The following is a 128,286-nucleotide window of genomic DNA, read 5'->3' on the forward strand; positions in this document are numbered from 1 at the left end:
AATGGATTACCGACGCAGATGTGAACAAGGCCTTAGAAATACTCTGTATTTCATCACATCTTGTATCATAGTCAAGAGCTGAAGCTTTTTGATTGACATGACCCCATGGCTGAGCACATAATGTCCACTAGTCTTTGATACATTACATTTTTCTATATCACACTGTCTATGGTGAAGATACATTATCCATAATGAAAACCACAAAGTTATTTAACCTTTTAGGCTCATGATTTATATAGTACTATACAAAAGTTTTAGGCACGTATGCTGCACAGTATGGCCTGGTTCACATCTGCATTCAGTATTCCATTTGGGGAATCCCCTTGCGGACCCCTTTCCCCGAATGGAAACCTGTACGCCTTAAAAAGCGGTTAGCTAAGAAACCACATGGACACTATAGACAATCTGTGTGGTTTCCACATGAAACATGGGGAGAGAAAAGTGCTGCTTGCAGTACTTTTCTCTCTGCACGATTCGTGCGGACACAGAGCGGAAACCTCAGACTTTTGTCGGTATGTAAAGGAGTTCTCTCGCAGCACTGGGGGCGGTCCACAGCGCTCAAACAGCACTGGGGGCGTCCCCAGTGCTGTGAGAGAAATCTCCAGCGCTGCCTCCATCCTCTTCTGGAACGAGGTCTTCACCGTGTCTTCTTCTGGTGGTGGCTTCTAACTTCTAGGCCTCGGGCCTAGTGCAAGCTGACGGCGCATGCCCACCGGCCACGAAAAAACGGCTGCTTACAATACTGTGTGGGTCCCTTATAAAACGTCATGCCCAAAATCTTACTTAGCTTCACACCTAAAACAGACAGGATCTTACCAGCTCACATAACCTGCATATAAATATATATATTTAATATAGAAAAATAACCGTCATAGAAAACAGAAAGAAGCACGATGTGAATGTATTAGGTACTCGGTTGATGATCCACATTTTAATGACATGTTATTGTTTCGTTACGCTCTGAACAATAGTGTGCAAATTCATCCATGCTATCTTATCAGTAAACTTTATCTCCATTTTAATTCCGTATTGTAAATCAGCAGCTTGTATTGTACCACACTACTAGGACAGGAGTGGTCTTTTGGCCGGCGTTGTTACCCCAAAAAATAGAAGAATAATAATATAGTTCATGTTCTATAAAAACGCCTTGAGTTACACTGTCAGAAGAAGGAGGAGGCAAAATTTCACAGCATCGTAACATCCTGAATGTAGCAAATAAAACATGATCGGAAGAATGGCGAGTTTTTTGACGACATCTGAGGCAATAGAAGTGCATATCATGTGCTACCAGTCACTTCGGAGCAAGATTCGATGGGGCGACGATTCATGTCAATGGTAAGTTGACGGGAAAACTCTTTCCAAATTGACACGTGAATGGCTTCATGGAGAAATACTAGTTTTCGCGTTGTCACCAGATTTCGAGAGGTGAAGCGATCCTAAGAATTGAAAAAAAAACCCAACAGAATAATGTTACATAAAAGTAACGTAACTTTACAACACACACAGCCATTGGCATTGTATGAGAGTGGAAACTGGAATGAAATTATTTCCCAGGACATTATGAATCATTCGTATGAGAGATCTTTTTCCATAAAAGAGCTTTTAAGTTGTTCAATATTAATGAATGTTGCATCTCCATGTTCTTGGTAGCAGCTTTCAGGGCAATACAGGAGTAGATTTGCTTCTCTAGTTCCTCTCGGATTTCGGAAGGGCTCCCTTGAAATAGGTAGTCCTTTACTAACAGACATATTTTTGCTAGATTTGGTTGGCTTACGTCTGCGGTACATTTCCTTTTGCTTTGGTCACACACAGTGCTGCAGTCAGTACCGTACACACAGTCGGCGTCCACGTCGCATGGTCGGTCTTTGATGGTATCCTTTAAGTGCATCTCGGGTACAATGTTCCTCATGTCCACCACTTTCAAGTCATACTTGTCATTATAACCAAAGTTTTTGGCACTTGTGTCACACATAAGAAAATTTCCATAGGGTCCGTGAAAAATGTCTTCTACAAACTCGAGAAGACCTATCACTATCTTAGCCTTCCTCGGCCAGGATGGGGTGAACCACTGGTCCATCCGTTTTCGCAGTCCTTGAGGAACGAATATTTCGAAGATCCACGGCAGACTTATTCCATAAAGTGAGGTGTAGGGTACACGCTCCGTTATGTATAGATCCCCACAGAATCCCAATAATTTGGGGGTGTGCTCCTTGTCTTGAAGGATTACCATCAGTAAAAACTCATTGAGTTGTAGAAGTGCCCACGCAGATTTGGCCTCGGGGAGGGACACGTGGCCATCTTTATTACCATCTGCAGCTGCTAAGATGAGGTTGACTAGTTCGCGGAGATTACCTTGGTCGCCTAATTTTGTCTGAAACATACAGAAAAAAAAAAAGGTTAATGTAAATGATAGAAAACATGAAAAACATGAAAAACACTTCAAACTGGAAATACCAGTAAGTATACTCAAGGGTACAAGCCCGCGCCAGCAGCATCTGATGCCAAATATATATCTTTATATAGTAAGAAAATAGGAATTCTCATAGGATATATTAAAGCATGAAAACATAGTCTTTGTGGAGGTGGATAACTGCGGTTCTAATCGAGTCCTTCAGAGCACAGGGGAAATTATCATGTTTTCAGATGCGGTACATTCTGTAAACCCCAGCGCGCTCTTATCACTAGTTCAATAGGAACATGAAAAAAGCCCAAGCTCACAGGATTTGCCTTATTCCGTGTAAACAACGGGAGCCGGTCGCCGAGACCGCCTGGGAGCACTTTAAAGCTTTACCTGTGATATCTACCAGAAAGCCAATAAAATAACTAAAAATTCTATCATTTTTATATAAATATACCGACTGTGAAAGTCATTGTAACCTGCATCTAAATAAATCTGCCCCCGTAATACTTCGGTTTTGCCTTAGGAGCCATCACTGATTTTCTATCCAAATCTCGGACAACTTCTTACCATGTTTGTTTCGGATGTGATCCTTCTTACGATCTCTCCTTCTAGTTCCTCTATTCTACAATACTAACGCGTTTTGTGTTACATTCTACCGTCCTAGAGTAACTTCACTTCGGCTTCTATCTCGTTGTCGGTCTAAAATTTCCTCTGGGAAACGTAAATTGTTTGACATTCAACAAGAAAAGAACGAAATTATATTATTTGCTCCGAAAAGGACAAAATGTAAGACCGAAATTATACTTATACTGACTAGCTGGAAAAATAATACAAGACTCTGGTAGGCTGGAATATTGTGGGTTTAGCGGATAAAGGTTGTACCGTAGACTTGTGATATTTTAGACACAAAAAGATTTATTAATATTTATTATATTATTTAAAGGGGCTCTATCAGCAAAATCATGCTGATAGAGCCCCACATATGCGTGCATAGCCTTTAAAAAGGCTATTCAGGCACCGTAAATGTTAAATTAAACTACCCCCCCGTTTTAAAATAATAACTTAAAAAAGAATGTTCTCTACTTACAGAACGTGCACCCTGGGCGGGCATTCAGGGTGCGTCGTCTTCTTCTTCCCCGCCTCTTCTTCCTTTGACGACTTCGGGTCCCGTCCTCCTCCGGCCCGCGGCTTCTACTACGGCTACTGCGCATGCGCCCGGGCTATATTTTTTTATCAGTGTCCGCGAGCAAGCGCCGGAGGAGGACGGGACCCGAAGACGTCAGAGGAAGAAGAGGCGGGGAAGAAGATGAAGACACACCCTGAATGCCCGCCCAGCGTGCACGTTCCGTAAGTAGAGAACATTCTTTTTTAAGTTATTATTTTAAAACGGGGGGGGTAGTTTAATTTAACATTTACGGTGCCTGAATATCCTTTTTAAAGGCTATGCACGCATATGTGGGGCTCTATCAGCATGATTTTGCTGATAGAGCCCCTTTAATGAATTTATTAAGATACATGTGTAGAGCTGAGATCAATGGGCGCAACTGAGATCAATGGGCGCAACTGAGAACAATGGGCGCAACTGAGAACAATGGGCGCAACTGAGAACAATGTCTACTGCAAAGCTAGCCTTACACATTCGATTTTAGATAGCCCCGTTGTCCAATTGTTAATGCGATTGTTTGTATGAATGCCTGCCTTCATCAATGGGGAGGGGGGGCAGCTTGTTTTGTTTTGGAGCAGATTTATGAAGACTGGTGTTGGAGGCGCACCCCTCTGCCCGGCCAAGAGTCTGGAGGGAAATGGACGCCATTTTATAGTCGGCTTGTATTTCCTGTATCACTTACACCATATTTCTGGCGTAAATGATTATAAAATCTATGAGGCCAATGTGCCCGCACCTGGGAAACCTGATAGGGTAATTGGGACTTTAAACCCCCACAGGTCCTTATGGACAGGGGGTTTAATGTCGTAAATACCCCTGTCATAAAGCCACCCATGCTGGCACTTAAAATATAAAAAGATGTATAGGCATCCTGATCTGATCTGTACTCCTGGCACACTGGAGACTTATGAATACACCTTGGCTTCACTGCGCATGCGCCAGACTTTGGGTACATGCGCAGTGAAGCTAGGATGTCCACCCCCAGCTTAACTGAAGAACTGCACAGACACCAGATGAGTCCCATGATACTCATTATTAGGGAAGTATAAAGTTGTTTTTTTTTTAATGTGGGCATGGATGGCCAAAAAATAGAGCAATTTGGGACACTAAACCCCTGGTTTATAAGGATCTATGGGTGATTTATTGAAATGTGACTATTGAAAGGTATTATGTCCCTCTCTTTCCATTGCCTTCCCCATTGCCCAGGTGTGATATAGGGGGGTGGTCTGCATTGGATTTCATGCTGCGATGTGGCAAATGGTTCCCCCATTCGGCTGCTGCTATGGGAGATTTGAGGACTCCAGGGCTACAATTGCTCAACTGTTGTTTCCAGCAAATCATGAGTTATTGAAAGGAATTGAGAATTGATCTACAGGATCCCGCGCCTGATGAACACAGACAAGTACAATCTGGAGATGAAAATAAGCAAGATATTTCCTACATGGGTAAGGAAGGGATGGTTATCTCTTTGTTAGGCTGTAGGCTGCTTATAATGTAAAATTTCTTCCATGAACAATGGTAGGGGCACACCGAACAGCAGGGGGGCAGTAGGATGAGAACGGCAAGAGGAGTATATTGAAAAATACATTATTTTACCATTATGTGCCTGAAATGAAATTCTGTGTGGAAAACTCATTTTACTTCAAACTTTGCAAACTCTCAAATGTCCACATTGAAATAGGAAGGATTGACTCCTACTGAGCAGACAGTACAGGGGAGATCAGAGAACACGATGATGTCTCATCACCTATAGTAGTCCATGAGCGGCTCCAGCATGTGTGGCCGGCTTTATCATCGGGTCATGCTCCTCAAGTATTCTAGCTCATTTATTATCATCAGGACTTTTCCCAATATAAGATGAACCTATCCTTTCAGCAGACTTCACATAAATCAATAGTACAAAGTGTAAACATAAGGAGGAGTAGAGTGGTCATTATTAGAGATGAGCGAGTAGTACTCGATCGAGTAGGTATTCAATCGAATACTACGGTATTCGAAATACTCGTACTCGATCGAGTACCACTCGCTATTCGAATGTAAAATGCAGAACCAGCATTGATTGGCCGAATGCTATACAGTCAGCCAATCAATGCTGGTTCTTCTCCTACCTTTAGAAGTCTTCTCCGTGCAGCTTCCCCGCGGCGTCTTCCGGCTCTTCATTCACTCTGCCAGGCATCGGGCCTGGACAGAGCCGACTGCGCATGTCTGCTCGTAGTGCGGACATGCACAGTCGGCTCTGCCCAGGCCCAATGCCTGGCAGAGTGAATTCAGAGCCGGAAGATGCCGCAGGGACGCTGCAAGGAGAAGACTTCTCGGAGGATCCAGCCCGGCCCTCACTCGTGGACTTGGTAAGTATAATTTGATTGAACATTGCCTACCCCTGAAATGAGCATTTTCCCCCCATAGACTATAATAGGGTTCGATATTCGATTTGAGTAGTCGAATATTGAGGGGCTACTCGAAACGAATATCGAACCTCGAACATTTTACTGTTCATTCATCTCTACTTCTGATCTTACCCCCACCTAATTCCTGATTGCTCCCCTTTTTCTTGTGTTTAGTTTCCTAGTAAAACATTTCCCTCCTGACCTCTATACCCTTAACATACTTAAAGGTTTCCATCATGCCCCCCTTTTCCATTAAGTACTCAAGACTATATAGATTCAGTTCTCCTGATATGATCTATGCTTCAGACCCTCCACCGGTTTTGTATTGTACATCTAATACTGACCTGTACTGATGTGAATAAAGCACTTGGAGTGGGATAGAAACAATCACATTTAGCTGCTTGCAAACTCCTGGGGCAGCGCGGTACCTGGAGCTCTGCACTATATTGGTGAAATACACACTGTAATGGGCTGTATCAGGGCAGTACTGGTGGTAGGGGGCCAGTCACAGCTTAACGGAAAGGGGTCCCTGCACCAGCTTTATTAATACTCACTGTACTGTGACATCAGCATAGTGGTACCTGAGATGCCAGGATTCCCTACTCTATTTAAAGCGTAACTCGCTTTTATTTACTTTTTGCTTATGTGTTGGGGAGTGTTTGGTGACATATAGATAGACATAGATGGATACATAGATAGACTTTATTATCTATATATCTATCTTGCAGACTCTATCACTGAGTACTTTGCTTTTACTTCTGATCTTTGTCAGTCTAAGAAAATGCCTAATTCTACTTTTATAGTCTTTGTTCTGTCGGACATAATGTAGTCTTTTATAAAGCAGACATATATCCATCACATAATTGGTTCCAGAGGACTCCGTTAAATCTTTGCTTCTCTCTATTTCGCCTCTATCCACATTATCTCTCTGTACAGGATTGGGGACACGGGAGAATAGCTGCAAATATCACTAAATGCTAAAAGCACGACCTTGCTGAAAATCAGATTATTGATGGTATTGATCTGTGTCAGGATGATTACTAAACAGTTCTAACAGGAGCCATCAATACCGGGCGCTGCTTATGCCGCTAAACAAAATAGCTTTGTTATCAGGACGGACAACAGATACGCTACAGAAGACTGTGACCAAAAACATCATGAAATATGGAAAAAATTGTTCCTAGAAATTCTGGTAGGAGTTTTTTTTTTTATTGTCCTAGCTTTTAGAAATGTATATTGTGCATCTCTCATGAGATAAAAGTGCTATAAATATGACAGGTGAAACACATCCAATAGGTTTAAGTAGTGGGGGACTAGTTGTGATCACCCCCCAAAACCACGGCTAACATGCTCCAAACCAATCCTGCTTAGTGAGTGGATTGGTCAGCTGAGCACTGCAATGTAAGGGAATTGTTGCCAATGCCCTTTCTACTAGGAAATTAGCATCCTCGGGCTCTCGCTCTGTGTTGCTGGCAGAGGAATGTGATAAGCAGGTATAATATTCTGCTGCGCGAAGCAGCTATGGAGCAGCACGAAGTAAGGAGGAGGTGGAGAAGCTTAGTGTCTCCATAGCTGCTATTTATGCGTCTAGAGTTTAGGATCAAAATACTTTACGAGGACCTTTTCCCACCGCCATTGATTCCCAGTCTTTGCATCCTTTAGTAGGCGCTGCTCCACTTATTCCAATGTGGTTGGAATTTTTTCTCTGGCCTCCACCATTCCAGAGTAATAATTTCTGCTAGTTTCGGTTCTCCGTATGCCAATTGGACTCTCTACTGATAAGTGGGTGGTCCTAGACTGGAGTATACCCTGTTGGCTTTCAAGGTATGTGACCAAATGCTGGATGCCAATATCTCCCCACTGTCAGAAGAGCGGGCGTTACAGCTCAGTATCATCACTGGGTTGTGAGGAACACCCCCTTCCTTACTGTACTCTTCCATAACCTTGTACTGTCGGGGGGGATGTTCCTTACAGTCCAGCCATGGTGCTGAGCGGTAAGGCCCACCCTTCTGACAGTGGGGGAGATATCAGTGCTGAAATTAACGGCACCGATATCTCCAGTACTGGGGCATATACTGGAAAGGTCTACAGTGTGCTGTATTCAGCACAATGTTGGCTCTTTAGCGGTATATAATACCGCATATTTATAATACAGGTATGCACAAAAGGTCAGTGACCTGGTGCACGTGTTGGTAAATTGTAATGGCTCAATGTGGGAGGCCCAATGGGTCAGCTGCAGAGAATCTGTGACCAGGACCCATCATATCAACCCAACCCTGCAGATAGATTGATTCCAGTGATCCTATCCCAATAGAGTTTTCCCTTTGTGAATTGGTGTCTCTTTTGCCGAGATATTGCTGTTTTTGTGAATATGCAAGTGAGCTCCTTGGAGCAGTGAGATTATTGCCATTGCTCCAGAGGTAAGAGACAATGCTCTCATTGCCCAAAGCTCATTTACATATGGACAAAAACAACAATTTCTCACCAAAGAGGCAGCAATTTACAAGGGGGATACATCATTTGATTCATCTGACTGGTTCATACCAGCGCTTGCACTACGTCAGGATTCTGTTCCCCTCTCCACATAATGTTCGGGGGGTCCCCAAGTGGACCCCCAAATGGAAAACTGAATACAGGTGAGAACTTAGCGCATCTATCTGCAGGGTCGGGCGGATATGCTGGGTTCTAGCTGGGCTTTTATCATACATGTATGCACTATTTATGTACACAAAACATATTCTAATATATTGTACCGTTATTTAGAACTGCTTAGACACTTGTTAGCACGTATCCCTGGTTGTAACAGAGATTGATCCCCTTTACAGGCAAGGAACCTCTTTGTACAGTGCTTTAAAGCAAGTTTGATAGTGGCACTGAAGGAGTTAACAGGCTATAGTGGCTATAGTCCTCCAATCCTGGCAGCTGCTGGTAGTCTGTGGACCATGACACTGCTAACACATCACTCTGATATAACAGGTACTTGAAGCATTTTTAGCAATTGTTCAAGTATCACTTCAAGGAGCAGAAGGAGTTACTTGCCTTCTGCATTTTAGAATATTACAATTCTGAGAAACCTAAAGGCTGAAATGTACCAAATGTGCAGCTTCCGAATTAAGGAAATTTACTGTCAACTTGAAGGTCTTCCTTGAAATTTGTAAAAAAACAAACAATACAAATCAAAATTGATCCTTTATAATATAAAATATTGGTAAAGTGGCTGGATCATCGGTTTAAGATGTATTATGGAGGTGTTAAAAAAACCATGAGATCTACCCAAATCAGACATGGGACTAGTGGTGACTTGTAGGGTGCGATCTGATACAACACAAGCACACGATCGGGCACTTACTTTAAAAAGATTGTGTACCATTTCTTTGAACTTTTGGACAGTGGTACCTCTTGTTGGCTTGTCAAAAAGGACAATTTCCTTCCTTGGCTCTAACTCTGTTCCAAAATCAAGATGCAGTGTATCTTCCATTTGACACTTTATTACTCCTTCCAGGTTCCCCCAGATTCCCAGGTACATCTGAAAAGCACATCACAGTATTTAGACGCCTTCTCTCTTTTACATATTACTGCAACATTATATCAGGAATCATAAGAAAACATAGAAATGTTGACAGACCACTCTATGGATGCAAGTAAACCATCGCCCAATCCTGATAGTGCCAACCCCGTTCATGTATCATATAAAAACTGGATACATAGTGAAAGATACTCTTTATAGCATAGCATTGTATGGTATGTTATAGTATAGAAGTCTTACACATGACATATTTCAGTGTGATATAATGGCGGTATATGGACAGTACACTTCAATAATCTATATATACACAGCAGGACAAGCCGTACTCTCCAGAGAAGGCTAGCAAATCATTGGGAGGAACAACCGTCTTATGACTAAACCCGAGGGATGGAAAATCCAGATGTTCCAGATTTTAAGCACCTTGGGAGACTCTACAGCAGATGGTTTTTTGACAAATGTTCATTATGGCAATCTAAAATCTACATACGATCTCCGATTACCACAAAGCAGAAGATTACCTGGTTGTTTGGCTTCATCGACAGACATTTTCCAAAATAAATGGTTTCCTTAGAGCAGAGCCCTTCACAGGCTGATCCGTCAATAATCCCCTTGCGGTATTTGTCACACTGGAAGGAAAGTTCCGGATGAGAGTAATTAGTACAGTATTATCTCCGCACGTCACTTCCATCACACTGATCCTAATGACTTCCAATGACACCAGGATGGTCAGACTCTCTTATAATACCAGATCAATAGATTTGCCTTTGGGGTTATTGTTATTGAAAACAGTGACATGACCTAAAAGAGGAACTTGTAGTGGTCACAGTCGCCCGTATGGCCACATGGGGGGAATAACAATGACTGGGACATCGCTCTTTATTACCCCTGTACTAAGACATTACTCCAATAAATACCTCTGTACTGTCACCTCCCTGTGTGCATATATTCCTTGCATTATGATGCTGTGTTTTATCAGTGTTGTGACATCACTGTGGTCCCATTAAGCGTGATCTCAGTAAGATGAGCATCCCTGTTCTGTGATATAACTGTGAACGCTGTAACGTGACCATGTGCATAGTTCCTGTACTGTAACGTGACCGTGTGCATTCTCTCTGCACTGTGACATGACTATGTGCATTCTTTCTGCACTGTAACGTGACCGTGTACATTCTCTCTGCACTGTGACATGACTATGTGCATTCTTTCTGCACTGTAACGTGAACGTGTGCATTCTCCCTGCACTGTAATGTGACTATGTGCATTGTCCCTGCACTGTAACATGACTGTGTGCATTCCTTCTGCACTGTAACGTGACTGTGTGCATTCTCTCTACACTGTAACGTGACCGTGTGCATTCTCTCTGCACTGTGACGTGACCGTGTGCATTCTCTCTGCACTGTGACGTGACCGTGTGCATTCTCTCTGCACTGTGACGTGACCGTGTGCATTCTCTCTGCACTGTGACGTGACCGTGTGCATTCTCTCTGCACTGTGACGTGACCGTGTGCATTCTCTCTGCACTGTGACCGTGTGCATTCTCTCTGCACTGTAACGTGACCGTGTGCATTCTCTCTGCACTGTGACGTGAACGTGTGCATTCTCTCTGCACTGTGACGTGAACGTGTGCATTCTCTCTGCACTGTGACGTGACCGTGTGCATTCTCTCTGCACTGTGACGTGACCGTGTGCATTCTCTCTGCACTGTGACGTGACCGTGTGCATTCTCTCTGCACTGTGACGTGACCGTGTGCATTCTCTCTGCACTGTGACGTGACCGTGTGCATTCTCTCTGGACTGTAACGTGACCATGACGGGTGCATTCTTTTGGCATCGTAACATGACTATGTGCATTCTTTCTGCGCTGTAACGTGACCGTATTCACTATTATTCTTGCACTTTTACTTAATTTTGTTCATTACCCTTGTAATATAACATCATTGTACTTATTATCACTTTTCTATGACTTCTATGTGTATAATCCCTATAGTTATTGTGTATTATCAATATTCTGTGACATCATTGTAAGAATTATTCTTGTGCCATTTTTGGGGCTTTAGGAGTTTAGTCCATTAGGTAGAGAGTTTGCAGTTACACCTGAGACCTGGTGCAAGCAGTTATCCACTGATTCCTCTGCCACATAAGGGGGCTCCAGTATTATAAATGACATAGTTTGGGCTTCTATATACAATTTTGCTTCAGGGTCTAGGAACCCATGCTTCTGCCCAGGTCTGCATAGACGGTTCCACATTTATAACAGTTAAGCTGAGTTTCTCCAGTGCTGACGCTTGCATATTAAATGAATATGAAGGATCCTAGAATGCAAATCACCTGAGCACAGTCTGTGCGGATAATAAACCTGCAAGGCATGCTGGGAAATTTTAGCTTTGAAGCCACTAGAATACTAAATGTAGCTTGGGTCTGTATGACATGCTGTGACTCAGGATCAGAACAAAGTATCTCACTTTGTGTAAGTTAATGACGTGTGATACAAATGTTGCAACACTGCTATATATTAGTTACTACAATTCTATTGCAACTGGACAATCTTTACTGAAATAAAACAGAAGTCGGTTTCATCATCACTGCAACTTTAGTATACCCTGGAATCTCATATACGGTGCAGATATGGTCGCAGTTATTATTTTCTATCCCATAGTCAAAGTATGCCAGATTAATACATGTATGCCGATATCCTATAGGTCTTCCCTGCAGCTATTGCAATGGCCCAGAGGAGTTTCGGCAGCAGATTGTTAACATGTTTTCTCATATAGTCGGCGACTGTATTGCCTCACATCTCTATGACTCTTCTAAACATGTTCCTAATTATAAGCCTTAAGAGTAATTGGGCTAATTAAAGGCTGTTAGAGGAAAGCACCGAGCTCGTGTTAAAGCCTTAGGGACAGAATCGGGCAGGAATTTGTCACAGATTACAACCTTGTAGTTTTAGTCTCCGGCATCCAGACAACACATGCTTAGAAAGAACTTATATTGGGCTTCTTATTCATGCTTTTCCATATAACGGCAGCAATCCGCTATGTACTTCTTTTAACCTGTCCATACACATTAGATTTTGGTCTGTCGAAACGGCTAGTTTCAGCTGAGAACTGGTTATGTCAACGCCATGGCCGAAACAAGGTAGACTTTAGTCTGCAAGAGCAGATTGGCCGTGCTGGATATTGTCTAGTTGAGGGCTGAACAAGGTGGTCATTCTTACGATCCCATTATCGACAGCCGTCCAAAAACAATGTGTACGGCAGCCTAAAGGAGTACACCCCTCTAAAAGATATATGACACATCTATGTAATATGCCATAATATGCCTAATCCTGCTCTGCCCAATATCATAGATTGGGTAAAGTCCCATACGCATTAGACAGATGAAATTGGGGCATTCAGACGTCTTCTATAGGACGTTACACCCTACTGGGCGCCACTATCCTCCATGTCCTATTGAGTCGCTGGCTTCTATGGCTGACAGTTTTACAACCAGAATGTTTATTTGCATTTCCTTTCACTTTAAGAGCCTGATCCTAATAACAATAATGCGGTCCGCCACCAAATCGCGGATATAAAGCGTCAGCGGCACCAAACAACGAGCCCCATGTGTTATTTATTATGGACTACAAGAGCAAAGACGGATTGTCTCTCCTCCTTATACTCCGCAGTGAAGTATGACAGGCTTACATAAATCCTAATTTGTTTAGTACTGTCTTACCCACATCTGACACGTGCACGTCTACAAACTATGTATTTCATTTGCAAAACATCCTACTGCCAAATGGAAATGAAACTTCTGCCGTCTCTATAATAATGAGTTCTTCGGCTCAAATAGGAGAAGAGGACTGGCAGTAGGAAAGTATGCAGAGATCACAATGTATGCTAAATCCCAAAGACACACAAACCCCCCCCCCTAAAAATGATATATCGCAGTCTGGCTATGTGGCCTGAACCCCAACTCTCAGCTAGTCAGTTCAGTTTACAATGGTGTATGTCCAGCAATGATTCTGACATATAGAGTCCTGCATAAAAGTTTTAGGCAAATGTGGAAAATTGCTGCAAAGTAATAGTTAATAGGCAATATAAAAAACAAGAAATCTCTAAATCCCATTAATATTTGGTATGACCTCACTTTGGAGGAGGAGTTCTAGAAGTGATGATCCGGCCCCCGAAGAGCCCTGATCTCAACATCATCCAGTCTGTCTGGGATGACATGAAGAGACAGAAGGATTGGAGCAAGCCTACATGCACAGAAGATCTGGGCTTAGTTCTCCAAGATGGCGGGAACAACCTCCCTGCCGAGTTCTGTCAAAAACTGTCTGCAAGTACCGAGAAGAACTAATGGAAGGCAAAGGGCAAAGGTCACACTGATTATTGATGGGATATAGATTGCACTTTTGTGATATTAATTAAATAAATGGTTTTAAGGATAACACTGGACTGGCAATAAGGCAACAATGGTGTTATCTCTTTGGTGTAATGGCAACACCTTGGTTGCATATTTCAATAATGGAGGCACCAATTTGCCCTTTGTCACAATACAGCCAATTTGAAGTCCATTGATATACTGTAGACTGCTTAGATGTCCAGCCTAAGGATAAGAGAGCACATGCAAAACATTCCCACGGCCAATCGGAATTATATTATAAAGTCCCGATACAGAAGCTTTATGGGTCATACTAATGCACTTACAATGGTAGCTTTACACTCATGTCCCCTGCAGAGCTCCGTATATGAGTTGTATCGCACATATATCACCCAGCTGCCGATGAACACCGCCAGCCATGAGAAGAAGAGGTATTTAATCCGCATATATGACAAGCGAGCCTGTTGATACAAAGCACGTCTGGGTTACAATGGTCATCCATCTAACCACGTACAATTGATACTGAAATACTAGAACATTCTCTAAACGTCTAGAAATGAGTTTATAGGTTTCTAAATTGTTCCTGTTTCCAAGCCCAGAGGGAAAGCAATGGAATACTTGGTAGTGAAGAGTGAAAAGAAAATGGCTTTCCGGCTAGGAGACACTTGAGATGTCCAGTGAGATTGTCTTGGTCAAGCTATAGAAACTCATATCTTCTACAGGGTGTCATCAAAGATGGGCTGCAGTTCTCTATATAGATAAAATGATATGGTAGCACAGCATACAATCACATTGCAGTATATTATCTGCTGTCAGATGAATCCTTAACATGACTGTATTACTACTATGTGCTTCCAAGTGTGACTGGATGAGTTATTGTACCCGGAGGGATCCATTATGCCCTGGCCAGGTTACACCCAAAACTTCAATGTAACCAGTATTAATAATAATGACAAGGATACAATAACGTAATGGGAATGGTGAAGTATATAGCTTTATTGTCAGATCTGTAACCAGCTTTTACTCAACAATTTCCATAAACCAATCATACCCAATAAGTGGCCTTCATGGCCCACCGGGCTCCCTGGGGCCCAGGACAAGGCAATATATTGAACAGTCTAAATTAGGGGGGCACTAAAACACCACTTCATCAGCTTTGTAAAAGTTAAATTGTATGGATCCAGATCTGTGCATACTTGGGTGTCTATGTCAAATCTCCTGTAATGTCCAGGACATGCCTGGAAAAAGGAGAGATTTGCGAGGTAATCTACATACATTGCCCTCTTCCTGCCCCTCACCCCCAAACCTGAACGCCACAAACATACTGATGTCTACTAGAATTAAACTGTCTGGGGCAACACGGTGGCTCAGTGGTTAGCACTGTAGCCTTGCAGTGCTGGAGTCCTGGGTTTGAATCCTACCAAGGACAACATCGGCAAGGAGTTTGTATGTTCTCCCTGTGTTTGCGTGGATTTCCTCCCACACTCCAAAGACATACTGATAGGGAAAAATGTAAATTGTGAGCCCTAGATGGGACAGTTTAGGGTGTTATCTGGGGTCTGTAAACAAGAGGGTCTGTATATAGATGGTTCTGGTTGGGCATCTGTAAACAGGAAGGCTCTGGCCTTAGGTCTGTATAAAGGGCTAGGCTGGGGTCTAAATGTTTCACAAAGAGGGTCTGGGGTGTGGTATTTTTTGAGGTCTGCTGAAGGGAATGTAACACGGTTAACCCAATTGGTTAAACTGCTGCAATATAATATCTTATCACATAGGATAACAAAAAATAAAAGTAATAAAAAAGATTTGACAATAACTTTTCATTGTTTTTTTTGTCTTCTGTGATCCGATATCACACTGCAGCCGTTTAACCAATTATAGAAGTTTGGGTCAACTCTGCTACATCTGTATATACAGTACTAGGCAATATTACAATGAAAAATTTTGGAGACATTGAGTGCTCCTTTCTATTCCTATCTTTGGATTCTTCCTCATGTCTATGTCTATAAATATTAGAATACGGCATCAGGTTCTATCAGGGTTGCTTTTTGGATGTAATAGTGTCACGTGCTGCACTACAACAACCTTGTAACCAGTGAGGTCCATTACTTCCCATGGACACGTATACAATGTAACACAATGTATTACATTAATATTGCAGGGAATAATCTCTAAAATCCATGTATAACAGTTAGCGCCGGTCACGAAGAACAGAGTGGATCTGTTATGACTCAGGATCTGGAACGTCTCAATAGACAGAAGCAAAAGCAGTCAAAGATTTGGATCTGTGAAGACATCTCGTCAGTGACCTTCCTTAGCAAGAGCCAACGCCAAGGGAAAGGCCAGTGAAAATTGAGTCGGCTTAGCTACTTGATGAACTGCAGATGACGCAACCGAGAGGAAATAGTGATGAAGATCAGGCTAAAAAACAAAGCTGTAAAAGCCGCGGATAAACTATTCTCCGCTCCTCAAGAGCTCCCGCTGGATCGAAAATGAAGGTTGATATGGAGAGAATTAATGTATATAACAAATATGTAGAACATGTAAAGACCTGGCGGAACAATACAAGTCAAGGCCTTACAGTTACTGGTAACTTTTTACGGAAATGATCTCCAGGCAACCATTACAGCTAGAAATGATGGAATTGCTCTTAGTAATTTTACAGCCAGATGATATCACTCCGTCCACCACACCCGGATTACCTCCAGTTTGCTTTTGGAAGTGAAAGGTTCAGCTTTCTCTGCCATTACAATTCTAAGAATCATTGGGACATGCAGACTAATAGTGTCCAAGTTATAGACGGTGCAAACCTGGACTAGACAGTTCTCAGCCGTGCCAGATTTATCCAAGTCTCTGATTCTGTTAGAAAACCTGCCGTACTCTTATGTTGTCAGGTCCAATCACTTTCTAGCTGACTTAGTGTCCGGCAAAAAAATACACCAACACTTTGGCACATGGATGGCATATTATAAGCCCTGGAACTTTTGATTATCCAAACCCACTTGTAAGGAACAGAAACTATTAGGAAATGTCTAAAATACTTGGAAAATGGGGCAACACGGTGGCTCAGTGATTAGCACTGCAGCTTTGCAGCGCTGGAGTCCTGGGTTCGAATCCCGCCAGGAACAACATCTGCAAGGAGTTTGTATGTTCTCCCCGTGTTTGTGTGGATTTCCTCCCATTCTACAAAGACATACTGATAGGGAAAAAAATGTACATTGTGATCTTTATATGGGGCTCACAATCTACATTATAAAAATTTTTTTAAAAAAATAAAATACTTAGACAATCAGGTGTAAAACGTGTGCTCCAAATCCCATAATGTCTTGCCCGGTCACCTCTTGCACTGGGTGATGTTTAATAATTGGGTACAATGTAATCCGTTTTATGACATTAGGATTCAACAAGAAGAAAAAGCTATGACGACGAACCCAAACGGCAACAACAGCGGTTACGCAGAGACCATTGACTATAATGGGGTCTGCCGTTTAAAAACTGAAGGTAATGGACAAAAAAAATCCTCCTTGTACAACTTTTTTTCTCTGCTGATTTTCGGCGGTCTCGACAACAGAGTCCCAAGCCTTACATCACTTATAGGAAGTATCATGGTTAAGGGGATATCGTCACGCCTTAGGGAGAGACCACCATTTAGGTGTGTGGAGTCTTATTAAGCCATTTTGTGCTCCACTGTGCAAAGGAACATGTGAAGAATATGCAAATCTGTCTTCCATGATGTAATTAGGAAGACAGTGCCTCAGTTATACAGCCCAATAGAGGGCACTCCCTTTAACATCATGCCCGACTTCTCTGCGCCGGGCTGAAGAGATCCAATTAGATCGAAACAGCTGTCCTCAGCTGAGAGACTGTACATGGTAAAATCCCACATCATTGCAGCAAAGGCCTCTGGGAAGGTCGGCATGATGTTAAAGGAAGCGCCCTCTATTGGGCTGTATAACTGAGGCACTGTATTCCTAATTACATCATGGAAGACAGATTTACATATTCTTCCCAGGAAGTATCATGGTGGAAGTTCTGGTAACAGAAGAGAATGCACGACTGCAAAGATTTAGGGGGTCACATACTTGCATTGTTTGGTAATAGCCCAAATATTGTTGACCAGCCTCTCAGAAGAGGAGGGGTATAGAGTGGAAGGAAGGGGTGAAAAGGGAGAAGAGGGAAGAAGTCATGAGATAAGACAATTTACAAGTCATATAACATTGTATCTGGTCCCTTAAGTGATGCAACATCAAAGTCATGGTTGTCGGGATCAAGATTCATTGTATTAATGCCATTGGGTAGTCGGGACCTGGTGACCAATGTTAATCATTGGACTGTTTTGGTAGAATGGAAAAGCTTAGTCCCTTATATTCTGTAGTCGATTATCCATATAATGGGGTTTGGTCCCTGTCCATAGCCAGCACCGATACTTAATGTAGATGAAGCATTACCAGGTACGCTGTTATACAACAATATTTTTGCTGCCATATTTCCAGCTTCATATTTTCCCATTTGGATGCAGCTCAGACACTTGCATTAGGCAAATGAATCAATTAAACTCAAGCACATTGGTAACACTCCTACGCCCGCACTAGTTAGGTGAAAGTGCCGCATTGCATCAAAAAAAAATTTGCAAAATTCTGGCCAACTGATAGATACGTGGTCCATCCGGATTTATCTCCCTGTTGAAATCCCCTTCAATGGTACAACACTGATTGAATTTTGCATAATGTCAGACATCAGCCACGGTAGCCCGAGAGATAATTCGATATATTCGGCCTCTTAATGGTAAAAAAAAAAAGCTGCAAATCATAGAAGCGGGGCTAGCTGTTGCTTTATTGCAAAAAGTGATGTATCTGCTCAGGGCTAACTCCTCTTCAGGTGTCTGGCCATAATAATAAACGGATATTACAAGCAATGAATCTAGGTAATGCTCATTGATCTGTGATAGAGCGTCCTCATTCTGCCTGGATTTGGGGAAATGTTATGAAGTGCTTTGTGAATAAAAGGTAATTCTGTGTGTGAAGGAGCACTTCATCAGCCACTTCCCCACATGGAATCATTTGAGTTTGAGAAGCAAAAAAAGGGAGATGCCTGGTTATGTGAAGTTTCCTGTACAAGGCGCCCGGCGTCACGTATCACTGCAGTATAGCAAAATATGCCTCCCGTCTTAACAGATGTAGAATGCTGATGAATGGGATGGCTGGCTTGATCAAGATATCCAGTAAGATGGATAGACTGACAGTAAATGGCCCCATACCACTTACCATTAAAGATGGTGATCTTCTGGTTCCAGCTTCAGATTAGTGAGGTTGATGCAATGGCGGTCCCACTAAGTCTGCTGGCATGGAGGCATCGGTCCTGTAGACAAAAGAAATAACATGTTAAAATAGAGAGTCCACGTAACTAATATCTACGTAACTCCAATACAAAGAGATGGAGAAAGTGCAGCTGTACTCTATAGATGGTGCCAATATATATATATAAAGTCATTATAGGGGTTAGTTAGGTTTTAATATTTCCAAAGGATAGGCCATCAGTATTAGCTGTACAGTAATCCAGCAGCCGGAGCACCCGCAGATCAGCTTTTTCAAGAACCGCGTGGCTCCCATGCATGTTTACATGTCCAGAGTTGTGCAGCAATGGAATAAATTACCGCAGAACCGTCCCAATGAAGTCTATGAGACAGGACTGCAGTACCTAAAGCTGTTGTACATACAGTATTATGGCAATGAGCCGTTCACATACGCGGTCAGCCAGGGTCCTGGACATTGGACCCTTGCAGATCTAATACTGATGACCTATTAATATTAGAAGGCAGATGACCCCTTTAAGTATATGACGCTTAAACTCCATTACTGCTATGTGTATATAGAAAACAATTTCCTTGGCCCTTTTTACCTTTCCTTTCATGGATGTGACATCCATATTTGATAACAGATTGCAACAACCAATCAACATGGTAAGACATGACTGTTAAGATGGCCAGCAACATGATCGAAATCCGACTGACCCCATTATAGTGACGGTTAAGTGTTGTTGGTGTCGGTCTTGTGACCAATCCACCATATACCACATTTTCATTGTTCTTCTCCCATGATGGAGCAGATGTGAACAAATCCTAAACACATTTCCATATCTTAAAAACCCATAAAATTTAATCTCTGAGTTAATTCAAAAATAAAAACACCAATACATAAAAGATCATAAAAACCATCTGTGGCTCAAACCGGTAAAAATAATATAGTCTAAACCATAAAGTAACACAAAAATACTAATCTTTCTACAAAACCTGAACCACAAAGTACAACTTACAGCACAGTTCACACAAGGTAATGGCCGGGAAGGACAAGTACAACTCTGATAAGGGAATGTGCCCTTCCTCTTGGGAAAGTTAGCAAAAACCTTAGAATTCCCTTTAAGTGACGCTCAAACGCTGATTCACATTGACAATATAGTTATGAAGTGTGAAATACAATATCTTTGTAATATGTTCTCATTATTTGTTTCATACCTTGTTTATTTGTAACTGTTCTTATCATAGTCTAAGCTGTATGAATGGAAACCATCAAAAAGCAGGTAATGAGCTGCTGACAGAGCTTCATGGACAACGTACTAAAGACCGATGATGTATAAATGAGCCGGACTGTAAAGTCTTAAGGAGTTCTTAGTACACCACTGGTAACCTAAGGACCCACAATAACAATAAAAACGGATCAGACAACAGTAGTTTGTTGGCTGTTTCCATGTACAGTGGCTACAGATGTAGCAAGGAGTATTCCCACCTCCGCCATAAATGCCTGATAAGAGTTGGGTCCTACCGCTGGGACTCTGTTCATAGTCACAAGTTAAAGGGGTTTCTTGTGATATTCTTTTTATTTGGACTAGCCATAAATAATTGATCATGGGGTCCAATAGTTGGTCTCTGAATGAATCAGCTCTTCAGGGGTACGTCCAGTCCATGCCCTGAATAGTAGTGGGGTGCTCTTCCTGCAGCTATGATCCCACTGAAGTTGGATGATTTGTATGATGCCGCTGTTTCCCCCATCTTTGAAATATTAGTGGCCTATCCTAAGGATAGACCCTATACAAGACTTCTCTCGAGCTGCACCACTTCTCAGGAATGCTCTACCCCGGACAATCAGATTAACTCCCAATTTCTACAGTTTCAAACGCAAACTAAAGACACATCTTTTCAGATAGGCCTATCCCAATTCCTAAAGTAAACCCTTCCGTACTATAATTAGAATCCCCAAAATGTAACCCTCCTCTGTCCCCGCTCCATTTCCCCACATGATATGATGCTAATTCAGGCTAACTTTATAGGTCCAAGCTCCATCCACATGTTACAGGACACGACTAGTGACGGCTCATAAAGTTTTATGTTTGTGTAATGACAGTCACCTCTATTACAAAAGTGTCTGACCTCTGCATAAGCAATGCCGCCCCTGCTACCTCTTGTGTCACCCCCTCTACCTCATAGATTGTAAGCTCTTGCGAGCAGGGCCCTCAGTCCCATTGTGTGAAATGACTTTCTTTGTAATGCATCTTTCTGTCTATGATTGGAATCGCCTTATAACTTGACGCAATGTTGTCTTACCATGTAACACAAGAAAAGATATTGAAAAGACAATGACGAGTGGGGTTAAACTTCTGGGCCATAGTGTTTCTAATCTGCTATGTGTCAGCAGATATTGACGACCTATAATAATAGATAATAATAATAATAATAATAAATAGTTCAGTCCCTGAAAGACTTTGCTCACGAAGAGACAATGAAGATACGATATTATATGGTGATGGATACTTAATATAGTGGGTTAAAGAAGTGACGTAAAGCTGAAAACACAAGATAACACAAGACGGTTGCGATACATCAGCAGATACATTGTAACTCCAATTTCCTTTCTACCGGCTGAGCTCTCAAGACAGTCTCTTAAGTGGTTAGTAACCAGCTCTCTTTAAAGGACTCCTTGGTTTTTCCTTGGTCCACAAAGAGGTTTGATAGACATAAACTTGAGGTTTTAAATGGGTTTTCCTGCGCTCTTCAAACTAACACGACATTTATAGAGAAGAAAATGACTCCGGCCATTATAAATCGCTTGTATCGAGAATACAATAAAGAAGGAAGCGAATGTTATAATTCAAGGAGGAGGTATAAAAATAGACGTCTCACGATTCCAAATTGTACGGTTCTCATCACCTGAGCCAGTCACTAGCTCATTTGCTGTAATGGTACATGTGCTAACAGCCCAGCTGAGCTTCTTTGTCGGATCACAAACCCGGCCCTCCCCAGAGCTCAATGAAATAATGGCTGTATACTTGCCGTGGGATTACATTCAGGTAATTGATGTCTATTTTATTAGACACCTCTAGTTATTTCATGATTAAGTTCAAGGCCCGAAATTACACGGCAAAGCATCCGACAAGGTGATATTTTTACGAGCTACCAGAACTCCAACGTCAGATCACAGAAGATTATTTTTCACTTACAACAATTCATCTAAAATGTCAAAATTGTCATGTTTTAGAGAATTTACTCTCTTTGGTGAAATATCCAGCACTTCCAAATTGGTACTCGGAGGATTATTTATAGCGTAACTGCAGGGAGGCCAGTCATCTGCGCTAAGTGATTCAGTGGTTTTACTTTTATTGTGCACGGTCCAATCACAAAAGAAGAAACAAAGGAAGATTCACGTTTTATATCCTTGAGAGAAGATCCCAATGGTAGGAAATGTTTCTGATAAAATACTTGGTCGTCACTAGACAGGTGGGGACTGTTGTAAGGTGAATATTTAAAGGGTTTGTCCAGGCACTAGGCGTGGATACGGGCAGCTGTCCCAACCACCAGGACAAACACTCTCCTCTGCTTCTGTAACACAAGTAGAAGTGAATGGGAGCTACGGAAACAGAGTAGCACATTTATGCACGTTGTTTCCAACGAGGAGGTGTGTCTTAGACTACCTGAGACTCCTGCAGGGGGTGTGGATAAGCTGTAGTCATGGATCCCAGATCTGATCTAATGGAGTTAGCTAAACAGTGGTCAAACAGCAAGTGCAAGGAAACATACATGTAACTACTGAGCTCATGCCTGCACAGCCACTAAAAAGCTTTTCCTTATTATATTCCTGACCGCTATGTAGTAAACACTTCATCAGTAGCTACAGTTCACACCTCTGCCTTCAATGGAGTGGCGGTATGGACAGTGTGTGGCGCTCCATTCAATTCAACGCGGCCGCTGGAGTTAGCAGAGTACAGTGTTTTGGCCATCTCCAGTGATCCCATTGAAACTAATAGAGCGGCACGTGCTGTCCATCCTGCCACTCCATTCAAATATGGGGTACAAAACAGCAGAGTATCCCAGCAGCCAGACCCCCACCTATCAGCAAGGTATACCCTACCTTGGCTCTGACTGGAACATCCTTTGAAGCTCCAGTAACTGGGCAATATACAGCGGACAGGACCAGGACCACACAATGGATGGTCTTATTCACTGATGGACAGAATGAGTCCACCGCACTGACTAAGGCCAGCCTGTGGACTCCTAAGCACAGAGGGTACAAGGATTTAAAGGGTTGTTTCATGAGAAACAAACCCTTTTAGAATACAGTTACTAGAAAGATCAGTTCATCTCCCCATGTCCTACTATTGGCACTTTAGCAAACACCAGAGAAAGTTATGACCAACCAGGTATTTCCATTGCCCGGCCCTCTAGTGTTATACGGTCCACTCAATGCTTCTCTAGACCAGATCTTAAACCTAACCCCCAGGGGGTCCTGAGAAGTAATGATCTAATGGGTGCAATAACACCTAAAGTACTGCCAGAATTGTGCATCAAAATCCGCAATAAAGTCATGACCCGGACATTTGATAAACTAGGTATGTTCACGTCTGTGCCAGGAGTCCGTCCTGCACAGATCCGTCATAAATCACCAAAAAAGTTCTGCACGCCAACTTTTTCCCCAAGAAATTTTGTTTTCAATAAAACCAACATTCAATGGACTCCATTATAGAGAATGGGGTCTCTCAGACTCTGTTCATGTCTGTCATAGAATGGATCCACTTTTGTCTATTTTTCCACTCTTCTGACAGATCAGAGGAACGGACAGCAAAACACAGATGTGACACATTTTTGCTAAATTTTTGAGAAGGAATGAACTTCTATGTACTTCTATTAGTATATGTGATGCCATTCATAAAGTTCAGCCTTCACAATTTTGGGGGCTGCTTAGCAGGTGTAGTTGGCTTGTGCCAATAACATGAAGCATGGTGTATATTCACGTATCCATACTGTTCAATCACACAATTATATTCGGGGGTCAGGGAATGAAGATTGTCCACTGTTTTAAAAATAGTGTCCTTATTGTAGTCTTCGTCCGACGAGTCTGCGCTCAAAATCTAAATTCCGCGCATGCGCAGTTGGCTCTGCCATTGGGCTTTGGGCAGAGCAGACTGCGCATGTCTGTTTGGCGATTTTACTGTGGCCGCTTACAGGAACAGTACGCTTGTGTAAGTGGCCACAGTAAAATGGCCGAACAGACATGCGCAGTCAGCTCTGCCTGAAGCCCGATGGCAGAGCCGACTGCGCATGCGCAAAATTTAGATTGTAAACACAGGCTCGCAGGAAGGACGCAGCAGAGAGGGGCGGCTGTAAAAGATGGAGGAGTCACTGGAGAGACTTCAGGCACCAAAGGGGACGTGGGACCCATTTGTATACTGGGAAAAACTGGTATATCAACGGAATGGCGAAATAGGGGATAGGGGATGAATAACCTTTCTTAAAACTATTCCAATGTGATATTACCTGAAAAAGGGATTCTAATGATAGTATCCCTTTAAATGAAATGAAGCTACATGCTATAGCCCATAAAGTCTAGTGACAGACAATACCTCATTAGCAGATATGCCCTATGGCGGTCATCCCTTGTCACTAATGAACAAACTGCGTATTAGCAAATTTAATGCCCACTGAAGACATCTCATTAATTAGGTTACAAAAAACCCCAACGATAAGTCATAAAGACAGAATCATTTAATGTTTCTAACTGCTATATTAATGATGCGTGTAGGAAAAAAAAAATTGAATTTACACAAAATGTTAGTTAATCCTTAGTGATGTTTGTTTTTCCTCCACTAGAGGTGATAAATAGCGCTTCGCCCCTCGTGTAACCCTCCTCTGTTCCCGTAAGACTTTGTGGCATGGTTCACTGGCATGCTAATCAGGCATTCTAGCTCGCTAATCAACCGGCTGGGAACAAGGCCAATATGCTAATCGTAGCCCCAATGCTCAACATTAGCACCCTCTACTAGTGAGGAGCGAGGGGCCGAGGCGACCGAAACAGACCTCCCCTCGATAAACCACCACCATACCAATAAGGAGACATTTCTTTCCCTGGTGAAGGTTTTTTTTTCGTTTACAGGTCACATTATAAGAACTTACATTAGGTCCTTTGCTTTTTGTTGGTGAAAACAGTCTAACTTGTCATGTTGTTCTCTATGGTTAAAAAATTAGAAACCTAACAGACCCATTATAATAGTCAAGGGTTAAAAAACCCCAAAAAACTAAATTATCTTAAAGGGGCAGCAGGGTTGTGAAAAATAACTTACTTGTCCCCAGTGTTCCATTGTTTTCTCCCAGCATGGCCACTTTAACCATAGGGCATAGGATGCATTAGCACCCTGTCCTCAGCAGACCCAGAGCAGGACAGTCCTGGATTTCAGGTACGGTTCCTTTGTTTTGGGCAACAGATAGTACTTTCAACTCAGAGTTCTTAGGGCACAGATAAAGTTCCATACAAGGTTAGAACATGGAGCCATCAGCTCCACCATTCAGGTTTCAACAGGCAAGGGGAAGAGGGTTAGGCAAGTTAGGACACTACTGTGTGGGCCACTGGAGGGAATAATAAATTATGTGGTGGAAATAGTCCTAGCTCCTAGACCCCTTTCTGTCACATGCTAAAAGCAATGAGGCTCACTGACCCATCAATGGCCTAAGTGGTTGGCGGTAAGTTACTGGTGACGTATGTGAGTGGTGTTACCAGTCCCTCTGGAGTGACCACTGATTGGTGTCCCCTATCATGTGACCAGGAATGGACAGAGGAGTGTATATATATATATATATATATATATATATATATATATATATATATATTTATTAATTAATTTTGCACCCACATCGGCCACTCCATGGGTTGCTACAAATGCTGAATCCCCTTTAAGGCTATCTAAAGGTGATAGCACTGAATTGACAGCAACTTACTTGGTCATGAACATGTCCGATACACCAGTATACTAAGAATCAAAAGATGCCTTTAAAGTTATAGCTTAGTCATTCTCAATAAGAACTTTCTCTCAAATAAGCGCCCGTGTGGTAACCCTATTATATTGAGTCAGCAGGTGAGATTTTATTTTTAGTCCTGACTCTTGCACAAGTCTTCCCATATGTTTTACTTTGTAAGTTGCTTAGGAACAGCTTATTTCTTCTACTTACATAGAGTCCATGAATCAATGATAAAATATACAGAATATATAGTATATATATATATATACATATACACACACACACACACACATACATATATATTACTTTCAGAGTGATAACAGACTGCAGATCTGAAACGGAGCCGTCACTGTGCGTAGAAGAGGCAATGCGGTCCCGGGGAGCAGTTTTCATGACGGTCTTGGCCAGGGCCCACACTGTACTAACTCCCCCTCAGCAATGCACAAAACACTAAGCAAAAATCGTTGCATGGCATACCGCAAAAAGAAAATAACATTCCTTTTATATCAACCTTTGTCTATTACCTTTCAAAGAAAAATGTATTTTATGTGTTATATTAGTGAGCACCGCTGTGCAGGACAATGGTCAGCTTATACAAAAAAACATGAGAAAAGGTGGGCAGGAATTTACATCCTTAAAACCATATAAGTGTGTATCCGATGTGGGGCTGAGTTTGTCGCAGAATGCAGGAACTTCCGATCCGTTGTCTATAGGAACTTCCGATCCGTTTTGTTCTAGTGACACAGAGCAGGATAAAGCAAGACATATCCGGTTCCATTTATTTGGAATGGATTGTAAGCCCCCAAAAATGTGAATGCATCAGGGAAAGCACTTGGACAAATTCGACCCCACATCGGATGCACGCCCGGTCATGTGCATTAGGCCTAAAGCGTCCTGCTCCATTTTCCATCCTAATACATTACAGGTCCATTTTGGTCTATGAGGCAGGATAACAGCATTGCATTGCTGTCATTGCCACATGCACCACATTGTAGATAGGAGGGTGCTGAATATTAAAATTTCTTCAGTCTATAGTGCTATAAACCCCAGAACCATTTTTTTTTTTTACAGTCAGTCTACCCAGGGGGGGGGGGGGGTTCAGCGTAGGGAGCAGTCTGTGTGACATGGTACCACAGGGAGAAGTGTGTAGGAGTCGTCGGCCCATTCTAGTCTCATCCTTCCTGCTACAGGAACAATGGTGGACATGGCTCCCAACCGTCCCGCATTTAGCGGGAAAGTCCTGATTTTAAGCTCCAGTCCTTCACAGCTCCCTACATGTCCCGCTCTGTCCCTGAAGTGTTCTACTTGCCCATCTTTCCCCCGATCACCCTCCGCTCATTTTGTCCCTCTCTCTGTTCTTCAAAAGTTGGGGGGGTATGATGGTGGAGACTAGAAGGTTCAGTAACCTACTGAACACCATGTATGTAAAATCAACCCTTCCTTTTCCCTAGATAACTGGTGCTACTGATATTAACCTTTGATCTGCCATAGACCATAAGGGATGCAGACATTAACCTGGACCACCAGAATTTTCCAGAACTGTAATATGAATGGCCTATCCTTAGGATACGCCATCAAAATCAGATCAGTAGGAGGTCTGACTCCTGGCACCTCCACTGAACAGCTGCTTACAAGGGTTGTGTGCCCCAAACTCTTCATTATCAGATCCAACACTGTATTTTCTGTAGTGTTTGTGTCTGGTACCACTCATAGCTTTGCCTCATCCACATGAATGAGCTGGAGCTGCAGTACCACACCCGGCCACTACAAAAGAGATGGCACTGTGCCTGCTAACAAATGAAGAGGCTGTCCAGTGGCAGTGGCAGGAGTTGGGCCCGATCTAATATTGAGGACCTATTCTAAGCAGAGATTACCAATATTACAGACCCCTACAGCCGACTCTGCTAGCCATGATGTGTATGAATCAAGCCATACAGGAGAGAAGCTATTAAAAGATAACTTGGCCATACCGGAGCGTGCAGTCGATTGTGCCATACATAACAATGCAGCCCTGTTATCGATTGTTTTAGTTGTTTCAGCTATTCCATTGTCCATACAAGAAAAGGGCAACCTACGCCGGCTACGGCTGATTTCCCCAGTAAATGAAATATTCATTTACTCGGCTTTACCGCTCATGCTTCCTTAGACCATATCTACTTTTGAGGCCATAGATCACACAAAGTCAGCTTTCTCAATAAGGTTCCGGTATTTCCTCTGTATAGAGAGTAAATTGCAGACAAGATTTGCTTCTACTGATTCCTTACAATGGAGTAAGAACAAAGGTCAGGATATGCTATTAACTGCACCGAGAGCAAGACATGGTAATATATACATGTATACATTAGCTGGGAGGACGTGAACGCTGAAATGACTCTAGTTGTAATACCGATCTGTTTCTGTCTCCTGTCTGTCTGTCTATTATTTTATCTGCTTATCTTTCTATCTATCCTGTATTGTTAATGATATATCTATTTTTCCATTCATCTATCTCAACCTGTTTACCTGTGTATCCATCTCCCTTAAGCACTTCTTTTTACCCCTGCAACAATGTATCGATACGTCCTTGCAGGTTTAAGCCGCTTTACAAAACCAAGGAGCCGGCTGTTAGTACAACCAGAGCTCCTATCAAGATGGCAGAGCTGTACCATGGTGTGGTTCCCTCTGGCCAGGCGGTCATGTGATCCGCCAGGGACCAGAAACTGTAGAAGCTAATGGGTCCTGTTCCAAAATTGTGGCGCATTTCTTTGCTGTAAACTCAGCCAAATAATAGGAGGTGTAAAGATAGTCTTTACGGTCTAAGGGCTAGGTCACATGGAGTTTTTTGGCAGCAGACTTTGACGCGGAGACCGTCTCAAAATCCACAATTTATGTGCTGTGCGTAAACATTGGGTTCCAACCAGTAGGACCCTCAGTCATCATGAGAACAAAGACCCCGAAGTTCCCCTGATTGTTCCATGTGAATGCAGTAGTGTATATACATGGCCGTTGCTCTAATCAATTCTATGGGATTTCCAGTTGATCTCTGGCAACACTTTTAAACTGAAAAAGTGATGGCCACGCAAGCAAACCACCGACCCATTCACATGGAACACTTAAGAGGAGTGGTGGGCCCTGTGATCAAACCGCAGCAGTAACATCCTTACATCTATAAGGGAAGAGCTTATACAGTGGGAAAATCCTTTAGTTATCACTTATAAAATGCTATTTTGTTTTCCATGTTTATGTGACAACTCCGTGCTTGTAACTGAACAAAAGTACTTGATGTCAATTGCCACTTGCTATTGCATAAACCTCTCCAACTCCAGATTTCCTAGACAATCTCAAAATTTGTTACATATAATGGAATATAGTTTGTGTATTGGGTAATGTAATGTAGTGTGCAAGTGGAATGCACTGAGTCACACGGCAAAAATGACAAGTGTGATATCTACTATACACATATACTGTATATATATATATATATATATATATATATATATATATATCTATATATATATTGTAAGCCGATGGCTGGTCAGGTAATGGAGGGGGTGTACATCTCACCCAGACTACTAAGGTGGGCGAGATGAGAAAACTCCAGAAGGAATGTTTGTTCTCAGCAGACAACTTTCGTCTGCTGAGCATTTTGGTAAATGCTCAGCATTGTGCTGGATGTTTAGGAATGGCAGGTAGGTTGGTAGTGGGATCTGTCATTCCACCCCCCACCAGTCCACATTTTGGGGATGTTCCGGCAGCGACTCAGCTGCAGAGAGTCTGCTCATAAAGGAGGCTTAAGAAGCCAGCTCCAGCAGCAACACTTTGGCAGAGCATGGATGGAGAGCTGACAGAGAGGTCATATTTTTGGAGCTGTGTCCTGAGTGATTCTACTGGCTTTTGGATTTCTGTTATTCTAGGTGAGGTAACCTATTCTATGTTTAGTTAGTGCCTAACCGGGCAGGTATTTATTTTTGTATTGTTTCCTTTTGCTGCTGCACTACCTTTTTGAGTGGAAATAATCTCTACCTTTGTTTTGGACTAAAAGAAACCGGACTTTTGTGTCTATGCCACCCCACCTAGCAACCCCAGACCCTGGATATATATATGAAGAGCTCAACGGAAAAATGGCCTAAGTCCACATTTTGTCATATTTCAAATTATTACCTAGAAAGCTTCTTTGTACCTCATTCTATGCATTGGGTTTACAAGGTACCTAGGATTAATGACCTAAGTCCATATATTTCAATGCAGAAGAATTTACATTCAATGGAATAATGGCCTAAGTCCAATACAAACTTACTTACTTCACTCTCGTTGGTCATTTTTTCATTGAAATCGTGACTTCCGGTCTGTTGCTTATATTAGTGTAAAAACTTTGTCTTATTGTTTAAAAGGCTCTAAATCGACTTTTGCACATATTTAGCGCCGAAAAGGGAGGCATGTAATTATTATTCTTCATCGTTTAATAATTTTTACGGTATATTTGACGATATTAGCATAAGATTGCACTTAAGCCGACTGCTGCGGCAACCATAAAGATACGTGTGCTGTAGCGCCTTCGATGTGTAAGCCATATTTAGCTGATTACATTGGATAGATATATTCCACAATAATGCCCGTTTGCTTTAGGCTAAAACTTTAAATTTAGTTTTTCTCACAATATTGATTTTTGGACTTAGGCCATTTTTCCGTTGAGCTCTTCATATATATTTATTATTAATTATTATTTATTATTATTATTATTATTATTATTATTATTATTCTTGGCCTTCATAAATAACTGAACCAAATGGAAGGTATTGTTCAAAACATCTGCAACATCAACTGCATGGAATTGCACAAAACCTTGTCTAACATCAGTCAACTATTGTATTGTGATAGCAGCAAAGGTAACAAAAGTTAATAAACTGCAATAATCTGTGTTTGATGACAGATGCCATCTATCTGCATTAGATGACTTAACAGCATAGCTTATAGTCATGAATGAACAAAGGCTCTTTTTATTATGTCCTGATACAAAGAATCCAGACACATCTGGCCCTTAGAATTAGGTAGACACAACCTCGGACGACTAACACCACACAACAGATTCCAGAATCATTATTTAACAAAAACTGAGACAAACGTCCACCCATGTATCAACATATTGAAGGGCTTTGATCGCAGCAATAACTTAAGATAATGGTTTTCTTTATGACTTTATCAGTCTCTCATATTGTTCTGGAGGAATGTTGACTTCTCTTTACAACATCCCCCAAATCATTGAGGGTTGAGGATATTCATTTCTTACAATCTTTCCACAGCACTTCAGTTGGGTTAAGGTCTGGACTTTGACCAGGCCATTGTAACCTCTCTTTTCTTTTTCAGACTTTCTGTTGTAGAATTGTTGGTGTGCTTGGGGTCATTGTCCCGTTTCATGGCGCAGTTTCGGCCAAGCATTAGCTGATGGATAGATGGCCTCGTGTTTGACTCTAACATACTTTGGTATATGGACAAATTCATGTCCAACTCAAAGGTGCCCAGGCTCCATGGCTGCAAAACAAGCCTAATTCAACACCCCTCCACCACGTTGCTTGTCAGCTGGTATGACGTGTTTGTGCCGATAGGCGGTGTTTGGATTCTAGGAGTACAAAGTAATTCAGAATTTTACTTTGAAACTGGATTTGGAAACTTTTTTCGAGTCCGACTCCACTCAAAACTGGTCCTGACTCCAACTCCAACTCCTGCTTATGGCGGAACCCTATTCTTGTGAATGGTGGGAGTCCACCACACACATATGTAAGAAATAAACACATGTATATATACTGTGCATGGTATTTATATTGCCTTTTACGTCTGGTATTACATGTGATATTGAAAAAGACTGAGAAGAACAAAGACTATTTGTCCTTACAACCTACAAGACAAAACCTTTCTAGAGTTCATTCTCTGAATGGCGGACATTGATCTTTGAAATAGCCTCCGGTTTTCTGGGGAGCGCAGTGCTGGGGAGCTCTCCCTGGTTCTGTAAATAAATGTTCACAAAGTAAGACTGAAGAAAGGGCTTACTGTTTGCTGATCGTTTGTCGGAACGTTTATACTTATTTTCCTAGACGCTTCTAGAATGTCTTTATGTTTTCAAGTTTGTTACATCAGGAACAAATAAAAATCATTGTGCTACGACCCCTCCATTATATTAAAGGGAAAATACCACCAGGTTTCCAAAATATCACAGTTCAAGTATTGCGCTGGAGTCTTATCAATGTGGTACATGGACTCTGAAGTCCTCAATATTAAAGAGCATCTTTCACCACCTCCAACCAGTGGCGTAACTACCGCCATAGCAGTGGAGGCAGCACCCACAGGGCTCGGGACATTAGGGGCCCGGTGACAGCCGCTACCATCATTATACTCGGGGGTCTTTTCGGACCCCCGAGTATAATGATTGGCGGACCGGGAGAGGTAAGAAACATAAAAAACATGTTACTTACCTCTCCACGATCCTGCTAGGCCTCCTTCCTGACGTCTCTGACGTCACATAAACCTGGCCTGCGTCCCAGGTCATGTGACGTCCGACGTCACTGAACAAGGACAGCAGCAGAGAAGACAGCGTAGGAGCCGGGGGACAGGTAAGTAACAGTAGTTTATGTTTTTCTCCCCCTGGGTCTCCGATTATTATACTCTGGGGTCTGAAAAGACCCCAGAGTATAATAATTGTTTATGGGTGTCCACAGTGGGACATAATACTTTGTGCAGGGGCCACTATGGGGGATAATACTGTGTGCAGGGGCCACTATGGGGGATAATACTGTGTGCAGGGGCCACTATGGGGGATAATATTGTGTGCAGGGGCCACTATGGGGGATAATACTGTATTAGGGGGCCACTATGGGGCATAATAGAACGTGCACAAATGCGTAGGAGGGGGTCAGTCGAGGTCTTCGGCGTCGGTCGGGGGGGGGGCATGTCAAAAGTTCACCTTGGGGCCCCGCCATTCCTAGTTACGCCACTGCCTCCAACTCATTGCGTCCTTCAGTAGATGAGGCTCCATTGATTCCAGCTCAGATGGAATTTTCTTTTGTCTAGCTCCTACTGTTCCTGAAGGATCATTACTGTTAGTTGATACAGAACTGAGCTCATTACTGTCAGATGAGTGGTCCTAGGTTGGGACAGAAATACAGGGACCACCCACCTGACAGCAGAGAACACAACTGTGATCAGCAATGGTTACTTGGGAACAGAGAGTGCGACAGATAAAGGATAGATGAAGGATGTAAAGAGATGAAGTTGGTGGAATTGGAAAAAGATCCTCTTTAATGAGTTTCTAGCTCCCCCCACCACTGATTGACGACTTGCTCTCTATACACAATGATAAGGAGAAAGCTGTCAATCAGCTGCACCAAGGTGGGAGTAGTCTGCGATCAGCTTGTGCTACATCTATGGAAACTCCTGCAAAATTTCTGTAAATGCAGGTCTTTCCATAGTAAATCCTTTAACTTGCCAGACTAGCTTTTTCCTAGAGAAGTCTCTCCCTCCATGGAGGCAGACGTGGTTGGGCAGCATTGTAAAATGTAAAGACTCTCCTTACCAAAACTTTAATCCGAACGAGACCTTACTGTCATCGTATGAGACTTTGCTGAATTTTACAAGAGATTAATGCAATCACTGCAAAATGTATTAATGTGGCACAGAAACAAGAAATACAGTCAGCATTCCAGCTGGAATAAAGAAATATTAACACCCTAGAGTAACATAGCTAAAAATGGATAAGGCCAGGTCAGCACAGACTACATTTGTTGCCTTTGGAAAAACGTGTCCACTCTGTCTGACCCTGGAATGGAGGTGAACACTGATATAAATAAGAGAAAGCTCTCACTGGCATCCAAGAGTCGTACAAATGGCTTTGTCACCCCTTCCAGAATGAATATATTTCAGAAAATTTCTCTAACCTTGCCAAGAATTTCTTTAGACTGTGACATAGTCTGCTGCTTGTTGAGACCTTAAAGGAATATTCCCATGAAAATAATCATATTTCAATTTGCAAACAATTAGAAGTTAAAAATGATGGAAAATAATAATAGTAATAATAATAATAATAATAATAATAATAATTCATGGTATTTATATAGTGCCAACATATTCTGTATATGTAAGTACTGTAATTAATTGACCAGTTGTCAATAGATACAGCCATGAATGTAGGAACTTTCTATGGTCTGAGATTTGTGAGAAACCCAGCCAAGATTTCCTTATTGCGATAAATATTTATATTTGCAAGAATATTTCGCTTTTAAATTTATATATGGTTACGTTCATGGCAAATTCCTTTAAGGAGGACCTTTCACCACCTCCAACAGGTCCAGGTCTTTACATCATTTAATAGATGCTGCTTCATTGATTCCAGCACAGTTGGAATTCGTTCTCTAGCCCCCACCATTCCCGAACAATTAATGCAGTTAGTTTTGGTGGCTGATACGCCGTTTTGGCTCTGTACTGGTGGGTGGTGTCTGGAAGGAGCAGACAAAGGGTGTGACTCTGACCTCTGACACTGGCTGCCTCTGATTGGAGCTCTGAGTCACACACCCTGCCTGACACCGCCCTTCTGACATTGCAGAGCTTAAGTAGCACATCAGGCACCAAAACTAACTGCACTTGTTGCTTGGGAATGGGGGCTAAAGAAAAAATTACAACTGTGCTGGAATCAGTGGAGTGTTGACTAGTTACAGATAAGAAAAACTGGAATTGGTGGAGGTAGTGAAAGGTTCTATTTGACTGTGGCTGTGACTGTGGGTTTCTCACATCAACCATCATTGGATGGTCCTCAAAAACAAATCCCCCTGCTCATTTTAACTGGACTGCTGAAAATCGCCCAGATAAAGTCCAGTGCTTGGCCGCCTCCTGTGGTCCAATGGTAATGAGGAGAAAGGGTTCTCCAAATAAAATAAAAAAAATCAGCTGCATCAAAAGCTCCACTGAAAAACTCCAAAAATGGATATAAAAAGTTCTTCCTATTCATAGTATACCATAATAACTGTGGCTTTGTGAGCCAAAAAGCATTAAAAAAACATTATTACTCACCTCTCCTGGGCTCCATCATAACTCCTTGCTGTCTTTGAGTCTTCAGGTTGACCTGATGGTTAAATCACAGGCCTCAGCGTATTGCATGGCGTCGTAAATTATAGACACATGCCTCGTGACTTTGCAAGACACATGTGACCGCTGAGGGTAACGTGGCATTGTCACAACACTGTATAACCATATGACCCTGACGGTAAGACGCCCCAGAGGCAGCAGGCCCTCATGCCAGAGTCCAGGAGAGTAAGATAAGAGAATAATATTCCAGTTGCACCAGAATCAGAGGTGACCATTAAGAAATGCAATGAACTGGAGTTGGTGCCAGGGTGAAAGGTTCTCTATAGATCACGGTGCGAGTATTAACCCACATACACAAGTAGTACGGACCTAGAGAACACATTTCATTTCGGAATCAGTGAAGTGGTGTCTATCTAAGGATACCGAGACCTGGAGGTGGTGGAAGGTCGTCCTCTTTATAACAAAAAAAGTCAGCTTGGTTTATTCAGATTCAGAACCATAAATCTTCAGTTTCTAGGTCATATATTCTACTCTGCAGATGCTTCAGAAGACGAGAACAAACTTATCGAGAATGAAAATGTATCATATTATACACAACAGGTAAACCTGCAGATATCAAAAAACCACGGCAGGACACCACTGTCACATACTACAAGATGAGAAGAGACTGTACTCTAAAAAGAGAGGGAACTTATATAGGAACCGACATAGTCACTAGACGACAAACAAACACCTGGACCAGCGTGAAAATATTGTATAAACAGTGGCACAAAAAAGAACAAAAACTAAACCGCAAGCAAAATTATATGCATGTCATAAGGGATTAGGACAATAAAGAACATCTCTCCGGCTAATCTGCAGTGACAATGCGTCCACCTGTACTCCCCGGTGTCCCACTGGTGACAGTAGTACGCCCACAATATTGCAGGCGTACATAGAAAAGCTCTGGCCAGATAGATCATCAAAGTGTACGTTTTGTGGGGGCCAGCACAATGAAGGAACGCCAGAGAAGATGGGGTAAGTGAAGTATTAATATTCATGGAATCCATAGGGGTTCAGGCACACAGGCACAGAATCTGGACGGCAGTGTTTGGAGGACATAAAGCTTTTGAGTACTACGCTGCGTGATCTCTGCACATACAAGGCTTAGGTTCCCACGCACCTTCAATAGCTCTCGGCTGAACGCTCTTTTAGCAGACAGCTATTCTTTCTGACTGGCCCGTACACACATACACATTCAATTTAGGCAAATGCACCTCTACAGAAGTCTTATTACAAATCCCTACAAGTACAAGAACCACAGGGGTATGTTCACACGGAAGAATTTGGAGATTTTGTAGAAGAAAAAGAAGCACACTGCCCGTTCTTCATGTGGATTCTGCCTGACACTCCCACTGAAATAAATAGGCCAATTTTGGAGGTTTTTTTTTTTTTTTAAGCAAGTTTTGTATTGAATTTCAAAAACACATTCAGATTGCTTTCAGTTGCTGAGCCCTGATAAATGTTTCTAGATAAGCTCTTCTATTATCTGTAGTTTGCAACAAGCATTGACACTGGAGGACTGAGCTGAAAACCAGGAAGGGATGGGAAGAGGAGACAAGAGAGCAGCTGAAATCCTGAGATAAGAAGAGTCTTTGAGATTAAGGCCCCACGGGACGTTCCACAGCAAAAAAGCGCTGCGGGAAAAAACGCGGCGGCAACACATCATGGTTCTTCCCACATTGCTTTCAGAGGTTTTCTCCATGGACTCTCTGTTACAATTATACCTATGGGGAAACCGCTGGCATTTCCATCAGGTATAATTGACATGCTGCAAGTTCTAAAACCTCCCCAGTTTTGGAAATCGTGGCATGTCCGCACTGCAGTTTTTACCGCAACGTGGGCATGGCATTCACTAGAATCCCATATCCACTTTGCCTTTACTGTAAAACGCTGCAATTTTCCTACAGTGTTTCCGTCCCGTGGGGCCCCGGCCTTAAACAATCTTCCAGACTTTGTAAACTGTCAAGCATGGTACGAGTATGTTTAACACTGTGGAATGTGACACTGACGTTGAGGTAGATTCTACCTTAACATCAGTGTCAAGCTCGACCTGGAATCTACCTCCTATTAAATTCAATACAGTGTCCTGAGAAGACATACTGTAAGTGTCCCTGCTTATTCTTGCTGCAGATTTTGTTACAGATTATGCAGCAGAACCCACAGCACGAGCCACTCCACTGGTCAGGCCCTTACATCCGGGTCTATTCAGCTGTGAAAGTTGCAGGGGAAAGCAAAAGGAACAGAAAGTGAAGAGGAATTTGAAGCAGAAGTGTATAGCCGGGTTCACACAGGGTTTTTTGGTCAGGATTTTGATGCGGAATCCACGTCAAAATCAGTCTAAAAAATAACACCTCCCATTGAATTTAATGGGTTCCTTTTTCTTCAAGCGGTTTGTTCCCGCTCGCTGAAAAAAGAAGCGACATGCCCTTTCTTGAGGCGGATTCTGCGGCTGATTCAGCCATGGACGTCCGCCTCGCAACACTCCCTCCCGACTAGGCCCATTCATTTGGGCCTAGTCCGGAGAGGAATGCCGCAACTGGATACCGGTGCACTGTATGCACTGCGCCGGCATCCAGTCACAGCTAGCCATTTTTTGGACCGTGTCAAGATCCAGTCCAAAAAACCCTTGTGTGAACCCGGCTTAAATGTATCCTAAGACTAACACCCACGTTGCATAAAAGCTGCTTTTTTTGTTGCGTTTTTTTGGCAGTTTTTTAAGTTAGATATGGTTTGAGCAGAATGGAGATGTAAAAATGCTTCCTTTATATTTCCCATTCCCTTTGTCTCCACTCCTAGGTTTGGCCCCAAAAAACACAGCAAAATAAACCTAAAAAAAGCAACTTTTCCTCAAGTTGGGGCTTTAGGCTGAGGCCTCATGTTGCGGAAAGGCAGCTTTTTTTTGTTGCAGTTTTTGCAGCAGTTTTTTGAACCAAAGCCAAAAATGGCTACAAAAGGAATGGGAATTATATAGGAAGTTCTTATAATTCTACATTCTGATCAATTCACTCCTGGCTTTGGCTCGAAAAACCGCAGCAAAATCTGCAATATGGGGGTATTTACACATTTAGGTTTTCAGATACCAATTTTTAAGCCAAAACCAGGAGTGGATTGACCCCTTTATCCTTCATACTTGGTTTAGGCTTCAGAAACTGCATGTGAAAAACTGACTGTATGAACACACCCTAATAGGAAGTCTATATTGGTATTAGGTTAATATTAACAGTTTTATGACATGTTTATTTAATATTTGATTCATTAGTTATTGGAGATATTAGTCCATTTTGCTCACACCACACAAAGCTATCAGCAGGTTCTTGTGGGTTTTATTAAGTCCACGTCCTAATTAACCTTTGTGTCTACGCCGGTGATGATGAAGAGTAAGAACTACATAACCGTGTCAATTTAATCCTCTAAAATTGCCGGCGCGTTGATGGCTGATTAACGGCTACCACAAGACGTCAACTTCCCGGAAAACATATCTCTTAATAATAAATCCTATGGTCACTATGCCAAGGACAGGATTTAATGGCGCAATATGGAGCACGATCAGGGAACAGTTCCTAAATTTGCTAGGACAACTGTTCTTTCATTTAATTAGCGTCTCGTCTCTTCTCCGACATCATTTATTGATTCATCTGGGCAGCGCTGCCAATCCGTACCATAGGCCGAGGCTGCCAAAATCAGAGTCTCTCTTTAATAATAAAGAATTTTATTTGCTTTATGATTTGCTGCAATAAAACCGAGAAAAGGCGATAAAAAAATATTGTCATTGGCACATTGTAAGGGATTAATTTTACGCAGGGACAAGATATTAACAAGTCAATCCTGCAAGTCTTAAGAAACAAAGCTTTTTTGGGGAAGATTTACATTTTCTGCTTAATTGACTGCTTTCATGTTTTCGGGTCTCAAACAATTACGGTGATACCTGCGGATAGTATGTAGATGGCATAGCATTCATATATGAACACTCATTTTCTCAAGGAGACAAATAAATAACAGTCAATACCATAGTCAAAAAAAAATAAAAAAAATAATAAGGTTAAGCAAAGTTCATATCAACTTCATTGCAGTTCGTTGCTCTGATCTGTCATAGGATTAGAACAACGGAACTAGAAAAAAAAACAATATACATGACAAATGCAGCTGAAGCTCATTCTGTTTGCATCCGTCACGATACACTGTAATAAACAGAACACAGGCTTTCTTCCACCTTGTTTCTTATTGTTTTAGATGGAAGATAAAATTGTCGCTTTATCTTTCTTTTGCAAAGTAAACAAGACAAAGGGAAGCTTTTGTCTTGTTTTTACATTGCAGTGAATGATAATGGATGCAAAGAGAATATGCTCACGCCTGAACCCATTATTTTATTAGATCCCTAAGACGGATCAGAGCAATGGACTAAAAGTAGGCTAATGTGAACTCATGTTACTCATCCCATCTTGTTCACCCTGAATCAGCTAAACGAACACCATTTTGACAAACGCTGGACCGATATGCATCGCTATACTTGTTTAATGCAAATTTTACAGCTCTTTTGTATGGCACCTTTAACAATTCGGGCCCAGATGTTGGAAAATGAAGAGGAAATGAGACTGACTTCAACCGCAGATTGCCTTTTATTTTTTGGCACCCTGGTTTTCAGCCCAAGGTGAATGAGCTCAGCTGACTGTCTCGCCCTTATATGTGGCTGAAGATTCCAACTCAAAATCAGCACCAAATCTCACTCCACCTATTTTTTTTCAATGGGGGTAGAGATCAGAGCAGGACGCTGTAAAATTAAAGGGGTTGTCCTATCCCAACGATCCTATCTATACTGGTAGCTTATGTAAATTGAAAACATTTCCTAAATATATTGCTTTAGAAATTCTGCTTTGTTTGCCTGCTATGTGAATTTATTCCTCCCATCGTTTACACAGCAGACCTATAGGACAAGTGACGTCGCTCACTCACTGCTCTTTCCAGCAGGACAATCGTTCAGCTAATTGCAGTTTGCTGATAAAGGCCAGTCTGTTATCTCTCTATGTAAATACACAGATAACACTGAGTCCATTCTGTACAAGCATCTTCATATTATCTGATCTGCATAAGTGTTTTGTGTCCCTTTCAGCCAGAGGGAGGAGGGGGGGGGAGAAATACAGAAAGTGAGAAGTAGACACTGCAGGGAGACTGCTGAGACACTGAGATGGGGATATCCCTTTAAGCATCCTGCTTGGTCTGAGGTTGATCAGCCAAACAACCTGCACCGTGAGACCGCTTATCAGCAACTGAAAACCATGGTGGAGGGCTAAAAATGAAGAGGAATCCAAGATGGTCGTGCCAAATCACTGATTGACCGCTCCATTTTTCCACAGCCCAACTCTGAATACTCCAATTCATTAAAATCAGACTCTATCCCCACCCAAAACTGGTCCCAACGCCACAACCCCGATTCACAGAGTCTTATCCCATCTTGTCTTCTATTCTAAGCACAATTCTAATGAGCTGCACATTATTCTCGTCCTCTCGGGGTAAATGTATCTATTTCTGTCAATGTGAAATTTGCATACAATGCCAGATTGACGAACCTTTGATAATCTATTAGGGCAGTGGCAGCTGTCAGGGCATGTTGGGAGTTGTAGTTTCATAACTGATAGAAAGGCATTGTATCAGGGAATTGGTTTGCCTTCAATGGCAAGAGGGAAGCAGGTACAGACTTTCGTAAAAAAAAAAAAAGTCGCCCAAAATAAATATAGGAAAACGTGTCAGAGTTACAATTTCTAGAGGCATAATCTTGAGGAATAATTAGAGAAATTAACCTGCCATATTCTATGTTATTGGCAAATTCACTGTGATCACTATGTGCACCTACACAGTCTCGGAAACCCTCTCATCATACTCCCAGTAGATGATGGCTACCATTCCCTCCATCATTAGCACATGCAAAGCCCCGAACAGCCCTCCAGCTCTTACTCTACCATGTCATTCCTCAGTAGGAGTTGCTGATCCAGCCCCGGATGCTTCTTGAGGTGTTGCTAATTGTTTTTATATTGTCTGTGCAGATCAGTCTCTCCTTGCACTCGTTTCAGGTTTCGAGCTTGGGCAGAACTGGGCAATGCAGCCGCACATATTAATTATTCTGCACACAGATGTTCAGCTCCCAGGGCCTGTTCGACAAGCTGTACAGACACTCTGAACATCACTACAATTGTTACCGTACAGCTCTATAGGGGCAACAGATGATGGCCGAATAGGAGGCGAGACGCGAGGGCAAAAGCCTGATAAATGGATCCAGAGTGGTGGAACAACCTGCCTAAAGGAAGGCAAAGTCACCAAGATCAGAGAAATGATCTGATAAGCATCAGAATATTTTGCTAAAAATTATAATAAAACCATTGTACACATAGTGCTGGCTAAAGTCAGAACAATTCTCTTGTGCAAAGTCATTTCAGCAAACACAAAGGTAAGGTTTACCTTAATGGGGTTATCCATCTAAGAGTAATGGCCTAATCTTGGGATAGGCCATCACTATTAGATAGTCCAACACCCGGGACCCCTGCAGATCAATGGTACAGAGACTTTGCAGGGGTGGCTGCATTAGCGGCCGGTCACACTTGTTCCCGTGTCCGCCCGCCGGGTCTCCGTTCTATTCCCGGGGAAACTGAATAGGGGATGACTTCCCGGTGGTCAGTTTTAAAACCCATTCTTTGGATTGGGTTTTTAAAGCAAACCACTGGTGTCCATAGGCAGACTCTCCGCGGGGAAACCATTTTTTTGGACAGACACAAAGTTCTCCATGTTCGACTTTGTGTCTGTGCATAAAGAAAACAAAAAAACAGTTTCCTCGGAGAGAGGCTACAAACGGACACCGGCGGTTTGAATGAATGAATGAGTTTTAAAACTGACTGCCAGGAAGCCGTCCCCAATCCATTTTCCTCGGGGAATAGGACAGAGACCCGACAGGTGGACACAGGCGCCCTTATCTATACTCCCCGCTACAGTTCATACGGCAAGTGAGGAACAAGGGATCTCACCTGCTGCCTCGATAACAGTGATCTGCAGGGGTCACAGGTGTCAAACCCTTGAAGATCTCTATTGCCTATCCTAAGGACAGGTCATCAATCGTATAAACTGAAGGGATAACCCCTATAACTAGTCACGAAGGGCACTAAATGACACCGCATGTCAGTCACTGTCTGACCTCAGCCCAATATCCTAACTAATAGAGATGAGCGAGTAGTATTCAATCGAGTAGGTATTCGATCGAATACTATGGTATTTGAAATACTCGTACTCGATCGAGTACCACTTGCTATTCGAATGGAAAAGTTCGATGCAGAACCAGCATTGATTGGCCGAATGCTATACAGTCAGCCAATCAACGCTGGTTCTTCTCCTACCTTTAGAAGTCTTCTCCGTGCAGCTTCCTCGCGGCGTCTTCCGGCTCTGAATTCACTTTGCCAGGCATCGGGCCTGGGCAGAGCCGACTGCGCATGTCCGCTTGTAGTGCGGGCATGCGCAGTCGGCTCTGCCCAGGCCCGATGCCTGGCAGAGTGAATTCAGAGCCGGAAGACACCGTGGGGACGCTGCACGGAGAAGACTGCTCGGAGGATCCAGCCCGACCCTCACTCGTGGACTTGGTAAGTGTAATTTGATCGAACGTTGCCTACCCCTGAAACGAGCATTTTTCCCCCATAGAGTATAATAGGATACGATATTTGATTTGAGTAGTCGAATATTGAGGGGCTACTCAAAACGAATATCGAATCTCGAACATTTTACTGTTCGCTCTTCTCTACTAACTAACTCCCAGCATCACAGAGTGATTTACCGCAATGACTGCATGACTAGATGAAGCTGCTCCCACCCCGTGACTAGTCAAGGCAAATTCACATACGTCTTTCTAAGATTTTAAGATCTTATAACTTGACTTTTTAGCAACAGAAAACTTAGTCCGGGGCATCATATAGGAAAGGTCATTACTTGGTGCTGGGCCCAGTTTAGAATGGAAAAGCCATGTTACAGATTCCCTTTAAATTCTACCATTAGCATAAATGTAACCGACGGCGCTCCGATCCGTACGTGGCTTTCTCCCTCCTTGTCAGAAAGAGTTTCTATCTGGCCAATATGTGACACATCTGCAGCTGGTACACCCTCGCTATGTGAGGCCTTACATTCTCGTACATTGTACAGACTGGAATGAGGGGGCCACATATGGGACTGAGCACAAGCAGCAGCGCTTACTTCTGTGTCTACGAAGATATCATTCCGGATCCCTACTACTCTTATACTGAGGCCACATTGCAGAAACACAGCATTTCTGGCCTTTGCTGAACTAACACTGTGTTTTATGGTTCCAGCAAAGTGAATGTGATTTCATTTAATCTCGTACCCACTGAGCAGAAGACGCCACCATCTATAAGTACACAGCATATGTTTTACCTGCAAAAACACTGACTGCATTTTCCCTATAAACATGGGTAGGAGGCAAAAAATGAAAAAAAAATGGAGTGGAAAAATGGTGAAAACGCAAGTATTTATTTATGCAGCACTTCCGGTTGCAGCTGATCAGCAGGGGTGCAGGGGTGATATTATTAATCTATCCTAACAGAGGCATACATAAAAATTAGAGGGCCCCATAGTCAAATTGATAATGGGACCCCCTTTCCCAATATTGGCTCAGGCATAAATAGCAATTTTTGAGATAAAGCTTCTGTAGGTATGGAGTCTACTCTTGACCCGTCTTCCTCCTGTCTATTTTGTTCTGTATTTCTGCACACCTGTACTAGCGGGAGACTTACGCCATCATCTCGGTATTTTACATTTCACTGAAACTACTGAAACTGAAGTTTCTAAATATGTCTTGACTGAAACGTCTTAGGGCCAGTGCTCCTTCTTAATCCTGAATAAATCAGCTGCATATGACACAGTAAATTTTTATCCTACCTGAGACTGACACTTCTATGCGTCTTTCCCTCGCTCTGTTGGGGTTACTCGGCGTTCATTGCTTGGTTCCTTTCAGTTGTCTCCTTATGCAGTTTTTGAGATTCAGAACCACTCAAGTGTTCACTTCCTCTAATGATATGTCTTCTTGAATGTTTGCTGTTGGGCAGGGTTTTGTTTTATATAATCTTCGGGGAAATCTATTGCTATAAGACCTTCTATCCAGGTGACCCCATTTTAAGCTTCCTTACCGCAGAGAAGACCATAAACCAAAACTGGGAGGACCAAAACGTTGGCCATAGGTAATGTGTATCTTCGGCCAGACATTCAAGAACATATTTTTCTTCACTGCCATATGAGTTCTATGATTTTGCCTTTATAACAACAGTGATATACAGTCCTATGAAAAAGTTTGGGCACCCCTATTAATCTTGCATTAATCTATGCATTAAACCAAAATTTGACCAGTGCAAAAGTATGGGCACCTCAACAGAAAAGTGACATTAATATTTAGTAGATCCTCCTTTTGCCTCTAGTCGCTTCCTGTAGCTTTTAATCAGTTCCTGGATCCTGGATGAAGGTAATTTGGACCATTCCTCTTTACAAAACAATTCAAGTTCAGTTAAGTTAGATGGTCGCCGAGCATGGACAGCCCACTTCAAATCATCCCACAGATGTTTAATGATATTCAGGTCTGGGGACTGGGATGACCATTCCAGAACGTTGTAATTGTTCCTCTGCATGAATGCCTGAGTCGATTTGGAGCGGTGTTTTGGATCATTGTCTTGCTGAAATATCCATCCCTGGCGTAACTTCAACTTTGTCACTGATTCTTGAACATTATTCTCAAGAATCAGCTGATACTGAGTGGAATCCATGTGACCCTCAACTTTAACAAGATTCCCGATGCCGGCATTGGACACAGAGCCCCAAAGCATGATGGAACCTCCACCAAATTTTACAGTGGGTAGCAAGTGTTTTTCTTGGAATGCTCTTTTTTTTGGACGCCATGCATAACGCCTTTTTGTATGACCAAACAACTCAATCTTTGTTTCATCAGCCCACAGGACCTTCTTCCAAAATGAAGCTGGCTTGTCCAAATGTGCTTTTGCATACCTCAGGAGACTCTGTTTGTGGTGTGCTTGCAGAAATGGCTTCTTTCTCATCACTCTCCCATACAGCTTCTCCTTGTGCAAAGTGCACTGTATTGTTGACCGATGCACAGTGACACAATCTGCAGCAAGATGATGCTGCAGCTCTTTGGAGGTGGTCTGTGGATTGTCCTTGACTGTTCTCACCATTTTTCTTCTCTGCCTTTCTGATATTTTTCTTGGCCTGCCACTTCTGGGCTTAACAATAACTGTCCCTGTGGTCTTCCATTTCCTTACTATGTTCCTCACAGTGGAAACTGACAGGTTAAATCTCTGAGACAACTTTTTGTATCCTTCCCCTGAACAACTATGTTGAACAATCTTTGTTTTCAGATCATTTGAGAGCGGGCTGTCCATGTTTGGCGACCATCAAACTTAACTGAACTTGAATTGTTTTGTAAAGAGGAATGGACCAAAATACCTTCATCCAGGATCCAGGAACTGATTAAAAGCTACAGGAAGCGACTAGAGGCTGTTATCTTTGCAAAAGGAGGATCTACTAAATATTAATGTCACTTTTCTGTTGAGGTGCCCATACTTTTGCACCAGTCAAATTTCGGTTTAATGCATATTGCACATTTTCTGTTAGTACAATAAACCTCATTTCAATCCTGAAATATTACTGTGTCCATCTGTTATTAGATATATCAAACTGAAATGGCTGTTGCAAACACCAAAATATTTAGAACTAAAAATGATTAAGATTAATAGGGGTGCCCAAACTTTTTCATAGGACTGTATATTACCATAGAAAAACCATCGCCATCACTCCAAAGCAGTGTTAGTGGGACACCGGAGTACCAAAGCATCCTCCAGTGGGCCTTGGATCTGACACAGTAATGGTTTAGAAAAACTATCAAAATTTGAAGCTTACTATGGTCTATTTCCTAGGGATCACTGGAGGCCTGGCCCATTGAATCATTTTATCTAGTGGGCTAAAGGAACCTCAGTCTGACAAAGGGCCGACCAGGGGTATCGAGTAATTGCCACATAGGACAATGTTCACAATACCTCTTTGCCATTACGTTTTGGTTTCAAGATTTTGGATGGATTGGATTATAGGGAACGTTTTTAACTAATGCAAATCATCCATCAAGGTGAATGGGTCCCTGGAACAAACAGGTCCCACATGGACCCATAGGAAAGACTCCGGTATGGCTTAGTACACATGAAGTGAGCATATAACTCACCATTAGGCAGTCATCTATTTAGGGATTATCAAGCACCGTGCACCGCTTTACAGGCTGGTACAAAACTCCTACTACATCTCTCCACATTGTGCGCTGATGTATAGATGTATTCTATGGCCGGCAAGCCATTCAGCGATCATTCAATACTGATTTACAGAGTCTTCGAGAAGCCTTGCAGTATAGCCATCTATAGCAATATCCTTAATGTAGAGTGAAATCCTATAAAGATATGGTCTTTGAGATCTCTCCCTAAAACAAGGAACCCTGTGGATGGAGATGGGCACTGGTTACCTCCCTGTGAACTTCCCCTTTCCACTTCAGTACAGGGAGTGTACACCGATTTCATCATCCAGTTTTATTTGCAATTCTGTTTGCTGTCTAGCGTTCGTCGGCGTGGTCAGGATGACTTAACTTGTCTCTACTGCAAACAATGTTTTGCTAAGGCTGGTTATAATATTCCTCAATAAATCTTTAGAGTCAGCAAATCAACCTCAGTGTCCTCTGAGCGTAGAAGAAGAAAAAAAATCAATGCAGATGAAATGGATTTCAATTTGGAAAATGTGATAGCTTACTGGCATGTCAGGATAAAGGACGGCGACGTTGATTTAAAGAAACATGGACTATAGTTTTAGGACTTAGAGACGATCAGCGTGCCATATGTGTGGTCATTGCATCTCGCTGTCGGCAGGTGCATCAGCTCTAGATGTTAGGCAAACACACCTTTAACGCAGCTCTGTATTGTCAGTATGCCAACAACTGGGCACGGGTTTGGCATATTACTGATTTACTACAAACTTCGCACATTAAAAATCAAACCTGAGGCTTGTTTCACAGTCTGCACCATACACCCCGCTGCTCGCTCATGTCTTCATGTACTTGGATTAGATTTTTGCCCATTCACGACTTGACTCTGAACACATCTCAGCATAGTCTCCCTTCATTTTCAATACGAGCTACTGTATATATCAGATTATGATGTCCAATATACGTTCCAAATTCCATATATCTAACGTGAAAACCATGTTCTATTAGTTGTCTGTATGACATCAGAATTGTAAATGTGTAACAAATAAGACTTGTGGTACATTCAGATATACAATAAATCCTGAGGTCAACCTACAATGGGTTTTTTTAGTCCATTTTAAAGAAAATCAGCCCTAAAATCTATTCAATCTGGCCCTGATATTTAAGGCTAGGTTGTTGGGGGAAGAGTGATGGAGGTCCAATACACATTAGTGGGTTCAGCTGATATACATGTAATCTGTGTGGCCAGTTATATTCCCCCAGGGGGGATATAGCTAGGTAAGGGTCGGTTCAAATCTGCATATATATTCCGTCCGGTTAGAGTCCGCATGGAGATCCCCGGACGGAATACAATAGCAGTTGCAAGCATTGTACTGTAAAAGTAATTGAACTGCATAGACTATAGTGGGATCCATGTGCTTGCCGTGCCCTGCCCACACGAATCATTACAATTGCGTTGGTATTCCGTTTGGGCGGGTCAACATGCGGACTCCCCTGGACGGAATCCAAACGCTGATGTGAACCAGGGGTAAGACAGCCATCAGTCAAATGCTAGTTTGGCTGTTAGCTATGTAAGGTGTATGATCCCATGCCTGTACAGGTCCATAAGAAACAGAATGATGGCATATGGATGTCATCCGACTAATATCCATACTTTCCCCGGACCCATACATTCCAATGAATACGCTCGAACTGCAAACGGAAACGTTAGACAAAATATCCGAAATTTTTGCTTCCCGGGCACATGGTCCCCAAAGGTTTACAAAAAACATCACAGTCTTGTGTATGGGGCCATTGCAATAAATGGGTCCATGTGCTAACTAATAAAACAACAAATATCACATGGAAGAAAATATTCAGTCATGTGAATTACACCTATGCAGTGGGGTAACTAAAGTCTTGGGGGCCCCGTGCAATCTTTCGTCTGGCGCCCCCACCTCATCCCTACAGCGAATTCTTGATAGTGATGGTTACGGGTGCTAAGGAGTTTAATCCCCCTTAGTGTGGTTAGGGTAATCTGTGGCTTATGGGCCAGATGGAAGCTGCAATCTCAATACTGATGCCAGTGCTTATGGGCCCCCTAAGGCTCCTGGGCCCCAGTTGGACTGCACCTATGGGTGGAATAAGAAGTGGTGGAGTTTTTCAAGTGACTTTTGCCATGGACTGCACACAAAAAATCCATAAAATAATGGCCATGCGGCAGATTTTTTTTATGTGGTAGGAAAAAGCACAGAATTTTATTGAACAAACATGGCGAGTTTATTGTCCCGATGCTTGGGTGAATTTCTGGCAGGTACAGTTTACCTTCATATATCAAATACACGCTATCCGGGCTCAGCAATACTTGTCCTCGCGTATACGTGACCGTTATAGAGCAATGGAAAACTACACCGAGCGCCACTGGGAACAGCGACTATGTGATGGATATACTCTCATAATGTAAAGTATGATGGCGCTATATAAGAAAAAGAAGAACTAAAGGTTAGTAGAAAGGGAAAGTTTTATGTTCTAATCTCCGATACATTCACGAAAAAAGGTAAAAGAATAGGAACGCTTAAATCACATTCCTTTTTATGCAAAAAGTTTAATTTCCCCCTAAAATGAAAGAAAATGTAATGTGAATGCTTTGTCACAATGGCGTACCGCCTTTTCACATGAACCTTTTGTGCTCGGTAATAAACCTTGACCTGCTTCAAAGGACTTTAAAAAAAGTCAAAGAATACGCTTTGTCCTGCCATTCATAACCATTACAGAATGTCCAATTACAATAAAAGAAATGAATGTTAATATTGCAAATCGCACCTTTAATAGAAGTCTACACGTCACTTGTTTCACGTACGAGTACATTATGGCGGTACCATTCGCCTTGGTCACGGCCGTTAATTGTAACACTAATAATGGAGACGTTTTCAGGCTCTAGATTATAAGAAAAACAACAAAAATATAGGCAATTATATTGTAGACTTCAGGGTACGGTTGGAATACTTACTTTTACATAATTAAAAATTGCCTAAAATACTAGAGACAAGGCCAATAATTTTAGATAGCCGGAGTATGGCTGACAACTACTCTATCTCTCGACTGCCCCCTTTCCACACACATGCTTGCGATGGAAGGCAGAAAACCACTAGTATACACCTATATCAGCAGCTTGTCTTATCCTTTTTTGCCTGACAATGGGAGATTATCTGGAGGACTCATAAATATTGGATGGTTGGCCAGTTCCACAAAAGTGGAAGCTTTTAATATGCATGGCCAACTTATATAGGACCTTTCATCACTTCCAACAATTCAAGGTCTTATCTGTGAATAGGCCTGCTCCATTGGTTCCAGCGCATTTGGAATTTTCTCTCTATCCCCCACCATTCCTGAGCAACAAGCGCAGTTAGTTTTGCTGTCTGATGTGTTATGAAAGCTCAGTAATGTCAGAAGGGCAGTGTCAGGCAGGGGGGCGTGACCCAGAGCTCCAATCAGAGGCAGTCAATGTCAGAATCACACCCCTTGTCTGATCCTGCCTGACACTTGGAGAATGAGGATAGATACATTCTAGTGTGTAAATATAGAGCGGATCATTCACTAGCCGTATTTCTAGGTACCCAACAGTTTAGAATTGTTGCTCAAATTTGGATGTATTCTTCATATGAGTAGAATTGGGGTGATGTTTTTGGATCTATGGTGAGCGTCCACTTTTCTATCTCGATTTATTTAGAAACAGACTTTTTGAAGGTTTGTTTTCTTTCGGTCGGTGATCCTGACACGTCATGCATTTCACATCATGGGACTGCCTGCCGCTCACCTATATAGGAGAGAAGTCTGTGTGTCCCAGAAGACCTGAGCCCATCCAATATTCATTTATTTTACCCACATGTATAGCGCCATCATATTCCTCAGCGCTTTAGAGACATTGTCAGTTCCATATAGTGCTCACAATCTACATCCAGTCAACTTTGGTCTTTTGATTCAAAGTGTAACATGAGTATAACATAAAAAAGCAAAAAGTGACCACCAAGGGTTTAGAAAAACAAAAATCCATATCCATTGTCTGCCCTGCCTAAGGACGGTATGTGCTTACCTTGTAGATGTCGAGATACAGAAACTAATATGAACTTCTCTTATGAAAGTTAGATTGCTTCCGTGGACGGGTTACATATTAACTGTCACTAGATCAGATTCATGTTTGCTATGCCATGCCCAAACTCACTGCACCCTAGGAAAACATTACATCTTTGCATATAGAGCCAAAAGACAGTAAGTAAACATAGTACAGCTGACGTTGGCCGAAATCTACTATTAACCAATGGCAGGTTACACAATATTTTACAGAATAAACAGTGTTTATTCTGTAATGTAAGCTTAGTCCCCATGTAGCGGGCCACCAGAAATAAAGCGCGGCTGGAAAAGCCGTAGCGGAAATGCACTGAAGGTTTACCCGCAGCGCCTTTCACAGAAAGAACCCCCCACTGACTAATATAGGGTCCATTGTTTTTTTTTTATGTGGATCGTGAGCCCCATATAGGGATCACAATGTATATTTTTCCTATCAGTATGTCTTTGTAGAATGGGAGGAAATCCACGCTAACACAGGGAGAACATACAAACTCCTTGCGGATGTTGTTCCTGGTGGGATTCAAACCCAGGACTCCAGCACTGCAAGGCTGCAGTGCTAACCACTGAGCCACCGCGTTGCCCCCAGTCCATTGGGTTTCTATCAGGAAGTCCTACATCCTCGTAGGATCATCTGATGAAGACGTGGCCTAGTCTTAGAGAAACAGTCACAGAGTACTAAAAAAATCTCATTCTGCAAATACCTAGCGCACATACAAATAACACAGGAACAGTGTAAGTAAACACAGATGTGCCAATAATTGGGTAGTTCAGTCCAATGATACCTTATACGTTGAAATGGAACACTGGGAAAAATCTCGTAACCAGTAAAAGGCAGCACAAGGGTCAAATACAAAGAAGGAGTTGTTCTTTTTTTTATTATTTTTTATTACACTGACCCCCTCCCATGTAAGTTTCTAGAATGCTTTATATACTATAGGCCCAGGTCCGTAACAATAGACAACAACTACTGCTGCACGTTACTGGCTTGTACTACAGAAATTGCCAAAATGTTGCCCCCTTCTCTGACAACCCCGCACATCTTATAGCCTTCCTGTTCTGTCTGCCCCCTGTATACACTTTACTATGAAGACTGCAAAGTCGAAATAGCATCTTGTTGTAGAGTGCAGAAGTGTTGGAGCAGAAGCAGCGGGGATCCGTCAGGCCGATGTAATTTCTTAAAATTTTTGAGAGCATTCTTATGCTAGGTTCACACTAGAGCTAGGCCAACCTGAACAACGGAGAGTTGGACTGCTCAGACACAGCAAACTCCATTGACGCTAGGTTCACACTAGCGTTCGGGTCTCCGTTCTGTGGTTTCCGTCTTCTGCATGCAAGACGATGGAACCACAGACCGGGTCTGGCCGTGAGCGGCGGTGAGCGTTTTATGCTCTCTGCCGCGAAACCGGTTTTTTTAAACCGGACACAGAGTACTGCATGTCCGACTCTGTGTCCGGATTTAAAAAAAAATGTTTTGCGGTGGAGAGCATAAAACACTCACCGCCGCTCACGGCCGGACAGCTTTCAAACCCATTCAAATGAATGGGTATGAAAGAGTCCTGCAGGTTTCCGTCTCCTGCTCAGTTTTGTGCAGGAAACGGAAACCTGCAGAACGGAGACTGGGCGCAGATGTGAACGAGCCCTGACTTAGAAAAGGGTATCCTTTACGCTGGTCAGTTAGTGCAGCCTTTGGCTTGTTTCTCATCGCAATCTACTATAAAACACTATAAACAATTAAATGGGGGGTTCGCTTAGTGTGCTGCTTCCACGTTTAATTCTTTTCTATCTTCCGTTTTTTTTTTGTTTGTTTTTTAAATGTAGATTGTGAGCCTCATATAGGGATCACAAAGTACATTATTTTATTTTTTTTTCCTATCAGTATGTCTTTGTAGAATGGGAGGAAACCCACGCAAACACGGGGAGAACATACAAACTCCTTGCAGATGTTGTTCCTGGCAGGATTCGAACCCAGGACTCCAGCGCTGCAAGGCTGCGGTGCTAACCACTGAGCCACCGTGTTGCCGTCTTTTCTATTTTGTATCTATAAAATGATTTTTTTTGACTATCGTGAAAAGTCACGGAGGATTACTTTGAAGAAGTAGACTGGGTATTGTTCTCTGCGCTCTCAGTCTGTTATCGCTGAATACAAATGATTATAAGTGAAATGACAAGCTAATCCTCAGCAGTATAAACTTATCACAAAACAACATCACATCCCAATACCAATAAAACACGTACAGCTATACACACATTAACCCCAATAGAAAACTCCTCCGCTTCTGTCTGCACCACATATTTTTTTATTTTACATCTCCTACAATATATTCCTTAAGACAGAGACCCAATGATTTATCCGAGGCTCTATTCATATTCGTGTTAAGGGGTTTCATTGGGTTTCTGTTATTTCTGACAGCACGAATAGAGTAGACAGCCGCAAAATACCAGAATACCTATGGACCCAGTATTGGTCAAAGGAGTCCATCAGGGCTCGACTGTGTTAGTTTTCAAATGGATATGGCAGATCTGTCTCATGTGGGAATCTCTTCTTCCTCTTTGCTGTTATTGTACAACGTGGAACTTCCACCCATAAATCTGATTAGAAAATTTACAGCATATCCATTGCTGTGCAGAAAATGTGGTAAAATGCAGCAAAGGAAGAATATTTTCAGTAATAGAAGTTTTAATAGTTTAGTTTTGTCAATTAACAAAAGAATGAACAAGACAAATCTAAATTCCATCAATATTTGGTGTGACCTTTACCCTTTGCCTTCCATCACTCTCGGCAGGGAGGTTGTTTCCGCCATCTTGGAGAACTAAGCAAAGATCTTCTGTGGATGTAGGCTTGCTCCAATTCTTCTGTCTCATCATGTCATCCCAGACAGACTGATGCTGAGATCAGGGCTCTGCGGGGGCCGTCTCATCACTTCCAGGACTCCTCCTCCAAAGGACGGTCACACCAAATATTGATGGGATTTAGATTTCTCTTTTTTTTTTAATTCATTTTCTTAATTGATAAAAATAAAATTAAACTATTAGCACTTCTATTTTTTAAAGCGCTTACTTTGCAGTATTTTATCCACAGTACTGTGCAACGTACGCTAACACTGAAGTCAAAAGTGAACAATGTCCAATTTGACACTGAACTCTCATAATATAAATGCAATTTCTATGTACTGCAATGGTCGCAATAGGCCATTACATATCTGAAAACGCAGCTGACAGAGCCCCAACCAGAAATCCACCGTGGACCTGAGCTCAAGCAAGCCAAAATAAATCAGCTGAAGGCTCAATAATTCTCTGCCAAGTTCCTAAATGGCATCAGAAAACAAACAGACTCTGTACTTCCTCCGCCCTGCCCACACACACAACACTGCTCCAGCAGAAGGACAAAAGTAAACTTTACACCCCTAGTCCTAAACATGCTCCATAACTGCTATAGCACGCTCCCTCCGCTCTTCCCAGATTCTCTCTCCACTATCTTCCCTCTGTGCATCGTTCTCAATAACAATTCATCTTTGTATCTCTCTCCCTTAACTAATCCATTGTCTTCTCCATCCCAGCTGGCCTGCACATAAATACATCCGCTCTACACAGTCTTGTGTGGCGAATGATGGCAGCAATACTGATTTACATTTCCCTTATTTAATATCACAGTAAATGTTAGCTGGCTGAGCCGATCCAGAAATGAATGACCCGATAGTACACCTCTCATATGTGGTCATACATGTCTGTTACTGTCCTTTATGGCCAGGCCACACCACTTTTTGCTCCACATGGACCCATTATAGACAGTGGGGCCAGTCACATATCTGTTGTTTTTGCACAAATGTAGAAGTACTGAGAAACAAACCAACAAAAAAACTCAAGTCTATAGGTCAGTGAAAAAGAAAATGGACGTCATCCATTTTTACAGATACAGACACACACAAAAAAAGCAAAAACGGAAAGCGCGCTGATATACACTAGGATTCTTTAGGGTAAGGTCACACGGGAAACGTATAGGCGGATTTTGGCTGGGAGCTGCGTCACTCTCGGGTCAAAACCCGCCTGCCACGACTGTCGTGGCTTCTGACAATCACGGTTCAAATGAATGGGCTGATACCATGTAATCCACCTGAAGAAAGGGCAGCCGACATGCCGCTCACGGAAAAAAGTAGCCTGGCGGTCTCCATAGACCACCATTGTGAGGGGGCGGATTATAACGTGGATTTTGTACCATAATCCACCCCCTCTGTAGCCTTACATGTCCGCAAAATGAATAGTGAATGTGAAATCAGCTTTAGGCCTGGTCCACATCTGCGTCTGGGTCATTCCGTTTCTCTCTCCACATGAAAAACGCAGAGAGAAAAGTCCCGCAAGAGCCGTTACACACAGACATTAGAGGACCCTAGCGACGAGAATGGCGTCTACTGGGTTTTCGCCGTTTTCAAACTGAAAGCGGCAAAGAGAAGAGTTTTCCGTGCAGGACTTTTCTCTGTGCTGATTTTTCATCAGTTTCTGCAACTGAGACTGTGGCGCAGATATGAACTCAGCCTTACAGAGCAGATTCCCTCACTATTTACTGAGTGGGTAGAGAGCACTAACAACTGAATATATAGCATGCAGAGAGGAAAATCTTCTAGAAACTTCTATAGTTGCTAGAAATAGTGCTACTCCTCATTTCCACATACAACATAATCCTAAAAACTCAAAAGAAACAACAGGTATGCTTTAAATGGTCACTATCAAGCTATTATCCTCTACCCACCTCTCCTCCTAAACTCTTCAATTGCTCTGAAATATCTGCCAAATCCGTCTTGGGAGACGAGACAAACTTAGTTTACCAAAGGAATCAGATTCCATGTGTCTCTGCCCCACCCACTAACTCAGAGGCAACTGAGAATTAGATATAGAGCATGTAAAGGGGAAAAATGCTAAAAAGCAGCCAAAAAAATAGTGTTACAACTTATGTACACATGTACCTGTTTATCCTGTAAAGTCATACACGTAGCACTAAACTGAACATGTCACGGAGGAGTCTTGGGTTTCTATGTTGTTTATATAAGAATAGGAGATGATAGCTCGGGGACTATGACATATGGTAAAAGTGTTGGCATTTATTAATCTGTGCACTCTCACAAATGCTCACATAGGTTGCAATTAGCCTTCTATATACACATCCAGATGGTCCTAATACCATATGCACGTCTAATTATATACTGGATGGTCCATATGGTCTATGTTTCATTTCAAAACTATGCAGAGTGGAAAAAAAGCATCTACGAAATACAATGTAAGACTCTGCCTGCTACCTATATACACATATATAAGAATCATATACAAACCAATGCAGAAAAGAACTTCACATTATATAAAGTCTGCACCTACCGAGTCTCCCAACAGGCAGCCGGTCAGATCTGCAAGATGTTATACATCCTGGCGCCCCAGCGATCTTCACTCGCATACAATAGAAGCAGATGTCAGAGACTCACATGCTCCATGCGAAAGCTACACGACCACTTTACATTACACGTATGAGACTGTTATGATTGGAACCAGATGCCGAACAGGGAAGGTATATTTCATCCATTACTCAATGTGAAAATATCACATCTAGAAAGTGAAACATTTACCAGTTTATGAAACCTACTAGAGAAATCCCCATCCGTTTACGCCTATATTTAGTAAATACGTGTTTGCAATCGACCTTGTAATTATAATCACCCGGTTACCGTTCCAAGGAATTAGCTGTCGCGTCCCCATATCCAAGGCGTACACGCTGCAGGAGTCTTTCTATGCAGTTTTCAAAATGGTAAGCAAACGGCATCATTTCTGCAAAAAACTACTGAGCCTCCAGACACGGAGCCTGCGCCACGTTATTAAGAGGTGCTGAGAGTGAAGTAGACAAGTGCAGGAGACGGAGATGACAGACATGTATAGGTGAGGCTCATGGCTAATGGGCTCAGTCCATAAAGGAGTAACAAAACTGTCCACAGTGCTAGGGATGGCTGCACACTACACTGTCCCCATAAGGCTAGGATCATATGGTGGAATTTTTTTGCGATAGAATCTGCTGCAAAATTACCGCCAACCCCTATTTATTTCAACGGGAGTCAGAGGCTTCATTTTCTACTAGCGGGAAAAATAAGAGTCATGCTGGATTCCACTCAAAGCTCTCATTGCCGTGAACGGGATTAGGAGCAGCAGCAAAATTGCTGCGGCGGAGTTTGCAAGGCGGGTCCCTCTGCAAAATTCATAATGTGACTCCATCATAACACTCAGCTTGCAAACGTACTTTTATAGCAGAGCTACCCTGTAAGTCTACGCCTAGCACAAAGCCCTAGATGGCCCAGGAGCGGACACTGACCGCTGAGGGCCCCAGTGCAGGAACAGTTATGGACACCTTGTTTTTCAATATCTCAGCACAGAGCACCCCCTTACATCTCTCTAACAACACACCATTAAAGGTGCTAACCAGTTATTAAAAAATATGGACCAAATAACTGGATGTATCAATGCAACAATACAATCCGCTCTCTTAGTCTTGCATAGAGATGAGCGAGTAGTATTCGATCGAGTAGGTATTCGAAATACTTGTACTCGATCGAGTACCACTCGCTATTTGGATGTAAAAGTTCGATGCAGAACCAGCATTGATTGGCCGAATGCTATACAGTCGGCCAATCAACGCTGGTTCTTCTCCTACCTTTAGAAGTCTTCTCCGTGCAGCTTCCCCGCGGCGTCTTCCGGCTCTTCATTCACTCTGCCAGGCATTGAGCCTAGGCAGAGCCAACTGCGCATGCCCGCTTGTAGTGCGGGCATGCGCAGTCGGCTCTGCCCAGGCCCGATGCCTGGTAGAGTGAATTCAGAGCCGGAAGACGCCGCGGGGACGCTGCACGGAGAAGACTTCTCAGAGGATCCAGCCCGACCCTCACTCGTGGACTTGGTAAGTATAATTTGATGGAATGTTGCCTACCCCTGAAACGAGCATTTCCCCCCCATAGAGTATAATAGGGTTCGATTCGAGTAGTCGAATATTGAGTGGCTACTCGAAATGAATATCGAACCTCGAACATTTTGCACTCACCCTTCACTCAGGTTGCAACCGAAACATAAATCACACGCCAACACAGTCCACACAACCAAACGCATGCTGCCACCACTACTGAATTAGAACTAATCTCAGTAGAAACTTCACTCACATATGCACGCGTCTCTCTAACAGCCAGATACAATCAGACGTTAAAAAGGTAATGGGTTCATAGAGCAAACACAAAGTACCATTAAAAAGAATGATTTAATACCCAAGGGGTTCAGTGCTGATATATAAAGACGACAAGATGACAAACAAGCAAAACGGTTGTAAAAATAAAGAGGAGAAAACAGAAAAACCTTAGGAGTTCTTTTGTTTCCATGGAGCTCGGAGGAGCTCGCAGATGGACTGGGCACACCCAGCTTGTTTGCTGGCTTCCAAGGTGTGACAAAATTCCAAGTTTTTTTTTTTTTTTTTTTTTTTTTTTTAAGGTGAAGCTCCTGGTTTGTGAAGATGCACCTACTGCCATGGTACCCCCTCCTCCCCATTCTGTCATTTTGGGAAAGCTGGAAAATGACTGGTTCCATCCGAACCTTGGAAAGATGGCTGAGGTCAATTTCCCTTCTCTTGCATCTGACTGCTTTCTGATGAGGCCAAGAAGTTTTAAAGCAATAACCTGGCTTGTCCAGGAGGTCTGGTCTTGTGATTGCAAAGTGTCTCACCCCTGACATTCATTGGATACACTCATATCTCAGTAATATACGGATGACTCCTGCATAAACACTACATTCACTAATGATTTATACATGAACAATATAACTAAGTAATGATACATGTACAAGCGGGGCTTCTCTCATCACAACAGTATATCCACCCAGCCTGCAGATAGATAGGTTAGGGTCACCTGAATCAAAGAGTGTTTTCCCCTTGGGATTTGCTGCCTCCGGTTTTGTCAATATGCAAATTAGCTCTTTGGAGTTTTGTGGACTGTCTGATAAATCAGTCAAAACCGATTGATCCAGCTCTTATTTTGAGCCTATGGTCAGAGTTCTTCCTGTTCCCATCAGGGATGTAGTGAAGTATATCACGTGACTTCCCCAGCAAGGCAAGGGCTATATATAAAACAAGATATTTTTCTGTCTTTGATTTGCAAATCTAGCTTGTGAGTAATATCATACCGACTACTTTTACACTGTCAAGGAATCTTATAGATTCGTAAACGAATTAACTGGCCCTGTTACAAACGTAACAGGGCCAGTCCTGACGATATTCTCTTTCTGTGGTGCATATACATTTGCAGATTAACCCCTTTCAAATGGTTTTGGAGATAACAATATCGATGATAATCCTTAAGAAGGTGATCTGTAGAAAGGTCTAATTCAAGTAATATCATCTGCGTGCTGTCCCTTGTTTCCACAGACTCATACATTTCAACATATGAGCCCGGCCCTCAAAATGTGTAGGAATAGATTTGTGTCCAGGCTCACAGACCAGTCATAGTACACAGTTGTGTATATGGGACCATAAAAGAAGAATTGGTCGGTGTGCGGTCCATTAAAACAAACAGTCGTAGGGGCATAACTTGAGGCGTCTGGTCCCCAGTGCAAAATCTGTAAGGGCGGGTTTACACCCACGCTCGTCGTCCAGTTTGTGCAATTCGGCCGGTTTCCATCTTCTGCCCGCGAAACTGGACAGGAGGCAGAAACCCAGCAGTCAGTTTTCAAACCTATTCACTTGAATGGGTCTGCAAAGGTAACCGCCTGTGTGTGTCTTATGCCTGTCTGCGGGGAAACCGCTTTTTTTTTAACCAGATACTAAGTCCTGCATGTCCGACTTTGAGTTCAGCTGAAAAAAAACAGTTTCCCCGTGGACAGGCAGAAGATGCACACTAGCGGTCGCCTTTGCAAAGCCATTCAAGTGAATGGGTTTGAAAATTGACCGCTGGGTTTCCGTCTCCTGTCCGGTTTTGTGGGGCAGAAGATGGAAACCGGCCGGATTACACAGACTGGACGATGAGCGCAGGTGTGAACCCATCCTAACTGGGCACCCACTATAATACTGGTGTCTTCTTATGTTGCTGAGGTGCCGTTAGCCCCCTTGAGCTCCAGGACCTGGTAGCGCCTGCTACCTCTACACCCCCTTTACGTATGGCCCTGCATGGTTGTGCAGGGCATACCTATAGGTATAATGCACATAGGTGTGCGGAGCAATGTAAACAATAAAAAGGCTGCATTTGCCTAACCACTGGGGCCCCAACAACCTGCTGATTTGAGACTATTTTCTACTGCACATCCAATCCAGAAAAAAACAAACAAACAAAAAAAAAGCAGAAATGCCGCTCAAATCCCACTCTTACCCCATATCCAGCACATATCCAGCACATATCCCTGCAGTTTGAGGATAGCTCTGCAGTCACTGGCCTCTTACATGGTGCTGACTGCACAGCTCTCCCAGAAATCCAATGAGACACAATCAGCAAACCGTTATATACTACAAGTCTTAGTGACCGAAATCCTTCTTCATTTGTGTCGACTCCATAAAACACAGTTGTGCTGATTTATAAGAATGACTGCTAAGAAAAACATCGCTGTTCTATCTAGCGATCGATCAAACACTTTCTTCCAATTTTTTTTTTCTTTTACTAGAAAATAACACTAGCAATCTGACCGGAAAGAATTTCATTGATAAAGAAGTAAACCGTACTCGAACAAGAGCGTTTCCATCAATACCCTGTAGCAGAGGCCAGATATAGGATCGCTCCCCTGAGACTATCCACAATGGGGAAACCATGTAACAATATGAATTGCTCTGTATGTGATTGTCTACCGGAGCGGGGATGAACTTCTCACAAATGTCTTTTCAATATAGAGGGAAAAGAGGATATGAAAGGCGTAAAATGTGGGAACTGCTGATGGAAGCAATATAAATAGCCATACACATGAAATGGGTGCTGGCCGAACATATCAATTTTGGTCATCTTGACAGCAGGATTGCACATTTTGTAGTTTTGTATTTGCTACTTTCTTTACAGAGGGCTGAGCACAGCGCTATATAGGTGACGGGAGAGGTGGCTGAGACACACTAACTCCAGTGTAGTAAGACTTGCATATAGTGCGCCAGTCTTAAGATGGTTTACAAGAGTTGATGACCTATCCTTAGGTAACACACAGATAACACGAAGTCCATTCTGTACAAGCTTCTGCATATTATCTGATCTGCATAAGTGTTCATTTGGAGGGAGGAGGGGGAAGACAAATACAGGAGGTGAGAAGCAGACACTGCAGGCAGAGTACTGAGACACTGAGATGGCATCCAAATTGGCAATTTTCCAATTTTAAACATGGCGGGAAAAAGAAAATCTAATTTGTTGCAAAATTCTCAAAAAATGAGAGCTATGAAGGTAGCCAGAAGTCAACACACTTCTCCTCAAGTGGCGCTGAGGAGGATTGAGCAAGCTAGGCGTCAACTGGCTGTTAGAGCAGTCGAAACGCTGGAAGAGGCGGATCATCGATGCCAACAAAACGCTCATTATATGGCGTCCCAGCAAGCTGCTGAGATGCTGGAATAATCACAGGCACAGCACAAGGAACAAGTTCAGCGGCAGGCCAGCTTGAGAGCTGCGGAAACGCCGCAGCAGGCAGATCATAGACACCAACAACATGCAGACGAAGTCGTGGGCAGAAGCTAGTCTTGTAATATAGGGAAAAAAATCATATCACAAAACCACAACGTATAGATCAGCCTATGACTTACCAAATGCTATAAAAATCCACACAAGATGCTCCAAACACCCAAAACACAGTTTTAAAAAGACACCATGTAAAATGGAAAATTGCATTTTCACAATTGCTCGCAGCTAACATCTGGATACTACATTTTTTCATATGAAAAAACACCCAAGGAAAAAAAAAACCCTACGGGAACCTGACGATATTTTCCCTTGTAAAACCATACAAGATATTTGAATAGCATAAAATTTACATGTTGGAAGAGAGTGCTACCTGTTTATCAAGAGCAAGGTCTTAATTTGTTCTAGAATTACAAAATGAAATGGCAAATGACGGCCATAAATCAGGAAGGATGAGCGATCCTGACAGTAATGATTTCCTGTATTACAATATATCCAGCGCTTCTCAAGGGCCAGAACGGGCAATAAACTCCCGACACGATGTATCATGGCGCTTTACTTCTTTCTTGTAGTTTTTTTTTTACGCTCAAGCCTCTGCAATTAACTATAAGACATCTGCATTCTCCTTTATTAATTTGATATTTCTATGCAGCACTCCAGTACGGAATAAAATAACCTATACTTGTCCAAATAATACACCGTATGAAAGGGCCAAAGGACACACAAGAGGATATAAGCCTGTCTGCTATAATTTAATATAATTAAACTTTGCTGCTTATTTAAGTGATTAGAGTGATTTCTGTTCTAAGAACAGATTGTTCCAGAACTGCTCAAGGCCGATAAAAGAGCGTCTTAACAAAAAAAATAATAAAAAGCATGCATACGAAAATAAGTTACCAAAAATTATTTGTATCATTTTATAGGATTTACTGAAGGACAAATAAAAATGCTTCTTTCTCCATTTATTAGGTCTTCTCAAGCTTCTATTCTCTGCTAAGCTGACATTCACTCTGAAATCTCTGCTGATGTTGATCTGAAGGTGACAGAGCTGTCAGATTACAGTCGTAGGTTAAAGTCACACAACAGTACTTTCTACTGAACATTCACATCCAAGGGTAATCAGATGTCACATGAATCCATTGAGGGATCCTTGAAATCGGTGTGACAAATAGCATGTTCTATTTATTCTCAGATAATTGTGTTAATAGATCTATTTAAGTCTATGGGACCGTGTGTTGAGTGAGTCCTTACATAGAAGTCAATGGAATTGTGTGAAAAAGGCAGGGAAGACACTGCAAGCAATTAATAGCAAGCTTCTATCTCACCCCAAATGCTTTATTCACATCAATGCTGCTCAGTACTTCTCTACAATGTCCTATATGATCCTGCTTGGGTTTTGGAGTATGTAAGAGAGAGATATGAATCAGAATTTTCTGTTTTCACATGTAATGTCTATAGTAAACATCATAGCAGCTACTCTCCACCCAACCAGCTCAGGGAGAACTGTAAATTAGCTGTAAATGCTAAAAATGGAGATTGCAAGTCATTATCTGTTGATTTATTAGATAAGAATAGGTTACTTTATTATTTTAAGTTTATCTTAGGTTCCCGGTGAAGGAGCTGAAGATCTGAGAAGTTACTGGAACTAACTAGTAGGAGTCATTGACCTTCAAAATCCAGACGGGGGGAAAAAAGAAGAGGTTCCACTTGTTTCCAGCACTGCAAAATACATGCAAGAGTCGCCATGATCAGAAATCTAGACAAGAAGTGTGTGCATCTATGCACCGAGACTTGCAATGATGGAGGAGGGACAGAGCGGGGCCAAGGGGTGTGAGGTCTCTGTGACCTGGAGGATGATTCGCTTCACACCGTCCCAAAAGGAAATCAGGGCAGAAGATGTGCAACGTGGAACCCTCCTCTATCCCACATCTCACATACTGGATCAATCTCAGGAATTAAGGCATGAAACTTCACTGGTACCCAATACCAATGGGAGAGAAGGTTGACCATTCTGTATTTTTAATTACATTATACTATTATTAATATTGTTATTAACATGCAGAGTTTGTTACATATTTACTTTCAATATTGGGAATTCAATCAACAGATTTATTAGAGGAGCTTTACTGCATCTGAATGACCACGGCTGTCACTATTTACGAAGGAGTTTGATTTGGTGGAATCGGTGGAAAGTTATAGGAGTTGGTGCTTTGGTCTACCCACAGACCTGTCTTTAAGAAACCTGGACTGAAATCTATAAGAAGCCCTGCCAACTGTAAGTCAGTGTATACACAAGAAGCCACTACTGTAAATAGCATAAGAGGTTTTCTCTATGACAGCCATATGAGGTCACTTTGGCCCTCTCTGAGCTTCCCAATAGTGGAGGAGACTCACGTGAACATTCCGCTGCTCAGATGATTTACAAACTAGCGAGAGTGATCAGCCAGACGAGATGCCACCATCCACCTTTGGTCATTAGGGAGAGCCTAGAGGGCCGGGGTAACCTCATTTACATGCAGCAGAAGGATTGCTATGACCCTGCCGTGCACACCGACTCTTCTTTAGCGAGGTGTCTAAGAGAAGATTTCATCACAAGCAAATTGAAACAAAGTAAAGGTTAAACCCACCATAATAATAATATGTATTCCCAAAATGTCATATGAAAAAGTAATTCATGTTGAATATTACTTCCCTTTCCTGTAATTAGAAAAAGCTAATAACTACTGTATTAAATTATATTTATTATTATGGTGGGTTTTATTTACATGTTTATGAAAAAGACAAAAAACACACGTAAATATTGATGACACATCATCATATCCGATCAAATGGAGGACGACACCAGGCACCTCTGCCGATCAAGTGTTCTAACAAGCCGATATGTAGAAAATGGAGGACGCAGATAGCTCTGTTCTCTGTGTAGAGGCCAGGCCATGCAACTGCAGATCAGCTCTCACTTACTTAAACAGGGCCTAAGCTGCAGTGACTCGATTTAGCCACTGCGCAGAGAACGGTGCTGTCTGCTTCCTGCTTCATTCTCTATGTGCCAGCTACTGAGCTGGAGATGTTGGTGTCACAGCCCCGCCAATCTGATAATGATCCCCTATCCTTATTCATATTTTTAGCCCTATTAACAATTTTCCCAAGATATGGTGACCTTGCTGCACATATCTGCCCTGCAATAAATCATCTCACCGAAAACAGCAATAATTGGAGCAGCACTGGAGTCCTAATCCAGGACAACACCTACAAGGAGTTTATATGGGTTTCCTCCTACACACCAAAGACGTACTGATAGGGAATCTAGATTGTGCGCCCTCCTTGGGACAGTATTGGCATTGCTGCAGAAAATGATGTCGCTATATAAGGCCTGGTTCACATCTGAGTTTAGTATTCTGTTCGGTCAGTCCAATTGGGGACCCCCCGAACGGAATACCGAACGCATTGACAAGTGGTGAGCTTATGAAAGCACACACACCCCATAGACTATAATGGGGTCCGTATGGTTTCCGCGCGATGTCCGCACAAATCATGCGGAGAGAAAAGTACTTCATGAACTACTTTCCTCTGCGTGGAAAACACATGGACCCCGTTATAGTCTATAGTCCGTGTGCTTTCACTGCTCACCACTAGTCAATGCGTTCGGTATTCCATTCGGGCGTTCCCCAAGCGGACTCCCCAAACGGAATACCGAACGCAGATGTGAACCGGGACTCAGAAAGCAAAACATATAAATAGAATCTTCATTGTTTACTTTCAGCCTATAAAACCTGTCCGTGACGTCACGTGATGGATGATTCATCTCTTTACTAAACACCGCTATGAAATTACCCTACTGTTACTGTAACAAGACGTGCACCTGTGCAGAAGTCGTATCCATTTGAATAGAATTATAAAGATGCCTATTGAATAAAAACAAGCAGAGACCTAGAACACGGCGAAGCATTCAGACAGAAAGTATATTGGAAAATTTTATAACTCTTCATCATACAAAGAATAATATTTATTTGCTGAAACTGAAATACCTCTGTAATGAATACAATATTCAGAATCAATGGTGATGTCAACAAGATAAAAAATGAACAAAGCCGAAAAATTACAGGATAAAACACAAGTAGAGAGGCTTGTGCAATATAAAGGTAGAAACATAAATACATTTGCATGCAAATAACTTGACATCTGGTTAGAAACAAAACCTAAAAAACAGTAACGTGCTATATTAAGGAGCAATGCAATACTCTATTCATTGTGTTCGGCTATCTCCAGTGCTCCCAATGATGTGATTGGGAGCACTGTCCACCATCAGTCAGCCTGGCTAAACCAGTTGGGGGAAGAATACCCCGTTTTTGGTATCTGTGGGGGTCGCAGTGGTCAGACCCCCGCCAATTAGGGATTTATGGATAGAGGATAAATACTATCCTGACATAACCTATGAACTATTTGACTTTTCTTCCATATAACTTCAATCCATTTTTCAATTTCACCTGTTGCTTACCCATAAATTGCACCATTGTTTAGCAGCGGGGCCCGTTTTTGCAAAGGTGACAATAGGAAGGGCAGCCATATTGCTTGTCGCCTTCGAATTACCTTCCCAGGAAATTGTTTCTTTGTTATAGCTTGAGCATGCTGACAATATGATAGCTAACCATCAGTTTCTGGGAAGCCAATTCGAAGGTGACATCCAATATACAGACCATTGTATTTACTCTACAGTTAGAAATGTTAGTTCAGTAAAATAATGTATGGCTGCAGGTTTACAATTCCTTCAAAAGATATTTATCAGGTCCAAAAGTGACTCCCAAACCCATAACTGTGCCAAGGGAGAAGAGACACAGCTTTGAGACTATATGTCAATGACGCAATATACAGATAACCATCTTTTTAGGAATATGTAAATGAGCCGGTAAGTGTACCGGGCCTTAGGCCTCATGCACACGTGCTATTTCAGTGTGCTATCCTGGATAGCACCCTGACCCATTCATTTCAATGGGCCTACCGTGTTTTCCCCAGATCCATGTGCGGGCTGTGTGTCTAACCCACAGAAGCTTATAGGACACAGAAAACGATGGATGTCATGTGGATATCATCTGTGTGATGTCCGTATTTCCGGAACAGTTACCTAGCTACCCGCAGGTTGACAAACTTATACAGTACTGACTCTAATTTTGGACACATAGCACCGATGCTGTACACAAGCTGATACACCGCACGGAGCAGTATTTTGCGAATTGCAATTTGCACACGGTCCTGTGCATGAGGCCTTATATGTCAGATTTCTCTACAGGCAGCTGTGACGAGGTCAAAGTCTGAAAATGTCCATCATAGCTCAAGCATTGGGTGGCAATTGCAGAGAAAAAAAACAGAGCACTTGTGGCTGTTTATAGGCAAATCGGGCACAATCCTGGTGCACTTGAAGGTCAATGTACTTATCCATAACAAAAACTCTCTCTCTGCTAGATCTACTATGACAACAACGTAAGGCTGGAATCACACATGAAGTTTTTGTAGCCGCTTATAAGCCAACACAAGGAGTGGAATCACACATTAAGTTTTTGTAGCCACTTATAAGCCAACGCAAGGAGTGGATCCAAAGTATAGACAACAACTTATCTCTTTTGTACACACTTCTGTGTTTGGCTACAAAAAATTGCCACCAAGTCTTATCACCAGTTGCAGCTTTATTTCCGCGGCTGAACTGCAGAACTCACAAATAGACAGTCCTTTGTACAATGTATCCCAGGTTCTAGTGCACTTTGGTTGCCATATACCTCATCTATGATGCCCTTCTACCCAGGATCTATCTGGGACTTGTTTTCAAAACCACATGGGGACTGCGACAGCGGATTTGTCTCATGAAGGGTCTTAGAATTTGTTATCTAAAGAATTTTGATAATCTATTTCTCAGATATAGATTGTGATTTTTGGTGCCGGGACAAAATATTGAACTGTTTGTTTTTGACTTTTTTTTTTGTATTTATTAGAAAACTTTAATAAAAAAATAAAAAAAAAACTTAAAAAACACAAAACTGGTCTAAGGCTAAAATTACATGGGACAGATTCGTCCAGAGCAAAAACCAGTTGAATTGCTGCTGCCAGCCACAAATTCGGATCAGGAGTCGGTGGTCTGCCTTACCGACTCCACAGCCCTGTACTAGGCAGTTGGTCTCAAAAAACTGCATCCAAAATTGGCGCAGACAATGCCATAAGGGCTGCATTTGTGGTTCTGGCCTACCAGATGCAATTACTTCCTAATAACAAACATCAAAGTGGAAATCTGACTGTGGTTTTGCAGGATGTGCAGACAATTAGAAAACATTCTACAATACCACATCTTTGTGGTACAGACGTGTTAAAAATGTGTCGGATAATAATTGGCCTTTGATGAGAAATCACTTGTGCGGATTGCACATAATTGTACCTATACGTGATGGCTACATAACAAAAATATAGACATGGCCTTTAGGCTAGGGCAACACAATAACATGAAACCTCAATGACGTTGCCATATTTCCGCAACGTGACTTCAAACAATATCACTGTAACCATCTCATTTAAAGAAACCCTCCGATCTGAAAATTGTTATCCGATTTATTCAGCCCACATTTCCTGCAGGAGCAGATGTCAGGGGGTGTTCTGCTACTCACCAAGTACTTGAGATTGAATGCACATGGGGAAGGGTGGAGATATTGTTTCTAAAGACAGGTCTCAAAATTATCCATTGCAGACTATGCAACTCCGTAGTAACAGACAACAAACTACAGACCAAATAAACCCAGTCCAAGGCCCAGGCTGCAAGTAACATAGAAATATATCACGCTAGGAGTCCATATCTCTACCCAGCTTTACTGCCCTGTACTGTATATAGTATGGCATAGCACAGTAACGGGAGGTAGGGTCTCTTAGCATCATAGATCACTAAGATGCATGGAGTCCCAGTCACCGAGCCATCTTAAATCCAGAAAATGTAGGCCAAAATTTATAGACTGTAGTGGACAAGGGCCAAAAGTATTAATAATTAAGATTTATTGGGACAACACAATAAATTTGTTTGCAAAGGTGTATATCGATATGTCATGTTATATATCGCTGCGAGTTGGCAGGAGATTAAATTCAGTGCATTTTCAGTTTTCCAGGCATGTGCCACGGATGCAAAGATTTTGATGCAATTAGTTTCGGCACTGATATCCCTGCACTGTCAGAGGGGCCGGATCACAGCTCAGCGTCATCACTGGGTGGTGTAGAACACTCCCCTGATGGTAAACGTCTATAGACTTGTATTGTGAGGGTATTCCGCACCGTCCAGCAATGACGCCGAGCTGTGAGGCCACCCCTCTGACAGTGCAGTGATATAGGTAGCCGAAACTATTGGCACCGATATCTCTTGTACTGGGGCACATACCTGCAAAATCGGCAGGGCACTGAATTCAGAACACTGTCAGCTTTGCAGCGGTATATAACATCGTAGAAGACATGAAACGTCCTCTTTAAAAACAGGAGCCAATGACAGCCGAAAAAAATAATAGCTTTATCCTGTTTTTGTCTTATCTTATTGGGCTACCAAAATAAATGCATGAATAACACTGAACAGTGATGTGGTTTCTTGGCCACAAGCAGCAGATGTTGTTATCATCTCTGTAGGCGATGTGACTACCGTTTCCACATTACTGATAACATACTCCATGAACAATGCCGTCATACAGGGATAATTAAAACTACGTACTATGTAATCTGAATGCTGGAAGGATCCTGGTAACACCACTTATAGGCAGAAGGCAGTAGTAGAAGTGCTGTCTGCGCTGTCATCTCATTGACCAGACGGCATGCCATGAATCCGAGTGCATCAATCCACTGTACGAGAATGGGGTTTACTGGTATGGATCAATGGTGGGGGGTTTATATACATTTTGTCTCAATTGCGCCAAGGGCAATCCAGTAGTAATGGGGGGGAAATGACTCTTTTATTTGGGCTCCTATAAAAGTGTTGGGTGACAATATTAAAAACCACCATGTCCAAGAACTGACAGTTGTTATTGGCAATATAACTGTGACCATCAGTGGTCATCATCTGAGAAGCCAAGACATCTCACATATCCGAACAACATATGACTAGAGATGAGCGAGTAGTACTCGATCGAGTAGGTATTTGATCGAATACTACGGTATTCGAAATACTCGTACTCGATCGAGTACCACTCGCTATTCGAATGTAAATGTTCGATGCAGAACCAGTATTGATTGGCCAAATGCTATACAGTCGGCCAATCAACGCTGGTTCTTCTCCTACCTTTAGAAGTCTTCTCTGTGCAGGTTCCCTGCGGAATCTTACGGCTCTTCATTCACTCTGCCAGGCATCGGGCCTGGGCAGAGCCGACTGCGCATGCCCGCACCACAAGCGGACATGCGCAGTCGGCTCTGCCCAGGCCCGATGCCTGGCAGAGTGAATGAAGAGCCGGAAGATGGTGCGGGGTCACTGCACGGAGAAGACTTCTCGGAGGATCCAGCCCGACCCTCACTCGTGGACTTAAGTATAATTTGATCGAATGTTGCCTACCCCTGAAACGAGCATTTTCTCCCCATAGACTATAATAGGATGCGATATTCGATTCGAATAGTCGAATATTGAGGGGCTACTGGAAACGAATATCGAACCTCGAACATTTTACTGTTCGCTCATCTCTACATATGACTAGACGGTTTTGCACATATTACCTTGGGCTTGCTGGCCATGACCTGCTACCACCAGTGATAGGAAGCGCCTTGAGATGCTATTTAGCCTGCTCAAAACCTGCATGGGGACGAGTGAAGGCAAGTAACTCTATTTATATCAGGACTCCTATTCTGAGCCATCTTAAATATATTATTAACTGGATAACCCCAAGTTCACACATGTTGAATTTTTGAGTCCATGCCAAAATCCATATGCAAACTGAAGACAAACCACACCCCATGCATATGAGTAACACGGGTTCATGCTATGCCATGTCACTAGGTCTCAAAAGCCCAATGACACATCTTAAAGGCACGTGTTTATTTTTTATCTATCCAAATCTGTTCAGCATTTCCAAAGATATAGGCCCTTTTAGTATCCATTCGAATGAGAACATACTGGTCAAGTAACAGTAACATCATGGATTCTGTCTCTGTGCTGTATGCCATGAAATGTTACTGCCCACTTGGCTGGTATACCCTAATGTGCATCAAGACTATAAGGGCTTATATCTTTGGAATAGCTGAATTGATTTTGATAAATGATTATGATGTGTGTCAGTGGTCTTTTCCACCTCCACCAGTCCAAAAGAAAAAATTCCAACTGTGCCAGAGACTATTACATGATACAATAGCTGGACTTGTTGGAGGTGCTGATAGGTCTCCTTTAAATGAGGCTAATCCTTGTTTAGATCCTAGTCTGAGCACCAGATTTGTACTTTTGCTGGGATCCTGTAATATAGAATTTCAGCTGTATTTGCAAATCCAACACGAGAACAAACTGTTATATAGGAGAAACGGAACAAGTAAAATAATACGCAACTTCCTAGTGCATTGGTAAACTGAACTAGATTGCTGCAATGGATATGACATAATAGGATCTGCTGTTCTACAGTTTTAAAGCTTGCACAATGCCTTACTTTACAGATTTATTCCCTCCACAGCAAAACCCTGCATGTGAACTCGCCATAAGAAAGAGCACAAACACACAAGCATGAAAAGTAATGAAATCCTACTTCATCTGCTTTCAAGTTCCTAGAACCCTCTTGGCACTTCCATGTGTCATCTACTTAGCTAGCCAGAAGTATCAAACCCAACAAAAAAATTGTTAAAAAATAACTGATGTCTCAATAACCCTATTAATGTGAGAAAAAAAAGTTGATTCCCTGGCTTATCAAGTATTTGAGATATTTTTTTGTCTCTATAATATACTGAATTACGTATTGGACGAAAGAAAACTCCAGAGACAGAGGTTTCGAAAGTCGGAGCAGAGTCTTAAACACAGAAGAGCGTGTTGTTCAAGCTGTGATGATTGTAAAGGTCTCAAAGTGCCTGTTCTACAAGAACAAAAATAAAATACGCTATAGGAATCCTGCAAGAAATGGTACATTGCCTACAGCTATCCCATCCTTAAGACACAGCACAGGTCTGCATCTAAGAGTTCTGGGCAAAGTCACCAAAGGATATGTCCATGACTACCGATGTAGATGTAGCCATATCTACATACTGAAAAACCTTAAAAAATATAAGACATTTCCCACTCTAAAAACAGTTTTGAAAGTCCTGCCACTAGAGGGCTCCTATCCTGTCTACCACCTGTTACTAAGTAAAATACGACCTTAGCAGCAGAAGCTAATGAGATGGGAATATAAGAAATAGGTGGACACGGCTTATATTTATTTTACGTTACGGTGTTATGTGCCACTGGTTGAAAATATGTTATTTTATGTATTTTTGTTTGTTTGCAGCTTCTCTCATGTATTCCACCATAGTATTTATCCTTGGTTGGCTACCCCTCTGTCTTAGAGGGTTTGGTACAGACCAGGTCACTGGGCAGAGCTTGGAGGCCCTAAGTCTCCAAAGAGCTGTTAGAGTTCCTTAGTTGTAGTGTGTGCTGGCATTGGAACAGGAACTCTGCCTGTGTTTTCAGCAGCCCCTGAGGGAGAAGATACAAATGTCATTTCATAAGAGACTGGGTGTCAGCCTAGGAGGAAGATAGGCGTTGTGCTTCTGTGTATTCTAGGACCCATTTGGCAAACAGGTATTCGGGCCTTGGGAATTCATTGTGTTCGGCCTCTAGGTATCTACACACTGGAAGATGTAGAGTATATTACTTATTTGGAATGGAGAAAAGGCACCCCATCACCATCACAGTCTGGACATCCTTCATCCCAAACCTGGATGTAGTAAATCAGTTGTAGACTACTACCCCTATTGGGAAGCAACACTGTATCACCTGATGGTACCTGAACATCAGGTACCACTCAGGCCCCCCTCATCAGTGTCCAGCCTGGGAGGTGGGCTGGAGGAGTATACTCAGCCTACCATGTTTCATCACCACGGTCACTTCTACTACCACCATCTTCGGGTTACCTCCATTGGGTTGCAGTCCTTACTGTCATCTCTTCATTGGACATACACAATCCAGTCACATTAATATGACCACCTGTCAAAATCCAGAATAACCACCTGTGACAGAGCGGACCGCTGCGAGATGTGCAGGAAGAGAGGGGATGTTGTGATGATATCACTGGTATGTTGAGCCGTGCCGACTCTAGTGCCGTGACCAGCTCTGCTAGGTTACGCGGTTGAGCATCCATGGTGCGAACAACCCGATCAAGGTGGTCCCACAGATTCTCGATTGGGTTCAAGTCCGGGGAACTTGCTGGCCAAGGGAGTATGGTAAACTCATCCTGGTGCTCCTCGAACCACGCACGTGGTTGGATTGCGTGAACTGCAGATCAAGGTGCAAGAAAACGGGGCTATGACCCCCCCCCCCAAATAAACAAATGAACACTTTTGAAGGGTCAGACATCAAAAGAACAATGTCCCAAGGAAGATTCTGCATGATATGTACGTTCCTTTAAATTCTATTATACAATTATTCCTATTCTATGGGGCCTTATCCTTAATGACATTTCTACTATATCTACAGTAGACGGAGCTTCCCACTACAGAAGAAGAGACCTGATGGCCTGATAATCGCGTAGGCCATACAAGATGGACAAATTTCATTATCAGAGAGGATTTATTAACATGGGAATAACAAAATGATATTTGCTTCAGCGATGACCAGATCAAGACAGACTTTTTAGTTACGTAAGAATGGATGTGAGTGAACATCTTGCCTTAGGCCTGGCTGGAAACGCACGTTACAATTATCCAGCTGTATATGGGGAAAATAATAAGTGCTTGAGAAGGTCAGAGGCACTTATTGTCGCACTTGGAAGTTTTCCAGCATGTTGTTTAGTAACTCCTCAAGCAATGAAACTGATCTTCCCCTCTTCTCACAGGAAGGAGAAAAACGGCCTTTATCCCCTCTTTGTGTCTAGAAAGGTCCAAGGGCAGGCAGATGTAACACTGGCCGCCCGTGCCAAAAATGTATTTGCCTTTTAATGGTCACTTTTGCAACGAGCCGTCCCCTCAGTTTTGGATAGGTTGGCCCAGTCCAATTTTATGGTGTGCAATTTTATTACCCTTTTGTCGCCTCATCTTTTTACACAAAATTTTCATGACTTCATTTCAGTAATTATATCATCCATCTTGTGACTCAATTTGCTGAATTTTCCATATAAACTTTTTCAGTACCGTGAATAAAATAAAAATGGATGTTTTCAATCTGGTTGCCGCATCCAGGGCCGTGTACAGATGTGAGAACAACTTCTCTAGTCCTTACCTGACCTGACATACACGCAATAACACATTTCTAAATCTTAGTATATAGTAATAATAAAAGAAACTGGTACAATAGAGGAATATGAGGTCAGGAATGACCCACTGCTTACACGGCTAGCTGCAGTCAGAACAACACTAAGAAAGTTCATATTACAACAGGATTTTTTTTTACTTTTTATTTGCTAAAAATTTAGGCCCCACATTGCAGAAACGCAGCTTTTTTTGTTCCAGATTTTGTTGCAGTTTTTTTAGCCAATGCCAAGAATGGCAACAAAAGGAATGGGAAATATATAGGAAATTCTTATATTTCTCCCTTCTGCTCAATCCACTTCTGGCTTTGGCTCAAAAAACAGCAACAAAATCTGCAACAAAAAAAGCTGCGTTTCCGCAACGTGGGGCCCCAGCCTTAGGGTGCATTCACACGGTGTAACGTGCTGCGTGATGTGGCACGAGTACGCCGCGTGACCCTCTGCGTGCCGTACACGCTCCCATTCATTTCAATGGGAGCGGGGATCGTATGCGCCGCGCTAGTTTGCGGCCGTGCATTTATACACGGCCGCAAACTAGCGCGGCGCATACGATCCCCGCTCCCATTGAAATGAATGGGAGTGTGTACGGCACGCAAAGGGTCACGCGGCGTACACGTGCCACATCACGCGGCACGTTACACCGTGTGAATGCACCCTTAAAGGGGTTGTCCAGGATAAACTAAGGATTAACTCCTAAACTAAACCCCCATCTCCAGCCTAACTTTGTAACAGACCATCAAAATATAGGTCGTGCTCTATTTTTGTCTATTTTCACTGATCCCTCCATATAATGTAATGTATTAATAATAATAATACATTTTATTTATATAGCGCCAACATATTCTGCAGCGCTGTACAATTTGTAGGGTTCAAATAAAGACAGAAAGATGCATTACAAAGAAAGTCATTTCACACAATGGGACTGAGGGCCCTGCTCAAAAGAGCTTACATTGTATGAGGTAGAGGGGGTGACACAAGAGGTAGCAGGGGCGGCATTGCTTATGCAGAGGTCAGACAATTTTGTAATAGAGGTGACTGTCATTACCCAAACATAAAACTTTATGAGCCGTCACCAGTCATGTCCTTTAACATGTGGATGGAGCTTGGACCTATAAAGTTAGCCTGAAATGGCATCATATCATGTGGGGAAATGTGGGAGCGGGGACAGAGGAGGGTTACATTTTGGGGATTCTACTTATAGTACAGAAGGGTTTACGTTAGAGATTGTGATAGGCCTGTCTGAAAAGATGCGTTTTTAGGGTGCATGCACACTACGTAACGCCGGGCGTGTATGAGAGCCGTACACGCCGGCATTACGGCAGACTGCCGAACACTTCCCATTCACTTCAATGGGAGCGCTTGTAAACGCCGCTGTTACGAGCGCTCCCATTGAAGTGAATGGGAAGTGTTCGGCAGCCCTGCTGTAACGCCGGCGTGTACGGCTCTCATACACGCCCGGCGTTACGTAGTGTGCATGCACCCTTAGTTTGTGTTTGAAGCTGTAGAAATTGGGAGTTAATCTGATTGTCCCGGGTAGAGCATTCTAGAGAAGTGGTGCAACTCGGGAGAAGTCTTGTATACGAGCGTGGGAGGTTCTGATAATAGTGGATGTAAGTAGGTCATTGAGTGAGCGGAAAACACAGGTTGGGCGGTAGACAGAGATGAGGGAGGAAATGTATGGAGGTGCGGCATTATGGAGAGCCTTGTGGATGAGAGTAATGTATTGGGAATCTGTGAAAAAGAGCGCCCCTCAGGGTTAAAATGGCTGTGAACAACAGTTGTGTGAATCTAGGCTTAGGCTATATGCATAAGAAAGTGGGGAAAAAATAGAGATTAAAAACGTATGATATGGTCAGTTTTTAACGTCCATTTTTCATCAGTGTGTCACATATCTTTCATCAATTCTGTCCGTTTTACATCAGTTTATCATCGACTGTCAATTTAAAAAACAAACAAACAAAAAAAAACATGATGTAAAGTATAACACCTATTCTGTGTTTTATTCCCCCTCCTGGTTTTGGCTTTCTTACGGCTATAGTCACATGACCAAAGCGATTCTTGGCCTTGTTTTTTTCATGAATCCATATGAGGACGCTTCATTATGGATCCACTTTCTTCACTGGGGAGATCTGATCCAAGAATTTGGTCAGGAAAAAGCTGTGCTTGTATTACTTTGATCAGATCATGGTTGAGCAATTCAGTTGTATGAATATAGCCTAAGGGTATGTTCACACGCAGTAGATTTGTTGACAAAACATATGACTGAAATGATGGACGTATGATAGACTCGGACTCATCCATGTGCATGGGGTTGTTTCAGAAGCAGGCACACAGAAATATATGGGGAATTCTTACAAATTTCTGCAACAAATCTGCAGTATGTGAATATGCCAAATGAGTGTTGGATTGTAAGGGAAGTTTTCCTACGCAAGCTCCATAGGGTAACTACCATTTCTAGAGTCACTCATCTCAGGGTGAAGCAAATTGGACTAGAAGCCTGGAAGACTGGATACGGAATACCTAGTGTTCCATATTACATATACAGTGCCTCGGAAACAATGCTTCTAGCGGAGAATACGGCTGTAATAATGTATATGTGATGGAGCATGTGACAAACTGAATTCTCGTGATTTTATGCAGGAAAAAGGAAAAGTCGAAGGGCGTATTCACACAACAGTGAAAAATGGCTGGGTGATGGTCGCTTAAAAAACATGAGAGTCAATTAGTCTATTCATAGGCCTGGTTTTCTTGACGGAACAGTTTACAGGTCCATAACGGATAAAAGTGACATGTTCTATCTTTGTTCTGATGCCAGAAATCTTAAAGGGCCCTTGTGTGAACCCTTGATATTCCCCCAAGTATGGTTCAGAAAGCAAAAACCTGATTTGTGCAAAACCCGATTTATACCACCTTTAAGTTGCATTGGTGGGTGCCCAACTGCTCAGATCCCCATTGATCAGTAGATTTTTGTCCCTCATTCAGAAAGGCACACAGTCAGGGGCATAACTTGACGGGGTGTAGTCGTACTGGGGCCCAAGAGCCCTTAAGGGGCCCATAAGCACTGGCATCAGTATTGAGATTGCATCTTCCATCTGGCCCATAAACCAAGGAGACCCACAGATTACCACACTAAAGTTCCCGTAACCATCACTATCAAGAATTCACTGTAGGGATGAGGTAGGGGGCCCTGGACAAAAGATTGCTCGGGGCCCACAAGACTTTAAGTACCACTCCATTCTCTGCAACTCCCATGAATAGAGTTGTGCACACCCTGTCCACCCATCACAAATATCCCATTCTCCGGGTCAGCGGAGGCATAAGGGCTCCAATGGATAGGATTGGATTATTTCCTTTTCAAGCAGGTCTAAAACAAGATGCCACAAATGTGCCGGATTGTACCAAAAAGCGCTAAACTGTTCAGCTGTGGTCAAATTATGCGGGAAACAGACTGTCACGTCATTATACTGAAGCAGCTCTCGGCAGGCAATGCCCTGGTGTCATGGCTTCTGCTTTTACAGGATCCCTGAGGGACAGGACAGATATGTTATAATACATTATAATCTGTTATCCATCTGCCGGATCTGTCATAATCTGTATTTTTTTTCTCAAAGGAATAAAATATTGCAGCACAATTTCCTTTTATCTCCAAGCTTTAGATAATATAACACTTTACGTATATGACAATATTACAATTTCGCATAAGAACCGTATATTAGGCATCAAAATGGAATCAGAACCTGTCATCGGAAAAGCAAATTAAAGGGAATGTGTCCCCTGAACGCAGCCCCGCAGGTAGATAGGTTAGCGTCATCTGGAAAATTCGCCTGTTGCTGAGAGATTGTAGGGTTTTGGGGGGGCTATATTATTTTACCAAAATTAACTAGATTTGCCAAAGTTCTCCCCCACCTTGTGCAGCCACTATATACCTGTATACCCAAGTCATACAGTGAAATGCATAAACCAGTGCCTTGGATATAGGACGAAGAGGAAGTTACTGAAAAATATAGAATAATCTGCTTTATCATAGAACAAACTGTATTATCAACGCGTGTGACTCGGTTTTTCTTTATTTACATACAAAGTAGTCGATATCATATAAAAGCAAGTGACGCCAGTCCTGGAGAATGAGAAATACGGCTGAGCTTAGTCTAAAGTGTAAGACCTTATTCACACATCAATGCTTGTAAGCCAAAATCCATAGCAGACCAAATACGTTGAACACGCAGAAATCTTTCGGTTGTACCTGCTATATACTACTGTTATACCTACTATACACTTCTGGGGTTGGCTTATAAACACTAAAATAACCTAAGTAGAGATGAGCGAACACTGTTCGGAACAGCCGTTCCGAACAGCACGCTCTCATAGAAATGAATGGAAGTGGCCGGCATGCGGGGGGGTTAAGCGACCAGCCACCGGCAAATCGTACATGCCAGGTGCTTCCATTCATTTCTATGGGAGCGTGCTGTTCGGATCGGCTGATCCGAACAGTGTTCGCTCATCTCTAAACCTAAGGCCTTACTCACATGATCAAGTCCATCTGGGAAAGGTGTTCCACTCTATGTAAATGGAACCTAAGGCTATATTTACACTACTGTTATTAATGTTAGTTTCTGTCATAGGATGATGGCAACAGACATTAACTGTAAGACACAGACAGAGCAAGCTCCTGCCATGTTTTTATTACATCATGGCAAATGCAGACTAAGAGAGGGGGGTTTGTCTGTTTAATGTCCATTGCTCTTATCCTATGATGGATGAGAGCAATAGACGGTAGTATGAACCTAGCCTTAGTGAGTTGCAATGCAGTGAGCTCCAGAATGGTATTGTACTGAACTCACCAGCCGTTCTGGAACTCAGTGCAACATAACCCACTATTAAGTAATAAGTTCCATCCCAGTATAAAATGCTATAGATCATTGGATTCTCCCTATTGCCTGACCAATTTGTTTTTTCCTTTTATAATCCGTTCACACATTCAAAAGATACAACCCCTGTAAGGTTATAGCGCCGATTCTCCAAGTGGGCGTAACCTTATGTTTTGGAATAAGAACATATAAGAGAATTGGAGCTAGCTTACATATAACCTTCCAGGGGCCATATCTTATGAATGGGTGGACAGATTTTAAAAATAAAAACAGCAAATTGTTCAGAGGAACAGCGTGAATCTAGATGTGTGTTATTTAGCATTTTCTACTTGGTGACAGGTCCTCTTTAAGTTCGGGAAATACATCCTGCTCACGGACTGCGTTTCCTGGATGGGATTTGGTTGTGAGAATGCCGCATTTATGTCAAGGCCAGCGCCGTACCTCCCATGAGGCGACCTGAAGCGACCACTTCAGGCGGCGCTATGCCAGGGCCCCGGGGAGGGCGGGATTTTTGCTTACCTAAGCCAGTCCAGGACAAGTTGACCTAGACTGGCTTAGCACCGAGTGGTGGATTGGGGAGGCCAGTGGAGCAGCGATGCTCCAGCAGCCTCCCCTCACGCTCAGGCAGAGCGCAGGTCCTCTCCTGGCCTGCTAAGCCACGCCCCCTTCGCTCCGCCCTGCCCCTTTGCTCCGCTTTCTGTCGTCCGCCTCGGGCGGCGAAAAATGCAGGTTCACCCCTGGTCAAGGCCCCAGATAGCAAGCGACAGGCAAAAGGTGCTGAGGAAAAAACTGCGGTGGAAACGCGCTTCTTTCCACAGCAAGACTGCCAAGTTTTCCTCTGCAGACTTTCAGTCCCTATTTTGCTTATAAGGAAAACGCTGGCATTTCCATAGGTATAATTGACATGCTACGATTTGCAAAAGCTCAACTGTCTTTGAAATCGCAGTGTTTCCACAGATATTTTTCTGCAATGTGTGGAGGGGATTACCTAGAATACCATTCACTTGGCAGGTACTGTAAAACATTGCGGTTTTTGGTGCAGTGTTCCTGTCATGGCTAAAACATAACTTTTTCACAACATGGGTGCCCAACCTAAGCAACACTTCTTTGCACTGCAATTGTCATTTAATAGTTAAAATGCAAGACCATGGCCACTGTGTTTACTACTGCCCTAATGGAAAATTGGTAATAATTTTACTAACAGCATTGTCCAAGTTAGGCCCGATTCACATTTGCGTTCGAGTTTCCGATCGGGGAGTCCACCTGGGAAAACCGAGAAGAAACCACACGGATCCCATTATAGTCTATGGGGATCTGTGTGCTTTCACTGCACACCTCTTGCCAGTGCGTTTGGTATTCCATTCGGCGGACTCTCCCGAACTGGATACAAATGCAGATGTGAACGAGGGTTTAGTTGTGGACATGTCTCAAACTCCTGATCGCAAGGTTTTTTGGAAATTGGCTCAAGAGATGGCAACAATGTAACAAGAAAAAGTAACCATTGCCTACCTGTTACATCTTCTGATGCCTCAGTGGTCTCCACTAATGCTGCAGCAATTACATCACATACTGGTACATCATTCATGGCTACAGCACTGTGACCACTAAGGCCAGGGATTGGTTGCCACATTAATATGAATGCTATATAATGATATTATCACCGGAGGACTGGCAGGACCATTAGAACAGCAGCACTGGCATGGCAGCAGATTGCATGGTTAAGTAGCGGTTTTTCATTGTTATTTTATATAGTGCCAGTGTCTGCTCCTAGCCAATATTCCTTAAGTCCCAGCCAACCCTTTATGCCTACAAAACTGCTGATAGACTCCCTTCAATGTCACAGCAGTAAAAATCTCTGCAGCATGTGAACATACCCTCAAGGAAAGATTTCAGTTCCTTCTCATTCACCTGCTTCCACGCAACTCACCAAAAGTAAAAAATCAGGTTCCTGTCAAGTACCTCATTAGCTAAAGTAGGTAGTACATGGGTACTTAAGGATAATCACATATGTACCTTTCACAATAAAAGTACCTGTCAGACCGCTTTATACAACCCCTATAAATATCCCACAAATAGATCCTAAACTTTAAGTGAAAGTCTTACAAGACATTCCGCACGTAACACAGTTACTTTAATAGAAACCAAATTTGATGTCACTTGAGAAGCATCAGAGGACAGAACTACTGCACAAAATAAAATTGCTCTTCTAGAATTCAGATTGACGTCTCCACATTAAAGGGGTTTCCTATAATCAGATTTCAATTAAAAGCTAAACATTTTTAGAAATAAGATTAAAAACTTTGAAGAGTTCTAAAGATTTTCTCTAGCTATCTTAGTGGCGAGTCTGTTGTCTTCATAGGTTGCCGATGGATACAACCATGAATGAAGGAACTTTCTATGGTCCAGGACTTGTCAGAAACCCGGCCATGATGTCCTTATTGTGGACAGGTTATCAGGCAGGGACACTACACGTATCCGGACACGATAAGGAAATCGCCGCTGGGTTTCTGATAAGTGCCAGACCATATCAAGTTCCTGCATTGACAACCGATCAAGACCACTGGTTAGAAAAAAATCTTTAAAATGCTACAAACTTTTTCAATATTTATATTTAGAAAAATGTTCAAATTCTAATTCAAATATTCTATTTGCAGGAATCCCCCTTTAAAGTCTATAATGTCTGACTGCGCTGTTCCACTCGCTCCCGACACCGTTAAATCCACCCCATACAATCTCTGGATTTTGATTACAGATATGGAAGAAGACTGATGAGTCTGAATGTATACTTATTGCCACATCTGCATTCGGGAATGCAAATCTCCAGCTCATCCCATTATGCATACAGCGACGTCAATTAACAGCTAGTTACATAATGACAGCATTAAGTAAGAAACAATGCCATAAATAAACAAATAAAAAAGTTTATCATTTACTAGTCACAAGCATCCAACCCCCCAGGCTAGAAGCAATTCATTACCCTATAGACGTCCCATGAGCCTCATTCATTACAGGAATCATAAATACAGTGCCAAGGATCAAGGGGGCAGGGTGCCAGTCCGGTACATTGGCAGAAGTTGTCTCCATTTCCTACCATTGCCTGTATTTTAGGGTTGCACAGAATGAGGGCTGCTGGCCAGCAGGGTTTCTGGATAAATGCAAAGCATTGTTAATGGCTGACTGCATCCAAAATCCTATAGAACACTGCTTAGGTGGACCCCAGCAGAAAATGCCATATGCTGCCAATATCAGAGCCCCCCCATGATTGCAGCCATGGAAGAAGCAGGGGCATTGCATGCATGTAAATAGAGAGGTACCCAGTGATGGTGCCCTGGCTGCCCATCTATGTGCACGATGGTCAGGAGACTGACAGCTTAGTGACAGCAGAGGATAGAGTGTGGGGTTACCTGGGCTGGAGCTGGCATGGTCTGTGCTGCTGCTGCTGCTGCCTGTGCTGCTGTCTGCTCACACGTTAGGTACAGGAGCTGTGGGGATCTCTCAGCAGGAGACGGCCGACAAATCTCGCGAGATGTGACGGCTCAGCCGGCTTCTCGCAGTCTTTGCTGCTAGTGTTACATTCCCAGCATAGTTACTATGTGACAGCCTGTGGGCAGCCCGAGTGCCAGCTCTATGGCTGCCTGCTCTATGGCTGCCTCACTTCTAGCATCATTCTCTCCACTAATAGGACAGGGAATAGGACTCTTAGCACTGCAAGGGTTAAATGGTCACTGCCTTGTAAGCATTAGATCCTGGGACTTGTGGTCATGTGATGGCAGATTAACAAAAATCTAGTGGGACGATGGGGAAGATGTGTTTATGGGGCATTTGGGAAGGAACTCGTAGGCTGTGGCTACATGGCGACCTTGCGACACCTAGGGTTACTGCTTAAATCAGTGGCGCAACTAGGAATGGCGGGGTCCCATGGCGAACTTTTGACAGGCCCCCCCCCCAACCGACGCCGAAGACCTCGACTGACCCCCTCCTACGCATTACTACGCGCTCTATTATACCCCATAGTGGCCCCTGCACACAGTATTATCCCCCATAGTGGCCCCTGCACACAGTATTATGTCCCATAGTGGCCCCTGCACACAGTATTGTACTCCATAGTGGATCCTGCACACAGTATTATGTCCCATAGTGGCCCCTGCACACAGTATTATGTCCCATAGTGGCCCCTGCACACAGTATTATGTACCATAGTGCACCCATAAACAATTATTATACTCTGTGGTCTTTTCTGACCCCAGAGTATAACAATTGGAGACCCAGGGGGAGAAAAACATAAAAAAAACTCTGTTACTCACCTATCTCCCGTCTCCTACGCTGTTGGCCTCCAAAGTAGTCCATCTTCAATGACGTCAGACGTCACATGACCCGGGACGCAGGCCGGGGTCATGGGACATCAGACGACTAGGCCGAAGTCTGCACAGATCGTGGAGAGGTAAGTAACAGTGTTTTTTATGTTTCTTACCTCTCCCGGGCTGCCAATCATTATATTCAGGAGTCCGAAAAGACCCCCAAGTATAATGATAACACCGGTAGCGGCTGTCACCGGGCCCCTAATGTCCCGGGCCCTGTGGCAGCTGCCTCTGCTGCTATGGCGGTAGTTACGCCACTGGCTTAAATAGAAGCTGCACTCCATTCACTAACATTAGATTCTATGGTCGCAGCCAAAAGTTGCCGTGTAGCTCAGTGGTGTAACTAGGAATGGCGGGGCCCCATGGCGAACGTTTGAGTCACTGCAGCAGGTAGCGGCCTATTAAAAGAAAAAAAATCTGCAGCAGTACCAGGCCCTGTGGCAGCCACTACCGCAGCTACCCCAATTGTTACGCTCCTGGTGTAGCCCTAGCCTTAGGGGGCATTTACATGGAGTAAAGAGGCGCTGATTCTGCCACAATAACTCATGTAAGAATCAGCGCTGATAAAAAGCCTCCCATTGATTTCAATGTGTTTCACGTGGAAAACGGAACTCATTGAAGTCAATGGGAGTCTTTTTATCAGCGCTGATTCTGCCACTAGTTATCGTGGCAGAATCAGCACCACTTTACTCCGTGTGAATGCCTCCTTAGGGTCCATTCACAAAACAGAGAAAACGGATCGTGCAACCTCCGTTTTTTTTTTTTTTGTTTTTTTTTTGTTTTTTTAATGGACGTCACACAGCAACATTCATTTCACTGCCAGTGATTGGGGGACATCCACATGACTGTTATTTGCCAGTCTGTTCTCACAGACTGCCAAAATATACTGTAGCTCCTAACCTATTTTTGTCCGTTTACACGGATCCCTCCATACAGTGTAATTTATGGTGAATCCATGGAAACAGCTGCTTGTTGGGTGCAAAGTGGCAGTTTGCACCTTTTTCATGTGAATCTAGCCTTAGGATGGGTTCACAATTACATTTTTTTGATCTGTTCAGCCAACAAATCTGAATTCAGTACTAGTCTATGGGGGCGTTCTTCACAGCTTAGCAACATTGCTGGACGATGAAGAACGCTCCCTCTGACAGTACAGGGCTATGGATGAGTATTATCAGGGAGGGCGTTCCTCACCACCCAGCTAGACTGTCAGGAACACCCTACTGACACTGAGGTTGGTGCCTAAACAGTACGGATATCTCCAGCCCCCGGGCACACAATGGGAAAGCCGACAGTGTGCTGAATTCAGTGCACTGTCTGCTTTCAAGTGGTATTTAAAACCGCATGTGCCCGAGGATATGAAAGGTCCTCTTTAAAACAACCATGTGACTCCATGGCCTTACAATGTTCTGCTATGACATTGCCTCTAATGATTTTTAATGAGGTCAAATTGCACATAATTTTACCTTCACAGACAGCAATGCAATGGACAGGAAACTTGCCTGCAACTTCATGGTCATGACAACCTTGGGGTCACAATGCAATAAAATTCACTCACATTACTTGCCATAGTGAAGTTTGACACTTGTTCTTTGCATACTTAGTGGTTGTCACAGCCAATATTGTGAAGCCCAGCCGTACAGACAAATCATAGTTCTAAAATAGCCTTAGACACTTATTTATACCTCACTAGCACACATACTAACATTTAAAAGGTTATTCACATCTCGACAAATCATTGCCAAGATAGAAATAAATACTCCTAAATCCAGACCCCGGGTAGGGATTTATAGGAATACCCAAGCAGTGCTCTCTACATTGTTTCCATAAAACCCATAGAAGTGAATGGGAGCTGTGGAAACAGCATAGAACATTTATATGAACTGTTTCCTTTACTGAACCTACCGGAGTGGTGTAATACAGCTGTACTATGCTGTTTCTATAGTTCCCAGAAGTTATGGAAACAGCGTAGAGCAAAACTGCTTGGCTGATCCCATAAGTCCCACTCTAGGGGTTGGGGTTTGGGAGCAGTTATTCCCTATTATTATCTAAGCAGACAGACAGGGGGGTAATCATTTACATCCCCAAATCTAAACATGTGAACTTTTCCCCCTTTAATGCCACTTTATGGGCAGCATGGCAACTCAGTGGCTAGTCTTGCAGCGCTGGAGTCCTGGGTTCAAATCCAACCACGGACAACTTCTGCAAGAAGTTTGTATGTTCTCCCTGTGTTTGCGTGGGTTTCCTCCCACACTCAGAAGACATACTGATAGGGAATGTAGATTTTGAGCCCTATATAAAATTGCAGCAGTATATGTTGGCGCTATACAAGTTAAGCAAAATATTGCGGTTCTTCTTGCAGCGCTTTGAACAGAAAGTTCACAGAGTTCTCCTCTGCGGACTTTCTGTTACAATTATATCTACACAGAAGCCGCCAGTGTTTCCGTAGATATAATTGACATGCTGCGATTTCCAAAACTGCGCCGGTTTTTGCTGCAAAGTGGGCATGGGATGATGGTATGAATCCCATTCACTTTGCAAATACTGTAAAACGCCACGATTTTTCCTGCGGCTAAATCTCTTCATTTCCGGCCCGTGGGGCCCGGCCTTACAGGGTTGAACTGCACCAGAGAGTTTGTGTGAATAGGGTCTAATGATGCCACACATGTAAATCTGCGCATATAAAAATTTAGCAATGCCTATGTGTTGCTAAATTCCACGTAAAAGAACTAAGACCTTACAGGCTTCTTCCAAGAGAGACATTTAGGATTTAGAGGAAGAAAGGAATATAGATGGGGGGGGGGGGTGTTTCCTGCCGATTCCCAAGCTGCCCTCTAATGTATTGTGATAGGTGAGCGACACTTTGGTGTGGTATTTGAACCAAACTTTATTGTACCTATGTTCGCACACACTTGCTTTTCAACTCTAAGTATATTTTAGGGTTTTGCATCCCTCTAGTGGTTGTCATGTAGTCAGTACAATAATATATATTCTATTATTTCTGCCTTCATATTATAGGTCACCAAGGTTAGATATGAAGAGCAAAGATAACTCTAAGGCTACACTCCCCAACACCCTTGGGGTCCAGAGTACTGTTTAGTTATGTGACAAGAGTGGTGGCCTAGGTTGGCTTGTAACCCTATCTGAAAAACAAATTCCCCTTATTAACCAGAGCAAAGGAGGGCTTATGCTAGGTTCACACTTGCGGCGGGCTCTCCATGGTTTCGGCCCATTGGGACACCTGAACAACGGAGAACTGGTCACTACATCAGTTATACACGGAGACCAGCAGACGCCATTGACTATAATGGGATCTGCCAGGGGTCAAAACTGAACTGAACTGTCAATTTTTGGTCGTCCCTGGTTTTTGATGGAGACTGACACAGATGTGAACCCATGGTTTTCTATACACATCAATGGACACTATATCGCTGCATTGGAAATATTGACACAATGGCAGCTTCTCTTGACAGGGGAGCTGCAAAATAAGAAGGGGTTAGCCAGTCAGGGCATATTTGTGGCCTTTGCTAGTAAGTAGGTTTTGTGCCCTAGTTCTGAACACGTTGAGATGGATGCTGGGTATTCTGGCAAGTGCCTGCACTTTTCCTCTTCTTCATTTGTTCTTGTTACTGTGTATCTGCATCAGATGGAACACACTTTCACTCGGCAGTGCTAATCTCCATGGCGAATCATACATCTTGTGCTTAGGTAGCTTAGCACTAAGCAGGTTATAGGCTCAGCGTCTGATGTTTCTAATACTCTGTAATCAAAGTAAGGTCACACTGATACCCTTATTGTTATAGTGAAAAAGATCAGGCTGCAAAGTGGAGAAACATTTTACTGCATTTTTTTTTTCTTTTTTTTTTAATAAAAACAAACATTTTGCTGTGGGTGTTGGCAGCGGCACCAGCTAAACGGACTTGTCAGTATATAGAAAAATCGAGTATTCAGTCAGAGAACAATTTTATCTTCTATTTGCAGACTTCAGATTCCAACATGTGTTTTTCTGCATCAAACGCAAGACTTAAAGCTGGCCATAGAAATGATGTTTTTCAGTGTCCTCTGCCAACTGAGATGAACTCACAATCTAATGTCTATCTGTCAGAGCTCTAAAGACTCATGAAATGCTTTCTGCCCGATGGGGAGCTCACCATATCCCCAAATGAAGAAAGGAACTACAATACAATCCCAGTTGCTTGAATAGAGCTTTGTGGCGGCTTCCTGTATAGTAATTGTACAGGAAGAGAAGAAGCAGGAAGGACCTCAGTCCCTTTGTCCTTCTGCTTACTTGTGGTGGCATAGGTCACGCTCACAATGATCGTAGAGTTATGGCATATCTTAGCTAGGAGCCGTGATGTTGCAATATTTCAATTAATATCTTTCGATGTGAGTCTCATAAGAATGTGTGTCCAAACTTTTTGTCTGTACTGTATGTCTCACCAGCCTCCCAGCTATGTCCCTGACTGCAATGATGTGTCAACCATAGTGACATAGCTACATTAAACCTGTCAATGTTTGCAGACTATAACTTGTAACCATTGTTCCTATCAGCCTTTACATGATCACACATGATAGTGTTAGACCTATATAACTCTGTCTGCGTGACAATGTCAGGAATCTGAATGGGAGAATTCCTGTGCACCATAGTTGGTACTGTAGGAGTATTATAGGTCCAAGGTCCATGATGCAGTAAGGAATATACAGCTAACAATGTATTTAAAAATGTAGTGCTCTTCTGTTTATGGCTGCTGCCTAGGTAGGCCTCATGCTGGGACTCCTAGAGTATTCCTTTGTGCCTATGAAAACCAGTCTAAAGGTGAAATGTAGGCTAACGCTGACGTACCCCACGTGTCCATAAGAGGGATGCGATCAGTCATCTAGGCCATCATAGCTGGTTATTTATACCATATACTCCATTGTGAGATTATTGATCATTTAAGCACAAGGTGTCAAATATATCTCTAGATAAGCTAGAAGGGACAACCATCATCGCCAACAACAATAAGCAAGTTACTAAAACTTTTATTTATGTATGTATTTAAGTTGTGTCCAACATATCTCATGCCATTGGGATTGCTGGGAAGATGATGGTGTCATTGTATTCAGCATATTCTCTGTGATGTTCTGCTTGTTCTTTCTAGGTAAATTAGATGACAAAGAAGTGAGGACTTTTACTGTTTCTTCTCATAAACTCATGAGTGACACCTGAAGGTACCTAACAATATTGGAGTGGAGGTTGTCACAATCTTTTGTCCGGGGCCCCCTACCTTATGCCTACAATAAATTCTTGATAGTGATGATTACGGGGGTTAAGGAGTTTAATCCCCCTTAGTGTGGTTAGTGTAATCTGTGGGTCTCCTTGGTTTATGGGCCATATGGACACTGCAATCTCTATACTGATGCCAGTGCTTATGGGCCCTGGTGCAACTGCACCCTCTGCACCTCCTCAAGTTACACTTCTAAGTGGTGGTGTTTTCTGCAAAAAAAGTGTAAAGCAAAAAATAGAAAGTGGAAAAAAGAAGCGTCACTCAGAATAACTGAACATTACATCTTCTGCCTCTTTAGCAAGGTAAAGCACATGGAGGCATGCCTAAAAAATAGCACATGGGCGACGGCCGTTTCACATATCCACGCTTCTTCCAACCCCAGTTCTCCATACTAGCATCACCATCTCCTATAAATCTTAGTGCCTACATGTGCTTTGACGAAATTTGTCTACGGGATCATGTGACCTTTTTTTGTTGCTAAGGCAATGCGTTCTCTCGTCATTAGCCTACCCCACATGGAGAATGTATGGACCGGACTGACGTGATCCGTGTTGGCATGGCGATGAAATACACCACAGCAATAAAATAATACATCAAATACAAACAGAATTTATTATTAAGTATTTCTATAGGAACACACTAGGATCAGTACAATCATTCAGGCCCAGAGGTCCAAGTGTATTTGTCTTTATAATTAGAGATGAGCAAGGAGTTAAATACTCGATATTAGTTTCGAGTAGCCCCTCAATATTCGACTACTTGAATTGAATATCGAATCCTATTATACTCTATGGGGGAAAAATGCTCGTTTCAGGGGTAGGCAATGTTCGATCAAATTATACTTACCAAGTCCACGAGTGAGGGTCGGGCTGGATCCTCCGAGCAGTCTTCTCCGTGCAGCTTCCCCACGGCGTCTTACGGCTCTTCATTCACTCTGCCAGGCATCGGGTCTGGGCAGAGCCGACTGTGCATGTCCGCACTACAAGAAAATGGCCGCTTACAGTCAAAGCGGCCATTTTCTTGTAGCGCGACCATGCGCAGGCCCGATGCCTGACAGAGTGAATTCAGAGCCGGAAGACGCCGCAGGGAAGCTGCACGGAGAAGACTTCTAAAGGTAGGAGAAGAACCAGCGTTGATTGGCTGACTGTATAGCATTCAGCCAATCAACGCTGGTTCTGCATCGAATTTTTCCATTCGAATAGCGAGTGGTACTCGATCGAGTACGAGTATTTCGAATACCGTAGTATTTGATCGAATACCTACTCAATTGAATACTACTCGCTCATCTCTATTTATAATCCATTTCGCTTCAACAACTCTTTATGCCTCCCCCCCCATATTTAAAGGATAATAATTTCTTGGCCAAATAAACATATGATATTACAATCACTATTTTGTTTTTCATAGATGTGTTCTATAAGTCTGGGGCAAACTGAGCCTAAGGGCTAGTTCGCATGGGGCACGGAATGGCGGATTTTGGTCCTGATTGTGACGCGGGAAGCTGCGTCAGAATAGGACCAAAATGCACCTGCCGCAACTGTCGCGGCAACTGTCACGGCGTCCGATAGACGCGGCTTCCCGCTCCGGTGTAGGCCCAAATCCGTGGCAAATTCCTCTGTTTGAATAGACCCTTACTGTCCAAGTTTTTTGACTTAGACATCAAAATTTATTCTGCATATTTGTCAAACAATGACAACTCCCACATTTGAAGTTCCCTTTGGGAGTTTTTTTTTTTATTAAGCCAAGTATCTTCTCTTTTCATTCCTTTAAACTGAGTCCTAACCAATGTATCTTTTAAAGATTTTACTTTGCCTAAATGTTGCACATGGTTGTCGTATCGCTTCTTCATGTAGCATAGGGTCTCTTTCAATTATGTGCCAATTATTTCTAATGAGACTTTTTATTTTATCTGCCATCACATTGAACTTAAAAGAAAATATGAGCCGCCTATCCCTTTCTTTTTTCCGTTTACCCATCAAAGAGTTCCTGTCTACCTTATTAACCCTTTCCAAGGCCTTATCTAACAAGTAAGTTTTAGTCTTAACAATTAGCAGTCTTAGTATGACTTGGATTGTTACTTTGGTGATGTAAATAAGTAATAGTTGCTGAAGACTTTCTAAAGGACAAAGTCCCCAGGGCAGGGGTAGGAAACCTTTCTCTGCTAGCATATTCATGCTATCAGAAAAAGGAACCCATTCATGTCAATGGGAGGCTTTTTTTTTCAGCGCTAAAATTCCACACCAAATTCCTCACCATTTTCCTCCATGTGAATGGATCCTTCAGGTGGATTCTGCCTGCAAAAACCAACGCAGTCAATGGGAGGTGGAAAATCCATGTCGCGGATTTGGCAAAAACAGCACGGAAAAACTGCTACATTGTGCTGGAGGAAAAAAACAAAAACTAAAAAAGCCTCAAAAAACGCTTCAAAAAACCATTTCCTAATTCCTGAAGCAGATTTTTTCCTCACCAAAAAACTCAGTGTGAATGAACCCTTAGGCTGAGTTCAAACGGGTTTTTTTTTAGTCCGGAATTTGATGCGGAGGCTGCTTCAGATTCTGGACAAAAAAACGGCTAGCCGCCCATTGCGGCCCTTGCGCACGGTATCATGTCCTTTAGCAGCCCCTGCACAATGGTATTATGTCCCATAGCTGCGCCTGCACACAGTATTATGTCCCATAGTGGCCCCTGCACACAGTATTATGTCCCATAGTGGCCCCTGCACACAGTATTATGTATATGGTGGTGCATGCAAATGGTATTGTCACATAGTGTCACCTGTACGCAGTATTATGCCCCATAAAGACCTTATCATGTCCCATAGTGGACTTTGCACACAGTATCATGTCCTATAGCAGCCCCTGCACACAGTATTATGTCCCTTAGCGGCCTCTGCACACAGTATTATGTCCCATAGTGGCCCCTGTACACAGTTTTATGTCCCATAGCAGCCCCTGTACACAGTATTATGTCCCATAGTGGCCCCTCCATACAGTATAATGTTCTAACTTTAATAAAATTCCAATTTGTGCCACTCATTAGCTATTAATATTACCAGGGCCCCCTGGAGACTACCCCAACACTGGCTACCTCAGGTGTCCCAATATGGCTCACAAAGTCCCACTACCGTGGCCAACTAATTAACCCCCCTCAACATTTTCCAACCTGTCTAAAGTCAAAATCATAAAGTCACCTTTTCATGGAATTCCTGTTTTTATCACCAGCAAACCTATAGTATTTCAAGCATAAAATCCCTCCTTTAATGAATGCGCATTCTAACCTTTGTACTGAATTGTGTAAAATTTGGTCTTTTCTTCTGTTAGTTTAGCTGCCTTACATTCAGGAAGTGGTCACATCAGCTAAAGCCACAGATCTCTGCTTGAAGAAGGACAGGATAGAAAAAATTTAAATAACACAGCATTGACAAACGCTTCCTTATTTATCTTCCTTCAAGGAAGCGCAAGCAAAGGAAAGCTTTCATGTTATTGTCCTATAAATAATATGTAGCATCTGATGCAGCCAAGGGGCTCGTGCCCTTTTACAGTACAATTATATTCATTTTATAGAAATAGTCATTAGATCTGCCATCTGTTTTCAATGTATGTACAGAAATCTAAGAGTACACTAGATTGAGCCTTTTGGCTGCCTAAGGCAAAAATCGAATTGGTGCACAGTACACCTCTCCCAAACACTCATTCCATGCAAGTGAATAGGATTAACATGTATTCTGTTGTCAGATGCTGGAGCCTGTGCAGGATGCCAGTTTATGCATGTCCTCCATTTTGGATTCCTTGCAGGGCTATGCCTGTAGCCATCTCAGATTCCTCTTTGATCTGTCCAGATAGCTCATCCCCCTCTCAGAAGCCATAATGACATGCGATCTTATTGTTCCTTATCCAATAGCCGTGAACTGTTACAACTTTACTCAATCATGTTATGCTAATTATACTAGTCCAACCTGTTTTTTGTCTATACAATGCATTTAAAATACCTTTTTCCCACCATTAAAGCAAAACCCACTATATACACAATAGGTGTGGGTGTTACGCTAAGACGGGTTATATACCAATTGCATTAATTGGACTTCCATATGGTGATACGTAGTGTAAATTGCACTCACAAGACAAATACTCAGATAAATCAGGTAATAAGTGGTGCAGTCTTTATGGATTTTTTTGGTCACTACCACTTATATGGACAATCGGGGACGTGTGCACAATCCATAACACTCATACGGATAATCACTAAGGTTCCATTCACACGGAGTAAACACCTGCTGATTTTGGCAAAATACACATGTAAAAATAAGACTCCTATTGACTTCAATGACATTTTACACATGTTTTTTTACACGTGTAAAAAAATGTCATTGAAGTCAATGGGAGTCTTATTTTTACACGCGTATTTTGCCAAAATGAGCGTGCGTTTATTCCGTGTGAGTGGACCCTAACACTCCTATAGACTATACAGTCACTAACACTCACACCTGTGTTTATTAAGACTCTTAGGACTGGAAAGTATAATGATCAGCAGGGTGTGAACCCGCTGTTACTAAACTGACTTAGGTTAGAGCCATTCCTAAGAGTGGTGTCATAGGGGACTCCCTGTTTCATACCGTTTAACCCACATATGGGGATATGGACTTCACTACACTTACTTCTACTTGGAATGGTTTTGGCGTTGGTAACAGCCACCTAAGCAGGTCAAGGGACTTTGATGTGAAACATCAGAGCATCAGGGGTCGAGCATGAGAGAGTAGTCTGGGTACAAGCCAAAGGTCAGTGAGTTCTAGCAATGTCAGTAACAGAGGGGAGATTAAGTCATTTGTGGTCAGGAGCAATAGACAGGGGCTATCACAGATCAGATCTGAAAAGGAAAGCTGGTGATTTGTGCACTTGAAAAAAGGGTGGTTCACCACCCGAAACGCGTTGTGCTGTACTGTATTTTATCCTATTAAAGCTGGTCCCAATGACACGTTTGTTTCCTGCTCCCCGCTTCATATGCACGACCTCAGAGCGCGGATCCTTGTCTCCGTTTTTTTCTTCTGTTCAACAGTTCTTCTACAGACCCCAATACTCCTATGCAGACACAATGCCATGAATGACTCCTACTCCAACTACAATTTTCAATGCCAGTCAAAACACTACCTATGCCAACCACAATGCGCCCAAAGCAAATTCTATGCTCCCAAATTTTCTTGGAGATTGAATCTGTTCAGAGACTCCTTGTCTGTATAAGATTGCCAGACAAAAAAGATCTAAAAGCCAGACTTTTTGTCAGGGGATTTTAATTAAAAAGAATGGACACCTGATGGCTCCCATTATAGTCAGTGTGGCCCCTTGGGCTATGTTGGTGTCTGCTATTTTAGTAGTCCGTTAGTCCACTCTTCTGGTTCTCTGACGGACCAGTATAATGGATACCCAATACTAGTGTGCACCTAATATAGCACATGGATAGGTCTTACTGGCTTTTCCTATATGAATCACTCTTTGTCTCACAGATAACACATCACGGTCCAATTTAGAGGTGGTGATTGATGTCCTGAAATTTCTCACCCTAATGTGTCCTGTTATAGCCCTAGCACCATGAGAAGACTCCTGTGCTTACAAGGACAGTCCCAAAACTCATCCTGTGGATACCCTAGAGAAGTGATGGCGAACCTATGGCACGCGTGCCAGAGAGGGCACGCAGAGCCCTCCATGCTGGCACGCGTGCGGTCGCCCGGATCGCTCACCAACAGGGAATCCGGTACAGGATTCCCCGTTGATGAGCGATCACTGCCTTCAGTTGTATGTGCAAATGCACATACAGCTGAAAGCTGTCAGGGTAGGCCGCGGATCGCGCGACCGCGGCCTACACTGGCTGCAGAGTTTGACCTCTGCCCCGACGCGGGCGCGATGACGTCATCAGCGCCGCCAGTGACAAGAAGGTGGATGCCGGCGGCTCTTCAGGGGTGAGTATGAGAGTGGCTCACTGTGTATATGATGTTGGGGGGAGCGCTTATAATACTTGGTGGGGTGTATGATACTGGGGGGGAGTGTATAATACTGGGGGGGCTTATAATACTGGGTGGGGTGTATAATACTGGGGGGAGTGTATAATACTGGGGGGAGTGTATAATACTGAGGGGGCTTATAATACTGGGGGGAGTGTATAATACTGGGGGGGCTTATAATACTGGGTGGGGTGTATAATACTGGGGGGAGTGTATAATACTGGGGGGAGTGTATAATACTGAGGGGGCTTATAATACTGGGGGGAATGTATAATACTGGGGTGGCTTATAATACTGGGGGGTGTACTAAAGAGCATATAATACTGGGGGGGGGCCTATTTATAAGAACACAATACTGTGTGTGGATGCCACTGTGGAGCATATAATCCTGTGGGGGGGGGGACACCTACTGCGGAGCATATAACACTGGGGGGCTACTGTGGTACTGTGGAGAATATAATATTGTGTGGTGGGCCCACTGCAGAGCATATAATACTGTCTGGGGTCCCCTCACTATTTATATCACACAGTATCTGTTTTATAGCAGACGTGATATTAGTACAGGATGTAAGAATATTACATGGTAACTATAAAACAGATCCTGTGCGATGTAAATAGTGAAAATTAATTGTTCAAAGTACCAAATGCCGAGACCTTTACATTTCAGTACAACGTTGTTTGTATTATTGAAAGCTCTGTAAAGCCCCACATGACTGTAATTTTTGGTCAGTAACTGTCCGCAATTGTGGATCCGCATAGTATTAAGTCTATATTGTCGTGTTGGCACTCCGCGAAAATTTTGTGGGTTTTGGGTTGCAGTTTGGGCACTCGGTCTCTAAAAGGTTCGCCATCACTGCCCTAGAGTGTGCAGTTTTGGGCAAATTCCAAATACCTCCTTTTATGTAGCATTTTTAGAAGTATTGGTTGTTTTATCAATATAAACACATTTTAAAGGGGTTGTCCATTAATTAAAATAATATTACATTGATGCATAATGTAAAAATAGATCTGTTTTTGATCTTGCACTTTAAAAAGATACAGTAGCTTCTTACTAATTTCCCCATGTGTCTAACTTGGTTAAGAAAGCTGTTGGAACTGTCCTGCCGCAGCCCTGCAGTATGGCCTCTTGCACCCAACCATATGCATTGTATGGTTCAATTAAAGGGGAAAGGATGACAGACAGATTTATATCCATGTGTCATCCATGTTTTCTCTGACCTTGAAAACTACATTTCCCATGATTCATCTGCCTGCTCTCACTCTCCACTGCTCACAGCGGGTGAAGGTGAGCTTGCAAACGAAACATCACAGCATCATGTAACCTTGGATGTGGGAGTGATTTATAACCTGATTTTATTGCAGGGGAGAGTGGAGAAGGGAGGGGTACACAGAGAGTGAGAGCAGCAGATGAATCATGGGAAATGTAATTTATCCACAGGTTCACTAGTAGTGAAACAAGGAGCAGCAAGTAAAATAAACTCAAGCAAAGGCAGAACAGAGAGTATTTAGCACTGTTGTGGATGAATTTGCAGATATTTTTTGGAAGCTGGATAACCCCTTTAACTTTTTTTTTTTTTTTTTTTGGGGGGGGGGGATGGAAAACAAAAATAGCAATTCTACCCTTGTGTTTGTTGTTTACTCTGCATGGTGAATAAATAGCATCTTAACTTTATTCTGCTGGTCACTATGATATATTATGATATATATTTTTTCACATATCTTTTTATGACTTGTTTGTTTATAAGCAAACCATAGAAGCCTACATAGTGCCAATAGCACAGCAATTGTAGGATTGCAATCCCTAAACAAAGGGGCATAAAATGCATTGAGGAGTGAGACTTTGTATCCATTAAGTTAAACATAGCTAAACAATGATAGCAGCTAAATGGGAGCGTTTTATAAGTCACACAAGCATAGAAAGAGCAACAAATAGAGATATTTAAGCATGGCTCATTGAGGAAGACTGTTCCCAAACTGAGACCCTAGGGCTGACTGAACAGTAACAAGGTATGATGGGACTCGAGAGTAATAAGCAATGTTTACAGGGCGAACTCTTACAGGGCACAGGCAGCCTATAGACAGTCACTCACCCTGGTTCTAAGAGTTTCCAACTGACATCTATCATTTCAAGTATCCCAAAGAGCCTCTTAGCTTTTCTGTATGGAAACATTGCGTGCATTTAAATGGTATGACAAGGTCTATGATTTCCTGTCTGGTTAAATGAGTTACAATAAATGATTTCCATTTGCTAAAAACCTTCTCTGCTGGATTTAGTTTGAGCCTAATAGTTTCTAGTCTATCCATTTGTATCATATATTGCAGTCGTGCAGTAATTTCCCCCATGGTAGTGACTGAGAGAGACAGACAGAGGGTTTTGGAAGCTTAACAGTATCTTTCCATCTCAACCCAAGTGTTTTCTGCATCCAGTGCTGGTCAGTGCTACTCTATGATGTCCATTATAACCCTCCTGCTGCTGCTTGTGAGGGAGCTGGTGTGGGAGAACGAGATATGGAGCAGATTCTTATCATGTTCGGTGCCCAATGTATGGGAGACATCATCCCAGTCACTCTCTACTCTCCAGCTCTGAAAGGTTACATTTTAACTTTTTATCCCACTATATACAGAAGGGAGGCAGTTATCATACACCCACTGGATAGTAAGGCTAAGTTCACATCTGCGTCGGAGTCTCCGTTGACGAGTCCATCTCAGTGTCCACCTGAAAATTGACATTTTTCCACCACCGAAATACACCCGATTATAGTCAATGGGGTCTGTTGTACTCCACATGTTACTGGTGTTTTAGCAGTCCATGACAAGGGACCCAAACAACAGAGAGGCAATGCTAGTGTGAACCTAGTGTAAGAAAGAGGAGGAAGGATAGAACTGGGCGCAAGGAGAAGATAAGACAAGAATAAGTTTCATTCAGAGACAAAATAATACAAAGAGAAAGGCGAAGATAAAAGGAGGAAATGCTGGAATATCTTTATTATTTTTGTGCTATTTCTTGCATTTAGAGTTTCTTTTATATCGGTGGTCCTATCAGGATAACTTCTGTCTATATACCATATTAGGGAGCATTCACACTACCGTCGGTGTCCGACAGGTAGTGTCCGCTGCTAATGTCCATTCAAAATCTTGCACAGACATTAGCAGCGGACACTAGCTGTGTCCGTGACATTTTTCATTCATTTAAATGGAGATCGGGTGCGTTCTTTTGCACTCCGTGCCTGTCCTTAACCCCTTCCCGACATGCGCCGTAATAGTACGGCGCATGTCGGGTCTGTAACTATGGCGACCGCCCGGGAGCCGGGCGGCCGCCATAGCCGCCGGGTGTCTACTGCTTTAAGCAGTAGACAACCGGCTCTAATGCCTCCGATCGGTCCCCGGACCGATCGGAGGCATTAACCCCTCCGGCGTCACGGTCAAAGGCGCCGGAGGCGCCATTTTCCCGGCGGCGCATGGGCGCCGCCATTTTGGCAGGGATCGCCGGCTCCTGGAGCATGATCCAGGGCTGACGTCCCGTTGCCATGACAGCCGGGAGCCTTGTACAGGCTCCCAGGCTTGTCTGCAAAGCCTCTCTTTTGCAGGCTGGTCTATGCAGCCTGCAAAAGAAAGGATGCTTTTTTTGCAATGCATTGCAATGCATTAGCATTGTAATGCATTGCATTAGTGATCAGACCCCCTGGGGTTCAACACCCCTAGGGGGTCTAATAAATGCAAAAAAAATTTTTTTAAAAAAAGTTAAAAAAATATAAAAAAATATAAAAAGAATTAAAAGTTCAAATCACCCCCCTTACCCTAGAACACATATAAAAGTAGTTAAAAACTGTGAAACATATACATGTTAGGTATCCCCGTGTCCGAAATCGCCCGCTCTACAAATCTATAAAAATATTTTTCCTGTTCGGTAAATGCCGTAGCGGTAAAAATAGTCGAAAGTGCCAAACCGCCGTTTTTTCACTGTTTTGATTCTGATAAAAATTTGAATAAAAAGTGATCAAAGCAATAACATTTCCCGAAAATGGTAGAACTAAAAAGTACACCCGACCCCGCAAAAAAAGACGCCCTATGCATCCCTGTACACTTACGTATAAAAAAGTTACGGCCGTCGGAATATGGCGACTTTTAGAAAAAAAAATTTTTAACACAGTTTTGGAATTTTTTTTAGGGGTCAAAATGTAAATAAAACCATATAAATTTGGTATCCCTGGAACCGTACCGAAACACAGAATATAGGGGACATGTCATTTTGGCTGCACAGTGAACGCCGTAAAACCAAAGCCCGTAAGAAAGTCGCAGAAATGCATTTTTTTTCCTGCTTCCGAGTACATTATATAGAATAATTAATGGTAGCATCATGAAGAAAAATTTGTCCCGCAAAAATTAAGACCTCATATGGCTCTGGGAGCAGAGAAATAAAAAAGTTATAGGGTTTAGAAGGAGGGGAGTCAAAAACGAAAAACGAAAATCAAAAAATGCCATCGGCGGGAAGGGGTTAAGTGTCCGTTCCTAAAGATGTCCGACTTTTCAAGCGGACAGAAAAAACCTACATGTAGGTTTTTGCTGTCCGCTTGAAAAGTTGGACATCTTTGGGAACAGACACTTAAGGACAGGCACGGAGTGCAAAAGAACGCACCCTATCTCCATTTAAATGAATGGACACAGCTAGTGTCCGCTCCTAATGTCCGCACAAGATTTTGAACGGACATTAGCAGCAGACACTAGCTGTCGGACACCGACGGTAGTGTGAATGCCCCCTTAGAGGACATATGGACATCACAGAGGGGGTGTTAGTCTATGAGCTGGAGGGTAAACAAGAACAATAGACCTTTCTAATGTACCTTTAACACAATGTCACTAACAAGCGGCAGCTTTTGCTCTGGTAGGCAGTGTTGGGAGTCACTTTGAGTATTCTGGATATAAATGATTTTCATTTTAAGGCATTGTGGTGTGTATATACAGATCTCATGCATTTGGAGGACGGTCAAAGATTACAGTGCAGAAAATGTTTCCAATAGGCAATACAGCACTTTGTGAATACAGCTTCAGAAAGCAAAAAAAATAAAAAATGCCCCAACATAATCCAGATAATACCTAGTAAAATAAAATACCTCTGAATAAATAGTATGTTCTTTTACGAGCAGAAATAGTACACCACATCCATACTGAGCTATTTGCTAAATCATCTTAACTGGGACTAGAGTGTAAGACTTTCAAGGGAATTTAGACCGGAAGCTCAGCTGTGGTTCTTATAACATGCCTATCATTCTTTTATTGTAAGAACTGAATCCAAGACGTATGATCCAGATTTTAGTACACAAGAGAGCTCTCCAAATGTCCAGGCTCTGTTCACACTAGTGTTATGGTTTCTGATAGCTATGCCTGACAAATCCTGATGGCCCTCATTAAGAAGGTTCATCAGGTATTTATTAGACTCTGTTTACACAAGTGGGATTGCTGACATCAGCCTAAGAACACCAATGTAAACAGAGCTGTACAATCACCACCCATGTCAGTCAGTCTCTCCCTGCAAACGTATCACTAGTGCATGTATTTAGTATGTGGTTAGCCTGTGCACATATCAGTTTATATCTTGTGTTAGGGAATAGCCATGTACCAAATACAAATGATGAACATGGCTGCAGATTTGCTAATACTGTCTGCAAAATTTCTGTGAAAAGTGCTGCGGGGAAAAAACACAATGCGTTTCTGCTGCATTTTTTCTTGCAACAATTTTTTGCTGCATCCTGCTACATGGGACCTTAGCCTTAAAAGCAAAATGGAGCAAGAAAACCATGTGAAAAAACCGCAGCAAAATCTGCAACAGAAAAAGCTGCATTTCCTCAACGTGGGGCCTAAGGTTAAGGCCCCATGGGCCAGAAACACAGAGCTAAAGTGCTGCGGGAATAACCGTGATGTGAACACATCGTGGTTCTTCCCACAGCGCTTTGAACAGAAAGTTCACAGAATCTTCCACCGCGGACTTTCTGTTACAATTATATCTACGGGAAAGCCACCAGCGTTTCCGTAGATATAATTGACATGCTGCGATTTTCAAAACCGTAACGGTTTTGGAAATCGCAGAGTGTCAGCACTGCAATTTTTTCTACAAAGTGGGGATTGGATTCGCATGAATCCCATCCACTTTGCAAGTACTGTACAATGCCACAATTTTTCCCGCGTTGGAAATCGCGGCGTCTCCAGCCCGTGGGGCCCGGTCTAAAACTCCTCAATGGTTCTTATTAGAGATGAGCGAACACTGTTCGGATCAGCCGATCCGAACAGCACGCACCCATAGAAATGAATGGAAGCACCTGGCACGTACACTTTGCCGGCGGCCGGTCGCCGTGCCAGGTGCTTCCATTCATTTCTATGGGTGCATGCTGTTCGGATCGGCTGATCCAAACAGTGTTCTCTCATCTCTAGTTCTTATGCCATTTACCTGTAGTCATCACACTGCTGAAATCCTCATTGTCACACCACAGAACCTTATGATAAAACTTGTGTTTTTTGTAGCACACAAAAATGTGTCCTGGTAAGATCTGACATTTCATCTCAGCTACAAAAGCAGATTTGAAGAGTTATTTCTTGCATCGATTTTGGGGTACTCATGACAACTGGCTGTTACCCAGGATCTCAACGTCAAGTGGTCACACCTACTTACATCTACAGAAGAACAGGTAAGTATCCATTTTGGAGGGAGGTGTGCATCCTCCTTTTGGAAAGAGGCTTTTTTCATACTATTCCAGAGGATCACTTTAATATTCTAAATATATGTCTGTATCAAAAGTTGTAGCAACAGCGACAGCTGTAGGCTAGAAAGGGAACAGCACAATAATTGTAATAATTCTATCAAATTTCTGCTCTGGAAAATGAAATATAGTCAGTCATCAACTCCGACCTTCTTAAACCAATCCCACTGTTAGACTACTCAGGTCCTCCTGAATCCATAGCTTTTCCCCTTCCTTTTCAGAGGCTCTGTTCCTGAGATATTAATTTTTTTTTCAAATATACAGATGAGCACTTTGGAGCACCGAAGGCATCAATACTGCACTCATTGCTCCAAAAAGTCACTCCTCTTGTACACAGGATTGCCCCCCATCCCCCGTCTCACCTCTGACTGATTGGGACAAAGAGCTTTGCTTAGATCTGGCCTGACCCTGTGTTCTCATGTTCAGTAGGATCCAGGCCACCAACAGCACAGGGCAGCACTCCAGACCTCACCACACAGGGACTGTCCTGCAATATCAAAGGTATGGGGGTGGCAGGACCAACCCGAAAAGGGGAAAGTTTTCACTTTGGGGGGTTTGCTGACATGTAGCAATGCCTGCGAACAGATTGGAGTTTGATCTTGGGCATTAGGTCCAGGTCTCTGCTGTACATGTTCTGCAGTGTGTGGATAGGATAGTCAGGATACCATCTACTTTGCAGCGTTTTCGCTACGTGAGGTTCCAGCCTTAGGCTAAAGCCCCACGGGCTGTAAATGCAGTGCTAAAGCGCTGAGGGGAGAACCGCTGCGGGAACACATTGCGGTTCTTCCCACAACGCTTTGAAGAGAAAGTTCATGGAGTTTTCCTCTGCGGACTTTCTCTTACCATTATATCTACGGGAAAGCCGCTGGGGTTTCCGTAGATATAATTGACATGCTGCGATTTCCAAAACTGCAACGGTTTTGGAAATCGCAGCATGTCCGCGCTGCGATTTCTTCCGTAAAGTGGGGATTGGATTCACATGAATTCCATCCACATTGCAGATACTGTATAATGCCGCGATTTTTCCCACGGTGTCTCCGCCGTGGGCAAATCGCGGCGTTTCCGGCCCGTGGGGCCCCGGTCTTAAAGAGATTTTCCCAGTTCATAAAAGTGGCCTATGCTTAAAGGGAAAAAGGCAAGCCTCTTTTATTGATGTTACACAAACCACATCAGCAGGATATGACAGACTCCGCCGCCTCCATCTTCTTCAGGAACTGCCTCTCTGCGCGTCTTCTTCCGGAGCTGGGTTCAAACTCCTAGGCCTCGGGCAGATCAGACTGCCCATGTCCATGGCCACAAGAAAAATGGCCACTTAGCCATTCCTGAGGCTGTTCCTGAAGAAGATTGAGGCGTCGCTGGAGAGTTCTCTCGCAGCATTGGGGACGGCCCCAGTGCTGTTTGAGCGCTGAGGACCGCCCCCAGTGCAGCGGGAGAACTCATTTGCATACCGATGAAAACCGGGATTTATACCAAATGGCGGCGCGGAGAAGACATCTAAAGGTAGGAGAAGAATAGCCTTTCTTAAGGCTATTCCTACGTGTTATCAAGAAAAGATGTGATTTTAATGGTAGAATTTTACAGTCCCAGTAAAGTGGATTCTAGCAAATCCCATCCACACGTTGCATAAAAATACTCACAACGGAAATGCTGTGATTTCCAAAAACCTTGCGCTCTTGGAAATCGCAGTATTTCAATTCCACCAATGGCTAGAATACAAGGAGAAAGTCCAAAGAGGAAAAACCGGAATGTTTTTTCCCACATTGCTTTTTTGATGCGGCCTGCTATGTGGGGTAGGGACTTATATAGGTACAGTAAAAATACATGCAAACCATATTGGCATGCGTTTTTAGTGCGGTTTTTGGTGTAGTTGTTGTTTTTCACCAGTAAACCTGCTTATACCACGTGCATACACCTAAAAAAGAAGCGTCCCCGCACTCAGCTGACCGACCATTGTCCCTTTCTTACGCCACACCCTGTGCGGTCACCGGAAATCTCCTACAAGAACACATTGATCCCCGCTGTCCAATCAGGAGGGATTTCTTTAGCCCCTTTCAAAGATGGCGGCGCGGTAGTCACAGCCCCCTCACGTGACCGCGGCCCTGCTGCTCCCTCTATGGAGGTGTATGGCCGTTGGTGAAGAGTGTTTGTATTCACCCCCACAATGCATTGCGTGCTCCGCGGGAAACCAAAATGGCGAAGGTCTGTAATCGAACCGGGCCGTTTGCTGTATTTATGTGAATTGGGGGCCGACACCTGGAGCCGTCTCTCCCTTCAGTGCAGAGGGAGCCGGGGCTGAAGACTTACTGGATACCGCCTGCTTGTGCGGCCTTGTGATTTCGCTGTGGGGGGCGCTCTGCACCACTGAAGTGACCGAATGAGGTGAGCGGGCCGGGGGTGACCTGAGGGGCCTGCTCTGTGGGTGCGGTACCGCTGCGGTATTTAGCTGCTGGTTCTCTATGCAGCTGTTAGCGTGGTCTGAATATACAGAGGCGTTTCTTTGTCATGTGACCATGTAGAGTGCTAGCTCTGAGGTCCAGCACCTCCCTTACCTGCCTCTTAGCAGCTGCTATGGCTTCCATTGTGACCAGTCACTTCCATAGTCAGAGACCTCTTCCTAATACTAATTGTTTACCAACTCTGCCATAATAATAATTAATTAACTCTATGCAAATGACATTAAGCGTTGATGTTAATTGATGTTTTCTGACAGAAGCATTGAGTATAAGTCAGTGCAATTTCATATTTGTTATGATAGGAATGATCTCTGGTAATAGTCCTTTATAGAATAGGAAATAACGCTACAATATTAATATTCCTTTGTTATTGCAATGAAGAATAATCGCTACTTTTGTCATATCTACTCGATACATTGTATCTATGATTGGCTAATATCAACATTTGCAATTAGTAACTGGATTTTATTACTATATTTACTATTATTATGTATTACCCATACCCAGTGTGTTTATTGGGTTGCAGCTCATATCCCAAACAGATACATTGTGTTCTAACCACAAACCTTTGGATACAGTCCCATAAATATTTGTCACACTCGTGTAGCCAGTCCAGGGCTTTGTTACTTTATAATATTACAGTTACATTTTGACGTTATTTATTCTGTAGTGTGAGGCTCTTGTTGGTCACGTATGTAGTCTGTATGTTATTAGGAGTATCGGGTCATGCAGGGTGAATGAGGGGCTCGGGCGCAGATTCGGGCAGGGACAACAGCTCTTTGTGTCCTGCTGGGAGCCAGGTTGCTGCAGCCTTTGTTCTGCCTTTGTTGCAGGAGATAAGTTCCTCTTTTTATTCCTCCTCCCAGAATGGACGGCATAGATCTTTACCTAAGTGTGCGTTGAATAAACCATTTTCATTTGCCTTTATTTATTTATTTATTTTTTTTTTTCATTTTGTGTTTTTGCTTTTTATTTACCTCCAACTATGATTGTATTATTATTATTATTTATTATTTGTGTGTAATTTACATAATACATATGTATTCAAATATAAATATTTACATTTTGATACATAAATATTTAGATTATGGTTCTTGATGCTTATTGCACCATTTACTATTGTGTAGGAAGATGCCTTGTCCCTAAAACTGTCTATCCTTGTTTGGTTTTGTCGGCCAGTCCCACCGTTTTGTCTGTGTGACCAGTTGTCAGATATCTAGATGCCGTTCGCTGCTGGCCAGCTGTAGATGTTAGGTTGCCAAAAACAGATTTAAAGCGCTACTACATGGGTGTATCTAATAAAGTGGCTATTCTATCTATATATAATATATGTATATATTAATTGTGGTGTTCGGCTCTATTCAGATCACATATATTGTAGCCGCTTAGTGCAAACGGGTGACCATCTCTTTACATAGACATCAGTGTTAAAAGTCTGATCCACTTCTGTTCGTTTGTCTCCATTTTATTTATTTGCTAAATAGATGGAGGTTAAAAACAAACAACCTGGTGTGAAAAGAGCCTTATCTGGGCCTTCATCATCCTGTAGTTTGGTTCACCTTTTAAGATCAGGTTGGGTTCTCTGTGCTAATCCTTTGAAAATGTAGATTTAACTTGTAATAGGCAGGAGTTACAGAAACAGCCAAACCCTGCTATTGTACAACACTGACCCAAGTCTGTTCCCATAGAGGTGGCTAGGAGTTGTGGAAACAGCATCAGTTACTGTTCTGTGCCCGTAACTCTTATTTCCTTTGATGAGTTTTATTGTAACAGCCTAGAGAAGGCACATTCGGCTATTTCTGAAAGCCTTGGCATAAGGGCATCGAGCCCATCTCAGCTGCCATGTCGTTCTCATTTATATCATCATTTGTGATGACGGCTCTAACGCTGATGTGAACAGAACCTTAGCTATTGCTTCTGTTATAGTTAGATGTGCATAAAAATGTAAATGGGTTATATATATATATATGCAGTATCAATATCAGAGGTTTCTTACATACATTGACTATAGGTTTGTGCAGCATCCCTGCACCAGAAATGGTCTTCTAGTTCATTGCCAGTCAGATTCCAAGAGCCAGGTATCCGATGTGCCTAGAAACTTACAAGTGGTGCTGAGAGATGACCACACACGTTTAGTAAATGTCATATTGAATGAAATGACTTTGGACTAAAGGTTTGTTCAGCTTTTGTGTCCTAATTCTGTCATAAACATGCATGCTCAGCCGAGCGTACATGTTTATCTCAGTGGTGGTAGAGAATGAGCATCTTCTAGACACATCTGGCAAGGGGCTGAAGGGACACCTTGTAAGGTATGCCACAATGCTTGTTTAAGGGCTGCCCAGATTTGGGGTCCTTACTTCTGTCTTTAGACCGTTCACATGATAAATGCGATGAAGACTTGATGGGAGAATCTAATAGACGTTCTCATCCATACCCAGGATTGTCAGAGGTAAAGCTGGATGGATATAACATGGCGGTGCAGACCTTCTGACGTGTCTGTGTAAACAGGATGCCGGCCATGTACTATGACCACAAATAACATCAGATGGTCTGTGCCAGGGCTGGAAACTGTTATCAGCGGCTTTACATGTATCCTGCCTCCTTACATTCTCACAAGACGGATAACATACTACTTTTCTTTTTTCCCCTTCTCAGTTGATTTTTTTTTTTTTTAGAAATACATTTAATTATTTTTTCATTGTGTGTATTGTTCTACTGATAATTGTCTCTCTCTTTTTCTCCTTAAGAGACGCAACTGCTGTAGGCAATTCACTGGTCCTTAAAAGATCCCCTTTCCAAAAAAATAAGAAGGCCTTGAAGTCCTTGACTAAAGCACCTGTACGGCATGGACAGAAGACTAAGAGAAAAGCTTGCAAATTTGAGGAAGATCAGGATGTCTTAGCACGATGGTCAGATGGATTGTTTTATCTTGGAACTATCCAAAAGGTAACGGTTGCGCGCATTTTGTCGTTTGCTCTGACGACTATCTCTGTCGGGATTCTAGCGCAAGAAATGAGTTTCCGTTCGCGGGGAGATGATTTTTAAGTGTATGTCTATATGGATCAGATATACTGCAGGTTTTGCAGGCTATATTAAAACCCACCATGGAGACTGACTTGCGTTGCAGACTGCATCATGTCACCACAGATCTAAACTAATGCATTGCTTATGGTGGATTTATTGCATATTTGCAGCAAAGTTAGCTGGTTAAAATTGGTTTGTGTGGCCGTATCCTGGGTGCCTGTATCTGCATCTTAAGTGCTGACGCTTGTAACAAGACAATATTGAGACAATGGCATTTTATCATGCAATTGCAATTATGCCAGTCTCTAACAATATTTGGAGTGGTTAAAGAGTTTAGTTATTATTAGAACAAATCTGGCAAATCTTTCTAAAACAGTGTCACACCTGTCCATAGGTTATGTATACTGTTATAGCTCAGTCCTATAGCCTCAATTACATACCTAACCTATGGACAGGAGTGCTGGAGTTCCTGGATAGGTCATAAATAAGATCAACTCAATGCAACAGAGCTGCAGATGGGGACGACGACGCTGTGGACAGTCACCAGAGTAATAAGGGTGCTAGTGATGGTCCATTAATTAAAATTGTCCCAGGATATTCTTTTAAAGGGAACCCTTCAGCCGTCCTTCACAAACCAAATGTGCGCCTTGTAAAGCAGAATAAAAAGCCCAGTGCTGTCTCAAATTTTATTTAGTTTGCAGATTGGTTTTGTAGGAGGCGGAGAGTTAAAGGGGCTCTATCAGCTATCTCTATAGAGCCCCACATATGCGTGAATAGCCTTTAAAAAGGCTATTCAGGCACCGTAAATGTTATATTAAATTACCCCCCCCCCCCCCCCCCCCCGTTTTAAAATAAAACATCCTGAATGCCCGCCCAGCGTGCAGGATCCGGAAGTAGATAACATTCCTTTTTAGGTTATTATTTTAAAACTGGGGGGGGGGGGGTAGTTTAATATAACATTTACGGTGCCTGAATAGCCTTTTTAACGGCTATTCACGTATATGTGGGGCTCTATCAGCATGATTTTGCTGATAGAGCCCCTTTAAGCAATAGTATCAGGCTCCCCAAACCGCCCCTTTGCTTTGACTAATGTGCCTGGGGGAAAATCTTGTGCGGCAAGGCCAAGTGCGTGCGCAGAAGAAGCCGGGCAACATACACACTGGTGAACTACACATGTACTGGAATCCACAGACCGCAACACAAAATTTCCTAAGAATAGTTTACTGTACTCAGGAACATTGGTCAAAGCACAGTTTCCCTTTTAATCACTGTGAGAATATTGGGAAAAGAAATGCGTTACTACCAGTCTGTACGATTGATGGCCTATCTGTGGGGTCCAGATCAGCTGTACAGAGCGCGGCTCCCCATGTTGTTTCTATTCCGAGTGCCCCAGTGAAATCTATGGGACAAAACCGCCCCCAGTAGAGCAGATCTGCAAGGGTCCCAGATGTCAGACCTCACATCAAATATTGATGGCCTATCCATCAGTGGTAGAAACCGGAGAACCCCTTTGATATGCTGACTACTCTCTCCATACCGCATAATGTATAAATTACTTACAACATTGCCTTTTTCTATGCCTGTTCCTCAACTCGTTCTCAAATCGTTTTTCTTTTTGTTACAGATAGATAAATTTCACCAGAGCTGTTTTATCCTATTTGAGGATAGTTCCACATCTTGGGTGCTGTGGAAAGACATTCAGACGGGTAAGTGCAATGGTAATGCCTATAGCAGTGACTGGCCAGATGTGATTAGGAATAAACTCCTATGCATTGTGTAACCCTGGGTGACATTGCATACGCTGGTATTCCTGGCAATCGATTGAACAGGGCATTAAGGCTCTATTCACATGAATGTCAACAGGAGTCTGTCAGAAGTAAATGTTTTATGGTTATTGCACATGATGGGAGGGGGATAAATCTTGCGCTAAGACTTAAGATTAAATGTGTGCCTTCTTTGTTTTAGGAGCTACAGAAAGTGGGGAAATGGTTTGTACAATATGTCAGGAGGAATATTCTGAAGCACCAAATGAAATTGTCATTTGTGACAAGTGTGGGCAAGGTCTGTATCATCTGTATGTCTTAATTCTAATTGAATTTATTTATTTTTTTGCGTAAGCCCTTAATCTTTATTCCCAGGAAGGGTCATGTGCGGAGAAGGCAAAACCCCTCTGCCATGGTGTGTGTTTTTTTTTGTTTGTTTTTGTTGTTTTTTTAGTGTGTGTGTAGTGTTAGCCTTACTGTGTGTCCCATAAAGTATGGACTTGGGACTTCCACTTTTGGTCCCAGTGTTTGGGTTCCACAATCGGACACTGAACCTATATTCTGTAAAGTCTTGTTTATGGAACAGCCCATTTTAGGCCCCGTTCACACGGGGAGCGGATTTTGGTCCTCAGAGTGACACGGAGAACCGCGTCACAGGAGGGCCAAAATGTGCCTGCCACGACTGTTGCGGCTTCCGACAGTCACGTCTTCCCCCTCCGGAGTAGGCTCAAATGAATGGGCCGACAACAGAGGGTGCTACCGTGAGGCGGACGTCGGGGCTGAATCAGCCGAGGAGTCCGCCTGAATAAAGGGCAGCTCGCTTCTTTTTTCCGTGAGCAGCAACATGCCACTCATGGAAAAAAGTAAACTGGCGGTCTACATAGACCTCTATTGTGTGGGGGCAGATTATGACGTGGTTTCAGCGCCATAATCCTCCCCCTCTTGCCCTGTGTGAACGAGCCCTTAGAGGGGAATTTCAGCTATATGGCCATTACAGAAACAGCTGAGTGGCCATAAAAGTACATGGTAAGAAGTGATTGTTGAATGAGCATATTATGCCCTGTGTTTCTGCCCTTGTTGTATACTTTACTCCTTTTAGTTGGGTACAACTAGATAGGAAGACTTTTTTTTTTTTTTTTTTTTTTTTTTCCCTTTCTGTAGAAACAACACCCCCCCTCCCCCCCCAAACAATAACCTTTTATGGGATTTGTTTTTAGGTTACCACCAGCTCTGCCATACTCCTAAGATTGACCCCAGCGTGATTGATACCGATGAGAAGTGGCTGTGTCGGCAGTGCGTGTTCGCCACAACAACCAAGGTATACAGGAACTGTGCATGGATTTGGTAACACAGTGGATTTTATGCTTTTAAATGTTTTTGTCATTTTTTCTATTTACAGAATGACGTATATTTCACCTTTATATCTGATTGATGGTTAGTTGTTTTTGCTTACTATTCTATTGCCAATGTCATTGTCTGCTTGGGTTTAACCCCACGAGGACATCAGTCATAAATATGCAATGCATGGCCCTGGCGAGTGAAATCATGCCATTGTAAGTTCACGGCATGGATTTGTGGTTCTGGCTGAAGACATGAGAGTAAGCCCATGATAGTTTTACTGGCTCCATCGCCTTTATACGCTGTCACATGACTTCATTCGCTGTTCCGTTTTTAGGCTTTATTTAATTTTTTTATGTAGATTGTGAGCCCCGTATAGGGATCACAATGTACATTTTTCCTATCAGTATGTCTTTGTAGAATGGGAGGAAATCCATGCAAACACAGGGAGAACATACAAACTCCTTGCAGATGTTGTTTCTGGCGGGATTCAAACCCAGGACTCCAGCGCTGCAAGGCTGCAGTGCTAACCACTGAGCCACCGTGTTGCCCCTTGTTTTTAGGCTCTATTCTCGTTTTCCAGATTCCTCTCCACCCTGTCTCTTATGTCTTAGTCAGGACTCTAGAGTTTTCCATTGTTTCGATAGAAGGGGTACTGCTGCTTACTATATGGCTTTTATAGTCAAGTCACCAGAACCCCAGCAGACATAGATGTGATGTAGAAGTATAGCCAATTTCTTACGGATAGGTCATCAATATTTTAGTCCTTGTAAAACTATTTTAAATACAAAAGAAACTAAACCCAATTCCATACAAATTTAACCAAAGCCTGTCCTGGGGATCAGATCAATGGTTGTTTTTTTTTTCCAAACATTTAAAGAGGACCATAAATGCTAAATGCCATACGTCATTTGATCCTCAGTGTGACCATGATCAATTTGGTGTGTGTGTGTGTGTGTGTGTGTTTTGTTTTTTTTTTTTTTTTTTTTTTTTTTAAATCTGTCCACCCTTCAATACAGCCCCTGTAAGGCTATATCTGAACTAGCTCTGACTCTCCATGTCAGCGTGTATCTTTGGTATTTTCTGAGAAACTAAATGGGGTCCCTGCACCAGTTATGTGATTGACGTGGTTACTTCCCATTGGACTGAAAGTAAGGCCTCATTCACATCTGTGTTGATATTCCGTTTGGGGGAGTCCGCATGAGAACCCTCCCCTGAACAGAATAACGAACACATTTGCAAGTGGTGTGCCAGTGAAAGCACACGGACCCCCTAGACTATAATCGGGTCCATGTGCTTGCCGCCAGATCTCCACAGGGAACATGCGGACAGGAAAGTACTTCACAATCTACTTTCCTGTCCACCTGATTTGTGCAGCCAGCACACGGACCCCACTATAGTCTATGGGGTCCATGTTTAGTATTCCTTTCGGGGGAGGGGGGGGGGGGTCCCCATGCAGACTCCCTCAGACAGAATACCAACGCAGATGTGAACCAAGCATAAGTCAGTGAAGTGACTTGCTGCCAATGTGACCGTGAGTAACCCGGTCACATTGAAGAACTAAGTTGGGGTGGGGGGAGGCTGGAGCTTCTGGTTAATCATAGGAGTTGCTTGGTGGGTCTTACATTCACAGCAGGCCCCGTCCGCCTGATCATTTGACAGACATCTCCTGCAGTAACAGGGGGAGTGATCCATGTGTGAAATATTGCATCCCCTATAAGGCTTAACCTTGATACATCTGTATGTGGAATAAGCTGAGTAGGGCTTTATCGATTGTTAATAAGGGAACACTGTATTTACTAGAAATGCTTCATTGAACTACAAACCTCTAACAGATTCTCTAAAGGACAACCATTCCGGATTATTTTACATAAGTTGTTGGTCATCCAAAACGCCTGTGAAGAACCCCCTGCAACTGAAAGGAAGGACTTGCTCTACGTAACCTGAGCAGCCCGCTCAGCCCATTGTCTTTTTCAGAATTAAGCATAATCTTTGAGTTAACCGTGGAAACCTAAGTTTACTAGACTGTAGTCAATGTCCTTCCTACTTACACTGTATTGTTAATGTATGAATTGTAATAAGAGCCGTCTAGTGGCAGCGTGACGCAGATGGGATTTTGGTGTATAACTACGGTATATGTATATGCAGGAGACTTGGGGCACTAAATTGGTGAAAAACACTGGTGTTAACTTTGTAAAATGTATCAAGACTTTAATCTGTAGAACATTGTGGACTTATTTTCTTAGAAGAAAGACAAACAGTCACAGCTTATTTACTGTTTGCCCTTGCAATTGTATAGGATGTTTCCAAACTTACTACCGTAAGTTGTCTCATCAGAGAGCGCGGTGTTTAAAATACAAATAAAAAATAAGCTATATATTATACTGTATACAAAAATCTCTCTGATATATATATATATATATATATATATATATATATATATATATATATATATTACCTCCTATCATCTGAAATTTGGGGTGTTAATTGTTCCTTGTGTGTTTATTATATATTTTTTTTTTTATTTTTTTTTTATTTTATTTTTTTTTTTTGTCACCCAATTTTTTTATTTTTAATCCTCACTATAAGTTGTGGTGATTTTCTGTTTCTTTGCTTTGTTGAAGAGAGGAGGAGCCGTCAAGAAAGGTCCAAATGCCAAAGCCCTGCAAGCCATGAAACAAACGCTACCCTATAACTTGGAAGACTTAGAATGGGATGTAGGTCACAAGACCAATGTACAGCAATGCTACTGCTATTGTGGCGGCCCAGGAGAGTGAGTACATACGATACATAACTGCATATGTTTGGTTATTAAAAATAAGACCATATGATGAGCTATCCAAAGATTGGCAGGGTTGTCTATATTAGCTAGGCTTTTCCCTTCAAAGCCTGTCCTGGCAGCTCCAGTCCCTTTTAGACCTTTACCCTGCCCATGGGCATTCCTTATTGAATGCCCTCTATAAATAGTTTGTGGGGAAGGGGTTTCCTGTCCAGAAAAGGAGCAAAATGATGATTTGTTCATGTGATCATTCCTTTGTGCCTATATGGTCTGTAGTGCTGTGACCCAGGAATTCACCATATTCAAAATAGTTGCACCATCCTCCTTTTGCACCACTGCTCCTAGTCTTTATAGCCCCCTTCCTTTACCAGAAGAACACAAGTACCACTTCTGTTTTCCCCTTTCTCTAAGTTCCCTTTATAATGTTTTGTTTCTGAAGGTGGTACCTGAAGATGCTGCAGTGCTGCAAATGCAAACAGTGGTTTCACGAGGCTTGTGTGCAATGCTTGCAGAAACCTATGCTTTATGGTGACAGGTAAGAGATAAAGCAAGGACTTCATACAGGATAGTGCCTTGACAGGTGTCAATTTTATGTTTGTTTGCAGTAAACCTCATAAACATAGGATGGATACACCGGTACATTTCATCCTTTCACAAAGAGAAAAATAAAATGTTCAATTTTCTGCATTTTTATTTCTCTATCATTGGGAAAACTCATTTTTAACTAAACATATACTTACATAGCCTTTAGAGAGGCTCTTTCACACATACCTTTTGTATGTTAATCCCCTCAGTCGTTTTAGAATGAGCCCGCTTTTATCCACATGCTACTTAGCCAGCAACTAGCACTGGAAGTCTCAGTGAGCACTGCAGCCTGTGGGGAAACCGTGTTTTTTTGTTTTTTTTTCTATATCCACACACAAAGTCCTGCATGTACGACTGTGTCCGGCTGAAAAAAAAAAAAATTCCCTGCGAATAGGCCGCAGACGGACACCGGCAGTCGCCTTTAACAGTCACTAAGTAACGGTATTTGGTCACCGGGAACAAGAGAAAGCAGAGCTACTAAGGGGGCGTTCACACTACCGTCGGTGTCTGACATGTAGTGTCCGCTCAAAATCTGTCACGGACACTAGGAGCGGACACTAGATGTGTCCGTGACACCTGTCATTCACTTGAATGGGCATCGGGTGTGTTCTTTTGCACTCCGTGCCCGTCCTTTCCTGTCCACAGGTGAAGATGTCCGACTTCGCAAGCGGACAGAGGAACCCTGCATGCAGGGTTTTTCTGTCCGCTTGAGAAGTCGGACATCTTCTCTTGCGGACAGGGAAGGACGGGCACGGAGTGCAAAAGAACGCACCCGATGCCCATTCAAGTGAATGACAGGTGTCACGGACACATCTAGTGTCCGCGACAGATTTTGAGCGGACACTACATGTTGGACACCGACGGTAGTGTGAACGCTCCCTAAATGGGTTATTTAGCTCTGTATATATAGAACAAGGAGGAGGAGTGGATAGAAGTGCTGCCAGTGCTGGTAATACATGGATTACAGGGGTGTTCCAGGTCATAGTTGTAAGTCCTGCTAGGATTAAAAATAGCAAACCCTTTGTACTCCCCTCTCTGTTTGGCCAAGGAGTCCTTGAGAGTCCCTGACCTCTGACCTGCTTTAAACAGAGCTTTACTACAGTCACCGATTGGCTGTGTCAATCACATGGGGCAGAATGTCAACAAAGACCAGAGACTCCACTGGATGAGGGGCTGAACGGAGGAGCGAGTATTTATACCGGACCTAAAAATAGGAGCTGGAACACTCTATTAATGTACTAGACTGGCTAAATGTAGACTTGGGCCTGTAAGTCAATAGGTGTGACCACAGTATTTATATGGAATAAAGATTTGTGCTATTGAGACTTTTATTTGACGTTATTTAAGTTGAACTCTAACTTTTTTTTTTTTTTTGTTCAGGTTTTATACGTTTATTTGTTCAGTCTGTAATTCTGGACCAGAATACCTCAAACGTCTATCCTTACGATGGTAAGTTAGCTTGTGTTTTAAAGTGCAACCCTGACGCTCAGATCCAAGGGCAGCTTGAAAAACCTGAAAACTTCTTACTTGTCCACGCAACTCTGCAAAATGTTCATATAGACTGTTTGAGATGGTGGCCTGTTGGAAGATATCTAGATAGATTTAGTCTGAGTTTTAACACTGTTAAATGACCTTCTAAACCTGGTTTTATATAAATCCATGGGGGATCCAAGCACAGCAGAGCAAGTGTGCGCGCTGGGAGTTGTAGTTTTGCTACAGCTGAAGATTCAAGGTTCCCTACTAGAGATGAGCAAGTACTATTGGAAACGGTAATTTCGAATAGCACGCTCCCATAGGAATGAATGCATGCAGCCGGGGCTGGTGTCCTGCCGCTTAACCCCCTGCGCGCCATTCGTTCCTATGGGAGCATGCTATTCGAAACTACCGTTTCGAATAGTACTCTCTCATCTCTATTCTCTACCCCTGATATATATGAATTGGCCGAGGCTAGACACAATGGACGGCTTTGTATCAAGAAACCTTACCACTATGTGAAGTTGCTGGAGCTGCTACACCAGCCGCAGCCCATGAGTGATGGTATCTTCTTTACATTGTAAGGTTTCTTTGTAAGAGTGTTGCTTTTTCTCTGGCTACTTATTTCATTAATGTCAAGGATTATATGGCTACATTGAAACCATTGTTTTGTTTTTTGATTCCTAGGGTAGACATAGCACACCTATGCCTATACAATCTAAGTGTTATTCATAAGAAGAAGTACTTTGATTCAGAACTTGAACTCATCACCTACATAAATGATAATTGGGATCTACTGCATCCTGGCGAGGTACGTACTCATTGATTTGCAGTCGGTTACTATTGTGTTACACTTGGTATCATTATTGTAGAAAATGCTGTTAGGTCACCCTCTTAACCTCTAGTCATGAGAGAAGAGTGTAAACTACGCCAATTTTAACTTAATTTATCATTTTACTCTCCCCTGCCCCCCCTTCCCCTTCTGCTCATTGCAAAGAGTTGACTCCTGAGCTTTTACTTACCATTCAGTTTCTGCACATCTCGGGCACCCAGGACCTGGGCTGTAAATGTAAGAGAAAATAACTTGTGGTTCGGGATCTGTTCTTAATACAGAGTCCGCTCAGTCTGTGAATAAATCTCTGACCCCCAAACATGTGTCTGATTATTGCCTGAACTTGTTTCTGTGGTTAAGTGGTTTATATATTGTGCCCTTCCACCATATTACATCAATACAGACAGAATGAATATGCATTGAAAGTGATTTTTCTTCCAGCTGGCAGACACCCCCAAGGCAGAACGATATGAGCACATTCTGGATGCATTAAATGAAAATAAGACTATGTAAGTTTTTTTTTTTTTTTTTTTTTTTTTTTTCCTGACCTGATTAAGTTTGGGTTGTAAAACCATTGTTAAAGGGCTATTCCATTTACAAGTTACCTCTTACAACTTGCTAGATGGTGGATTTCCAGTCAATTGAAAGGGGACGTCTGGAGTGGAGCTGGGTGTGTTGTACAACCTGGTGTCCTGGACGTAACTGGGAACCCTTCTTGATCTGTGTAGGTCTCAGCTGTGGGTCGCCCACTGATCAGCAAGTTAAGGGGTTATTTGTTGTAACTGGAATACCCCTTTTAAAGGGATCCTATCAGTCAGACATAATTTTTTTTGTAGGTACCACGTCAGAATAGCCTTATGAAACGAATCCTAAATCTTTGGAAAACTTGTATCTTAGGTATTGGCACTGTGCCACACTCAGTAGTGACCATGGCCATCCCTTCATCTCACTTTAAACATTTGGTGAACGTGATGTAAAGGATTATCCGTAAAATTTGATAAATTGAGAAACCTGTTCAATACGTTCTATACATTGTTAATCATTAAACAACAGGTACTCTTTAAAGATCTGATGATTTTGTCTGTGATAGTGACGTTTATTGTTAGTACATAGAAATTTCGGATGACCCTTGTAGTCCTGACTTCTTACAAGGGCACTGTGACACTGCTTTGAAACGGCTCCAGCTTTATTGCAACACAGATGGTTTAACCATGTTCCAATATTCAGGTTCATGTCTGGAAAGGAAATTAAGAAGAAGAAACATTTGTTTGGTCTGAGAATTCGGGTTCCTCCTGTTCCTCCAAATGCTGCTGTTAAACTTGAGAAGGAAGAAAGCACGTCCCACGAGTTCAAGATCAAGGGCCGAAAGTCATCGAAGTTACTGCCTGTTACAAAGTAAGTGGTGGAAGTGAAGCTGCTCATAAGACTGCAACACCAATAACAATACTTGTGTATTTACCGACAAGATAATATGTACACCTGTAGAAAAGCTTTCCAGGGCTTTAAAATATTTGCATTATGTCTCTGACCGGACAGTTAATGCAAAGAATGATTGTTAAAAGGATTGTTTGTCGTCTTCCGTCTTCTAGAGAGGAAAATAATACTGAAGTAAAGAAAAGGAAACCGGTGGGTCGTCCTCCAGGTTCACACAGAAGAAAGATCTTACAGAATGACACCTGTAATAGTCCATGTCCGGTAAGCATGAAGTTATATCAAATGCTCAGACACTAGTGTTCTGTACAAAGCTGATTTTTGGGACACAAACCGTACAGCACATAACTAGAGCCTTGCTTAAAGAGGACATTTCATCACTTGGGGCACATGCGGTTTTATATATCGCTAGAAAGCCGACAGTGCGCTGTACCGTGAGAGCGGTGAGGAACGCCCCCTCCCCTCCTGATAGTCCTCGTCCATAGAAGAGTACTGGGGTCGGCACCAATAACCCTTCACCCGGGGCACAGATCGTAAAAGCAGACAGTGCCCTGTCTGCTCTCTAGCAGTATATAAAACCGTATGTGCCCCAAGTGATGAAAAGTCCTCTAACTTATTTCAATAGATATTATTTCTATATTAATTTTTTGCCACATATATGGGTGAGAAGTGTTGCAGGCAAGAAAGTTTGAAGTATGGGTCTGGTAAGGCTGTCGCTATATGGCGATTTTTGACCTCGATGTACGACTAAAGGCTTTTGTGTTGCTGGGGAGAGTCAGGCCTTCGCTGACAGCTAGCTACACAAATTTCTGATTTCCAGACTACATGCACAACAACCAGAAGTTGCATGATGGCCGTTAAGAAGTTAATGAAGTATTTCTATACCTAAATCTGGTCGCTAGCAATTAATATTCCCATCGGGCTGCATAAGAAATTGAAACTATTCTAGAGGGCCATGTGCGCTGTGGCAAATTTAGCTCCATCCACTTCTATGTTAACTTCGCCCATGCTCAATCATCTTTTCATGTGACCCCACACAGTATAATCCTCCTACAGTCACCCGCACATTATATGTCCCCACATTATAATGTTCCTTTCCAACTGTCCCACTGTATTAGGTCCCTCTCCTGGTGCCCTAGTTTAAACTGGTGGAAACTAGAGGGGACATTAAACTCGGGCAGCTGGAAGCAACAATTAAACTGTAGGGGTAGCTGGAGGGTGACATTAAACTGGGGGCTTCTAGAGGCAGACAGGTCCCCCTCCAGCTACCTCCATTTCTCTACCAGTTTCATATCCCCCTTCATCTGCCCTATTTCATGTCCCCCCTCCATCTCTGCCCCCCAGTATTCCATCTCTGCCTCTAGGTTACTGAGACACAGACAGAGACACACACATTCTCCACCCTGCATCTCACTTGATTTCCAGGTGTCTGGAACTTTGCAGTGTTAAAATCAGGATGTCATGTAGCTGTATACCTCTGCCGGTTATCACTGCTCTTGTCACATTAATGATTGTCCCAAGTGAAGTTCTGGTGTTTGGTTTTATTATAGATCTATATAAATATTATACATTTTATTTTTCATCCTAGAAAATGGAGAGCGATGCAATATTGAAGACGAACCCTTTTGACCTATCTGATCCAAGAAAGTAAGAAACAGGATTACTTTGCTACTACTGTACACTTTAATTCTTGGTACCGTCGTGGCTTTGCAGTAACGCTGCTGTTTGTCCTGTTTTTGTTTCAGGAAAGCGGACGTCACCACTTTTTCATCCAGTAACTCTGATTTAGAGTCCAATGGAGCTGCCAGTTCAAAAGAAACTACCTCAGTCAGTCTCCCCAGGTAGGTGTGCGCCTGTAGACTCTACAAAGAAACATACTTGAGCGGCAAATACAATATAACGTACACTGTAATACATGAGCGCCAAGATTATGGCCAAATCGTGATACATGAGGGATTTTAGGCCATGCCCTTATGATATGAGTATATGTTGGGCGCACATTCTGAGATTCGTAGTGAGGCTCACTAGGTGGTTTTGTTCGGACTAAACACATCTGAATGTAAACTATTAGGGCTAGTTCGCACGGGGTTCCACATGTACACGTTCTGTTGCGGCTGCCACGACGGGATGCCATTGCAGTGCACTGGCATCCCGCAATGGATTAGGCCCAAAAGAATGGGCGGGAGCCTCACGAATCCGTGGCAAGATTAGGGCAGCTCGCTTCTTTTTTCCGATATTAGCTAGCGGAAAAAAGAGGTGAGTGGCTCCCATTGAGGTCAATGGGAGCAGCGGCTTTTGAGGCCCCCCCCCATCCATACCCACTGTTTCATACTTCTTTTTATTTCTTTCATTTGTATTACCTAATTTTTTAGACCATTCCCTGTATTTTCTTTTAGTCCTCCATCAGAAATGAGAAGAGTTACACGCACAGGACGTTCTTGGTCTACCACTATCCCACCACCTAAAAAGCGAGGCCGTCACCCTCGAAAAGCCCTTCAAGCTCACAATTCGGATAACGGAAGGAATGACGAAAGGAAAGAGGATTCTCAGCTCACTGGACTTAACACTGATCTAGTAAAAAATGGCACAGATCATGACTTGCAGTTACATCACCTGAAGAATTCAATCACCAATTACTTTGGGGCAGCTGGCAGAATAGCGTGCGGCGAAAAATACCGTGTTTTGGCTCGCCGAGTAACCCCTGATGGGAAGGTGCAGTATCTTGTGGAGTGGGATGGGGCCACTGCTTCCTGACCGCTGTTCTGGACAGTTTTGTTTTGTTTTTTTTGGTTTTTTTTATTTCCCCAAGTTTCTTGAAGTTATATATAACTTATTATTCACCCCCTTTACTGCCAAAGTGCCTACAACACACACGGTAGCAAACGGAGGTGCTGGAATAGAGAAAAAAAAATATAGGTCTATTTTTTAATGCATTTGAGTGGTGACAATAGAGAACATTTGCTTTTAACCAAATATCTGCAACGATGCACATCTGCAAGAATGGCGCGGTTTACAGTATTCTTAGCTAAGCATTCATGTTTTGTATATGTAATAGGGGGTTTGTGTGTAATGCAGGTTAACCCTCTATTAGGTGGGTTGTCACTGTACCTAGTAATGCTTGCGACTTTTCCCAGGTGAATTTGAATCCGTTATTTCCTGAATGGGGCAGATTTACAATTTTTTCCGATCCCTTTTATTGTAAAACAGGGATCAGGACCTCTTTGGCTTACACGGTTAGGACAGGTCCGAGCTACCTGTACATTTATCGATGCAAATGGCTTGTCTAGTGCTGTTGTGTGTTTCAGAAGTTTGTATCCCATGACCTTTCTCCCTGCCCTGGTTTATGCTAAATAAAGTGCGGACGGACCATTTCTACCTCTACAGTAAAAATCTGAAGGATGAGCTGTCATTATAGCACATTTGTGTAATGATTGGGGGGAGGGACAAGTTGCCAAAATGCAACCTTTTTCAATAAATTTTGATATCCACTTGCAGATTTTTGCCATGCTAACACAATTTCCTAAGGCTGGGGTCATATCCAGGCTCAGACCAAGTTCCATAAAAAATTGATGGATAGATAGGATCCCTTTAACTGGAATCAACGGATGAAAGTCGAGTTTGTAGGGATTTTATCATTGGATACCCTTTATTTTCTGACTAACACGTAGGAATAGCCTTAAGAAAGGCTATTTGTCTCCTACCTTTAGATGTCTTCTCTGTGCTGCTGTTTGGTAGAAATCTGGGTTTTCGTTGGTATGCAAATGAGTTCTCTCGCAGCACTGGGGGCGGTCCCCAGCACTCAAACAGCACTGGGGGTGTCCCCAATGCTGCCAGAGAATTCTCCAGCGCCGCCGCCATCTTCTTCCCACGTTGTCTTCCATTCGGGGTTTCAATTTTTTAGGCCTCGAGCAGAGCTGACTGCGCATGCCAGCGGCCACAAGAAAATGGCCACTTACACAGCTTACTGAGTAAGCGACCATTTTCTTGTGGCCGCTGGCATGCGCAGTCGGCTCTGCCAGAGGCCTAGAAGATTGGAAGGGAGAGGGCGTTCTATAAGAAGATGGAGGCACCGCTGGAGAGTTCTCTTGCAGCATTGGGGACGCCCCCAGTGCTGCTAGAGAACTCCTTTGCATACCAACAAAAAAACTGATTTCTACTGAACAGCGTCGCGGAGAAGACATCTAGAGGTAGGAGACAAATAGCCTTTCTTAAGGCTATTCCTACGTGTTATTCAGAAAAAAGGGTATCCAATGCTAGGATCCCTTTAAAAAAAGATGCAAAACAGTTGGATCCCTTTACAGTCAATGAGGTTCTTGGGTCTGTTTCTGAAAGACCAGATCTGTTTTCTTGTATTTCTTGTCCGTTGAACTAAAATAGAGACCCAGGTGCGAACGTAGCATAAAGTTCACATGGCGGTTTCTGTCTTGCAGTCTTACCACAAATTGGTGTCGTTTTGAAGTGTGGTTTTTGACTGGAAACCATATGAAAATACCACAGCTGTTCGCAGTGAAGCCTTCTGGTTTTCACCATGTTGTTTTTGGCCATTTAGCACAGACTATTATTTTCCTAGGCGCACTATTGGTAGTGAATAGGCTGACTTCTCTACATAGTAAACAAGAGCAGTGTAAACCTACCTGGGATGTTAGCCATTCAAGTTGCATGACTGTAAAATTTATGTTTAAAGAAGACATATCATGTCCTTGGGCACATGCAGTTTTATATACCGCTAGAAAGCGTTGAATTCAGTTATGTGCTCTGGGCTGGAGATACTGGGACCATTACTGATATTTGTCCACTGTCAGAAGGGCGTTCCTGACAGTCTAGCTGGGCTGGGACAAATGCTTCCCCTGACAGTACTCGTCCTAAGTACGGTCAAAGGGGGGGGAGTTCCTTACCGCCTAGGAATGATGCTGAGCTGTGAGGAATACCTCCCCCCAGTACTAATCTATGGACGAGTACAGTCAGGAGGGGTGTTCCTTACCACCCAGCCATGACATTAAGCTGTGAGGAACTCCCTACCTGACAGTACTTGTCCATAACACTATACTGTGTTCCTCCCTCCAGTACTAATCTAAGGACGAGTACAGTCGGGGGTGTTCCTCACAGCTTAGTGTCATGGCTAGACTGTAAGGAACGCTCCCTCTGACAGTAGAGTGCTATGTACGAGTCCAGTCAGGGAGGTGTCCCTCACAGCCCAGCTAGACTGTCAGGAACGTCCTACTGACAGTGGGCGGACATCAGTGCCATTATATCTCCAGTCCCAGAGAACATAACAGGAAAGCTGACTGCACTGAATTCATCGCATTGTTGGTTTCCTAGCGGTATATGAAACCGCATGTGCCTGAGGATGTGAAAGGTCCTCCTTAAGGCTAAAGCCCCATCACGTTTTTTTTTCCCCGCAACACTTTTTTCTTCTGTGGACTTTGGCTTCAATTATACCTATATAGAAACCGCTAGTGTTTCCGTAGGTATAATTGACATGCTGCAATTTCCAAAAATTCAATGGTTTTGGAAATTGCAGCATTTCCTCTGCAGGATGTGATTTGCTAGAATTCTATCCATTTTGTAGCAGCATTTCCGCCTGCTTGTGGCCTTGGTTGCAGGTCCCCACTTTATGCTAAGTGACCTCCCTAATAATTTGGCGCACGTTACCAATTCTTGCACCCCGGGACCTATAGCTGCACTGATCATGTTACCTTTCCACCCATAAATTAAATGACCTAATTGCATTGATTTAATTTCTGCACTGCTGATCCTTGGAGTCTCCTTTTGCTGCCGATTGTCAATTCATACTGTACTTGGCACAAATATGGCACCAAATTTCTATCACAATTTTTACCTTTTTCAGCTTTCTTAATTTTTATTAGAGTTTGGAAACTCCTTTATTTTATTATGCAAATTATGAGATGTCAAAATCTAGATAACGAGAATCTGCCTCAGGGCGTGTGACCGGGTGCTTTAGTCATGGGTCAAGGGCACATCATGTGTTATAGTGCGGTTGGATTATTTATGGCCATGGATCGTGCGGCGTCGTAGTGTGACGTGGTGCTGTAGTGTTCTCTGCCCGACGTTAATATTGCAGCAATGTATTTAAGAATTCGTTATTTTGTAAATTGCGGATGTGTGTACCCGGGTGGGTAGAGTCTTGTTTTATTGTTTCTTCTCAAATGTGATCTATGCAATATATTTTTTATTTTTCCAAGTATATGAACTGAACCGATAAAATTTTGTAATGTTGGGAACATTTGCAGTATTGACTCTCACAGAGTATCCAGTATGGTGGACCTTCTGTGGACCTTCTCTATCATCGGGCGATTGGGGAGCTGGAAGAGTTCAGTAGGTTGTTGGTTTATTGAAAAATATTCACTATAACAATTCTAATGTTGGGTTCACAACTGCATCCTTCTCTCAGTTCTGGTCTGTTGGGGGATCGGAAGAACCAAAATGTGGACACAATTGGATCTGCTAAATGAGATCGAATATAAGGCTGAGTTCACATGGGGTATTTTTTGGTTAGGATGGTGAGGCCTCAAAATCCTAACCAAAAAGATGGCTCCCATTGAAATCAATGGAGGCCAGTCAGTTTTTTTTCCCAGGAGCAGTTTGTTCCGACTCCCTGAAAAAAAAAGGCCGGACATGCTCATCCTTCAGGCGGAGTTGCCTCGCGAATCTGCCTGAAGACACTCCCAACTAGGTCCAATCATTTGGGCCTAATCTGGAGCGGAGCACGCGACTGTCCTGCATTGGCATCCAGCCGCAGCTACCCATATTTTGGACTGGAACCTGAGGCGGCCTACGCCTCAAGTTCCAGACCAAAAAACCCTGTGCACACTAAGTCTAAGGGGCTGTTAGGTGGTGGGGTTTGCACTTGTAAATGCAAATGTGAACCCAACCCGAGTTCAGTGGTTTCATGAACAGTCCACTGGACTCTTAAAACCAGAACAACCCAGAAACTTATAGATATTATGGAAAATTCCATATATTAATCGGCTCCCTCTGCCCACAGATTGGACTGGGTGCTCTATGGGACCGTTTTGCTTTAGGAGAAAACTATTGCTAAACCTTCATTTTTTTGAAGACTGAGTGTTCTTGCCCGGCCGTGTGCTGTACCTGCCCCCCTGGAGTGTATTTCTGATTTTCCTTTTTGTAAAGTCTTGCTGACCCATGCCCGTTTACAAATAATTTGTATTAAACACACAAAGCTGTATATTTTTCAGCCAATTTAAATGATTTTTTTTTGCTTTTTTTTTTTAATTTGTAAAAAAAAAACTTTTCAAGGAATATTTGTAAAATCTTGTACAGAGCCTCCTGACGTGTCACATTTTTAATAGAATATTTTGTTTTTAGAATTAAAGACCACTGATACATGCCATATCTTATTTATCTTCTAAGATACGACTCAGTAATACAGCTGTACTTTTCTTTGTCATTGCAACCCCATCATTAAAGTGCATTACTGTAGAAATCAGCAGTCCTAGTTCTCGTGTTTTTTCATTTTAGGTAGTAATAAGTACCGTATACCTTGTCCGTAACACTTGATGCAATGGTTAAAAGGGGCTCGATCAGCAAAGTTTTGCTGTATGAGCCCCACATGTGTGTGAATAACCTTTAAAAAGACTATTCAGGCATCGCTAATGTTATTTTAAACCCCCGTCCGAGCATGTGCAGTATGCTTGCGAACGTCTTCACTCCGGAAGAACAGAAGATTAAGGCGGAGAAGAGCCTGGACGACGACGCTGAAAGAAGGTGGGACTGAAGATGATGTCGGATCGTGCATGACCACCCCCTGTGCATGCAAAGGTATGATTTACATATGTTTTTATAGTTTTATTTTAAAACGGGGGGAGGTTTAAAATAAGATTAGCGGTGCCTGAATGGGCTTTTTAAAGGCTATTCACACATATGTGGGGCTCATACAGCATCATTTTGCCGATAGAGCTCCTTTTAAAGTAATATTCACTCACTTCACATAAGCCACGAGGTCGAAACAATTTATCAACCCAGGATAAGAGAGGATCTGCACCAAGGCATCAGCTCAAATAACTAGAACATATAGGTGCAGGGGTTTTTTTTTTTTTTTTTTTTTAAGGGGTATTAATGATAAATCTATCCTGATCCAGTTACAGGGTTATGTGGAATCTGATCTTTGAGCAGCTTCAGTGTCGGGGTAAATATCAGCCTACACTGGGGTGTAATAGATCTGCGCTGGATGTAATAGTTCTGCACTGTTCAGTGGGGTTTGATACGGCAATACATAAAAGGTTAATCCATAAAATGAAAGTACTGGAATTGGGGAGATTGCTTCTGCCAAACGACAGGTCAGTGAAGAAGTGATGATTTATCAGTAGCAGAGCCCCTATTAGGGTATGTTCACATGGCAGAAACATTTTTCACCATATGACTTCTCCACACAGCTAGCAACAACAATGTATCAGCATCCTGCTCCTGAGGAATGGAACTAAGAAGGAGGGAGTCTTGAGTCAGGGGAAGATACAGTATGACGCTTCTTTTTCCTGCTAGCTGGAGAGAAGGGGAAAAAGAAAAAAATGATAGGGGGGGGGGGAGACTCTCTGAGTGAGAATGCACCTGCAAAACACTTTGTGCGAACATACCCTTAGAGCAATGTGCTGACAATTGACTGCAGAGACCCCCACTCCATCCCTCAGAATGGAGTGCTTGTGTTCCCTGGATTGGTGGGGGTCTTGGTGATCAGACCACCATCAAACTCATACACACTTAAAGAGGACCTTTCACCATTTTGGGGACATGCCGTTTAATACACTGCTAGAAAGCTGACAGTGCTGAGTTCAGCGCACTGCTTTTCCTTTTTGTGCCCCAGGTGAAGAGCTATCGGTGCCGCTACTGTAGCGCTCCACAGTCAGAAGGGCGTTCCTCACGATCAGGAACGTCTTTCACAGCAGCGTCTAAGCTCTGTATAGTGAGAGCGGTGAGGAACATCCCCTCCCCTCCTGATAATACTCCTCCATAGATGAGTACTGGGGGGGGGGGGGGTACATTCCTCCCCGCTTTCAGAGTATAGCGCTATAGGCGCTGCTGCTGTGAAGGACGTTCCTGACTGACTGACTGTGAAGAGCTACAGTACCGGCCCCGATAGGGAAAGTAGTGCGCTGAATTCAGCACGCTGTTGGCTTGCTAGCGATATATAAAAGCACATGTGCCCCTGATCCTCTTTAAATACGGATTAATGGATGCTGTGCGATCTATTTAATATAGTAAGTTTATACTGCACCTCACAGGGTATGACAGTGTTAGGCTGGGAGGAGTTTTTACACTATAATAGATTTTTTAGGAGGAAATACATATTGGATAAACTGCTGGAATTTAAGTGTTAAAAGCAACCATGTAAAACAGCATTCATGCTTACAGAAGACTTACTACAGACAGGTTTTATATTTATTGAAAAACTAAGCAACTAATGACAAGTAAATTCACATTCCAGTAAAAAATAAAATTCAGAAATTGTTAATTCTCCCCCCAACAATATGAAAGATTACAGAATTAGATTTATACTAAACCAAATTTAGTCATAGGCTCCAATTTTGCAGCACATTACTCCATGATTTATTGCACCCTCACTTAAAAAAAAAAAAGAAAAACTTAAATTTTACTGCTGTAACAGAAGAATAAATCCTTATGCAGAACTATTACAACAGTAAACAAACATGGCGGGAGATTTCCTTCACATTATGGTCAATGAAAATGAACTTGGCCAGTTCAAAAACCTGCAGCGTGCCCGGTCCTAAAATGGATTTCATGAAATCCTATTCATATAGTTGCAGCTAAAACCCATACATTTGGTTTAGGACATGCCGCATTCAACAAGTATTCGTTGTCACAGGATTTCTGGATTTCCACCTTTTACTTCAATGGGGGAAAACTATAACTGCGAAAAAAAAATTTTTATTGCAGCAAACATTGCTAGGATCCTTGTCCAGAACAAGGACATGAGACAAACTACAAAGGTGTCAAAACCATAGAGGGGAAAGATTCAGTCCAACATTTACTTTGTGGGTTATTTGATCATAAAAACACAGTAACAAGCTGACACTCCTACTTGACCTACAGTCATGTGATATTTGCACATCTACAATGTGGGGACTGTCGTAACCTCAGTCCCTATCCCTTCATTTTATAAGTAACAGGTCAAAGAGCAAAATACACACCAAAACTACAGTGTAGACAAAGCCCAATGGAAAGAAACCAAACCTACATAAGGGTACTGCTTACGACTCATTCACATCTGCGCCCGGGACTCCGTTCTGCAGGTTTCTGTTTCCTGCACAAAACACAGCAGGAGACGGAAACTTTCAGGACTCTCTCACCCATTCATTTGAATGGGTTTGAAAAGTGTACGGCCATGAGTGCCGGTGAGCGTTTTATGCTCTCCGTGGCAAAAGTTGTTTTTTTTTTTTTTTAACCTGGACACAGAGTTGGACATGCAGTATTCTGTGTTTAAAAAAAACTTTTGCCACGGAGAGCATAAAACGCTCACCGGCGCTCATGGCTGGACTCAGTTATCAGGTTTCCGTCTTCTGCATGCAGAAGATGGAAACCTGTGATGCAGAGTCCGGGCGCTGGTGTGAACCCAGCGTTAGTTTGATCATTTTTCCAGGTAAGTTCATATACAGACTTGTATATTGTTAGCAGTTATCTTACATTCTTCATGTAGGGGAGACAAGATTCCCAGAATTTGGCATTGGAGGTCACATACACAATATAGATTTGTTTTATAGCTAATATGAATACCGTATTTTCCGGACTATAAGGCGCACATAACCTACGATTTCCTCAGAAATCGTAAGTGCGGCTTATAGTCCGGTGCGGCTTATATATGGATGGAAGCGGCGGCAAAGTCTGCGTGCCGCTTCCATACATACATACATAAAAGGCACCGTAAGGGTGCATTCACACTACAGAACGTCGGCGTGTATCACAGCCGTACACGCCGGCGTTACAGCAGGGCTGCCGGACACTTCCTATTCATTTCTATGGGAGCCGGCATGCGAGCGCTCCCCATAGAAATGAATGGACAGACACTTCCCATTCATTTCTATGGGAGCCGGCATGCGAGCGCTCCCCATAGAAATGAATGGACAGACACTTCCCATTCATTTCTATGGGAGCCGGCATGCGAGCGCTCCCCATAGAAATGAATGGACAGACACTTCCCATTCATTTCTATGGGAGCCGGCATGCGAGCGCTCCCCATAGAAATGAATGGAAAAAAGCAGTCCATTCATTTCTATGGGGAGCGCTCGCATGCCGGCTCCCATAGAAATGAATGGGAAGTGTCCGGCAGCCCTGCTGTCACGCCGGCCTGAAACAGAACGTGAAACTTACCGAGCGGTGCAGGGCGGGCAAGCATTCAGGCCTCCTCTTCCTCCGATGTTCCGTCCTTCTCCTCCGGCGCTCGCTGATAATGGCCAGGGCGCATGCGCAATATCATAATGCTCCTACTACGGCTACGCATGCGCCCAGGCCATTATCAGTTAGCGAGCGGCGGAGGAGGAGGACGGAACATCGGAGGAAGAGGAGGCCTGAATGCCCGCCCTGCACCGCTCGGTAAGTTTCACATTCTGTTTCAGGCTTTTATTTTAAAACGGGGAGGGGGGTAGTTTAATCTAACTTTTACGGTTGGGCTCTATCAGCATGATTTTGCTGATAGAGCCCCTCCTCGCCTGCCGAGCGCTTCCAATAGAAGCGGCTGGCA

The 128,286-nt window shown here is 42.8% G+C and overlaps 2 protein-coding genes across 5 annotated transcripts; one reads left to right on the forward strand and one right to left on the reverse strand.

Annotated features, from left to right (window-relative positions):
- Positions 1-873: 873 nt before the first annotated feature.
- On the reverse strand, positions 874-82,002 carry DIPK1A (divergent protein kinase domain 1A). 3 transcript variants are annotated; one of them, XM_075287866.1, is made up of 6 exons: positions 81,916-82,002; positions 19,103-19,196; positions 14,168-14,302; positions 9,998-10,105; positions 9,303-9,479; positions 874-2,371 (listed from the first exon to the last, which is right to left on the reverse strand). In XM_075287866.1, exons 2-6 carry the CDS (start codon positions 19,103-19,105, stop codon positions 1,559-1,561), a joined length of 1,236 nt encoding a protein of 411 aa, XP_075143967.1. In that variant the 5' UTR covers positions 19,106-19,196; positions 81,916-82,002; the 3' UTR covers positions 874-1,558. The 3 variants fall into 3 exon arrangements, with proteins under 3 accessions (XP_075143967.1, XP_075143969.1, XP_075143970.1); XM_075287868.1 differs by lacking the exon at positions 81,916-82,002 and adding an exon at positions 26,422-26,536; XM_075287869.1 differs by lacking the exon at positions 81,916-82,002 and adding an exon at positions 26,095-26,113.
- Positions 82,003-103,039: 21,037 nt separating this feature from the next.
- Positions 103,040-120,275, forward strand: MTF2 (metal response element binding transcription factor 2). Of its 2 annotated transcripts, XM_075286566.1 has the most exons (15): positions 103,040-103,256; positions 106,078-106,276; positions 107,979-108,060; positions 108,320-108,415; positions 109,335-109,435; positions 112,080-112,228; positions 112,674-112,769; positions 114,200-114,268; positions 114,980-115,103; positions 115,566-115,633; positions 116,352-116,519; positions 116,714-116,819; positions 118,144-118,202; positions 118,301-118,396; positions 118,952-120,275. In XM_075286566.1, the coding sequence occupies exons 1-15, from the start codon at positions 103,252-103,254 to the stop codon at positions 119,307-119,309; spliced, it is 1,776 nt and encodes a 591-aa protein (XP_075142667.1). In that variant the 5' UTR covers positions 103,040-103,251; the 3' UTR covers positions 119,310-120,275. The 2 variants fall into 2 exon arrangements, with proteins under 2 accessions (XP_075142667.1, XP_075142668.1); XM_075286567.1 differs by lacking the exon at positions 103,040-103,256 and having other exon boundaries at positions 106,118-106,276; positions 107,983-108,060.
- Positions 120,276-128,286: the final 8,011 nt, after the last annotated feature.

The sequence above is a fragment of the Leptodactylus fuscus genome, chromosome 9 (assembly GCF_031893055.1).
Source record: "Leptodactylus fuscus isolate aLepFus1 chromosome 9, aLepFus1.hap2, whole genome shotgun sequence".
Taxonomy (NCBI): domain Eukaryota; kingdom Metazoa; phylum Chordata; class Amphibia; order Anura; family Leptodactylidae; genus Leptodactylus; species Leptodactylus fuscus.

Bases quoted from the DNA above. Each gene is read 5' to 3' on its own strand.
- DIPK1A (XM_075287866.1), bottom strand. The intron at 10,106-14,167 runs GTAAGTGCATTA...CTTTCCTTCCAG, and splicing joins ATGAGTGTAAAGCTACCATT to TGTGACAAATACCGCAAGGG. The intron at 9,480-9,997 runs GTAATCTTCTGC...TGTGCTTTTCAG, and splicing joins CGATGAAGCCAAACAACCAG to ATGTACCTGGGAATCTGGGG.
- MTF2 (XM_075286566.1), top strand. The intron at 108,416-109,334 runs GTCTGTATCATC...ATTTGTTTTTAG, and splicing joins TTGTGACAAGTGTGGGCAAG to GTTACCACCAGCTCTGCCAT. The intron at 115,634-116,351 runs GTAAGTTTTTTT...TCCAATATTCAG, and splicing joins TTAAATGAAAATAAGACTAT to GTTCATGTCTGGAAAGGAAA.